The following is a 142582-nucleotide window of genomic DNA, read 5'->3' as shown; positions in this document are numbered from 1 at the left end:
TTTGCTCTTCTCGATTCTTTAGATCTCGCTCTTGCCGCTTCAAATCTTACCCCTCCGGTCGTCAAAGCTCACATCTCCAGTCGTTTGTCGAAGCTCACCTCTCCGATCAGTCACCGAAGCTCACCTATTTGGTCGCCGAAGCTTCAGTGGATACTATCCGCCTAGGCCCTCGTTCATCGCCATTGCGTTGCTTGCCATCGCTCAGGCCTAGTCCCACGACTTGACTCCCGCACCCGCTAGCGACGGTGAGCGCCCTCTCTCTCTCTCTCTCTCTCTCTCTCTCTCTCTCTCTCTCTCTCTCTTTGTGTCTCTCGCATTTGGTTTTCATTGTAAATGGCTTATCTGCTAGCAAATGGGCAAATTCGGAACGTGGGTGCTAGAATCGAGAGATTTTGAACTCAATAGAAGTGCGATTCGATCATTGTGACATTGACATTACACGAATTTATGCAAATTACCTGAACTTTGAATGCCCATGGACGAACAACAAATAATCTTGAAGGACGTCAGTGCATTGAGGCCTGCGTTATGATGGGCGGTGGCGAGTTCCACCACACAATTGCTATCTGCTTGCTCTGTTTTGGGGATTCTCTAGAAGCGAATCAACACATATAGATGGGATGACTAAAATTTAAGCAGCCTTGGTTTTTGGTGGATTAGAATCAAGCAACTCTAATTGCAAAGAGTTATTGTTAATTTTTATTTTGACGATTTAGATGCAGATTGAACAAAATTTGACCTGATTTGAGTGCTTAACTAAACTACCTTTTATTTGGGGAAATGGGTGACCACTGTCATGTATGAGATCAGGCATGAAGGAGATGGCTATATTTCAAAAACGAATTTTTATGTACGCAAGCATTAGATATTCTTTTAGAGAAGATGTGATTTGATTTGGGGTGTGTTTGTTGCATTTGAAAGTATTTTTTTTAGAACTGTTTTCATTGATTTTTGGTGTCAATGAAACCTTAGTAGCATGAAAGACAGAAAATGAAGCTCCCTGCTAGAAAAGAGGAAAGTGTTTTCCAAGTAAAATGAGCTAAGTTTGGTGTTAATATGGCAAGGCTAAGGACTAGTGCACCTCTTCCTCCCTCTCTCCTCCTTTACATTCTAATGCATACATAAGAATCTGTGATTATGGTCTTGATGCCAATGAACATAATAGTAGTTGGTATGACACTAGGTAATCATCAGTTGTGGGCTGGTTTGTCGTGCAACTTGCAAATAATAGATTGATTGGACTTTCCATTAGGGTGATGAGCAGGAAATGATAAGTTCTTGTCCAATGTGCTAGGTTGTGCTCTTATCTTGTCATCGTTTTTTTTCCCTTACCTAATTTTTTTCTATTGGTGCCTTTAATGGAGAATTTTGGGGAATGTTTGCTAGTCACCACGTCAAATTTGCTAATTGAGTTTTTTAAGATGGACTTTTTATCTTGACCATCCAGCATGTTGTCTTGATCTTTTTGACCTTGTCTTTGTAGGTTGTTGGGAATCTAGTATCGGTAGCTCTTTTGAGCAAGGAAACGGTATGTTGCATCATCCCCTTACTCATTTTTTTTCTTTTTTCTATCCTTCTGTTAAGTTTCTAATGTCTCTGGCTGTTTTAGAGAGGAATCTTGTATGGAGCATCCCCTTACTCATTCCTTTATTTTTCAATTCTTTTGCTTGCTAATTAGCATACATAATCACACCACCTGAATTTTCTTATTTTATCCGTTTATAAAAGGCAAGCAGTACTGCCTTTTGGTGAGATCCTTTTTTACACATGGAAAGATGATTATAACAAGTGTTTCTGCATTTGTTCTTATCTTCCCTTGATGCTTATCCTTCATTGTGGATATTGTTTCCCTTAAATGTTTTGGTAAGTTAAGAAGTGTCAGATTTGTGTTTGTTCCCCCAAATGCCAAACATAGCAAATAAACTTGAGGGCTTTATCCTATTTGACCTGGTCATTGATTAACAATGCCATGAAGCTAAGATTTGGAAAAGTCAGCAATGGATTGTTGCCTTGTTTCAAGTTGATTCACAAAGTTCAGAAGTCAATGTTAAAATGACAATGTTTCTGACCTTTTTTTTTTAGGTCTAGTACCTATTTCAGCTTTTTAAAATTCAGGTTAGTATGTCGAATTTTGTAACTTGTTAATATTCTTTCTTCTTCACTTCTCTTTGGCTTAGAATCAGGTGCACAACTCTCTCTTCGCTCACAATCGAAGTGCTCGCCTCTCTCCGCTCAAAAGGTGTAGATTGTCCCACCTCAAACTAAGGTTCTTTCACTTCTATTTTTTATGTTTCTGTTCTTTTTCCCCACTTACATATCCAACTTGGTGTGCTTTTTCACGTGGGTTCATATGAATTGCATTTTAATTTATTTATAGTGTCTCTTGCTTGCTGTTCATAGTTAACATTATCTCTTTTCATTTTTCAAATATGTTTGTATTCATTTTATTGAAAGATGGCAAGTTCATCAAAGGAAAAGGCATATTGGAGTTCTGAACATGTAGAATTTTTTTGTAGATTATGCATTGAACAAATTGAAAAAGGCAATCGTCCCGCGAGCAACAAAAGGGATGGATGGACGGATATAATTAACAAGTTTGAGGAATTGAGGGGAAAAAATATGATAAAAATCAAATGAAGAGTAAGTGGGATAATTTAAAGGAAGAATGGAAAAAATGGAAGCAATTGATTTAAAAGGAAACGAGACTAGGATGGGATCCAAGGAAGAAAACCATTAACGCGAGTGACGAATGGTGGGAGAGCAAATTCAGGTGTTTATCTAATCTTTTGTTACTTTTTTATTTTACTTGTAAGTTCATTTTTTATGATATAACTCCTAAAATATTTTATTATAACAGGTCAATCCTAAACTTAGAGTCTTTCGAATGAAAGGCATACATCCGGATTTGGAAGTTTTGTTGGATCAAATGTTCCAGTACAGTTGCTACTTGAAGTGTTACTTGAAATCCTGCACAAGACTTATGTAATAATGAGAATGTTGAGACCACACAAGCTGATGTTGGTGATTATGCAGGATCTACTGATGATACTTTAGAGCATGATGTAGGTGAAACAAATGCCCAACCAAGTCAAAGTAAGAGCTATAAAAGAATGGTAGAAAGTTCAACGTAGCAAGCTCAAGGAAAGAAAGGAAAAAAATTGAGCCGACCTGATAAATTAGCATCACAAATCGACAGACTTTGTTCAGCTGTTGAAAGTAGGAGCAATGCAACATCGGTTGCAAGGGAGTTTGATCCTTATAAAGAAATTGTGCAAACATTGAAAGCCATACCTGAGATTAAGCAAGACAGAAAGTTGTTCTTCTTTGCATTCTCTCATTTTGCTGAGAAAAAAGACAACAGGCAGATTTTTATGAATTTGGATGAAGATGAAGAAAAAGTTGAGTGGCTGAAGTATAAGTTGGAAGAGCATAATAGTCGCCACTAGGATGCTAGTTACTTCTTTGAACTCTTTCATATTAATCTATGTTGTAATGTGAGACTTATTTTTGGTTGCTAATTTGCGCTACTTGTGAACTCTTCTTATGATTATGTTTTGATGTGAGACATGTGTGTTCAGTTTGTGTTATTTCGATTTGGTGGAATTTACATATATATTGTGGATGATAATTGTTCCATTGATGGATGATTATTCATCACTTTTCTTACTGTTTTGTTACTTTAAACAGATATGGACGATTCTCCTGAAAGAGAAATCGATGAAAAAGAGGATGAGGAATTCAATCAACTTATGGAAATTACTCAAGCCACAATCGCTTATCAAGCAATATACAGTCACAAAAAACCTTGTAGGACATCATCATATACAGGATATGCATGGTTAGAAGAGTTGATGGGCGAAGATGTTAATCCGATAAGGTGTTATCAAATGTTTAGAATGGATAAGATTGCATTTAATAATTTAATGCATGATTTGGTAACACACTATGGTCTTGAAGGAACTAGGAATATTAATGTTAAAGAAATGCTTGGAATATTTCTTCATATTTTAGGACATGGTATTAGTAACGAGGTTAACACAAGAGCCCTTTCAACGCTCTGGGGAAACTATAAGCAGGTACTTTAGCTTAGTATTAGACAAAGTATGTGAAATGGGAAAAGATTTGATCCAACCAGCTGATTGGCAATTTAGGGATGTTCCGGAGAAGATAAAAAATAATCGAAGATTTTATCCATATTTTAAGGTATGTTTTGATTATTCAATAGAAAGAAAGAACTAAATGCAAATTTTGATTATATAATAATATTTGCGTTTTTGTTTTAGGATTGTATTGGAGTTATTGATGGCACTCATATCCCAGCGGTGATACCTGTAAAAGATCATATTCGTTTTATTGGTCGAAAAGGTACACCGACTCAAAATGTCTTAGCGGTGTGTAATTTTAACATGAAATTCATTTATGTTTGGGATGGTTGGGAGGGACAAGCCCATGATACTCGTATTTTCTATGAAGCTTTAGGAAGACATGATGTGCAATTTCCTCATCCTCCTCCGGGTTTGTTAATTAATGGTTTTTGTACATTAATATGTATAAATATGATATATGTTGATCAAATTTATATTATATTTATGCAGGTAAATATTATTTAGTAGATGCTGGATATCCAAATCCAACGGGTTATTTGGGACCATACAAAAAAGTTAGATATCATTTGCCAGAATTTCAACAAGGTCCTGCCCCTATAGGTTATTGAGAAGTATTCAATCGTGCTCATTCCTCGCCGCGATCGGAAATTGAGCGAGCTTTTGGTGTGTTGAAGAAGAAGTGAAAGATTCTAAAGCATATGCCAAGTTTTCCATTTGAAAAACAAGTAAAAATTGTTATAGCAGCGATGACCTTGCATAATTATATACGACGGAACGCCGCCAATGATAAACATTTTACAAGAGCAGATTTGGATCCCAATTATGGATATTCAGTTGATCTTGATAATACAAATGAGGGGGCCGGTACTTCAAATGACAATATATTTTCTGACATGGCGTGTTTACGTGATTAAATAGCAATGAGTTTAGTAAATACTTAAGGATGTTTGTAATTTTCAATGAAAACCTATTTCCTTTTTCAATGCATATGTAATCATGTTTATTATAATGAAATTACTCTTTCTTTTTGTTAATATATCTCTTTTATATATACATCTCGGTGCAAAAATATATATAAAAAAAATGTCATTGAATTTGTTAATATATCTCTTTCATATATACATCTTAGTGCACAAATATAATAAAAAAAGTCATTGAATTTGTTAATATATCTCTTTTATATATACATCTCAATGCAAAAATATAAAAAAAAAATCATTATTTTGTTTTCAATTTTAAAAAAATAAAAATTAAAAACTTAAATTGGTCGCTCTAAAGGACTTCTCAAATATATGTTTACTAAACAGCATTTCCCCAAAGTTGCTTCTCAAGGCTCTTTTCAATTATAGTTTACCAAACAGTTTTTGCATTTCACCAAAACCCTTTAGCTCAAAGGCCTTTGCATTTTCTTAAAGGCTTTTCCCAAAAGCTTTCCCAAACGCACCCTCAAAACTAATTTGTGCAACCATCACAAACCCTAAACTGGTATATTTGTGACAAATACATAAAAACCCAAAAAAATAATACAACTCGTAACAAAAATATAGTAAAATCCGGCAAAAGAATGCTTCAAGTGCCAAAAGTTGGCACAAATGAACACTTAAGTACCAAAACTTACGAAAGTGATACTTAAGTGCCACTTTTATAAATAAATAAAAAAAAGGATTATTTGAGTGCCACATTCGGCAAATCTTGCCGGAAATCCTACGTGACATTTTTTTATCATTAATTTTCTCGCTTACATGGCTTGCGGCAAGCTGGCTCAACAAAACACACACAAAAACGATGTCGTTTTGGTATAATTTGAATTTCAATATAATAATTAATTAAATTAAATTTTTTAAAAAATAAATATTTATTTATTTTTTAAAATGACTTCCCGAGGGGGGGGGAGGAGGAGGAGGAGGAGGGAGGCAGCTGGCAATTGAGGGCTTAGCCCTCGCCGCCGCCGCCCTCCATCGGCCGGAAAGGTGGGGAGTGTTGGCCGAGGCATCGAGCCTTGGCCGGGCCGATGTGCCCTCGCCCACATCCGGGGCGAGGGTCGCGACCCTCCCCGGATCTCGGCAAGGGTCGCCGACCGAGAATGAATTGTAGAGGCGGTAGCTAGAGTTTCAAGAGGTGGGTGACCTCGGCGGTAGAGATGACGGCGGATGATGGCGAGTGTGATGCAAACGAGCAACAACATCAACTCGGCATCTTGTGACTACTTGGCATGGCAGCAATGGAGTTATTGAAGGCCAGATCTGGGTACCGGAGGGTTGGATCTGTGGAAGGAAGGTGAGATTTGGGCTAATTGTGAGAAAAATCCACACCTATGCCAGACCTCCGCTGTGTCACTACCGCCCGACGCCGTCCTTGAGCCGATCACTATCCTGCGTCGATGCCGCTGCCACTGTTTCCATCACCGAGTCTCGTGCCATTGAACGTCATTGTCCCTCGCCGTTGCTAGCCTCCATTGTTGTTGTGCTAGGCAGTCACAAGATGTCGAAGTTGATGTTGCTGCCCGTCCACGTCAAGCTCGCCATCGTCTACCGTTGTCTCTACTTGCCGGCGTCACCCACCTCCCGAAACCTTAGTTGCCGCCTCGCAATTCATTCCCAACCGGTGACCCTCGCCGAATTTGGGGGAGGGTTGCAACCCTCGCCCTAGATCTGGGCGAGGACATGGAGGCCCTCACCGCTAGTCGGTTGAGGTCGCCGACTGATGGCCAGGGCTCTTCGGCCCCGGCCGACACTCCCCCACCTTTTTGGCGACAGAGAGGAGGTGGTGGTGGTGAGGCTTGAGCCCTCGGCCGCTGGTTGCCTACCTCCTCCTCCTCCCCTCCCTTTTTTATTTATTTAAATAATTAGTTAATTATTTATTCATTTAAAATTTAATTTAATTAATTATTATATTAAATTCAAATTATATCAAAACAACGTCGTTTTTGACACTATTTAGTTACATCAACATGCAAAATAACGTTGTTTTGCGTGCAGCTAGCTGGAAAATTGCCACGTCGCGTTTTGGCTGGATTTTCTTGTCGGTGGCACTTAAGTAATCCATTTTGCTCCGATTTTGATACTTAAGTGTCTTTTTGTGCCAATTTTTGGCACTCTAGGGGTCCAGGTGTTATAAAATCTCAAACTAATACAATAGTCTACTATTACATGTCATCCAACTCAGTAATTTTACATTAAAATTTAATGAAAAACTAACAAAGGGTAAATTTGTTACAAGTATATCAATTTGGGATAAATTTATCAAAGATGTACTAGTTTGGAGTTTTTGGTAGTAAAAAAATTAGTTTTTGGTAAATTTGAATTTTTTCAAGGCATTAACCTAATTTATAATATGAGGTATGTACCAACACTTTATCTGATAAATTTATTAATTAATTTTAGATCATCATATTCCGATTCGAGTTGTTTGCCAATGTCATCTTAGAGATATCAATTTTTTTTTTAAAATTTAAGTAAAACTTTTAAGTACGTATCTTATGGGCGTTTATCTTTGCATTCTAAAAACCTCAAGGCCTACTAATCACGGCTGCCAACCCCTCCCTGCCAAGTCGAAGATGTACCCTGTTTAGGTCGGCATTTGGAATGGGCTTTGGGGCTCTAGAGGGGTTTGGCCAAATGTAAGTGGTGTTTGGCTCAAGTTTTTGAAGACTTTGGGAAGATGCAATTGCGTCTTGAAAGGGCTTCAAATGCCTTTAGGGGAATGGAGGGGTAGAGGTCCATTGGCAACATGCATTTTCGGAATGCAAGTTCATCATTATTCATCTTCTTCGGTGGAGAAGTCGATGACCGCCAGCCAAGGGTCATGCACGCCAACGACGCGTTAGCGACCACCGCCCGAGGGTCGCCCGACCCCAGCAACCGTCGTCAGACCTTAGGCGACGCTTGGGTCGCGCGACCCAGGCGGTCACTTGAGGTCACGCGATCTTAGGCAATGGTCGCCGGGGTCGGCCGACAGCTGCTTGGGGCTCGTGACCCAGGCGATGGCCACATGGGGTCACTCGACCTCAAGCGGCCATCGCATGGGGTTGCCCGACCTCGGCGACCGTCTGGGGGCCAGATCCAGCCATCCGGTTGCTAGATTCGGCGGTCCGATGGTCGCGCAACCCAAGTGACTAGTGGCTTGAATTGTGCAACCTAGGCGGTCGCCTGAGGTCGTGAGACCTGAGGCAACGGCTGCTTGGGGTTGCGCGATTTAGGCAATGGTCGCCGGGGTCGAGTGATGGCTGCTTGGGGTTGCGCGACCCCGCGACCGTTTATGGGCTAGATCCAGCCATCCGACCTCCCGGATTCGGCGTCGGTGGCCGGACTTTAAAAAAATAGATTTTTTTTTTTAAAATTTAATAAAAGCCTTTTACAAATACAAATTTTACTAAATGATATTTACATTTCAGAAAATTCCCTTCACCCAAAGGTATTTGCATTTTTGCAATTGCATTCCCTAAAAGCCGAACTAAACGGGCCGTAAATGATAATCGCAGCTATCTTACATCTCTATTGTGTGAGCACGCACATGGCCTCATCTCAAATAGGAGATCGGAGAGTACCCACTTAGCAACACGTAGATAACATTGTACGAGCGTTTTTATTGTCCAACTTGGCACTTCGCCATTGCAACCCCGTTGCATTGGACCTTTTAAGATAGGGATAATGACACCGTAAATATTTGAGCCTTTGCCCAGCATCACATTTAAATATCGAAGCTCTTTTTCTGTGAACCAAGTACCTCAAAATTGAAGATGTTAGTCACTATAAGGCATCATATGTCAATGCGAAAAATAACACCATTAAATAGAGGGGTGATTGATTTTATAATGGATCGGTTTCCATTTTGTAGAAGTGAGAACTAGCTTACTTGGTCCCGATAGTAATATCTTTCTTTCTTTTCTTTTTTTTCATTTTCTATTCCCTATAAGACTGTAAGTGTTGTTGCATAATCTAAAGTCTCATTCTTTAGTGTTTTGGATCTTTGATTAATGAAAATCTCGATGGAAAGATGCCAAAAGTGTGATAAAATATGATCAAGTATCATTACCTTGCTAATAAAAAATGTATCGATTCAGTCCGGTGATTTAGTCCACACTTGGAACTAAGAACATAACTGATAATCATTGATTTCAAATTTTAAGAATTGGGAATGAAGCTAGTTCTATTTAATCAACGAATCGCCCAGATCCATTCGGTTTGGTATGATTCTTGATTCAAATATTCACTTTTAATCGACAATCCACCTCCTCATCCAATGTTGGTCTCTAGGCACGATGCCACCTTAAAGGAGATATATTAAATAGTTAAAATCATTTAATTCACATTATTTTCCTCTCCTACATCATCAATTACCTAAATGGAGATGTCGTGACTTTTACTAGGTAACCGAACCGCATAATCAGTCATGTTTAACTTCTGTAGAGCGCAAGTCAGTAATACCATACAACTACATGACATGACGGTATTAATTAAAGGAATCCTCATATGGAGTCAAATTTGGAAATTTGAGGTACTCGATTGAAAATCTCCTTTGATTATAAAGCGGGAGAAAATTTATGACGCTTGCGATATCCTTATTTTTCAGAACATGCCTTGATCATTTTGAAAAAGGAAAAAGAGAAAAAGAAAAATTGGTGGATCATTTTGAATATAAGATATTCATTCACCCATCCTTTAATCCAGCTGACCGACACCTTGCTCTTTAACTTGGAGGTCTCCATTGTTCCTCCTCGGCTCGGCGTGGGAGCTCCATTTGCTCCGAGAGGGTCGTGGTTTTCGCTTTGGGCGAAGAAGCCTCATCAAAGATCCCCACACCAAAGCCCCTAACAGTTCCATCCCTTCGATCCCCACGCCCATAATCGAAGGACCCCACAACCCCAATCCCCTCCCAAGAACCTCTCGCTTCCCCCTCCCCCTGTGCAAATTCCTCTTTCCCCAATTCCAGCTGAGCAGCACCCGTTTCTGGGTTCCCTCAAGAACGCCGCGTCTCGTCGCGGGAATCGGTGGTTCGAGGTGAATCCGGGAGGGGGATGATGTTGCCCCAGTTGGGTCGAGGTTGAATTGCGCTGAGAGGTGGTGTCCGTGGTGCGGTCTGTGGTGGTGTCTGTGGGGGATGATGATGGAAGGGAGGAGGATATTGGCGAACCCTAGGCCGTGCTCCGGCCGGAGGGTCGTCGCGAAGAAGAGGCCGCGCGGGGAGGGGTTCGTGAACAGCGTGAAGAAGCTGCAGAGGCGGGAGATTCGGTCCAAGAGGGATCGCGCGTTCAGCATGAGCAATGCCCAGGAGAGGTTTCGCAACATGCGATTGACGGTCAGTGTAAATTCCTATTTGGGTTCGCTTCGAAGGCTTTGGGTTCCATCCTTCGATTTTGGATCGTGTGTCGTTAGGAACCATGTAGGCTTGTGTACGCTTTGTTGTCATTCGTGATGCACTCGGGATGGATTTATCAAGGAAAGATGTGAGACTTGGGATGTTTAATTCGCTCGTGCAAACGTTCTAATTCTAGGGTTGCGGGTACTTTATAGCTGTTAGAGCTTGATTGAGGTTGATAAAATGCCTGTGGACAGATTTGGAGTAAGAAAGAAGGATAGTGAATATGTCGTGATAGTTCTTGAATTGAAGTGCGCAATTGAGAAGTAGCTTCTTTTTAAGCGAGCTGAGTGGATGCATATACTCTACCCTTCCTGGGTCTGCTCAATTTACGCTGTCTAGGTTTGAGTTACCATGTTAAAGGAAGGTATTTTTGTTTGAGTGGGTTTTAGCCACTTTGTTCGAGCCATACAGTTGTGAGAGTCCAATTAGATCATATAGGAGAATGAGGTTATACTTAGTTTTGACAAGTTCATAGCTAGTAAACCATGTCTCTGCACCCGTTGAATGCAGATCTTGGAATTAGACATAGGATGTATATTTGTCTGCATCTGGTGCTTTTAGGAGTATTCATGGTGGATCTTCTGCTGGGACAAAATCGTGTTCAGCATCTTCAGAATGGTATTTGTCTTTGGTTCAGACTGATGTTATGGGTTGGGAAGCAGGATTTACACTGCCAGTTCTTATCCCAATGGCTGTCCCACTAGATGGTGACAAATGATCTCTTCTAATCAATTTTTTTCATCATGAAAAGTGAAATCAGAGTACAATCTGTTCAAAATGATGTGAATATAATATATCTTGCATCATAGTTTCTGAAACTTGGTCACTTTTGCCTTTCTAGTCAGTGCGATTATCATCATGACCAGTATGTATATTTAGCTTACCCAAATTTGCACTATTATTAACCAATGGGCAATGCATTATTTTTCAGGAGGAATACGATACCCATGACCCCAGTGGACATTGTTCACCTGTATTGCCTTTCCTGATGAACAGGACAAAGGTTATTGAGATAGTGGCTGCACATGACATCGTCTTTGCCCTTAACCATTCGGGTGTTTGTGCAGCTTTCAGCAGAGGTGCCCACTTGATTCATTTGTCCATATTGGACTGAAAATTTTCACTCAAGTATCTAGTGAGCTAATCCAATGCCTACACACTCTGTAAGAGAATCTGTGTGTAACAGTTTATGTTTGGCTTTTCGTGCAGAATCAAACGAAAGGATATGTTTCTTGAATGTTACACCTGATGAAGTCATTCGGAGTTTGTTTTACAACAAGAACAATGATTCACTTATTACAGTTTCAGTATATGCATCTGACAACTTCAGCTCCTTGAAATGCAGATCTACAAGGATTGAGTGTGTACAGTTTACCTTTTGTTTGTTGTTCTTTCAACTTCAGGAAGCAGATTTAGTACATGACATGATGTATTCTGTTTTCTGATAGATACATAAGGAGGGGCCAACCGGATGCTGGATTTGCTCTTTTTGAGTCAGAATCCTTGAAGTGGCCTGGCTTTGTGGAGTTCGATGATGTAAATGGGAAGGTTCTTACTTACTCAGCGCAAGATAGGTACACTTCTTTGTTATGCTTCTTTGCTAAAATTGTAGATTGTTACCATAGACTCACTCCTTGATTGATGCTCCTCTTTCTCCCTGCTTTTTTTTTTTTTTGCCCAGTATATACAAGGTCTTTGACTTGAAAAACTATACAATGTTGTATTCCATCTCAGACAAGCATGTGCAAGAAATAAAAATCAGGTAATCTCTCTCTCTCTCTCTCTCTCTCTCTCTCTCTGTGACACATTGCTTGTGTGTGCCTGCAAATTTGAACAATGATAAGCTCAATTTCCAGTGTGACTTTTGGTATGAATCATGTGAAGTGAAGAACAAGTAGGGCCTTTGTTAATTGATGCATTTTGTTGTGATACTAGTTCACTTGTCACGGTCCCCTTCTATAAACTACTAAGGGCCTGTTTGTTAATAGGCTAAATAATAACTGATTCTATTTTTTGGTTCTTGATAGTAGATTTGGAACAAAAATCTGTTTGGTAAATATTTTGTTCCTGGAGCAAAAATCCATTTTTTGGTTCTTGGGATCAAAAATCCATTTTTTGTTCCCTGGAATAAATTCTAAACAAAATCAAGAAGTAGAAAAAAGTTGCGTTTTTGTTCTCGGGAACAAATTCAGAATCAAGCTTAATTTTTCTTCATTTCTCCTCTTTTCTTCTCTTTCCTTTCCTTTCCTTTCCTTTTCTTCTTCTTCCTCCTTTTGGGCGGTTGCCGGATTCGGCCATGGCCAGCGAGCGGCCAAGAAGGAGAAGATGAAAAGGGAAAAAGAATAGAAAAAAAGGAAAAGGAGAATTTTAATAAAATTATTAAATAATTAAAAGAAAATGGTTCGGACTAGCAATTTTAAGGTTTTTACCAAATGTATTTCTATTCTGGAAATAGAAATTTTGGATAGTTACCAAGCACTTCCGAATGGTCAAAAATTGTTCTCTGGAGCTGAATAAAAAAGAATAATTTCTGAGCGGAAATTGTTCCTAGGGTTAGAATGATTACTAAAGGCACCCTAATAAGGCTTCTTAAGATAAGTTTAATTGCTGAATTTGTGCAATCGGCTATGTAACTTAGGTGATGGTACATGTACTTTCCATGTGTCTTTTTGTTTCAACTACCTTTTAGCTAGATGCTTAGCCCCCTTTGACCTACTCGTAAGGCAGGTGAAAAAAAAAATACTACTCATAAGGCTTCTTAAGAGAGTTTAATTGCCGACTTTGTGCCATCAGCTATGTAACCTAGGTGATAGTATATGTACTTTCCACATTAGCTAGATGCTTCAGTTATAGATATATTAATGCATGTGCAGTTGTTAACTATACAACCATACTTTGCATTATCCTCTTTAAGAAGAACTGTGCTGTTGTAAGTGCCTGTCACTACAGTAGCCAGTAAACATAAACTCAGTCTCTATATCTACAGTTCTTGCGAGCATGCTATCTTCTGTCTATCACAAATTGAATATAGAAATCATGAGATGGATTTCCAGATAATACGTACATATTATGACATGTCACTGCTTCATTGTGTAATACATATGTATCTTACACTGCTAATGCCTCTCTTTTTCCATTTTTTCTGGTTACAGTCCAGGTATCATGCTACTGATTTTTAATAGATCTACTAGCCACGTTCCCCTTAAGATACTGTCAATAGAGGATGGGACAGTCCTCAAGGCCTTCAACCATCTACTTCATCGTAATAAGAAGGTGGACTTCATAGAACAGTTCAATGAGAAGCTGCTGGTCAAGCAAGAAAATGAGAATCTCCAAATACTTGATGTACAAAATATTTCTCTCTGGATATCTCTTTTATGTCTTTTCCATCTACATCCTGGTAACTGTTGGTTTTTCTTCCTTGAAGGTTCGGAATGCTGAAGTGATGGAAGTTAGCCGGACGGAATTTATGACTCCATCAGCATTCATCTTTCTTTATGAGAATCAGCTGTTCTTGACATTTAGAAACAGAACTGTCTCGGTATGGAACTTCCGTGGCGAGCTCGTGACTTCATTTGAGGATCACCTTCTGTGGCATCCGGATTGCAACACTAATAACATCTACATAACAAGCGATCAGGATCTCATAATTTCTTACTGCAAGGCTGATTCTGACGATCACTGGGCAGAAGGGAATGGTAAACATTCTTCTTCGCAAAATTGACTTCGAGCAAGGACCTTGCATGATTCCGTTGTTGCTGTATTTGCAATATTGACTTTGCTACTCTCAATTGGATACACCTCTCTAAAATTTACCCTTCTATTCCGACATACATTGATTCTTCCTTTTTCACCCAAGTTACATATAGCCTGGGATGACTGTTACTGTGGCTTCACATTTTTAGATGCTTGTGTATGGGATTCATTTGAAAGTCTCTTTTGGTACAGCTGGGTCAATCAATATCAGCAATATCTTGACTGGGAAATGCCTGGCAAAGATAAATGCGACTAATGGCAGTCCAAAGGTCGACGAGTGTAGCAGTGATGGCGGGAACACGAAGAAGATGAAGTTGCTTGGCGGGAAGTTGAAGAAGCAAAAGCTGCTGAGCCACTCTCAGAGGATGAGAAGCACGGTCTCAGAGGCCCTGGAGGACATAACTGCACTTTTCTACGACGAAGAACGGAATGAGATATACACTGGCAACCGTCGTGGCTTAGTGCATGTATGGTCTAATTGAAGAACTTGTCAATTCAGTTGGAAGTGTGGAGAGCCTGCGAAAAAGGGCGTTGCCTGTAGAAAAGCTGTGATGCTCCCCGAGCGCCCTTTGATGGGCGATGGCTGCAAAGCACGTAGGAGTATATTCAAAGTGCAGTCCGTGTTGTAACATTAATAGTTCTCTTAGATTTGTTTGATGATAGCCTATTGAAGATCTGTTGTATTTCAGGGTAGAATGCTAATATCAAATGCAGATATCAAGACATGTATGTTTCAGAAACTCCTGCAAGATTCTTCGATCTGTGTCATCGGTTCGATATTTGCCCTGTTACTAATACTGTTGGCTTGCCATTTATTATCCACCTTGGTCAGATTGGATGCTTCTGCAATTTCTTTTTTAATTGCGAGAACCCTAACTTTTGCTTTAAAATCAAGCACTCTTTTGGCTACTCGCCACCAATAAGCTCGGCAATTCCCGAACTTGGCAGCCACAACTACTGGAACCTCCTACAACTCAACGGAAACCACTGATTGATTTGAAACCACCACCGAGGTCGCCTCCACTGCGTGAGTGGCAAACATTAATCAGTTTGTATGCTCTCCTCTTTTGTCCTCTATCAATTTCTACACTAAGAAAGAAGAAAAACTTTAATATAGTAGATGACAACTACTAATAACAGCAGAGCCAAGCTGCATTCCAGAGTTGGATGTTGGAACGCCTTTGATGAGTCGGCAGTTGCCAAGGAAGCTGCTGCTTAGCCTGCTGTAGCTGCTGCTGCAGAAGCTGTTGTTTGAGTTGCTGATGCATTTGACGTTGCTGATATTGTTGCTTAAGCTGCTGTGTCTGTAGCATCTGTTGTTCCTGTTGCTGCATGGTGCTCATGTTCACCTGTTGTGGAGCAACAGGATTCTGCTGCATAGATCCCATACCAACCACCTGCATTGTACTCAAGGCATTACCTGTTCTAGAGTCCATATTGGAATTCGGCTGTAGGGAATCAATCATAGAATAATGATTCAAATTTCCCATATTGTTCTGCTGCATTGATTCTACAGAACCTTGTAAATTCATTGATTCTAATTGAGGGTTCATTTGATTTTCATGTGACTGCACTTGAGTAGTTTGAGGTTGCAATTGCCGCTGCTGCTGCGGCAGCATTGAGTGCATATGAGGAGGGGGAAGTTGCCCTTGCTGCATAGCTACTTTCCTAGGCCTACTTGTGTTGATAAAGTTTATAATCTGTGTCTCATAATGAACCACCTCCTCCTTGAAAGAAGGCACTATATCAGCTTTGTTAACTTGCAAAATAGCAATTACGCCCTCCAACATCAATTTAAAATTTTTCAATTTGTCAAGCTGATCTGACTTTGGCTGTAGCGGAAGAGACTCATGCTGCAATGTATAAGAATAACATATGATAAGAAAGAGATAAAAAAGGATGATAGACCATTTAAAGATTTAAAAATCAATTATTAGTCTGCTTTTCTTAAGAAATGTTCACTCCATGTAACATATTAGGAAAGAATCAAAATTAAGCAATAACTTTCTTGGAATGTTCCCAATAGCAGACTTTATTCACATACCTGCTGTAACTTCATAGAGATTTTCTGTACATCTCATTTAATTCAGGTAAATATGCTTCCCTCATGGATTTCATCTGAAACAAAAATAAGTAGTGTATTGATCAATCCAAACTCCTCCCGGGTCGTTTTCTTCTACCAATCAAATAACATATATCTTCCAATACTTTATTGAGAAAAATAACTGCAGATACTCACATTAACAGCAGGCAACTTACAGTAAGTTCCGCTGATAGTATTTCTCCAAGGCTAATTATCGTATGATCTATACATTTTTAGCTACAATCATCTCCCAAGAGCAAAGAAACAGGAAATAAGTGAATGAAAGAGAGGACAAAATGACTTAGCATTTTCGAATTACTGGAAACAGATAATCACATGTTAGTACTCACAATAAATATCTAAATAAAGCTCAACTCTTATATCAGACTTAGCCTATTGAAGATCTGTTGTATTTCGGGTTAGAATGCTAATATCAAATGCAGATATCAAGACATGTATGTTTCAGAAACTCCTGCAAGATTCTTCGATCTGTGTCATCGATTCGATATTTGCCCTGTTACTAATACTGTTGGCTTGCCATTTATTATCCACGTTGGTCAGATTGGATGCTTCTGCAATTTCTTTTTTAATTGCGAGAACCCTAGCATTTGCTTAAAAATGATTAACTCTTTTAGGGCCTATTTGGTAATTATCCCAATAGTGCCAGATTCAATTTTTTTTTTTTTTTTTTGTTATCGGGAGTAGTTTTGGAATAGAATCGTATTTGGTAAAATTTTTGTTTTCGAGAATGAATTTCTATTTTTTTTGTTTCCAGAAATAGATTTGAAACAGAATCAAGAATAAAAAAAAAGTGAATTATTGTTCTCGGGAACATTTATAGAATCAAGCACATATTTTCTTTATTTTTTCCTTTTTCTTCTTTTTTATCCAGTTGCCGCTACCGCCGATCGCCGGCAATCGGTCCAAATGAGCTCGCCGGAGGCTCGCCAGCCAAGGCAAGGTTCGGCGAGCTTGCCGAAGGCAAGCCCCCACCGGCGAGGCTCGACGGGTCTCGCCCGGCCTCGGTGAGGCCTACCTCGCCGAGGGCCAACAATGCTCGGTGAGGTTGCTGCCCTGAGCTGGCCCTCGGACCGAACTGGCCACTTGAAGAAGAAGAATATGAGAGAGAAAGGAAAAAAAAAAAGAAAATTAGAAAAAAAAAAAAAAAAAGGAAAAAAGTAATAAAATTATTTAAAAATTAAAAGAAAATGATTTGGAGTATAAAGTTTGAATACGATACTAAACGCAATTCTATTCCAAAATCAGAAATTTTGGACAGTTACTAAACGGCTTAACATGCTTAGAAATTATTTCCTGAACAGGAATAAGAAAGAATCAATTCTTATCAGAAATTGTTCTTGGGAATAGAATCATTACCAAACGTGCATTTAGCTGCTCCCCACCAATAAACTTGGCAATTCCCGAACTCGGCAGCCACCACTACTAGAACCTCCTGTAACTCAACGGACACCACTGGTCGATTTGCAACCATCACCGAGGTCGCCTCCACTGCCACTGGCCTGGCACCACCAGCGCCGTCACCATCTACACGCGCACGAACTAATTGCTGCCAGTCCACCACCACCAAGCTCAGCCATAGATCAACCAACCAACTTCCTTTCCAATGAACCCTAGTCAACAATGGATCAGGCAGCTAGTCTGATCGTTTCGTCTGGACAATCCTGCGTTTTTTCTCTCAAATGTCCGTCCCATTGATCCCCACATGGGATTTTTGGTTGTGGGGAATAGCCATTTCACGCGGGATGACTCAATATTACAGTATTGAATGCGACTCGTTTGTTTATTAACTAGGGAGTTAATTGAAGAATGAACTACGGCATCACGATTTCATGTTTTGTATTTAATAATGTTCAGGTGGCAGCATCAAGGACCGACCCAAATTGAGAAAAGGCGGGAAGTTTTTTTTTTTTTTTTTTGGGACAAAATATCCAACCACATGCTAGCTCTCGTTCAGGCCAATTTGCTGAAACTTGGATTTTCCATAACCATGAGATCAAATTACTGCCGGGTGAACTTCCATAATATTTTTTATGTGTCAAACATAAGTGAAAAGCCTCATTAAATTAGATTTTTCACATGCATTATGCTAACAATGTATTTAGTACTTCATTAAATTTAAGGAAAAAAAAAGGTACAGGAGTGTTTCCACATATCCTAGCAATGTAAGCATACTTGAGCAACGAAGAGCACTGTCTAAGAGCAAGTGTCTAAGCTGGCTGCCGACTTTATAAACTAGCTTTCGATAGAAGAATTTATAGGCAAAGCACTCATTGTTTACGCAACTTGACTCTAATCAAGAAGAGAAGGAGATGAATAGGTTTTTTTTTTTTAATCATAATTTCTATTTCACATTATTTCACCTTATGAATTGATTAAAACACTCACCTTTATATAAGCTTGCCATGTGACTTTTACTCTGAAATAACTCATAAATGTGTCTAACACTTCAAGAAAATATATTTTTTGAATCGAAAAACATTAAACTAGACATAGAAACATGAACAATCACGATGCATGAATGTAGGACATTCATGAATTTGGTTTAATTACTAACATTTCCCCTTAAATCAAGTTCTCTTCCACCAATCAATCCAAGCAGACTCTAAAACTTCCATTTCCACACACACTTTTCTCTTTCTTTTTCTTTTCCCTCTTCTTAAGGAAATGATCAATCTAATTGTTTCTATATAGATGACACAGGCAAAAACTTCATCTAGTCAATCCACCCTTTTGATTGTACCCCTTCATGACTAATCTAGCCTTATACCTTGTCACTTCCCTTTTCTCCTTCATTTTGGCCTTGTACACCCTTCAGCACCAACTGCTTTCTTGTCCTTTAGAAGTTCAGCAAGCTCCCATGATTGATTCCTCTCGATAGCTTCAATTTCTTCATTCATGGCTTTCCTCCATTTTTCTTCTTTGATAGCATTATCATAGGCAAGTAGCTCACAATTTGCAAGAAGGCATACAAGGCAAGGCTCATCGATGGCTTCATAAAGCTCAGACTATGTCCTTGGTCTTGGTATTAACAATTCATCAGCTCCACTAGAAGGTAATGAACTTGAAGAAGATATTGGAGAAGAAGGTGATGAGTGATCCTTCAACTCCATTTGGCCGGAATCACCATGAACATTCGCTTCAACTTTTGGATTGTCTTCCCACATGCCTTCTTCATCAAATTTGACATCTCCACTTATGTACACTTTCAAAGTGTTAGGATGGAATAATTTATAGGATTTTAATGAAGTCATACCTAATAAAAATGAGCTTTTTGCTATTGTCTTCCAACTTCAATCTTTTCTGGCTTGGGACTAAGCACAAGCAACGCTTCCAAAAATTCTCCAATGCAAAACATCAAGTGTTATCTTGCTCCATGCTTCTCCTGGAGCTATGTCTTCAAATCTATATGTGGGACATCTATTTTATAGATAGACTAACATATGATGACTTCACCCTAAAGCTCCTTATGCAGATTTTTGCTTTTTAACATGCTTCGAATAATGTCAAGAATGATTATGTTTTTTTCATTCAGTCATTCCATTTTGTTGAGAAGAATATGGAGTCGTATGAAAACACCGAATACCTTGATCTCACTGAATTTGTTTAATGTGGTTGAAGTGAATTCTCATTCACAATCAATGCTCATAGCTTTGATGAAAGGGTTATTACCCTGAAAACCCTCAAATTGATACACCTGTGACAAATTTATCCTAAACTATTTTTTTGACCATCAAAAACCCAAAACTGATATACCTTTGATAAATTTACCCTAAATTGGTACACTAGTGACAAATTTACAATATGTTAGTTTTCGTTAAATCTTACTGTTAAGTTATTAAGTTAAATGACACATAACAGTTGATTGATATACCAATTTGGGATTTTACACTCTGTTTGTCACAGTTTACAATTTTTGTGATTTTTTTTGTGGTATTAATCCAATTTAGCGGATGGTATATTTGTCACAAATTTACCAGTTTTGAGTTTTTTGCGGTCGAATAAATTAGTTTGGGGTAAATTTGTTATAAATGTACCAGTTTAAGTTTTTTTATAGTTACTCGGGATAAATTTGTTACATGTGTACTAGTTTGGGGTTTTTTAGGGTATTAACCCTTGATGAAATATCCACTCTCCTTTTCAATTAACTTTCGGAATTGTTTGAAAGTACATAACACTTTTACTTTTCTTTCAAAAAATACACCCAAGTTTTTCAAGTAAAATCATCAATAGAAGTAACAAAATATCGATGATTACCACAAATGATTGATGATTGAATGGGCTACACTCATTAGAATAAATCAACTCAATTTTCTTTGCTAGATAAGTTGCTTCGTTTGGGAAGGTAGTTTTGGATTGTGCAAACGACGCGCTAAGGACACACCCTTCACATTGATATGGATGATTGGTGTGTGGTAAGCCATAAACCATCTTCCTACGGGAAAGCAAATTGAGTCCACCAACATTTAAGATGCCCAAACCTCAAATGCCATAACCATGAAGGATCATTTTCTCCATTTTCATCTTCTTTGAATGCAAAAAAAAAAAAAAAGAAAAAAGAACCTACTCTTCATTGTTCTCAAAATTTGCATTTTCATATGCTCTACTACTTGCTAAATTCAGACGCCGAAGACGGTGCCCAAGCACCATGGCTACTTTTATTTTGGAAAATTCTTTTTGATTTTTAAAAGAGTAAAATATTTATCCGATATTACTATCATTATTATACATTGGATTATTTGTGGTATTATTTTACTGTCCTTATTAATTTCAGGTTGGTTATTTGTCAAAACTGAATCTACTAGACTTCTAAAAACAAAAGAAAAACACTAGATCAAAAGTTTTGGAAATGTCTTCAATATTATGAGAAATGGTAATTTTCACATCTCATCCTACAATCGTAGAGTCACATGAGAAACCCGCAGCAATTGGGCGTTATTGAGTATTTAATTCTTTGCGAAGCTTATGCAAGTAGCGCAATCAATAGATGTAATCGCTGAACTGTAAATAACATGGCCATAAGCGAGTGCTTTAGAGTCAGGAGAATAGGTGTAGTAAGGGAAGTACGACCTAAATGTCGTCATATCCTCGAGAACATACCATACACTATTCGTGTATTAATCACCGCTTTCAAAAACATCGCTGTTGCAAGTTGTTGACACCTATTTTTTTCTTTCAAATAGTATAAAAAAATCATCAAAATCAAATAAAAAATAAAAAGAAATCAAAATCAATTTTTTTTTAACTATTGATTTCCTTTTAAAAAAAAAAAGAGTTGGAAGTCCGGGTCGGGCCGGATCCGGCCTTGGCCCGACCCGGCCCCTTTTTTCTTTTATTTTCTCCCCGCATGGGCTCCGGCCCCAACCCTCCCCTTTACTTTTTTTTTTTTTCTTTCTCTTCCCTTTGCGCAGCCCACCCTCCTCTTGCCTCCGGCCCGGCCCACCTCGTTGTCTTCTCCCTCCGCCGCTCTCTGCACGGGGAACCAGCGAAGCAGAAAGCAGCCGTCCGCTTGGGGAAATGGCGAAGCCGAAAGCGGGGCAGCGAGGATAGAGGAGACAAGCATCATCTCGCTGGTGTGTCGGCGGGTTGGGGGAAGCCGAGGGGCATGCGCACGCGGAGCCGAACGAAGGAAAGCGGGAGAGATCTCGGCGGGGAAAAGAAGAAAGAAAACGGACGGAGGGGGGGGAAGAAAAGGGGGAAAAGAGATCGAAAAAAAAAAAAGGAAAGGAAGAGAGGAGGAAGGAAAACGAGAGGGAGAGAGAGAGAAAACAGGGTGAGGGCGAGAGAAACAGGGAGAGGAAGGAGGGGCAATTCGCCGAGGCCACCGCCGTCAACATGTCTCCCAACCGCCGCAACCGCCGCCGACGCATCTCCGGCCGCCATCGCCGCCGCCACCGCCGCCGCCGCGACGCGTCTTCCAAGCTGCCATTCCCGTCAAACTCGGGTAGGCCTTTCATCGAAATTTCTAGTGTGCGTTTTTGAAATGAGTCGGTCGGAGCTCATCCCGATTAGTTCGGGCGAGCTCCGCCGCCTTCTGTCCTTGTTACCCCGCTTGCTATTCTGCAATGTCGCCTTCGAAGTCTGGATAGGTGCTCGGGCTGTGACCGAGACAAAGTCTGTTTGTTTTGTTAGTGTATACAACTCTTTTTGTGGAATTGTCCGAGCGAACTCCGCCCCGATTGCTCCACGTAGGGCCCCCTAGACTGCTGGTGGCCGGAGGGACGCCGTCGCGACCGGAGAGCTCGAGCTGTGTCCCCGTCTGCCCGAGACGTCGCCGCCGCAGGCGTTGCCGTTCCGGCATCCTTGGTCGCGATCCGAGCGTCGCGACCGGGATGCAGGTCGAGTTGGGCCAGATCTGTGGTTTGGCCCACTCGGCCTTTGTCCCTGACTTGGGCCCGATCAAAGGCGATTAGGCCTAGCCTAGCCGGACCCGAACCCGGGTCGGGCCCCATCGAACCCAACCCGGCCCGACCCCAAATTTTATTTTAGTTTACTTTATTATTTAGTTTTTTTAAATATAAAAAAGCAATTTCGAAAAATCCAAAAAATTTAAATATAAAAAAATTAAAAATTAAAAAGATTAAAATATATATTTAAAAAAATTAAAAAAATCCAAAAAAATATCGAAAAAATTAAAAATTAATTTTAAAAAAAATATTAAAAAATATTAAAAAATTAATTAAAAAATTTCGAAAATTAAAAAATGATGGGGTTTGGTTAGGAATTGCTATGCTTTGCATTTTTAGTATGATTAAGCCTTTTAGTTGCTTGTGTTTTGATTATATGTTGTTTGTTTAATTTGCATATCTAATTATGTTTAATTGCACGTATTTAATTTTACTTTTGCAATTAGGATCTTGATAGCTATGATTGTTATTTCAATGTTTGTGTACCTGCATGATCACTTCATATGTTAGTGGATAGATATAAAATCAATCCAAACTGCTTGCCAAAAATTCATTTTGTTAAAATGAACAAGATTAGGTACCGAAAAGGCATTAATTGATCAATTAATGTAATCAAGTCCCCGACCCTAGATTCTCTGGTTGCGTAAGAAGTGGGGTACACTCTCATACCTCACTTGGTTTCTAGCCGACCCCAATAGGCTAGTGGCGACTCCTTTTATGCAAAAATTCATGAAAAATATCCCAACGTCACGCGGGGTATGGGCTTGGGAGAGCCCGCGCCTGATCATGGGCCTTAGGCCCGTCCTTTAGGCAATACCCCTAAACCTGTTCCCTCCCCCTGAGGGTAGGTCGCGACAGCTTGGCGACTCCGCTGGGGACTTGGTTTTAAACCTTAGAGGACTTAGGCCAATATTAATCTTGTTCATAAATATTTTTGTTTGGCAGCAAGGGTTTCAGGTACGTCCCTAACATTAAAGGTGTTAAATGTTTTTGTAGAATGGGAGGCATAAGGGGAAGTGTTTGCTCACCTTTGTCTTGTAGGGAGGTGAAGGAATGTATGGTTTATTATTCATGTATGAAGTGTTGATTGCTTATAAATTGTCATGCCTGCATCCCCTGCATTGCACTACACCATAGCACACACAACCTGCCGCCAGACCTGGGCCACATATGATCACTTAGGATAGTGTTGAGGTGGATACCACTCCGACTACAACCGTGTAGTACGAGTCGCCCACCTTAACCCCGAAATTTCTTTCTTCATGTCGAAGGTGCCCACCCCGGTCTGCAACTGCGCGACATGGGTCGGTTCTTTGACAAAGCCGGAGTCATGGGTAACCCAACCTAGCCGCGACCTTGCTGGTTCAGTCCGATGATCCCATGGCTTCATTTTGAGCCGTCTAGAGTAGAAATCGAACCACCACCCATGTGCATGTTTATGGCATTGCTACTCAATGAATAGGGTAAGGTTTTCAAAATTCTTTTCTGCGCAATTTATTTATCCGTTTTCTTTTTGGTCGATCCATGACAAAATAGGTTTGTCATAACTTTGGTTGTCATACGATGGGGGTACCCGAGCTTCACATCTTTTCCGCCCCGAGGGCCGAGCTCCGCATGTGGTGGGATGGACTGGATCTGACTGGCCGTGATTGGGTGCGATCTTATGTCGGACGATTACTCCCCTTATTAGAGATAGAGACTCATTATGGTGTCGTGCGAGCGTTAGCGCATTTTTGGTGCCCCGCAACTTGCACGTTCATATTCGGTGATCACGAGCTTACTCCAACCTTTGAGGAATATAGTATTGCCATTGGAAAACCCTTAGCGTCGGAGTTGGTTAGCCCACCTATAGGAGCTGAGTATGCATCGACCTTATCTGAATTCCTTAGAGTTAAGGAAGATGATGTGAGAAAAGTTTTGAAAATCAATCGCAAAACCTGCCCATTTTCGTTTCTAAATGAGCTTTTCAAAATGCCCCATCTTTCCAAAAGAATAAGATATTTCCTGCTAGCTTTCTTCGGGTTTGTGATATTCCCACATTGTAGAAACGCTATTAATCCTTCCGTAGCGTGGGTAGTTCGTGAAATATGTATGGGAAAAAGTTTTGTTAATGTTATATTGACTGAAACTTTTCTTTCCCTTACTCGTTTTAAAGAAAATAAAGACAAAGTTTTCCATGCTCCTCCCGCACTCTTGCAAATTTGGTTTTTCTCTCACATTAAGGGGTTCGGTAGCTTGATGACTGTGAGCGACATTTCTGACTCTAGCCACCCCATCCTAAAGTTTAGAGATAGGAAAAATTTTGCCCCTGATTATCATTATTCTGAGTGGCTAGTTTTCATGACCAATCCTGGACCTGAGGATTTCCAATGGCATGCCAAATGGCTTCGAGTTCAAGAAGCGCGGTTCGTGTGTGGGCTTACTAGACCTATTCCTTTGTTGGGAATCACCGGAGTCATCAAATATTACCCGACGCGAGTCACCCGACAGTTTCAAGAGGTTCAACAGTTTCCACCGTCAATTCAGGAAGACCCGCTCAGGATAGACTTCCCTGACGGATGTCAAGATCATGAGGACTCCGTCGCGTTGGTCAAGTCGATGTGGGATATGTGCCACCCTCGGAAGTTGATATGGCCTGAAGAAGAGTTGGAGGGGCAAGAGAAGACCTATTATGCCTCGAAGGAGTACATCCTTAAGCACAAGATTCCGGAGAGCCTCCGCCCAAAGATTCCTGAAGTGCCATGAAAGATCACCCATCGAGCCGAGATCAAGCGCCTCAAAAGGGAGCTCGAGGAGGCCGAAGAGCGTGCTTTGAAGTTAACCCGAGTTAGTGGAGTTGCCACGAGTGGAAGCCATCCTCATTAGTTAGATTGAGTCAAGTGCGATTTGTAATGGGACCATACTCACATGCGTTACAATGTTAAAGAATTTGTCTCGAGTCTCAATGTTGGGAGTTAAAAGAATGTCTTTCCATTTTAGAAGTAGCTTTGTTTGTAGGGTTTTCTATCATGTTTTTCTTGTATTATGTGGCAACCTAGCTTTCAATGAAACGAGCAAATTGGGGCAATTAGATCTTTGTCGTGAGCCGACCGCCTAATTATTACTTGTACTTATATATGCTTATCTACCTTTGCTTCAGGTACTAACTGATCGATTGTCTTCTACTGATTGTCAACACGGCCAAGCGGAGATCCCCAATTCACACGCGCGCAAAAGTCAGAATGGAGAACGATGACACCAACGTGCGCATGGCAAAGATGGAGGACCAGTTGGCCCAACTCACCGCAATGATGCTTGAAATAAGCCAGAAGCTTAAGGAACCCCCCGCCGTAGCTGTCACTGGAACATCCACTCCTGCATTATCAGGACATGCTTCCCCGTCGACGGGAGGCACGCACGTTGCTGATCTCCTCGGGAAAGAAATTGCCGGAGAAGCTCCTTCTGCCGCACTAATCATCGTCAATTTGGATCCTCCTCCGAAGGAAAACCCAACACCTCGCCTAAGTGATGAGAGTGAAAAACGTTTGGCAAAGATGGAAGAGCGACTATGTGTCTTGCAAGGTTACGAGTTGAAAGGAGCTGATAGGTTATCTCCATACACCAAGACGAGCTTTCCCGAGAATTTCCAGAGCCTGAGTTCACAAGAAAGTATGACGGAACGGGATGCCTAAAGACCCACCTTAGGTATTACATGAGAAAATGGCTCGCTATGCGACAACGTGCCATTCCTCATACACACATTCCAAGATAGTTTGGAAGGCATTGCCCTGCCGTGGTTCATTGCGCTGGACATTGAAGAATTCACTAGTTGGGACGACTTAACCAATGAGTTCTTACAGCAATACCGGTTTAACACCGAGCTTGCCCCCACGAGGGAAGAGTTGACTCGCGTTGAGAAGAAGATGAATGAGTCATTCAAAGCCTTCGCGCAAAGGTGGAGGACCATGGCCTCACAAGTGAAGCCAGTCTTGAATGAGAGGGAGATGAAGCAGCTGTTCCTCAAGACATTGCCCTCTGAGTACTTCCAAGGGTTAGTATTCTCAGGTTGCCAAACATTTTCACAACTAGTTGAAGTAGGTGAAGGAGTTGAATGGGCAATGGTTGAGGGAAAGATTTCAACCGAAGGCACGAAGAAATTCCCAGCAAGAAAAGATAAGGAGGCCGCAATTGAAGTAGCGCTTGTGCAAGAGCACCATTTCCCTCGGCCAACCGCAGCACCTGCGCACAAGCCTACGATGGTTCCAGGTAGTTCATCACAAGCATACGATAATGGCAAGAGGCCGTTTCGAAAGGGGTTTTCTCCACTACCACACCCGCTGTCAAAGTTATTGCCCATGCTTCTTGAAAAGAGGATGGTCGCAAAGGAGGTGCCTAGAGATAACCCCCCGAGGTTCGCCGGGTTCGATATAACCAAGACCTGAGAATACCACATGGGAGAAATGGGGCATGATGTAGATAATTGTCACATGCTAAGATACAAAGTTCAACAGCTTCTAGACAAGAACATTTTGACTTTCGGGAGCTCAGCCCAACGTGCAACGTGCAACCCTCTACCAAATCATGTAGGGGAGTGAACTCAATTTCCGAGGACACATGGGCAAGTCAGCAAACTCTAGTATTGGATGCTTCCGAGTTGTATGAATCCCTAGTGCTAGCGGGATACTATGAAGGCCAGGAGGATGTGACCCTAGAAGAGAAATTGAGCCGCGTCCGTAGAATGATAACCATGGGAGTAATCAAACGCGGAGAAGAGGAAGAGAAGGTCGTATCCGTGACAATGCCATCATCATTCCGCTCATCTTTCTGCAACTTTGATGGTATGTCTCGAGCGAGGAAGGTTATGCATGGAATTTCGAAGACCCCAGCTTTATACGAGGAAGGGGTGATAGCTATGATTACCCCGATGGTGATTGAACTGTCCGATGAGGAGCTCGCAGGCGATATCGAGCTGGAAATTGCTGAACCCACAGTGATCGACCTTATGGTTGAAGAGATGTCGACAATCGAAGTCACGGGAGGAAGCACAATGCCGGTCACGATTGAATTGCCTCCCCAGGAGGAAGACGGAATGGTAATGCTGGAGTATCCTCCCAAATTCGATTCCAAAGCTGTACCTTGGGGTTACGGAAGAAATGAGGTAGATGCTGTCACGCGATCAGGCCGCTGTTACGCACCTGATAAGGGAATAGAAAAGAAGGCCGTGATTGAGGAGGAGTCAAAGCAATTTTTGGCTGTAGTAAAGTCTAGTGAGTTCAACGTGGTGGATCAATTGCGGAAGTTGCCGGCTCAAATCTCCCTCCTGGAATTATTCAAATCTTCCGAGAAGCATAGGGACATCTTGCTAAAAGTCCTTAATGAGGTGCATGTGCCAGAGTCAATTGATGAAGTCCAATTGGAGGAGTTCGTTGGGGTTGTTCTATTAAAAGACCAAATTTCCTTTACTAATGAAGATCTCCCCCCCGATGGTCCTAATCATACCAAAGCGCTACATATCTCGGTGAAACATGAAAGCACTCTTTTTTGCAGAGTATTGATTGATAACGGTTCAGCACTCAATATATGCCCGTTGGTTACTCTCCACCGTCTTGGCATTGATCTTGGGAGAATCCGTACTGGCAAGTCGACTGTGCAAGCTTTTGATGGGATGAAGAAGGATGTGATAGGGGAAATTGAGCTTGAGCTGCTGATTGGCACTGTACTTTTCCAAGCCGTGTTCCAGGTTTTAGATATACCAAGTGCTTTTAATTTTTTGCTAGAGAGGCTGTGGATCCACACAGTAGGTGCTGTTGCCTCCAGCCTCCATAAGAAGGTACAATTTGTGGTGGACAACAGGCTTATCACGGTCCATGGAGAATTCGACTTCAAGATCTATCACGAGACAGCCATCCCCCATGTGGAGCCAGAGTGTACTGAGGAATCCAGCTTTCAAACCCTCGAGCTGGTATCCATGGTCCATGTGCCTGTAGGGTCCTTCACAAAGGCTCCTAATTTGTCTAAGCCGGCCATAGCTGTGGGAAAGATTATGTTGGCAAGTGGGTATAATCCTGGATAGGGCCTTGGATCACACGGTTAGGGTGTGCGAAAGCCCATTGAAGCTCATAAAAACTCGAAGAGGAGAGGCTTAGGATATGTTGAGGGGCGAGAAGGTCGTAGCGAGCAAGGTGGTCGTGGCAACCGAGGGGGGCCGTGGAAGGCAGAGAGGCCGGAATGCCCGAGGAGGCCGAGGTGGGTATAGAGATTGGAGTGAACGTATTGCCCAAACCGAAGAGGGTGAGGGCGATCAAGGCCCGTTTCACCCGTTGTTGGAAGAAACGTTTCCAGGACCTCCAAGGATGTTATTCGAGGAAGAGGGGGACATCTATGGTGTGACTGAGCTATTCGAGGAAGATGTCATATGTGCCATCCTGGCATGCGAGGAGGCTGAGTCCTCTGAAGTCATGGTTGTCCCTTCAAAGTAGGGCGGTTCTTGTCTAGCCTAGTCTTTTGTTTTATGTCTTCTCCCTTGCGTGGGATCTCGTAGTTTTTCTTTCTTTATTTCCCGTTTATGTCATTTGTAATGTGAACTATGGTCAACCCCGATCTTGAGCCGTTGGTCGTGGGTGGTGTGTGTTAAAATACGGCCTTATATTTCCTCATTCAATAAAATAGACACATGTTTTATTAAGGACATGTGGAGGCACATCAAACTAGTCCTATGATGGTCACTGAGGTCTAGGTCTCCACATGCTCCCTTATTTGACTACCTTGCAAGGACGAGGAAATCCGAGGATATGAGGATGAGTTCTTGAAACTTTTACAAAAAATACTTCAAAAATTCTTCGAAAAACGACATGCATCATTTTTATTGTCGACATTGCTCTAACTCATTTTATCGCATCTCAGGCATTACATTATGCATAATCATAATAAGGACGCATATGACTCGGACGTGCATGAAGAAAGTCTCTCGAGTTCCGATGACACCGACGATGACGATCAGAAGGGGATTGAACGCGAATGGAATCGATATGAAGGATCGAAGCCGTTGACCAAAGAGCGAACAATCACCATAAATTTAGGTGATGCAGAGAATGTCAGGGAAGTAAGGATCGGGGCATGTCTCTCAGAGTCAGAGGCGGAAAAGACGACTAATCTTTTGAAAGAATATCAAGATGTGTTCGCCTGTACATATGCCGACATGCCGGGATTGGACCCCGAAATTGTGGAACATGCTCTACCAACAGATCTTGATATGCCACTCAAGAAGCAAAGACTCAGGAGAACTAAACCAGAATTGTCCAAGAAGATCGAAGAAGAAGTAATGAAGCTGCTGAAAGTAGATTTTATCGAAGTGACACGTTATCCTGATTGGGTAGCAAATATCGTGCCAGTAATGAAGAAAGATGGACGAATCAGGGTATGTGTTGACTATCGTGACCTAAATCAAGCAAGCCCCAAAGATGATTTTCCACTCCCGCATATCGATGTCTTGGTTGACAGCATGGCGGGATTTGAGTTATTCTCCTTCATGGACGGTTTTTCTTGATATAATCAAATCCGTATGAAGAAGGAGGATAGGAGCAAAACATCATTTATAACTCCTTGGGGAACTTTCTGCTACAAAGTGATGCCTTTTGGTCTAAAGAATCTTTGGGGCAACGTATCAAAGGGCCATGGTCACGTTGTTTCATGACATGATGCACAAGGAGATCGAGGTATACGTGGATGATATGATTACAAAGTCAAGACGGGGTGAGGACCATGTTGGAGTCTTGCAAAAGCTGTTCAAACGTCTTCGGAAATTCAAGCTGCGCCTTAATCCCAAAAAATGCGTTTTTGGGACGAGATCGGGGAAGCTGTTAGGGTTCATGGTTAGTAACAAGGGCATAGAGATTGATCCGTCAAAGGTTAAGGCTATTTGTGATTTACGAGCCCCGACCACCACCAAGGAGGTCTGCAGCTTGATGGGGCAACTCAATTATGTGGCAAGGTTCATCTATCAGTTGTCTAAAACAACGAGGCCATTCTTCAAGCTCTTGAAAAAGAACGCAAATATTGAGTGGGATATCGAGTGCCAAGGTGCCTTCGAGAAGATAAAACACTATCTCACTCACGCACCAGTCTTAGTACCCCCTCTCCTTAAAATTCCCTTAATTTTGTACTTGACCATACATGATGAATCGTTAGGAGCCATGTTAGCACGAAAAGACCAAATGACGGAAGAGAATGCGCGATATACTACTTGAGCAAGAAGTTTACTATTTCCGAGATGAACTACACAGAAATTGAGAGAACTTGTGTGGCCTTGATTTGGGTCTTGCACAGGTTGCGACAATACACGCTCCATCACCGAATCCTGTTGGTGACCGAAAATGATCCCATCAGATACCTCCTGGAGAAGCCGGCACTGGTTGGCAAGTTGGTCAAGTGGCAAATCTTAATTTCAGAGTTTGACATTCAGAGCCTGGGGCAGAAGTTCGTTAAAGGTCGCGCCATAGCAGACATGTTAGCAGAAAGTCCCGAGAGGTCCAGGACATCTGATGAGGATAGTGATGCAGGGGAACAAATTTTACTTGTATCAAGTGACAAATGGACAATGTACTTCGATGGTGCAGTTAATTTAGCTGGGTCGGGTACCGGGGAAATTCTTATCTCCCCAGACGGTCAGCACTACCTTATTGCCACTAAATTGACGTTCCCTTGCACGAATAATATTGTCGAATATGAAGCGTGCATTCTCGGCCTCCAAGTTGCTATTGACATGAAGATCCGAAAGATGCAAGTTTATGGTGATTCAACCCTTATCATCTTACAGACTAAAGGCGAATGGCGAACACATGATTCTAAATTGATTCCGTATCATGAGTTCCTGGGGAAGTTGACGGAAGAATTCCAAGAAATAGAATTTGAATACTTGCTAAGGTCTCAAAATCAGTTTGCTGATGCCCTAGCTACCTTGTCTTCAATGTTACAAGTAGCTGGAGGCTTGGACATTGAACCATTAAGAATTGAAATCTTTAGGCGCCCGCCTATTGCATGACGATTGAAGAAGAACCGACGGACAGCCTTGGTATCATGACATCTTGAAGTATCTGCAGAATGGTGAATTTCCCGAAGGAAGTGAAGCAGCGAGATAGAAAGCATTTAATAAAGTTAGCATCGAAATTCTTTGTCAGTGGAGATGTCATCTACAAAAGGTCATTCGACTCGACATTGCTAAGGTGTGTCGACGCTAAAGAAGCCGACCGTTTGATGAAGGAGATACATGAAGGGGAGTGTGGCCCCCCATATGAATGGACGCTTCTTGGTGAGAAAGATCATGCGACTCAGTTATTATTGGCTGACCATGGAGTCTGACTTCATTCGGCACGTACGACGGTGACACCGTGCCATTTATGGAGATAGGATAAATGCCCCTCCAAATGAACTTCACCAAATGTCTCAACCCTGGCCCTTTTTAATGTGTGGAATTGACGTGATTGGGCCCATTAACCCCAAAGCTTCAAATGGGCATCGATTCATCCTGGTGGCGATAGACTATTTTACCAAGTGGATCGAGGCCAATTCATATGTTAATGTTACTGCCAAAAATGTGGCGAAGTTCATTCGTCGCGACATTGTCGCTCGCTACGGGGTGCCGGAGGCGATCATTACCGACAATGGCACTAATTTGAACAACAAAGTCGTAGATGGATTGTTTAGTGAGTTTCGAATTAAGCATTTGAACTCGTCACCGTATCGTCCTCAAATGAATGGAGCAGTGGAGGCGGCGAACAAGAACATAAAGAAAATCCTATCGAAGACCGCCGAAAATTATCGTGATTGGCACAATAGACTCCCTTACGCGTTAATGGCGTATCGAACTTCTATCCGCACCTCCACAGGGGCAACTCCTTTTTCACTCGTGTATGGGATGGAGGCAGTCTTGCTTGTTGAAGTTGAGGTCCCTTCTCTAAGGGTCCTTTCCCAATCTATGCTCGATGAGACTGAGTGGATGCAACAGAGGCATGAGCAGTTAAACTTGATTGATGAGAAGAGGTTGCAAGCTGTGTGTCATGGCCAATGCTATCAAAGACGAGTTACAAAAGCCTTCAATCGAAGGGTGCGTCCTAGATACTTTGAAGTCAATGACCTGGTGCTGAGGAAAGTGCTTCCGATTATACCGACCTCGTGGAAAATTCACCCCGAACTATGAAGGGCCGTATGTCATTAAAAAGATTCTGCCTGGTGGTGCTATGATTTTAGTTTAAATGGATGGCGGTGAATTGCCTAGACCTGTAAACTCGTATGCAGTCAAGAAATACTTTCCATGATTGAAATCAAGGTCGAAGAACCACTTCATGCGCAATCTGAGTCACATGGCATCATGCATAGCATCATAGATATCATACATATATCACATACACGCATATCTATTTGTGCTTCAGGCACTTTACCGTTCGATGAGGAAAATGGCGGAGGGAAAAGTCGATTCAAAAGACCCATCAAGTCTCCACACAAATGGTTGAATATCTCTTTTTCTTAAATGAGAGGTAAAAAAAAAAAAAAACCGGGGGCATAGCTTCATTCCTACCACCTATTTTTCTGGTGCCATTATACGTGCTTCATGTCGGTAATTCTCGAAGAGGGGAGCTCGTAAGAATGATTTTATTCGGATAAAAAGTTGAAACATTAATCATGCCAAACAAGGAGTGCTTAGGATGAAGAAAGGTAAGTCATTTCCAAACACATCCTTCGAACACTTTCAAGAGTTGAGTGAAAAACAACCTTCTCTTAGGACGGAGGATCCATTCGCATTAAGCGTGAAGATCGAAATGATAAAGGCATTTCCTTCATCAATCCCAAATGCCAAGCTGATATATTGCTAGCCCTTCGAGCCAAATAGAGATGATCCTCCAAAATACCCCTGTCGAGGACGACCCGACATTGGGGCAGCATAGGAGATTGCAGTCGTATTGTAAAGCGAATGATTGGGAAAGATCCTATTACTTTCACTTGCATCAATCTTCTGGTGATAGCTTCAAAGGAATTCTCATTAGATCTTGACTCATCCCAATGTGAAGAAGAGCATTTCATTCTCCACCCAAACACTGATACCAATTGCTTTAACCAATTTGGGCCTGATTATTCATTTCTAAACCCCGAGCAGTGATCATCTCCCTTCACTAGGGCAAAGCATAAGAATTGATAAAAAAAAAATTGACAATTATGAGAACAATGTGAAAAGTATCTCGAAAGTCATAAGAGCTCCAGAAGTTCAAAAAGCGAAAAGTTCAACAAACTAGGGGGCATGAAAAAGCAGTGTGCCTAGTAACAAGGCCAATGCCCAAAAAAAAAAAAATTTATTATCAAGGTCCAAGTGCCTATGTAAAAAAAAAAAAAAATCATCGTGATTGAAAGGAAATTAGAGAAAGAAGCAAAGCTCCCATGCAGATATGCTTAATCAAGGGACTTTCGAGATGCGTTATATTTCAAAAGCCAAATGATTTGGAAAGATCAAGTGACCTGGTCATGATGCCATGATGATCACCGACTCTTAAAGACCCTATTGAAAGTTTTAAGCCTTTCGAGCCTTTCCCGAGCCAACATTATAACCATTTTCCGAAGCCTCTTCTAATTGGGATAATTTGAGTGAAAATGAGAATACCACAAAGAAGCTACTGCTTGAAGGAGTGGAAGTAATTCTATCTTGTCTTATCTTCTAAGCTCTCGACTTGTAAACCTAATGAAGATAATGACAAATGTTCATTTATTGGTCTCAAAGCAACAATTCATTTGTGTGAGCCCTAACCGAGCCTGTATTGCGGTCCTTTCAAAAGTCATTTTTGATCGATCAGATTGTGCTCATTGCGAATGTTTCCGGAAGCTTTCGACGTAGGTTATGTGAGATACCTTCAGTAACCAATTATCTCCCACACGAATGGATGGGATCAAGTAGTCATTTTATTGAGAGTGCGTGAGAAACCCTTTCTGACTAAGAAGCTCTAGTTTGGCATGCTTAATGAACCTTTTTCCCGAGTCGTAGCCGTTCTGATGAGAACTTGCCTCCTAGAAAATTTGATGATTAATGATATATCCACGAGCAAGATGACAGTTTTGTGCCACATGATGCTGATGGACATCGAATGTTTTTCTAAAGCAATCAGACTTAGCTTGATTATTTTGTTCAATTAATGTTATAATGTTGCCAATACGTCTCTTGATGACGTCTCTAATGACATTTGCTCAAGTTGAGTTTGACAGGATTCATCAGTGAAGCCATGCAGTTTTCTAAGGGGTTAATGGGTGCTTCTCTAAAAAACCAAAGGTTCATGGTCAGCCTTAAACCATGTCATCTCCAAAGGTTTATGGTTAACCTTAAACCATGTCATTTCCAAGATTGGTGGGTTCATCCGTAAATCACGCTTGTCCACCTCCCAGTTGAAACCCGTTCGTACACAGTGAGACTATCATACTCGGTCAAAACTCGTTTTTACACGATGAGACTTTAGTCATTTCCCTTCTCATGACCCGGAGAGCATTGTATCCTAGAGTTTTCCTCACTTCTTATGACCCGGAGAGCTTTGTATCCTGGAGTCTTCCACCCTTCTTATGACCCGGAGAGCTTTATATCCTGGAGTCTTCCTCACTTCTTATGACCCGGAGAGCCTTGTATCCGGAGTCTTCCACCCTTCTCATGACCCGGAGAGCCTTGTATCCTGGAGTCTTCCACCCTTCTCATGACCCGGAGAGCCCTGTATCTCAGAGTTTTCCTCACTTCTTATGACCCGGAGAGCTTTGTATCCTGGAGTCTTCCACCCTTCTTATGACCCGGAGAGCTTTGTATCCTCGAGTCTTCCTCACTTCTTATGACCGGGAGAGCCTTGTATCCTGGAGTCTTCCACCCTTCTCATGACCCGGAGAGCCTTGTATCCCGGAGTCTTCCTCACTTCTTATGACCCGAAGAGCTTTGTATCCTGGAGTCTTCCACCCTTCTTATGACCCGGAGAGCTTTGTATCCTGGAGTCTTCCTCACTTCTCATGACCCGGAGAGCCTTGTATCCTGGAGTCTTCCACCCTTCTTATGACCCGGAGAGCCTTGTATCCTGGAGTCTTCCTCACTTCTTATGACCCGGAGAGCTTTGTATCCTGGAGTCTTCCTCACTTCTCATGACCCGGAGAGCCTTGTATCCTGGAGTCTTCCACCCTTCTCATGACCCGGAGAGCTTTGTATCCCGAAGTCTTCCTCACTTCTCATGACCCGGAGAGCCTTGTATCCCGGAGTCTTCCACCCTTCTCATGACCCGGAGAGCCCTGTATCTCGGAGTTTTCCTCACTTCTTATGACCCGGAGAGCTTTGTATCCTGGAGTCTTCCACCCTTCTTATGACCCGGAGAGCTTTGTATCCTAGAGTCTTTCTCACTTCTTATGACCAGGAGAGCCTTGTATCCTAGAGTCTTCCACCCTTCTCATGACCCGGAGAGCCTTGTATCCTGGAGTCTTCCTCACTTCTTATGACTCGGAGAGCCTTGTATCCTGGAGTCTTCCACCCTTCTTATGACCCGGAGAGCCTTGTATCCTGGAGTCTTCCTCACTTTTTATGACTCGGTGGACTTCTGCAGCCCGAAGTCTTTCTTCACCTTATTGACAAGACGCATTTCCATAGTTATGAGTTCTTTTCGTCGACCTAATACATGCATATGCACCTAGGGTCTTTCTATCGCCAAAATAATTTAGGTGTCATCTGTCTTGATTGTAACCTCTTCGAGGCTACATTCAAAGAGGGGCAAATTTGTTGACACCTATTTTTTATCTTTCAAATAGTATAAAAAAATCATCAAAATCAAAATCAAATTTTTTTTTAACTATTGATTTCCTTTAAAAAAAAAAGTTGGAAGTTCGGGTCGGGCCGGATCCGGCCTTGGCCCGACTCCCCCTTTTTTCTTTTATTTTCTCCCTGCATGGGCCTGGGCCCAACCCTCCCCTTTACTTTTTTATTTTTTTTCTTTCTCTTCCCCTTTGCGCAGCCCAGCCCTCCTCTTGCCTCCGGCCTGGCCCACCCCGTTGTCTTCTCCCTCAGCCGCTCTTTGCACGGGGAACCAGCGAAGCAGAAAGCAGCCGTCCGCTTGAGGAAATGGCGAAGCCGAAAGGGGCAGCGAGGGACGAGGGAGACAACATCATCTCGCTAGCAGGTCGGCGGGTTGGGGGAAGCCGAGGGCACGTGCACGTGGAGCCGAACGAAGGAAAGCAGGGAGAGATCTCGGCAGGGAAAAGAAGAAAGAAAACAGACGGAGGGGGAGGGAAGAAAAGGGGGAAGAGATCGAAAAAACGAAGAGGAGGAAGGAAAAGACGGAGGGAGAGAGAGAGAGAACAAGGTGAGGGCGAGAGAAACAGGAGAGGAAGGAGGGGGAAACAGAGAGCAAAAGGGGGAAACTCACCGAGGCCACCGCCATCAACGCGTCTCCCAACCGCCGCAACCGCCGCCGACGCATCTCCGGCCACCATCGCCGCCGCCGCCGCACGCGTCTTCCAAGCTGCCATTCCCGTCTCGAAACCGGGTAGAACTTTCATCGAAATTTCTGGTGTGCATTTTTGGAAATGAGTCGGCCGGAGCTCATCCCGATTAGTTCGGGCAAGCTCCGGCTGCCTTCCTATCCTTGTTACCCCGCTTTGCCGTTCGCCATGTCGCCTTCGAAGTCCGGATAGGTGCTTGGGCCGCGACCGAGACAAAGTCTCGTTAGTTTTGTTAGTGTATACAACCTGTTTGTGGAATTGTCCGAGCGAACTCCGCCCCCCGATTGCTCCACGTAGGGCCCCCTAGGACTGCTGGTGGCCGGAGGGACACCGCCGCGACTGGAGAGCTCGAGCTGTGTCCCCCGTCCGCCCGAGACGTCGTCGCCGCAGCGTTCGCCGTTCCAACATCCTTGGTCGTGATTGAGCGCCGCGACTGGGGATTGCAGTCGAGTTGGGCCAGATCCGTGGTCCGGCCCACTCGGCCTTGTCCCCGACTTGGGCCCGTCATTTGGGCCCAAGTTAGGCCGAGCGAAGGCCCGATCAAAGGCGATCGGCCTAGCTCAAAGACAACCCGGTCCGGTCTCCGACTGCACCCGACTTTCGCAAACCGGGCGAACCGGTCCGGTCTGACCGACCCGATCCGGTCTAGCCCCGAATTTTATTTTAGTTTACTTTATTATTTAGTTTTTTTTAAATATAAAAAAGCAATTTCGAAAAATCCAAAAAATTTAAATATAAAAAATTAAAAAAATTAAAAGATTAAAATATATATTTAAAAAAAAATCCAAAAAAATATCGAAATAAAAATTTAAAAATTAATTTTTTAAAAAATATTAAAAATATTAAAAATTAATTAAAAATTTCGAAAATTAAAAAATGATGGGGTTTGGTTAGGAATTGCTATGCTTTGCATTTTTAGTATGATTAAGCCTTTTTAGTTGCTTGTGTTTTGATTATATGTTGTGTGTTTAATTTGCATATCTAATTATGTTTAATTGCACGTATTTAATTTTACCGCAATTAGGATCTTGATAGTTATGATTGTTATTTCAATGTTTGTGTACATGCATGATCACTTCATATGTTAGTGGATAGATATAAAATCAATCCAAACTGCTTGCCAAAAATTCATTTTGTTAAAATGAACAAGATTAGGTACCGAAAGGGCATTAATTGATTAATTAATGTAATCAAGTCCCCGACTCTAAATTCTCTGTTACGTAAGAAGTGAGGTACACTCTCATACCTCACTTGGTTTCTAGCCGACCCCAATAGGCTAGTGGTAACTCCTTTTGTGCAAAAATTCATGAAAAATATCCCAACGTCACGTGGGGTATGGGCTTGGGAGAGCCCGCGCCTGATCATGGGCCTTAGGCCCATCCTTTAGGCAATACCCCTAAACCTATTCCCTCCCCCCGAGGGTAGGTCGCGACACAAGTTATGATTCCTAATGCCTTGTCCGGATCGCCCTGGACAAAATTAAACCCAAAAAGGAGACCAAGGAGAGAGTGCATATCATTGAAAAAACTCCCACTAGATTTTGAAGTTGACAAAACTTTCTTATTTTTTTTTCTTATTTTGAAGAATAGTAGGCTTCTAAAGTTATATCGAAGACACTTGTCAAAGTCTATCCATTCCAGAAGTCTTTCCCACTCTAACACAATCCAGACTGAAACCAAGTTTAGAACGAAGATATAATCAAACTCAAATTTATTGATCTTACTACAAGGATTCAATATGAACATTATAGGGTTTTCTTCCTTAATATCTAGCTCTCTAGCAAAGAATCTCACTTACCTTTTATAAATACATTGATGTAATCAATCACAAATTGATTGTATCAATCTTGAAGACAAGTTCCTTTTTAGAAAGCATCTATTTATGGAAACCTAGATTCTAATTGTATGGGTGACCAGAATCAACGGATTTTCATCTCAATCTTCAAATGGCTACAAGATTTCCTTAATCGATTATGTCCAACGGATTGATTGGAAGAAATTCCTTTGGAAAATGCCAACAACTAGTGAGGTATGGAAGAGTATTTAAGAAGGTCATTCAATCTATTTGAGATAGTGCATGATAATTGAAACTCCAAAGCCTTGAAGTCTTTCCAACCACTTGTTCTTTAATGACAATTCTTACAAATTGTATTCAAGAGAGAAAATTACGAGAAGAGTGACTTAGTGAGGGAAAAATAATCTTCCACTGAGTGTTTGCACTCGAAATATTGTACTTCTCTATTGATACTATAGTAAATTTCAACTAGAAGGCTGCCAATGTGAGAGAGTGGACATATGCTTAATCTAAGCCGAACCATTATAAATCTTGTGTGCAATTTTCTCCTCCTTTAACTCTTCTTATTTAAGTCTGTTGCATACTTACAGGTTATTTCAGAAGTCTGTTCCATCGCATAATAGATTCTGAACATCTACCAAAAGTCTGGTGGCTTGCTTATCAGACTTTGATCTTTATTCAGACTTTGCTTGCAACTTATTTTATTTTGCATTTATTTGTCAAGTTTCTTTTGAACACTTATTCACCCCCCCCTCTAGGTGTTTGTACTAGCATCATCAATTGGTATCAAAGCCTTGTGCTCTTCTGTTGAAGTGTTTATACTTCTGAGCTAAAGATCTTCTATGGCTAGTAGTTTAACACCAAGACTCGTGGAGGAGCAAAGCAATACTAGGCCACCTTATTTTGATGAAAAAGAATACAGTGTGTGAACGAATAAAATGAAGGCATTCCTGAGATCTAGAGATCCTCTAAAATGGGATGTTATAGAAAGAGTAATCAACTCAAGGAAACTTCAACATCTAACAAGGGAAAATAAGTCTTAGATAAGGATGCTGAAGAATCCAACCAAGCAGAAATTACCAAGAAACATGCTCTTTATGTAAAAGCCATCTATTCTTTATAGTGTGCATTGTCTCCTAGTGAACATAACAAAATTTCTTCATGTGAAACATCTAAAGAAGTTTGGGATAGACTTCATGTTACCTTTGAAGGAACATATCGTGTAAAGGAGACAAAAAAAAAAAAAAAAAAAAAAAAAAATCTTACTTGGCCAATTATGAATCCTTCAGAATGAAGGCTAGAGAATCTATTAGAGATATGTTCAATCGATTTACAAAATTGTAAATGGGTTGGCATATCAAGGTCAACCAATTTCTGCTCCAATGAAGGTTAACAAGCTTCTACGAGGACTTTCAAAGGACTAAAACCATATGAAAACATCAATCTGAAGACACAAAGAATCATGCATCTTTCTGTTGATGAGTTGATAGACACTTTTTAATCGTATGAAGTGGAATAGATCAATGACGAAGAGGATCCAAAAGGTAAGAAGTCAATTGCGCTTAAAACTAATATTGATTTTGATGATACAGATATAGACGATGATATGGACGACGAGAAGTTGGCTCTCATGATAAAGAAATTCAAGAAACTGAATAGGAAATGAAGAAGATTGAACTGGAAAAGGCAAAGCAAGCAAAATTTTCAAAAAAAAATCAATGGAAGATGTTGAATCTAGCAAGGATGTAATATGCTTTGAGTGCAAAAAGAATGGACACATCAAGCCTAACTATCATTTGCTAAAAAAGAAGAAATGAAAGTATGAAAAATACAAGAAAGTACTAAAAGCAGAAACCTTGAGTGACACAGAATGTGAGGAAAGTGAAGATGAGTTTGCAAATATCTATATGATGACTCACTCAGAATCAGAGTCGGACTTAAACACGTACTCGAGTCTAACAAGGAATTTAAGGTAAGTCATTCAAAAATTCCTATTAAAGTTTCTAAGTATATAGATGAACTTTGCTTGAACCTCAAATATTTCCTTAAAAGGATCTCCGAATTAAAAAAAAAAAAAAAAAGGAAGATTCAAAACTCAGGCAATATGATAATTCTTGGAGAGAAAATTTTGAAAATTTGAAAAATAATTTTAATGATTTGAAAGAAAATACTGATTTTCTTTCAAAAGAAAATGAATGTTTGAAAAAGGAGATTTCAGATATTTCTATAAAGTTCTCCAAAGGATCACAAACTTTAGAGAAAATTCTTTTAGCTCAAATACCCAATTATAACAAATCTGGTTTGAGTCTGAGTAAAGAAAGTACCATTTTGATCGACTTTCCTAAAGTCAACGAGAAACTTAGACAAAGACCTCCAAAATTTGTTTACAAAAATCATTTTCAATTTTTTTTTTGTAAAACCCGTTGGTTGAAATGCTCTTAAATGTTCTAAGTGTGATAACTCACAATATTTTGAGAATGAATGTCCTAAAGTTTGGAGACCCGTTAAGAAAGATTGGGCAAATACTATTTTTAAAACTAACCCGTAAGGACCCTAGAAAATTTGGGTACTGAAGAAAGTTTGAGATTATTTTTTTTTACTGTAGGTTATTGTTAAGAAGAAAAGTAAATGGTATTTGGATAGTTGCTGTTGTAAACATATGACTGGAAATTCAAGCAGTTTCATAAAGCTAGAAAAACAAAGAGGAGGAAATGTTACATATGGTGGAAACAACAAATGAAAAATTATTGGACATGGAATAGTGAGGATTGGAAGTTTGATCATCAATAATGTTTTCCTGGTGAAAAGTTTGAACTATAACCTTCTGAGCATAAGCTAGTTATGTGATATAGGATTCAAAATCAATTTCCAAGAAGATGTTTGTTCTGGAGTTAGTCAAGACTTCTCTCAAACCTTCACTGGACAAAGACATGGTAATATTTATCTTCTGGACGTAAGTCTAAAGAGCTCTCAATGTCTTATATCAATTCAAGATGAAGCAAATCTTTGGCACCGTAAACTTGGACATGTTAATATGAAACAAATTGCTAAACTATCGTCTAAAAAGCTGGTCCATGATCTTCCTAGAATGATGTACCAGAAGTCTGAGTTGTGTACTCCATGTATCTTGGGAAAACAGGTCAGAAGCTCATTCAAGCCTATAAATCAAGTCTCAACTAATCGCGTCATGCAACTTCTTCACATGGATCTTTTTGGATCAACTAGAATTCAAAGTATCAGTGGCAAGAAGTATTGTTTAATAGTTATGGATATTTATTCAAGATTTACATGGGTTTTCTTCTTGGAAAATAAAACATAAACTTTCTCATATTTTTTAAAGTTTGCTAAGAAGATTCAGAATAAGAAAGGTTATGCCATTTAAAGTATTAAGATTGATCATAATGGATAATTTGAAAATCAAGACTTTGTAAATTTTTGTGATAAGAATGTTCTACAACATGTTTTCTCCTCTCCTTATACTCTAGAACAAAATGAAGTTGTAGAAAGGAAAAATAGGTCTTTATTGGAGATGGCCAAAACTCTACTAATTGAAAGTTTCCACCATTTGTTATATAATTAATAGAGTATTTCTAAGACTCATCCTAAAGAGAACTTCCTATAAAGTTTACAAAGGGAAAATGTCAAATATTTCTTATTTTCATGTGTTTAGTTGCAAGTGCTTTATCTTGAAGAATGTAAATGATCGGCCTGAGAAATTTGAAAAAAGATCAAATGAAGGAATATTTCTTGGCTATTCTACTTCAAGCAAAGCTTACAGGGTCTTCAACAAGAATACACAGACTGTTGAAGAATAAATGAATGTTAGATTTCAAGAAAATGTCCATAACCAACAAGACAAGACTCAACTTGAAGAGTTTGAGCTAGTCTCAGACTTAACAAAGTTTGATCCCCTCAAGGAACCTCAGTCTTCTAGTGATCAAAGTTAGGCAGAAGAAAAGATAGAAGAATCAAAGAAAATAGATGTTCAACAAATCCTTGTAGACAATGACAAATTCAACAATAACTGGAAGCACAAATCAAGCCATCCTAAAAATCTTATTATTGGCAACATAGAAGAAATGATTCGTACCACATCCAAAGTAAAAGGAGACTTAAGTGCTCTAACTCTTATTTCTGAGATAGAACCAAAAGGAGTAGAAGAAACCTTATCTAATGAAAGCTAGATAGAGAAACAAAAATATGGATTTTTGTTCCCAAAAACAAAAAAATTACCAAATGAATTTCTTTTTTTCCCTATTTCGGAGAATAAAAATAAAATAAAATTATACATTGTTTGGAGCGTTACTAAACAAGGCCAAATTGACTCTAGAACACTTTTTTTTTTTTTTCTCACTTACGGTAGGCGAATATGCCTGGACAGTCTGCCTCTCGTTACGACCTCAACTCTTTGTTTGCTTACACAATCATAATAGCATGCAAGCGTTTTAGAGACAGGTTTTTAAGCTAAGCCCTCTTGTGGGTACCTAAACAACATCTTGTTTTATGTGGTCTTGTGAATTGGTGGTAATTTGCACCTCAGTGGCCGATACCACGTTTCTAGCTCTTATGACAGATATTTAGAAAGAAATATGACTTGAGAATGTTAGTTAGGCCTTTCCTCTTCGTTGTTCATATAAATGATTGGAAGTGCATCATGGAATCTGCAATCCCTTGCGCATGTGCTAGAGAATGTGGAACTAGCCTCTAATGTCCTAATTATGCCATGATCCTATTATGGGACGTTGCGTTGTAGGAAATCCATCGAGTGGTCCTATGTTCCCTTCTTTAGTGTTGTATCTTGCTAATGGAAACAGCTCACAAGTACCATCGCTACTAATCACCGTTGTGGTACCTTTTGCTCTATGCAATAGTGTTTTCAAATTTGGGCCTATTGGATATTAGGTCAAGTCTACCCAAAATGGATGGACTCAATAAACCCGACCCATGTTCTTTAAAGTTCTTTCTAAGAGAATATGTCGTGTGTATAAGTAGGGGTGAGCATAGCTCCAAGGTAGATACTGGAACCAAATAATCAGATCAGTAAGAACTTGTCTAGTTCTAAGTTTTAAGGTATATATGATAGGTTTCAAGTTTCAAAAATTAAGGAATTTATTTCGATGGTAGGTTCTAGTTTCTAGGTAGGTGGAAGCTAGAACAATTTTTTGTATTTTTGTTTGTTAATGTCTTCGCATGATTCTACAATATTCCATAGTGTTTATTGAACCACTAGTCTGAGTTTTCATTTTATGACTGAGATTCTTTTACTTTGTTAATATTTTATATTATTTATGTATCTAAATATAAGTTGTAATCAGATTATAACAATAAGTCATTAAAAATGATGATTCATTGTAATCATTCAATTAATAATATGAGTGGAACTTGGGTAGAACTTGGAACCGAACTTGGAACATATTACAAGGTAGATTCTAGGTTTTAAGGTATGCGGGATAGGTTTTAGCTTCCAAAAAATAATTAACCTATTTTAGCAAATAGGTTATATGTTTTAGGTGGAACTTGTAAATAATCTGGAATTGCTCACCCCTATGTATAAGCACCACTCTCCTCAAAACAAGCTATCATGGCTTCAAAAAAGGAAATTGGTTGGATAAAAGATAATTATCTTGTATGTGCATACGAAATGTTATTATTCAACTTGGGAAAATAGCAAGAGAGGAAGAAGACCATTTTTTTTTTTTCCTTTTCAAAGAACAATATGCCGCATCTATATTAAAGCATTGATTTTTTTCTATTCATTGTATTTGATAATTTGGGCAGCATAGTATCTTTTAGTGAAATATCAAGAGACCTAATGAGTGTAGATATGTTGCCTTCCTAATGTGATCTTCTTTTTCATTCAATTTTCGTATCAATTTTAGCCAATATGCTGTTCAATAAATCGAAAAAGTTTGGTTGATTTTGGGTGCACTGTGTGTGGAACAAAATTTATACCATCAGAAATTATTCGAAACAAGCTTTTAAATGATACATTACCGGGATTTGGGGGGCTTATTTTGTGCAATTTATGGGACTTCACGTGAGTAATTTTGAGGGAAATGGAAGTTTTGGGACGAATTGAACCCTAACCGATGGTGGAGATGGCCATGTGACCGTCGCGTGCTCGTTGAACGGCTATTTTAGCATCGGTGATGAGCATAGGGTATAGCTCACTTCCTAGAGAATTTGAGAAAAGCCCATTCTAAGGGTCGTATAAGAAAAAGCGTCTAACAAGATATTTTGGCTTTTTTATTTATTTTTATTTTGGTTAATACAACTAAAAATCTCAAATTAGTAAACACATGACACATTTATAGCAAATTAATTTCATCTCACAAACTTTAAAAAAAAAACCAAATTGGTATTCCAAACCAAAATCTACTTTAATGCATACTTATCAACACAAATGGCGGATGACTATAAGACGAATGAGAGGTGAAAAATGATTGATATGTGGAAAATTCATGTATGTTGATGTGTATGCATTTAACTGAGCATATATTTGGGTGAGGGCTATCAATTTGGGATGTTTAGTGAGGTGAAATTAGTTATGATAAATATATCATGAGGTATTAATTTGGGATATTTTTTCAAAAGACTAAAGCTTTGAGATAAATGTTTAAGGCACTACCAATTAGAGTTTCTTAATGAAAGTGAACTCATTTTGTTTTTCATTTTGGGTAAGCTCATTGCCCTCGATTCACTCACGTTTGATACCTCTCTCGCCCTCTAATTCTTGTTTGCCTCTCTCGCCAATCGCAGCCACCAATGACTAGCCCAACCATTGCCGTCCACCACTGGAGTTTTTGTTGCCGTCCACCACTGCTTCTCTCCTGCTCTTTGCCCCACTCAAATCCATCCCTATTTTTTGCCGGTTTTGCCTCTCCAACAACAATCTCCGTGATATACTACATATTGGGACGTGATTCATAATCTCAATTCGGGAGTTTTTATGGTTTGAGCTTGTATTTTATTAATAATAAGGGTTCAAGCCTATGAATAGCTATTGGGTATATATAGGTCTCCTTTGGTTCAGTTTTGAGAAAATGTTCTTGGGAAAATGTAAACACTTTTGGGTCAAAGGGGTTTTCCAAAATGTAAATAGTGTTTGGTGAATTATAATTTTAAAATGCATTGAAAAACAACTTTGGTTTAAATGTTGTTCGATAAAAATTACATTTATAAAGGACTTTTAATAAATTTTTGTTAGAAAAAAGTTTTTCCATTTTTTTTTAAAGTTTAGCCATCGGCGGCCTGCAATCTGATCTGGCTGCTGAATGGCTTCGCCTGAGTCATGTGACCTCAAGTGACCCCCAAGTAACAGTTGCCGGCGCGCACGACCCCTTGACCGGCGATTAAGATAAATCTTGTGTTTCAATTTTTTTTTTTCGCTTTTGTTCTTCTTCTTCTTCTTCTTCTTTTGTAATTGTGCGTCAAATCCTTACACCATAACTCGTTACTACTCATGTTCTTTCTCTCTATTTAGCTCGTGAAAATGGTCATTTGTATCATTTATAAAAAAAAAAAAATTGATAAAAAAATATTTGTATTGTCGGTAAATGATGATATAAGATAAATCCACAATTGCTTCTCTCCCGCTTTGTGCCCCACTCAAATCCATCCCTATTTTTTGCCACTTTTGCTTCTCTAACCACAATTTCCATACTATATGATATATTGGGGATGTGATTCATACTCCTAATTAACGGGAAGGCATAGAGGAGTTTGGAGGTTACTATAATTTGAGCCCATGAAAAGTTACTAGACATATATAATTTCTTTCTCTTGTAATTGAAAGTTGTAACATAGAGATGCAATGTGCTAATTATAGTAGAGTTATTTGTTGAATGTACACCTAGTTTAAGAGTGATCTAAGATAAATTTTGTGTTTCAATTTCTCTTTCTTGCTTTTAATTTATTTTCTTGTGATTGTGTGGTGCCATAGCTCGTCACTGCTCTCTCTCTCTCTCTCTCTCTAGCTCATAAATCGTCTTCGACATTATTGTTTAGGTCCTTGGACAATTATATTTCTAAGAAGGATTGCGCAAAATCCTCAAGGCCTTGTAGTGGAATTAGGAATGATTGAGTTAGAAATATTTGTCAAATCGAACTTCAATTATTGGATTGGGACATGGAATGAGTTAAATTCCATGTTACATACTATAATTTATTCATCCATACAAACATATGCAATCGTAGATACAAGTTAAGCTGATTGAAATATATTATTAGATGCTCATCATCAAGTTATCATTCGGTAAATCTCGACTACTTGCAAGGGAAGTAAAGCTGTGCGCATGAGCCACTACTAATGAAAAATGAAAATCTCATTTTGTGGTGAAAATGATTAATTGTATCACTTTTTAAAAAAAAATCAATAAAAGAAATATTTGTATTGTCAGTAAATGATAATGCGAAATCATTTGAAATCATGTTCGATATTACAACCAAGAAACGGCAGAGCCAAGCCTGAGTATAAAAGCTGGAAAGAGAGAGACGGGAGAGAGAGAGAGAGAGAGAGAGTGCCGCAAGCTGAAGCTTTTCAGTTTTCAGATTCATCATCAACCGATGATGCCAACGAATATCTGCCATGCTTCTTCCATCTTCCTCCTTCTTCGTGCTCCAGCTGCCATCTTCAGCGAGTCGTCATCCCATTCCATCCTCCATCTCCCTTATCCTTCTCATCTCCCTTTCTCGTCTCCCCGTCGTCGGAGGTTTTCCTCGACCCCTAACCCTAATTTAGACGAGCCCAACCATGTCTTGAGTTACGTGAGGACAAATCGCAGAGCTGATGGTGGTGGTGGTGTGTTTACGAGTGTCGGTGATGCCCTGTGTTGCTTCGGTAAATTGATAAAGGCGAGCCCCTTGCCTTCCTCCAGGGGTTTCAATCTACTGTTGGGTGCTATAGTGAGGATGAAGCACTACTCGACTGCCATCCGCTTGATTGAGCGGCTGCCTTCTTTGGGGCTCGAGGATGATGTTGTGTTGCTCACTATTTGGATGAATTGCTTCTGCCGGTTAAGGCGGGTTGATTTGGGTTTGTCTATTCTGGGCAGAATCTTCAAGCTTGGGTTTCCCATCACTGTGGTGACGTCGAGCACCCTGATTGATGGTCTCTTTATTCAGGGCAAAACTGATCAAGCCTTGAGGTTCCTCGATGATATGGGACGAAATGGCCCCGAACCTGATGAGACCACGTATGCGATAATTGCCAAGGGGTTATGCAGGGCAGGTAACACCGGATTGGCGATTGAATTGCTGAGGGACTGGGAAGAGAGAAGCTGCAGGATCAATTCCTTCACGTACAACATAGTAATTGATAGTCTTTGCAAGGAGGGATTGATCACAGAGGCCTTGAGACTCCATGAAAGCATGAGTAACAAAGGTATCAAACCAAATGTTGTTACTTATAACTCCTTGATCCACAGTCTGTGCAATGTAGGCCAGATGGAAGATGCTCTCATATTGTTGAAAGAGATGACAAGCGGAGGCATCCAACCCGACATATTCACTTATAGCGCCTTGGTTCATTACTTGTGCAAGCTAGGCCAATGGAAAGATGCTACGGTCTTGATGGAGAAGATGATGGAGGCAGGAATTGAACCGGATGTCGTTACTTATACCTCTGTCATTCAAGGAGTGTGCAATTCCGGCCAATTGAAAGAGGCCCAAAGACTGCTGAGTCATATGGTGCAAAGCAGAGTCATGCCGAATGTTCAGACCTTCAATATTCTGTTGGATGCACATTGTAAAGAGGGAATGCTTGTAGAGGCAGAGGCCATAATCAACCGGATGATTCAATTAGGTAAAATGCCTAATAGTGTCACTTATAATACATTGATGAATGGTTATTGTTTGCAAAATAGGATGGATGATGCTCTGGCAGTTCTTAATTTGATGGTTGAAAGAGGCTGCTCACCTAATGTTGTTTGTTATAACACGTTGATTAATGGGTACTGCAAAGCGAAAAGAGTTGACAAATCAAAGATGCTTTTCCAAGAAATGCTTGAAAGGGGCCTGAATCCTGACGTCACCACGTACAGCACTCTCGTAAACGGATTTTGCCAGGTTGGGAACCTTGAAGCCGCGGCGCAGCTAATTAACGAGATGCAGTCTCGCGATCTCTCTCCAAATCATTATACCTGAATGCCTTCCTCGATGGCTTATGCAAAATGCAGCAGATTGACAAGGCCTTGATATTGCTTCGAAAGATGGAAGAATCCAAATTTGTCCCAAACATCGTGACTTACAGTATCCTAATAAATGGCATGTGTAATGTTGGAAAGCTCAACAATGCTAAGGGGCTGTTTGATTGTTTGCATGATTGAGGCTTGCGACCTAACATGTGGACATATAACATTCTCATGCATGGGTTGTGCAAAGGTGGATGTACAGAGGAAGCATATCAGCTCCTAAAGGAGATGGAAGGAAATGGATGCTTTCCAAATGGGGTCAATTATAACACAATAATCCAAGGACTACTAAGAAATAACAAAAATACTAGAGCCGCACAACTTGTCGGTGAAATGGTTGAAAGGGGTTTTTCTGCAAATGTAGTGATGATGGAGTTGTGGGTCAAATATCTCGTGACAGATGGAACTTCTTCCTTTTCTAGTAGAACTCTCCATTGTCTCTGAGATCTGTCCACTTTTTCATCTGAAATGTGATGCAGAGTAAATCAGATTACTGCCAAGTTTTCTTCCAAGCATCATCTCACTGAGTCTCATGTCCCATTAATGAAGTTGTTTTTAATCTGGGAGACAGTTCAATATATCGAACCTGCCAAGACAGCAAATGTTTGGAGGGGTGGAAGGTGGATTTTGATCCTCTTATATCTAGGTTCGGTACGAAGTCTGTGTATTTAACTGGTATGTATACTCATCTGTTAGTGCTTCTGGTGCCTAATGTTTTTCAAACAGGTTAAAGTCATACAAATGATCAAGCAGTCTGAGGATGATATTGTATCTAAAAGATGTTAATAGCGATAACTTTGCTATGTCATAAAGTATATTATGTCATAAATCCCGATTAGCCTATTGTGTATGTGCTTTGAGACAGAGAGAGATCCTAGTTTTCTGATCCTTTCAATGTCCTATTTACCATAGATACTTCGGAGAAGATGCATACCTTGAAGTGGATGGTATTTGAATTGGTAGTGGAGAATGTTTGGGTCGAGCGTTGTTCTCAGATTATCACTACAGGTCGATTACATATTTGGTTTATATGCTCTGCTTCTTACATGCAAATAACAGTGAAGTTTGAGGGACAGCTTGCTGACTAAGGAACATGGCTGCAAGCATATGAAAGCTGCTTGAAGTATCTTCTCCTTTGCACTGCGAGGGATTTTCTGAAAAGCTTCTGATGATGGGTGAACATGAGCACCATTGACAAACATTCCCAATGCTAGACGTCTTGAGAACAACAATCAGCTTCATCGCAGTCAGGCCCAGATGATGTAAATTCCATTGTGTTTTCCACTGCAGCAATTGAATTACTTTGCCGATCAATAGGGTTGGCTCTCAATGGACGTACATTCCTTGGCATTTTTATCTGTTCTAATTACTCACTCAGGAACACATTTTTCCGTTTGTTTTTTAAGTTTCTCACTTACAACAGGGGGACTTGCCTGGACCATCTGCCTCTCGTCATGCCCTCTACTCTTTGTTTCCTGACCCAATCATAGTATCGCGCAAGCATTTTGGAGACCAGTCTTTGGGCTAAGTTCACGATTGTATACCGTGGGAGACATGATCAATCGAAGTCAGAAAAAATAATTTGAAGTCGTGCGTATATCGCAAGAGGATCAACTCCTTGGCTGTCTCTTTTGTCCATTTCCTGATTTAAAAAAGCAGGCTCATGGGCTTAGCAACTGAAGCAAGGCCACTTTTATGATGACTCATAAAATCTTCAAAGAAAGTTGGTTTCTTAAGTATCTCCTACTGCGTTTGTAGATGCTGGTTTGCTTCAATCTTATGCGGATAAGTCCATTTTGTGTTTCATGCATTAGCTCATCCTCTGTACTTATTTTGGTTTATATTGAATACACTTACATCGTATGATCAGTAACTGATTTAACATAGTTTCTACTTGGCTGATTTGGCTTCCTTGAGATATTTTCTTGGCATTGAAATGACTGAATCCTCGCGTGGCGTCTATCTTGTATGCTGTAAATGTGTTCTCGACCTCCTTAATTATTTCGGGTAGTGATCCTTATGCAAAAATTGGGGGCAAAGTCATGGTTGTTTCTTTCTGAATTTCATCAAGGAGTTGTGCCTAGAGTTCAACATATATGGTTAATTCACAAGCGGTTTTAGCAAGGTCTTGGCCATTTCTTTTAACCATTAGGTAGCGTTTCCTTCTATTGATTTAGGCTTCTGGTTTTGCACTGTCTTGCACGTCCTCTTATTTGCGTGTCTCCAACTGCCGTCTTTTGACGACTCTCTCTTAAGTATCATAGGAACAAGCCCAATGATGTGGGTGTAGCTTAGATGCACAATGCAAATTTGATTTTTCATAATAGTCGTTAGCTTTTAGCTACTTGCTTAGGTCTTTTCATCATATAATAAAAAAAAAACAATATGAAAACTTTAAAATAACAAAGAAAGTATAAGAAACACAGGATATCATTTCCCACAATAAACATAACAACATGTATGGTAGAAACAACCACGCACAATAGAAATCAAGGTACGTGACTAAAGAACTTATTCTTCAACAAACTTAAGCAACACATGTCCCGGGGTTTTTACCATTAGAACTAGGTTCTCTATGTTCGGCGCCAAACTACTAAACCGTTGAATGAGTAGTTTTCATACCTAATTCTACAATGTTCAAGCTTCGCTTGAAGGCCAAGACTGTTCGGACATATCGCCAGTATTTGGGATTTAATGGAGCCCATGCATATGCCACAATCGCTATAAGAAACTGCTTGGCTACAAGTTGCATGACCATAGGCGGCTGCCGCAGTATAAGGAGATGTGGTAGAGTAGTCGTAGTCCGCGTCACTAGGTGTCACAGTCACCATGTCCTTGAGAATGTAAGCCATGCTGTTTGCATAAGGATCGTCGCTCGAATAGGAGCCGATGTTGCAAGCCCAATTAACTATACCAGTGCGCGGGGCACCTTTGACAACATTAGCATAATTGCAACTCTTGAAGGAGTATCCATAACGTGATACACCTTAATTTTTTTCTCAACCCTACATTGTACTTTGAGGCCCTAGTCCTAATTATTTATAGCAGTTGTGCTTAATAGGTTTTCTCCGACAATTAGCATATCAACCTTTCTTCCATGGTACCAATGCATAAACAATCTTAAAAGCTTCTAGCTGTTTGTATACAGAATGAAAACAAGGCAAATGCAATTTGACCTGTTTAAGTAATTCAAAATATTTCTTTAGTTTGCAATTTGTCCTTTTCCTTTGGCTAACGTGTTGTTTCTACTACTTGGACAACAGTTGCACACAATTGTACAATTTGAACACACACAAATTTGTCTCTCTTTCACGAATCATCGGTTATCTTGATTTTTTTCATCTTTCGGAATTTATGAGGGTTTTATCACGTTTCAATTGTCTCTCAATGTTCATTTGTATGTCATTTATGTTGCTCGTCCTTTTTCATCTTGTACTCTCATTTATGTCTCATCTCTTTCTCTGGAGTTATCTTTCGTTGACTCCAATAACTCTAGACAACTTAATCAAAGGAGATTCTTGATTCCTTTGCTTATTCGTTGAATCCTTGTTTCTGTTTTTTTTTTTTCTTTATATCCTGTCTTGCATAACATTTGAACTATTCAATTTTGAGCTTGACTTGTACTCCCAAATTTACGTAAACTGTTGCATTCACATGCATTACATGAGATCACTCGTTGCTTTGTTGATATTATTACCTATTTTCTACCGAGCTATTATAGTGTTACTCTGATTTGGTCATATAGAAATGAGGTTCAAGAGTACTGGCCTATGCGCTAGGAGGTCTCAACTGCATACTTTCCACTTGACATGTCACGCCCCAATCTTCCAAGCGCGTGCCCATCCCTCATTGGTCGATTAAATAGCGACGCCCCAGGACGCATCGCCGACCCATTCATTTTAATGCACATATGAAAACGAATAATTGATCCCCGGACAACAACAAGATGGGATAGAAAAGTAGGGCCACAAATTTTTCTTTTTGAAAACCACACCACTTATATATACATATTGACTATGTCATATACAATACTAGCCGATCTATTTACAATGTCTACAAAACAGAGGGGTTTTGTGCTACAGCTTCTCAGGCAGTCGAGTCCTCCTCAGAATACAACAAAGACTCTAGATCTGACAGGTTCGGGTCCACCACAGAACCACCTAGCAGATCTGTCGTACCCTTTACAAAAGCAATCTCTAGCACATAAAAATGAAACTCGGACTCTAGTATGGGCCCCTCTCTATGTCCATTCCGCTCCTGGCGATACCATGATCTGTATCAAGAAGGCACATTTTTGGGTAGACCCACATCGACCCAGACCTCGGATTTCACCAACTCATATACCCATCCCCTTAGGTCTCCATGAAGTGGGATGAAACACTTCTGCTCTGTAACCTTCTTTGGCGGTCCAAAATGCTTGAGGGGAGCTGCCATCTAGGGACCTTAAATTGTTATCCCACTAAGACTCAACTAGGAAGAAAATACGCCCCAAGGGTCGCCTAAGCACAAACATGAGTCAGAGGACTTACCTTTGCCTCCATTCCTTCCTGCAAGTCGGTATAATTTATAAATTCAACGAATCATTTCAACACCTCAAAGCACCAAATCAAATCAAATCATCGATCAATCAACTTAGTCGATTCCATGTCATCAAGACCATCTCTTGGTCAACCATTTCAATACTATCTATCCAGTTCAATCATATCAAGAACTGCTCACCCAAAACTAATAACAGAGTATACTGCTCAGCCTAAGCTGATATATCAAGGCCCATAGGCTAATATAGTATACTCAAAATGCTCACAAAAATCTACTAAGGTATACTGCTCACCAAAGCTAATATATCAAAGCTCGGAGGTTGATATAGTATACCGATTTATTGCTCACCTTAAGCTGACATATCAAAGCCCACATGCTGATATAATATATCATCCTAATCATCTAACCATTTCACAATTTTTATCATACTCGATAAAAATAATTGTGTGTAGGTACACGATCGGCTTTAGCCAAAATACAATTTTCTCCCACTTGAAAATCTCACTATTTATTATTGTGCCTAAAAACATTTTTGGCGTTAAAAACCGACGCCCCGATATTTTCTAACTAAATATCGAAATTATTAAATTTTGGGATAAATACCCAAAATTACAAATCATACTAAATTTGCACAATTCAACACTCAATTAAATAAACAGATCACACCACTGTAATCAGCATAAAATTCCGGTCACCGGCTATTCCAGTCTAATTTCTGGAAAATAATAATTAATTAAATAATTTCGAAAATTAATTATTAAATACCAATAAATAGCAAAAATGCACACTTAGGCCCAAAAAGTCTAATTAAATACCAAAATGGAATCGGAAAAATTCCGAACTTGTTTAAATAAATACTACAGCTTATCTACTCGCTAATTGCACTATTCTAACTACCTAACATGCAAAATCAAACGATTAAATTACTAATCCATTCTAACTAACCACCTAAACCATACTTAATCTAAACTAATCAACATTTAAGCATAATTAACTTCCTAAGCATGGATTAGTGAGTAAACTCACTTGATTAACGATCCAACGGGCTCACTTCGACGGGGATGTGGAGACGGGCCATAAACTCTGAAGCGAGGCTGCTCTACAAGGTCCGGAAGGGCACCAAAACGGGCCAAATAGAGCCCAGTAAACCCAGAAATTTCAGTTCTGGTCTTGGGCCGAACAAGGCTGCTCAATTGTCTTAAAGCGACTAGGATGGACAACGGGGACTACAGCAGCTTGGACAGGCGTGCAGGCGGGTAGACGGCAGCTCCGGCGACCATGGCGGTGACGTACGGCGGCAACGTACGGCGGCCTGGTGACTCCGGACAGCTGCGAGCAGGAGTGGAACGAGCGGCTGGAGACGCGAAATCGGCAAGACGACGCGTGGGGAATGCACGGCTCGCGGGCAGGGCTCGCAGTGGCATTGGATGGCAACAACGACTCGGACGGGCAAGGGGCTTGGTTGGACGGTTGATGGCTGCTCTCCTTTGCAATTTTTGAAGTCTTCCAACTTTGAAAGGAGGAGGGGTTGACGGTGAGGAAGAAGGAGAAGGAGGGGGAACTGGCTGGTTTGGAGGGGGCCACCTTGGTCTCCTCTCTATCTCTTTGTCCCCCTTGGCTTGGTCCCACTTGCTAGCTGGCTTCCTCAGCTATTTTTCCAGTCACAAGACTTCCTTAGGAAGCTATTGAGATGGTCCAAATGTGTGAGGCATGGGTGGCTACGAATTTTGAAGGTTTTCCCCTTAAATTGGATTAAATTCTCACTTGAATTCACTCAATTCGGCTTCTAAAAATTCAACCGTCGAGTTCTTGATCAAATTAGTATTTTTCCTTACCATTAGAACCAACTTGTATCCCAATTTCGCGATAAAAATGGTCCTTTGAGTTTTCCGGTCGAAAACAACCATATATCGACTTTTTTCACCAAAACCTCGATTTGCAGAAAAATATTTGGAGGATGATTCAACGTTCCTAAAATGACTTGTGGCATGACAAAACTTTAAATTTCTGAAATCGGATTCAAATTCGCGGTTAATTTCAATATGGCGCGATTTTAGCGTGACCTACGTTACCGGGTAACTTTCAGAAATTTTTAGTGCAAATGACCCATGGTCGATTTTCTTCAAGCCACAATAAACCTCCTCGACATATTGGCGACTCTCGGTTGTCGTGAAAATCTCAAGGCTTCAAACACGGGGTACCAAAACAACAGAAAAATTATTCTAGTGCCGATCGACGAGAATTTTAAATTTGGTGGATTCACCCATGTTTAACCACACATCTCAGTCAAACCAACCTATCTCTGATTTCTAATCAATCTTTATTGTGATGTAATGATCTCTGCAGATGAGTACGATCGAGTAGTTGATTCATGGTTGAATTCTCAAGTCTCATGCGTTAAAATTTTTTAATGACTTCCCCAGATAGTCTAGTTATCTCAGGAGTGATCATCTCAAAGAATAGCATTATAGACGCGTCAATGAAAAGCCCAATTTATTAAATTAAAAACAGAAATGAAAATTTCAGGATGTCAAATGACACCTACCATAATGATAAACAGGACGGGAACCTTCTCTTGATTTTTCAAAACTTTCGCTGCTCGCGGGGCAGAGATGTACGAGGGAAGAAAAGTTTATAGTGTTGCAATTGTCAATATGATGTACATGGAACAATTATCAACGGAGAACAAAATAGATGATGATGTACTTCATTTAGTTGAACAGAGCCAGGTACAAGAGCCATCACACGCCCTTTCGATACTTGAACCACGCAAAACAAATGTCATATGCTTTTTATTTAGAAACAAGCATTCACTCTCTCCAAGTATGAGATAGTCGTTGCTCTTTTTTATGTTAAAAAAGGAGAAAACAAGAACAGGTAAAGGGAAATACTAGACGGAAGTATGCGAGACCTCTTCTTTAATCTGAAAACTGGTAATTTTCATATCTCATCCTACAGTCTTCAAGCTGCATCTGAACCCCAATGCTCATAGGGCATTCGTTGAGTATGCATTTCTTCGCAAATCTCAAGCAAGTAGTGCAATCGGTAGATGAAAGCGCTCTATTGCAATCAGCATGGCCATAAGCTGTTGCTTGACCATAAGGAGAATTGGTTTAGTAATCATAGCCGGGCTGGTTTGGCCATCTCAGTCGTCATATCCTCGAGGACATAAGTTACGCTGTTTGCGTATGGATCACTACTTCCATAAACATTGCCGTTGCAAGTCTTGTATATTATGTTCACGTCTGGATCGCCTCGGACAAAAGTGAACACGAAAAGGAGAGCGAGGATAGGGAGTGCAAAACGAGGAGCAAAAGCCATAGCAACGTTTATTCTTTTCCTTTCTTACCAACTCTCACTCTTTCTTTTCTCTGCATCTGATTTGAGTTTAAGACCTATATATAAAGCAGCACTTGTCTTTGTTTCCTCCGATAGTTTGCATGGTAGACTGTAATATCCCTTCATATGTTTTTCGATCTTGGATGTCTCTTTCTAAAGCGCTTTCTTCAATCCGTTTTTCCATGTCGTTAAAGTATTATCTGCATTGATGAAAATAATGCAGTCTATTAGATACTTCGTGAGTAAATCTTTTACCCCACATACGATTGAAGAGATATGGCTCAGTTTCAATTGGCTGAAAAATTTGTTGATGGATTACTCGCGATGCCGCCTCCTTGTCCGTCATATCATTGGCAGAGTGACTTGACCCATATGAGTTAAAAGGCAAGGTATTAGCATCAGCGACTCCATAAACGGTTCACCTCTCATCTATGAAGAGAGGCCTTGGTAAGTAATAGAGATACAAAGGCCGCGTTTGTTTTTATTCATTTTTTCTGTTTCTAAACACTTTTTTTTTTTTTTGTTCCTGGGAACAAAAAAGGAACAAAAACGCGTTTAGGTGCGTTTTTGTTCCTTTTTTGTTTTTTTGTTCCCAGAAACAAATGTGGAAAAGAAATAAGAAACAAAAAAATTATGTTTCTTATTCTGAAAAACATTTGAAGAACAAAAAAGGAACAAAAACATCTCCTCTCGTGTTTCTTTTCTATTTCTTGCTCAGCCTTTCGAACATCGCCTCTCCTCCTGCATCTTCTCAACAGTCATCTTCTCCGGCGCCTCCCACTCTCCGGCGCCAACAGCCGCCTCTGTCTCGAGACCATCCGGCTTCTCCACCGTCGTCCTCTCCGGCGTCGACAGCCACTGCTCCCTCACCAGGTGAACATGCTCACTGCTCCTCCTTCACCGATTGACAAGGCCCTCGCAAATCTGGGCAATGGCTGCTCGGAGCTCGAGCATGAGGGCTCGCTCAAGCCAGCGCTTGCCCAGATCTGCGAGATGCTTGCTCGAGCGAGTCTCGTAGATCTGGGCGAGCGTTGCTCGCCCAGATCTAGGGCACTGTTGCTCGCCAGATTTGCGGCAACGGCTCGCCTGCTCGCTCGAGATCTGGATGAGAACTTATCCGATCGCAAGACCTTGATGTCGGTCCGCGAGTTGGCGAAGGGAATCATTTACACCGAGCCGCTACTGACTGGGTGGAAGTCGCCATTGCCGATTAGAAGGATGTCGGGGAAGTAGTGCGATATGATTTGGAAGCAGTGGCATATTATTGTTGATGGAGAGGATATCTTGCCGCCAATAAAGAATTGTAAGGATATGAGGTTCCCATACCCTATTTTGAAGAAGTTGAAAGCGAAGGGGATTGTGCAGCCGACGCCGATTCAGGTGCAGGGTCTTCCGGTGGTCTTGGTGGGTAGATATATGTAGGGATTGCATTCACGGGGTCGGGGAAGACTTTGGTTTTCGTGTTGCCGATGATCATGATTGCTCTTCAGGAGGAGATGATGATTTCCATTGCTCACGGTGAAGGACCGTTCGGATTGGTTGTCTACCCTTCAAGAGAGCTCGCGAGATAGACATATGAAGTTGTGGAGCAGTTTTTGGTTCCGTTGAGAGAGGCCGGATATCCAGAGTTGAGGGCTTTGCTATGTATTGGCGGAGTGGATATGCGGTCGCAGGTGGAGGTTGTGAGGAAGGGAGTGCACATTGTTGTTGCTACTCCTGGTAGATTGAAGGATATGCTGGCAAAGAAAAAGATGAACCTTGATAATTGCAAGTAAAATCCTTTAATTCATCCTTTTATACCTTTTGAACTTGTACACTGCTTTCCACAACATCTGGCTGTCTTTGAATAATTCCATCTGTAACTGTTGGCATATGATCATGCATTGGCAAGTTGATTGGTTTGCTATTGATAGGAAGTTATTAGTGGACAGCAGACGTGAAACTGCCAAATACTAAATGTTATACCTACTCTGAAGCAATTACATCGAATCTTCAATAAATCTGCATTGAAAAAACTCAATAGTGCTTAAGTCGAGCATATTTGCGTTCTCAGTGCTCTATGTTTTTGCTTGAGTTTTATGTGCACCATTTGGATTCCAATGGTCAATGCTAGCTCAATGGTTAAATAGCGTGGCATGGGACATTGATTGAGATTGCTTTTTGAGTTATTATCTTTGCCTCTTTGTCCTGAGGATATGGGATTTCACTTAACCAAGATTCTTCATCTTGCACTCTTTCCTAAATTAGCCTCAATCTTGATTTTCTGTTAATGCACTGCTGTCTTAAATATTCGGACTTGTTATTTGTGGGGACAATTATACTGATCTGTTGCTTTTTGCAGGTACCTTACTTTAGATGAGGCTGATAGATTGGTGGACTTGGGATTTGAAGATGATATAAGGGAGGTGTTCGACCACTTCAAAGCTCAACGTCAAACGCTCCTCTTTTCTGCCACTATGCCTACTAAAATTCAGAATTTTGCAAGAAGTGCTCTGGTGAAGCCTGTCACGGTCAATGTGGGAAGAGCAGGTGCTGCAAATCTTGATGTCATTCAGGAGGTCGAGTATGTCAAATAGGAGGCAAAAATTGTTTACCTTCTTGAGTGCCTTTAGAAAACTCCACCCCATGTCCTTATATTATGTGAGAACAAGGCCAAAATGGATGACATTCATGAGTATCTACTTTTGAAAGGAGTTGAAGCATTGGCTATTCATGGTGGCAAAGACCAAGAAGAGAGAGAATATGCTATTTCATCGTTTAAGGCAGGCATGAAAGATGTCTTGGTGGCCACAGATGTTCCTTCAAAGTGATCAACTATGACATTGGAAATTGAGAACTTTTTGACATTCAACATGTGATGCACCTAGAATAAACATGCTTAGGACAAGGATTGCAAATAAAATGGTGAGGGATCATAATATGCCTGAGATTTCATGACTTTGTGTTTCTGACTTTTGTAATTTTGTTTTTAAGTACTCACTTATCAAATTCAATGTGATGAAGTTGAACAATGAACTATATTACTTCATTATTGTGATGTTATGTATGAAAGGGTCTATGTAGAGATCTATAAGATATTCTTCTTTTAGCTAGCTCTTATTGTACAAATTTTACTTACGAAACTTTGTTCCAAGTATGCACATGACCATGTTCAGAATGTTTGTCTTCACCCAGCATTTCATTAGAGTGATAATGCAATACCAAGTTTACACTTTATTGAAAAAAAGGCACGTGAGAAAAATTTGGTACAAAGTTTATTTATAAAATTTTCTTCAAAGTATGCACTTATAACCATGTTTAGAATTTTTGTTTTTACTTACTATGAATAAAATTAAATTGATGAGCATTTCATGAGAATGATAATTCAATACCAAGTTTACACTTTATTAAAAAAAAAAAGAACACTTGAAAAAAAATTGGAACATAAATTTTGTGCAGTTACCAAACGCGTTTCTGTTCTTTTTTTATTCCAGAATAAATTTTGTACAGCAATTACTAAACATGTTTATGTTCTTTTTCTATTCCAAAACATAAATTTTATACAGTTACCAAACTCGTTTTTTTGTTAAAAAATTATTCCCTAGAACATAAACACTTTTTTCTATTTCTGTTTCCTGGAACAATTTTTTAAACAGAAAAGTTACCAAACGCACCCAAAATCACTGATGTTTAAGACTTTTAAGCAATTTTCTCGCTAAACTTATCAATGCCCAAATCAATCACATGATAATTGCATGACAATATTTCCAATGATCTTTGTTGATCTCAATATTCAATTTAGATTCATCAAATCCTCTGTCATTTCCAATTGTGTCTGACTTGTTCCTTGTCAGGCTTATTTTTTTTTATTTTCTTTACAACTTCCATAAGATTTTCATTTTTTTGTAGTCTTGAGCTATGACATTTCCAGAGCTCCACTTAAATGACTTGTTCCTTGTCATGATAACGTACGTGCTACTTCGAAATTAGTGAGATCAAATATATTGTGTCATATCTATTATTTTTTTTTTTGGGTCGAAACTACCGATTAATATTATATTAAAAGAGAATTATAGCCTACTAGAACAGCGTCGCTTAGTACAATATCATGGAAAAGAGGAGGAGGGAAAACAAGCCAGTGTCTGACTGGGCCGTGAAACCTGTGGGCTTTGGCGGCCCAATCAGCGGCGAGATTGGCTTCTCGACGGACATGCTGGAGAGAGACATTAGGGCAACGCGAAAGGAGATCTTGAAGAACTGCAAAGAGGTGCCGCTCCTTCCATGGCTGCGGTTGTTGCTGCCGAAGAACTTCCACTAATAATAAACAGTCCGATTCAACCAAGACGCGATGGAGATGAAGCCCCTGCTTAATCGGATGTTGGAGTGCCAGAATAAGAGCATAGATTTCAGCTTGAAACGCCGATTGAGCTGGGACGCTGCTCGTGAACATATCGGTGAGTACTCCTTTAAAGTTTCTGTAAATACAAGCCACTGCACCTTGTTGATTTCCTGGTAAGAAAGTCCCATCAATATTGCATTTTATAGTGCCCTTTTCGGGTGGTTTCCATTGGCGATCAGGACTGACGCTTGATTTTTGAAACTGAGGTTGAGAGGGTTGAAGAATCTGGAATATGCGGCACTGGGCTAGGGCATTCTCCACCACTCGGATGGGATCCGAGGATTGCTGTATGAAGATTGTGTTGTTACGCTGACGCCATATCTCCCACAGCAGATAGGCAAGCACTTCAAAACTTGGGGGTGTTCAAGACTGAGTGGCTCTAGTGGCAACCCACTCATCCAGGCGACGTACAGAGGTAAGTGAGATTGGGATCCTGATCTTGGCATGATTCCATATATCACGGGTCCAATTGCAAAAGAAAAACAGATGTTCAATGGTCTCTGGAATATTTTGATTACATAGGGTGCAGTATGGGTTGGGGGAAATGTATCTGTGGTATAGGTTTGCTTTAGTTGCAAGGGCGTTTTTACAGGCTAACCACAGGAAAACCCGAATCTTAGGAGCTGTATCCATATGCCATATCTTTTTCCACAATTGAACAGGATTTTGGTATGAGGAGGAAGCAATAGTGGAAGGGTTTTGTTGGACCGAAGACAAATAATGGTAACAGCTTTTAACTGAGAAAACACCTGATGAAGTAGCAATCCAGACTAATTGATCAGTACAAAGAGAAGGGTTTATAGGGGTACTTAGGATCGCTTCACTTACCTGTGCACTAAAAAGGTTTGAAATAAGTTCCTTCTTCCAAGTAGCAGTAGATGAGTTTAATATATCAGCCACTATAATGGGTTCCCCCTCCGCTGCTTGACCTCCTATTTTACCAATTGTAAGCCAAGTGTCTTCTCTAATGTTAATCTTGGATCCATTCCCCACTAGCCATCGAAGTTTAGGGAGAATTGCATCTCGACCCTTTAATTTACTCTGCCACCCCCATGAGGGTCTATAGCCTGAGGTTGCATTTTGAAAAGAAGACTGTCTAAAGTATAGGCCCCTGAAAAGCTGACTCCATATAGCATTAGGTTGCTGGAAAAGACGCCAAACTTGCTTCCCAAGCATCGCTAGATTGAAATTTATGAGATCTCGGAAACCCATACCCCCCGTTGTTTTGGAGTTCTTTAATTCTGACCATGCTGTCCAATGAATACCTGATTCACTATTATTCTTACTCCACCAGAAAGCTGATATCTTCTTTTCTATTAATCTGCAGAGCGACAGGGGAAGCTTGAAGATGGACATAGCATACTGAGGTAATGCCTGAATTACTGCTTTCAATAAAATCTCCTTACCCCTTTTGATAAGAAGTTTTCCTTCCAACTAGCTAATTTTGCGTTAATTTTGGCCAGGATCCAGGAGAGCTTCTCACGTTTTGAACGTCCCCAGTCCGAAGGGATGCCCAGATACTTGCCATATCTGCTTACCACAAGTATTCGTAGTTCTCTTGCTAAAGTATTCTGTAGGGTCATAGGATAGTTCTTGCTGAAAAAAAAAACCCCAGATTTGTTCCTATTGATAAGCTGTCCTGTTGCTTGGCAATACTGGTTGAGTATATTAGCAAGATTTTGGCATTCAGAAACTGTGGCTTTGAGGAAAAATACTGAGTCATCAGCAAACAGTAAATGAGATAGCTTAGGACATGCTTGATTAAATTGGATTCCCTACAAGTGACCCATACTCACTGCTTGCTTTATAACTGTAGACAAAGCATTAGCAAGCAAAATGAAAATGTAAAGGGATAGGGGGTCACCTTGCCGAATTCCTCTAGTAGGTTTAAAATATGGGAGCTATTCTCCATTGAATCGAATACTAAAAGAGGCCGTAGTGATACAAGCCATGACCATAGTTACCCATTTATTTGTAAAGCCCAACTGCTGTAAATAAGCTGCTAGAAAGTCCCATTCAACCCTATCATAGGCCTTTTGCATGTTAGTTTTCAAAATAAGATTGAATCTGTTTGTTCTTGATCTAACCTTAAACTGGTGGAGTACTTCCTGAACAACCATGATATTATCTTGAATCTGTCTGCCACTTACAAATGCTGCCTGTTTTGGAGTGATCAATCTAGGTAAGCAAGACTTAAGTCTGTTAGCCATAACTTTAGAGATAATCTTGTATGCAAAGTTGTAGAGACTAATGGGACGATACTGGTTTATGCTTTCTAGGTGATTTACTTTAGGAACCAGGGTTAGAATCGTTTTGTTTAAGTTAGGATGCATGAAACCCATTGAAAGAAATCTTGCACTGCTTTGACAATGGTCGTTTTGATGATATTCCAGTGATGCCTATAGAAAAGACCGTTGAGGCCATCTGGTCCAGGAGCCTTGGAAGCACCCAACTGAAAGGTAGCTTGGTATACCTCCTCTTCTGTTACCATACTTAGTAAGTGATCATTCATTTGCGGTGTAACTATAGCTGGACATTGCACTAGAAATGGGTTAAAGTCTCGGTTTCCCACTTATTGATATAGTTGAGAAAAGAAGCCCATAGTCATGTCTTTGAGTTGTTCTGGTTCCCGTATCCAGTTAAGTCTTCATCTTTAAGCATACAAATTCTATTTCTTTGTCTTCTAACTATACAAGCATGGAAAAATTTTGAGTTTTTGTCACCCCATGTTAACCAGTTAAGACGGGAACGCAACACCCAGAACTGCTCCTCTTGATTCCACGACTGTTGAATTTCAAATCTAATTGAAATGGCTAACTCTTTATCTCCCACCTGATAATATTTTCTATTAGTGATGGTCTGTAGATGTTGCTGTAATTGAAGAATGCGTTGCTTGGCATTACTAAACCGAGACCTACTCCAACTATCTAGTTTAAGGGAGACTGCCGGCAATTTTGAAGTTAAAGAGGTAGGACTACTCTCCCATGCTGATTGAATTACCTCTTTACATTCATAATGTTGGCTCTAGAAAGCTTCGTAGTGGAAGGTCTTTTGTGGCTTGACAGATTGATAATGAGTGTGCAGCATAAGTGGGCAGTGATCCGAGCCAATCGAAGGAAGAGCAAACACTTATGCAGAAGGATATAATAAACTCCAATCCAAGGAGCAAAAGACATGATCTAACTTCTCCTTCACCAAATCATCCCCCTCTCTATGGTTAGACCAAGTAAATTCACACCATTTACTGTTCAATTCAATTAAAGCGCAGTCATTAATTAGATGCCGAAAAGATGTCATTCTGGAATAAATTGCTGGTCTTCTTCCTACTTTCTCCCAGGGGGATAGGAAATCATTAAAGTCCCCAATACACATCCAAGGTAAGTAATTAGCTGCATGGATAGTCCTGATTATATCCCAAAAATCCTGCCGAGCTTGGTATGTTGTAGGGGCATATAGGCAAGTAACATGCATCGAAGCAGCTGTCGGAGGGTCTAGAACTATAAGATCTACAAAATGCAGCCCCGAGTTTATAACAGTAACATCAAAAAGCTCCGTCCAAAACACTGCCAGACCTCCAGACAAACCGGCTGGATCTCTCAAAAAGGAGTGAGAGAAGTGAAAACGACATTGTAAGTTCTTCAAAACTGTTCCTACGTTCTTAGTTTCCATTAAAAAAACTAAATCGGGCTTTTCGGAGGCTAACACTTGAATTGTCATTTTTTGGGAACGTGGTGGCTGTTGAGGGCCAGCCACCAAAGCCCATGGAGAGTGATCATCATTTTCATTTATAATTTGATGGAAGCTCATAAGGGGAGTATCGCTTAGTTTTCTTGCTAGTTCCCACTACTATCTGTGTGCTAGGGTTCTTTTGTTTCTTATGTTGAGGAATGGCGATGGAAGGACTTTGAATACCCTTTAACTTGGCATTTGCAAGGACCAAGTAAGAATAGGATTTCTCTTCCATAGGTTCTATTTTTCCTCATAAGGGTAATCTTTACACAATGTTGCATAATGCCCAAGTTTCCCAGGGCTTTTCCTGCAATGCTAATGAGCTTACCTGTCTTTAAGGGTGTTTGCAGGTCAATTTCAATGCGCACTCTCCCAGAGGTATCGGGTTTCACCTCCAGCACTCTTCCCATCTGTTGTACCGCTCGACTTAGAAGTTTAGGAGTATTCCATTCCAAGGGTAAGCCAATTACATGAACCCAGAATGCACACTTGGAGAAATCATAACAGTGTAAGGGAGTTTTGGGTTGCCATGGGCGTAAATTGACTAGATGACCAGAGAATAACCAAGGGCTTCCATCTAATATACGTCATTTGATGATGTAGATGCCACCATCGCTAGAAGAGATTTCCACATGATCTACACGCCATGCTTTCTTCATCGCAATTTGAAAAGCAGGTAAATTGCTCCAAATATTACCCACAAGGATAAGTCTTCATGATAACGTTTGCATGCACATCTTCCCGTGCTTGTTCCGAACACGTACGTCCTGTGACATAGTGAAGCGATTCGCGATGAATTATCTTCCTCATCTGTAGCCATAATGAAAGATATTACGATATAATTAATTGACGTCATATCTTTATTATTCAAGGATCGACCACATGCAACCAATAAACTTCGGAAGAAAGCAAGGTACGCGGCCAGATGTACAAGGAAACAGGGTAGAAACCCGTCTTTGGAGAAGGAAGGTATATCTTTACAAAAGGTGTAAAGGTCATGGAGGGGTTAGTCAACTTAAGAGAAGACATGGAGGAAGGCTTGTCGCTCTAATCTTGAGAGGGATTTGGATTATGTCAATTGATATCTTTATTTGACTAATAAAATTCTTATAATCTTTACAAATGGTCACCGCCCTTAAGTGAATTTTGCAATCTTGATATGGAATTTTGATTTAAGTCGCCCATTGTATTAAACTTTTGATCTTTTATGATTAATGCACTTTGATCGGAAGAGATAATTGTCCAAAAATCCTGAACTTTTCAATTATCTCAATTTAATTTAAATCTTTTAACAATTTGTCAATTTAACCATTCCAATCAATTTTAATCGGAAATTGTTGATGTAGACACTAGTTGACCGTGGCATTAAAGGTGCATCATGATTTTTGGAATTTATAAAATTTCCTCTCTATTTTTTCATTCTTTATGGAAAAAAACAGGAAAAAAAAAGAGAGAAAATATTTTTAAAAATTAAAAGATTTCCAAAAATCATTTACGTCAATACTAAACTTGCCACCTAAGTTGTATGGCATCAATGTCAACGATTTATAATCAAAATGGATCAAAAGGATTAAATTGATAAATTGTCAAAAGGTTTATAACTAAATTAGCACAATTAAAAAGTTTATTTTTTCCAAAGTCCAAACATGGTAGACACATGGCAATGATAGGTTAGATAGAAAGTTAGGGCCTATTTATTTTTCCTCCAAATAGTATCGATTATGTTCTTTTGTTCCACGAGAACAAAAAAAGAACATAAATCTGTTTGGTAAAAATTTTGTTCCCAGGAATAGATTTGGAACAGAATCAAGAAGTAGAAAAAAAGTAGCTTCTTATTCCAGGGAACAATTTCTAAAATCAATTCCTATTTTTTTCTTTTCTTCTATTTTTTTTTTCTATTCTTCTCTTCCTCTTTCTTCTTCTTCCCTTTGGTCGGTCACTAGCCTCAACTATGGCCGACAACCAGCCGACGAGGGCCGGTGACCTCACCAAAGCGTCGCCAGCCCCCAGCGATGCTGAGCCACGACGAGGCTCATCGGCTCGAGCCTCACCAATGGCTAGGCTAGGCAAGGTCGAGCTTGCCCAGATCCGACAGGCGGAGCTCGCCCAAATCCAACGAGGCCGAGCTCACCCAGCCACCGGCGAGGCTTAGCCTCAACGGGCCACCTCTAGCGACGCCAACCTAGAGGTGGCCCGGTGAGGCCGAGCCTCGCCAGTGGCTGGGCGAGCTTGGCCTTGTTGGATCTAGGTGAGGTCGACCTTGTCCAGCCCACCAAGGTGAGGTCGAGCCTCACACAACCACGGCGAGGCTTGGCCTTGCCTAAAAATCTAGCGAGGCCGAGACAAGCCTTGGCCGAGCAAGCTTGTCGAACTTGCCTAGCAAGTCACCAACCATGGTGGTTGCCAACAACCGGCTATAAAGAAGGAGGAAGAAGAGAAAAAAATAATAATAATAAAAGTATTTAAAAATTAAAAGAAACAAAAAATTTAAGAATTTTACCAAACGCATTTCTATCCCGGGAATAGAAATTTTAGACAGTTACCAAGCACGTTTTTTTGCTCAGAAATTGTTCCCAAAAGCAAAATCAGAAAAAAAAAATCATCTCTCATCAAAAATTGTTTTTCAGAGCATAATGATTACCAAATGCACCATTAGCTGATAGCAAAGTACGAAGTGAACCAATCCTGGATGAAATTTGATGCACAAGCAGCATAACCTGAGTGAAAGACTCTACCATTCGAACTCGAAATCCTTTACATCCAAACCAGCCGCTTGATCAATCAATTCATCTTTTGAAGTCAATTGCTAGTCTAATGTTTCCATCCATTGCCGGAGTATCATTGAAACGCTGAAGTAACATGCTAGATAGGCATTACACAATCAAACCATTGTCTACCCAGTTTCACTTTCAATTCTTCTGGATGTACATGAAGTGGCATAAGGCATAAGGCATAAGGCATAAGGCATAAGGCATAACTCACACCACCTTGCGAGTTTCAACTCCAAATTGACATCCTTAAGCACTTAAATCACCCACTAAATATCTCTATCAACAAAAACCTGAAACGAGCTTGAGCTCAACCTTTTTCTGAAAGACGTAGGTATCATGGATCAAAGGATTTCTCCTCTGTACATTTATTCCTATTAGAAAATGACAGGAAGCATGGGAATCACTACTCATTCCATGAATTGCAGATGTGCTCTGCTTAGTTGTCCCTCTCCTCAACCCCATGGCTTGACAATCTGAAATGCACATAGCAACCTCGCGTCCAAATTCATTATGGCACTGGCATTGTCATATTCTTAGCAGTAATTAAGAGTGGAAAATATGGAAACCAGCTGTCGATCCACGAAGAATTCGTAATTATTTTCGACCATCTTCAAAAAAACCTTTCAGCCAAACTGTCAGCGACAGCATCTCCATAGAGCAAAAGATTCATTCAATATTCTTTTTTTCAGGGACCATTAACAGATATTGCCACTGCATTCCCTTGTTTAGATCGAATTCGACAAGAGACAACCGTTTGTTTGCTCAAAAAAATTAAAACTCTCTTGTACAGTAGACTATTCCCTGGAATTTGTCTCACTAATCTCTTGCGTTTCCAGTACTTGATCATAGGGTACCGGAACAGGATGAGTTTCAATGAACATGACAAGCTCTTGCAAGACAGAATCTGTAATTTGGAACAAACACAGATAGACTGAAAAAGAAAATACTTTTCATGTGTACAGAAAGAGTCCTCGATGCATAGGAAAACTGAAAACGACCTGGTGAGCGCGGCCTATCGACACCAAGATCATGTTTCTATTGCAATTTGTTTCAATAAAAAAGAATATGTGCATAGGTAAATTTGAATCAAAACAATTCACAGTGGAAGTAAAAATGCCCATACACATATTTCCAAAGGATTGTTTGTGCATTTTAATAAAAGCACATAGAAGTGATAAAGATACAAATCACATTACCCTTGTACCATACTCCAAAATTCGGTTATGACATTCTTCAGATTTTGATCACGAATGTCCGATGTCCTTGCAGTGTTGGTTTTGACATTTTTTAGATTATGTTCATTGTATATCCTAATAACATTGATTCTAACGTTCTTGGAATTCTAACTTCAAACATCCGATGTCTTTTGGTAATAATGGTTCTAACGCTCTTTAGATCTAGACCACGAATGTCTGATCTCCTTGTAACACAGGTTTTGACATATTACCAATCTCACGTCGAATAGTAAAGAGAAATTGAGAGATCTCATCACTATAATTGTGCTAGCAATTGCTCTCGTATGTGAATGACTTGGTTGATCACTATCAACATTCTTAATTATTGATTGTCGATCATCCTATGATTTGCTCTCTCAATCACCTTTTTATAACTAGTCCCATATCACATTTAAACTGGCTCATTAACTTTAAAACCATTTGAGAAAATTAATTTGGCCGTAGTGTCTAAGGGACATAAATCTTGATTCTATTTCAAACACTAATAAGGGCATTAATTCTATAACCATTACAAAGCATTACTTCAAGCATTAATTTGTAACCGTTACAAGTCTTTATTCTAGACATTAACTTTGTAACCGTTACATTTAAAATTGTTTTGGAACATTAATCGGTATTTTGAATATGAAATCATTTCAGGTGATTAAACTACCCATTGGTTTTGAAATCGCTATTAATCATGAATGTGACTGTTAAATTTGAAACCGTTTCAGATCAAGAATGTAATCTTAAATCTAAAACCGTTTTAGAACATTAATGTGACCGTTAAATTTGAAATCGTTTCAGATCTTTAATTTAGCTATTAAGTTTGAAACCTTTTCAGATCATTAATTTGGCTATTGATTCTAAACTCACTTTAGATCATTAGTAATGCCATTGATTCTGAACTTATATCTAATCATTAGTGTGACTATTAATTATGAACTCACTTGAGATTATTAATTCGATGATTGAATCTGAACCCGCTTCAAATCTTTGATTCGGCTGTAAAATCTGAAACCCACTTCAGATCTTTGTAAAGTCTGAAGCCCCTTTCAAATCTTTTATTTTTAACCCGATTCAATATGGTTGGCTCAATTGCAAACACATTTGCAATATTATCTCTCTCATTGAAACGTCATTCTAATTAGTTATGGTGTGTGACATCCCTAAGTTCATTACTACGTTGACAGTAGAACTTATACTAATAGATTAGCACACCAATAAAACTAATTTTCCTAGTCAATATCTAGTACCTACAAATCATGAATGACATCTAGCAATATGTCATGCTTACCCAAACAATGTGAATGTTTTAAGAACATAATGAGCATGTTAGCTTTAGTGACAGTATAATTTGATCATTCTGTCTCACCATGTCCCAATCAAACAAAGGCCATGGAATTATTTGCCAAGCCACCAATTCGATGATATGCCAAAATCTAATTGATATGTTTTCTACAAGACATTAACCATTTATCCAGTACAGTAATTCAATACAATGTTACGATTAGATCACTTAAAGCATCAATCTTGTATATTGTGACATTCAGATTTTTTGTTTGACGTATCGTGTGTCCTAAACGCTTATTGATCCACGCCACGCCGTTGAACTCGTCATTGGACCATACCAATTGTATCTTAGTGAGGACTTGCAACCCCCTTCATCCTCATGATTATCAGGTTGTCTAAGTCTTAATGACAATGCCCTCAGTTCACAGCAATGCCAACTCAACACCACGTCGCCATCGGACTACCACTGCGACAACCACCACTACCTCAACCCCATTAGTCAATAGCTCATCAATCCTTTCTCGCGATACAACAGCCAGAAGCAAGAGGAACAAAAGACCAGCATCTCCCTCATTCCCCCTTTGAATGCACAACACCTCGACGCATCGCCATTGAGGGCAACAGTGAGGACTGGTCAAGCGGCAAATATCCTCACCTACAAGTGCCGTAGCAACACAAGGAAAGGAAAAAAAAAAGTTTCCCACGGCACTATTGCAATCTCCCATCTCTACATCTCATTGGTGTGCTCTCCCAAGCATAACACTCAACAGCATTGAAGACTTGCAGGTTGAGTGAGCCAGGGAAATTTAAACGATATTTTCCATCCATCCTCGCTACACTAGCCAAGCTTCACCAATGTCCCTCACTTTCCCTCAATAGCCGCTGCCACAAAAATAGAAAGCCAAGAACAACGGTCATTCTTCTCTTTAACCTTCAATTGTAGAAGATAGAAGAGATTTCAATCGTCCAAGTTGGCCGTCAAGCACACCTTGGCTAAACCGTCACTGCCGTTAGCCTCGCCTTTGTTCCACCGAGTCGCAACTACCGTCTACTAGGACCAAAAGCAAGTGTATATCCTTTGTTCTATCTATCGCGACCTCTTTTTTGGTGCCCTATTGTCACGATCTACCCTCGAGGAAAGGAATAGGTTTAAGGGTATTGCCTAAAAGATGGACTTAATGCCCATGATTAGGCACGGGCTCTCCCAAGCCTATACCTCACGCAACATTGGGATGTTCTTAAGAATTTCGCAATAAGAAGTCGCCACTAGCCTATCGGGGTTGGCTAGAAATCTAGGGTCAGGGACTTGATTACACTAATTAATCAATTAGTGCCCTTTCAATACATAATCTTGTTCATTTTAAAAATAAAGATTTTTGTCAAGCAATTTGAATTGATTTCATACCTATCCACTAACATATGAGGTGATCATACGGCTATGCAATCATTAAAGTGACAATTAGCAACCAAGCTCCTAATTGCAGTAAAATTAGCACATGCAACTAAACAATCACAAACGTAATTAAATATGTAAATTAAACCTACGACATAAAATGTGTGAGCAAATAAATGCCTAATTACACTAAGAATGCAAGATATGACAATTCTCAACCAAACCCTACATTTTTCCAATTTTTGAAATTTTTAATTGTTTTTTTGGGCGAACCGGGTCAGGTCCGATTTGACCGGACTCAAGTCCGACCCGGTTAGGGCGGGTCGGACCAAACCCGTCAAGGTCTTACCCGCTTGGAGCGGGCTAACTAGGGCCAAGCCTAACCATGGCTAGTTGGGCCTTTACTCAGTTACGGGTTGGGCCCAACTCCCTTTTGCAAAATGGCCCTCCGCATGCCCAAGCAAAAGGGGCCGAGTGGGTTGGCCCGTCACCTTATTTCGTGACTATTCAATCACGACATAGGATGGCGATGGTGTGCAACACATGCGGCCTCTCCGGCTAGGGCTGCGATAGTGCCGCCTCGACTAGGTGAGTGAGGGCAACCCTCGACCTTTGAGGTCAAGGGTTCTGGTGATGGCGGCAAGAACCGCCTCAGGGTGAGCTCCGACGACGATGTGTACGAGGACTCACGACCCCATTCTACCTCGGCTCCGGTGACGCAGCTCCGAGGAGCTCGACCTAATCGACGTCTAGAAGAGAGAGAGAGAGAGAGAGAGAGAGAGAGAGAGAGAGGTGGTAGAGGCTCTAAAAAACGAATCCAAGGGCGGGCTTCAGTCAAGCATTTCATCAAACAGACAATGTGCACTAATGGAGCTAGGGATTTTTGGCTCGGCCAAGGCCCGAGCACAAACCCAAAAAGTTAACAAAGCAAGCCGGAACACCAAGGAATGCAATGGAGGACAGGCGATGGCCGGAGCTTGCCCGAACTGGTCGGGATGAGCTCCGGCCAACTCGATTCCAGGAGTGCACACCAAGTATTCGACTAATGCCTACCTAAGTTCCAAAGGAGATGGCAGCAGTCGGCGTCAATCGGTGGCTCACTGGCGACGATAGGGCGTCCCTGAGTCTCCTTTTTCTTGGCTTACCCCTCGGCGTCCCTGGGAGTCTCCTTTTTCTCAACCCGACCTCTCCCGCATGTTTTTTTTAAAACAATTTTTTGAATTTTTTTCTTTTCTTTTCTCTCTTTTTTTTCTTTCCTTTTTTTGAGACTTTCATTAATATATGTTTGATAAAAAAACTAGGTGTTGACACCTATTGTGTGGGCACCTACGAAGGCTAATGGCTCGCTAAGTCTATTAGGATTAACCCAGGCTCTCCCAAGCCCACCAATTCACAACTTATGGTCCAAGTTTTTAACCTGTAAGTTAATTTTAAATAGGAGTCACCACTAATCAATTTGGGGTGCGTTGATTAGAAATCCAAGTGAAATATAGGGAGAAATATTTCACTCCTACGTAACTAGAGAAACTAGAATCGAGAACTTGATTGCACTAGTTAATCACTAATATCATTTTCGATACCTAATCTTGTTTAAACCCTAAGAATTTTTTTATTTTCAAGGATTTTACCATATATTTGTGGAGAAAAACATATTTTTTGGTATTTTCTATTTTATTTATCATAAAAAGCATTTTTCGGATTTTTTTTTATCTTTTTTGAAAGTATAAATTATTTTATGACTTTTTCTGACTTTTTGGGAAAACATAGAGTATTTTTGGATTTTTTTAAATTATTTTTTTATTTTTTATTTTTATTTAAATATAATAAATTATTATTATTATTATTATTATTATTATTATTATTATTATTATTATTATTATTATTATTATTATTATTGTTATTATTATTATTATTATTATTATTATTATTGAGTAAATTATTTGAAAAAGTGAAAAATAAATCAAATAGGAAAATAAAGCTTAATGGATGCAAAAAATAGAAATTAAAGCCTAATTGATGCAAAAATCATTTTTTTAGGGTCGAATTGGTCCCTAATTTTCTTATGCAATTAATCCTAAATATTTAGTCAAAATTTAGGTGTCAACAGTTGTCCATCTTTAAAGGTGAGCTTGTAGAGATTGCATTTAAAGACGAACTAATACCTAAATTTTGTCCATGCACATGCAATAGATTATATCTTATTTGGGACTAGGTGTCCTATGCAGCAAAAAAAAAAGAAAAAGGATAGCAGTATAACATTATACATACTAAGACATATAAGAAGATACATGTAGTTACTTACCGGGAATGAATGAGATGAGGCGCAAACCCCGAGTTTGGCTAGTATCAGGGTATCATCTTACCTGATGAAGTAAGGAAGCTGCTCTTTCAACACCCGAACCTTTTTTCCGGTCGTCTTGATGGGAAATTACTTTTCCAGGACCCGAACCATTCTTTGGTCGCATGTTAGAGCAATAGGTTGCTTGTCTAAGAATCGAACCTTTCTTCGGTCGCCTTGATGGGAAATTGTTCTTTAGGACCCGAACCATTCTTCAATCGCATGTTAGAGCAATAGGTTGCTTGTCTAAGAATCGAACCTTTCTTCGGTCACTTTGACGGGAAATTGTTTCTCCAAGTCCCGAACCATTCTTCGGTCGCCTGTTAGAGCAATAAGTTGTTTACTTGACTTTTCTCGGGGATGTGCTGACATTTCTCGAAACATCTGTTTGTTGGGTTCCTGACCTTTCTCAAGGACACCGGTTTGTTAATTACCCGACCTTTCCCGGGGATGTGCTGACTTTTCTTGGGACATCTGTCTGTTGGGTGCCTGATCTTTGTCGAGGACACCGGTTGATTACCCGACCTTTCTCGGAATGCGCCGACCTCTCTCGGGACATCTGTTTGTTGGGTGCCTGATCTTTGTCGAGAACACCGGTTGATTACCCGACCTTTCTCGGGGATGCGTTGACCTCTCTTGGGACATCTGTTTGTTGGGTGCTTGATCTTTGTCACTGACACCAGCTGATTACTCGACCTTTCTTGGGAATGCATCGACCTCTATCGGGACATCTGTTTTTTGGGTGCCTAACCTTTCTCAAGGACACTAATTTGTTGATTACCCGACCTTTCTTGAGGCATCTGTTTGTTGGGCACCTGACCTTTCTTAGGGCATACATCTAGATATTCACCGGCATTGAACGAGTCCTTGGAAGATACTTGGACGAGTGTCGAAAGAGTACCATCAGAAATTATTCAAACAAGCTTTTAAATGATACATTACCGAGATTTGGGAGTCTTATTTTGTGCAATTTATGAGACTTCACGTGAGTAATTTTGAGGGAAATGGAAGTTTTGGGACTAATTGAACCCTAACCAACGGTGGAGATGGCCATGTGACCGTCGCATGCTCGTTGGACAGCTATTTTAGCATCGGTGATGAGGATAGGGTATAGCTCACTTCCTGGAGAATTTGAGAAAAGCCCATTCTAAGGGTCATTTAAGAAAAAGCCTCTAACAAGATATTTTGGCCTTTTTTTTTTTTGGTTAATACAACTAAAAAATCTCAAATTAGTAAACACATGACACATTTATAGCAAATTAATTTCATCCCACCAAAAAAAAAAAAAAAAAACCCAAATTGGTATTCCAAACCAAAATCTACTTCTAATGCATACTCATCAACACAAATGGCAGATGACTAAAAGACGAATGAGAGGTGAAGAATGATTGATCCAATGTGGAAAATTCATGTATGTTGACATGTATGCATTTAACTAAGCATGTATTTGGGTGAGGGCTATTAATTTGGGATGTTATGTGAGATGATATTAGTTTGGATAAATATATCTATTAATTTGGGATATTTTTCAAAAGACTAAAGCTTTGGGATAAATGTTTAAGGCACTACCAATTAGAGTTTCTTAATGAAAGTAAATTCATTTTTTTTTTCATTTTGGGTAAGCTCATTGCCCTTGATTCACTCACGTTTGATGCCTCTTTCACCCTCTAATTCTCGTTTGCCTCTCTCACCAATCACAGCCACCAATGACTAGCCCGAGCATCGCCATCCACCACTGAGTATTCGTTGCCGTCCACCACTGCTACTCCCCTACTCTATGCCCCCACTCAAATCTATCCCTATTTTTTGCTAGTTTTGCCTCTCCAACAACAATCTCCGTGATATATTATATATTGGGATGTGAGTCATAATCTCAATTTGGGAGCTTTTATAGTTTGAGCTTGTATTTTATTAATAATATGGGTTTAAGCCCATGAATAGCTATTGGGTATATATAGGTCCCATTTGGTTCGGTTTTGAGAAAATGTTCTTGGAAAAATGCAAACATCTTTGGGTAAAAGGGGTTTTCCAAAATGTAAATAGTGTTTGGTGAATTGTAATTTTAAAGTGCATTGAAAAACAACTTTGGTTTAAATGTTGTTCGATAAAAATTACATTTATAAAGGACTTTTAATAAATTTTTTGTTAAAAAAGAGTTTTTACATTTTTTTTTTTTAAAGTTTAGCCATCGACGGCCTGCGATCGAATCTGGCTGCTGAATGGCCTCACCTGAGTCGTGTGACCTCAAGCAACCCCTAAGCAACAATTGTCGGCACGCGTGACCCCTTGACCGGCAATATAAGATAAATCTTGTGTTTCGATTTCTTTTCCTCACTTTTATTCTTTTCTTCTTTTTTTGTAATTGTGCGTCCAATCCTTACACCATAGCTCATTACTGCTCATGTTCTTTCTCCTTGTTTAGCTCGTGAAAATGGTCATTTGTATCATTTATAAATAAAAAAAAAATGATGAAAAATATTTGTATTATCAATAAATGATGATATAAGATAAATCCAAAGTAGCTTCTCTCCCACTCTGTGCCCCCACTCAAATCCATCCCTATTTTTTTTTTTTTTTTTTTTTTTTTTTTTTTTTTTGCCACTTTTTCCTCTCTAATAACAATTTCCATACTATATGATATATTGGGGATGTGATTGATACTCCCAATTAACAAGAAGGCATAGAGGAGTTTGGGGGCTTTTATAATTTGAGCTCACATTTTATTAGTAATTTAGGCTTAAGCCCATGAATAGTTAGTGGGCATATATAATTTCTTTCTCTTGTTATTGAAAGTTGTAACATAGAGATGCAATGTGCTAATTATAATAGAGATATTTGTTGAACATTCTCCTAGTTTAGGAGCGATCTAGGATAAATTTTGTATTTCAATTTCTCTTTCTCGCTTTTAATTTATTTTCTTGTGATTGTGCTTCAAATTTCAACGCGATAGCCCATCACTACTCATGCTCTCTCTCTCTCTCTCTCTCTCTCTCTCCACAGCTCATAAATCGTCTCCGGCGTTATTGTTTAGGTCCTTGGAACAATTATATTCCTAATAAGGATTATTGTTTCCCTCTCTCTTTTTTTAGCTTGTGAATCCTCTATGGTGTTATCGTTTAGGTCATTGGACAATTATATTTCTAAGAAGGATTGCAGTTTATGAAGCAAAATGCTCAAGGCCTTGTAGTAAAATTAAGAATGATTGAGTTAGAAATATTTGTCAAATCAAATTTCAATTATTGAATCAGGACATAAAATGAGTTAATTTCCGTGTTACATGCTATAATCTATTCATTTGTACAAACATACGCAATCGTAGATACAAGTTAAGCGGATTGAAATATATTGTTAGATGCTCATCATCAAGTTATCACACTATTTATCAGCCCGTCCAATGATCCAACAAATCTCCACTACTTGCAAGAGAAGTAAAACTGTGCGCATGAGCCACTACTAGGGGTGAGCATGGTCCGAGTTGGGTCGGTCCACCCCCTAACCCTAAGACTAACTCGTATAGTGCGATCCTTAATTTTTGGGACTGAGGACCGACCTTATTGAGCTTTGAACCAAGAACCAAATCGACTCAATGGGTTCAGTCCGGTTTCAGGATTAACTCGGAACCAATCGATAATTTTTTTCATACTCCTTAAACAAGCGATTGAGGACTAGACTGATCTAATGGGTTCGGTCCGATTTCAAGGTCAACCTAGGATCAACCAATAATTTTTTATTTCATTTTTTGTACTACTTAAAATGGTAACCGAGGACCGGACCGACCTGATGGTTCGATGACTAGCGAGATTAGCTAAGAAAGGCAAGTAGTGAGGGTCGAGTGGGATAAGCGTTGAACAGAGTAAGTATCAAGTGTCGAGTGGGGAGCAACAAGTCAAGCGAGTATCGAGCGGCGAGTGACACGAGTGACCCAATGCAAGCGAGGCGAGTGTCAAGTGGCGAGTGGAGAAGTTATTTCTTTCAATTTTGGCAAATAAAAGACTAAGAGAACAAATAAGATATAAAAGAACAAGTACTAAGGAAGATACCGTAAGAAACTATTTATGCCATTTTGGATGTCATGAGGACTCCTCATAAAAACATTTTTCACCTTCGTAAATTATGATTATTGACGCCGTAAAAGATATTAAAAATCTAAGTTATTAAAGAACAATGTAAAATTACTTGAACTTATACTAAAAAATTGTTTAATATTGTAAATGCCGTTTATTTTAAGGTTTTCTCTATATAAAAAAATTATAAATAACATTTAAATATAATATATATAGTCGAGTTGGTTCGGGTTGAACCGACTCTGAACTCCTAAGATCGAAAACCAACCCGCACAATACTGGTCTAGGAATTATAGAAGGACCGACCTAATTTCTTTGAGAACCAGATTATGACCGGCAGGGTTGGGCCAGTCCAGGATCCCAATGTTCATCCCAAGTCGCTACTAATGAAAAAATAAAATTTGATTTTGTTGTGAAAATGATTAATTATATCACTTATTAAAAAATGGATAAAATAAATATATGTATTGTCAGTAAATTATGATGCGAAATCATTTGAAATCATGTCCTATCCAGGTCTCCATCTGTCTGTTCGATATCATAACCAAGAAAGAGCCAAGCCTGAGCATAAAAGCTTGACAGAGAGACGGAGAGAGGGAGAGAGAGAAGGAGAGAGAGCCATAAGCTGAAGGTTTTCAGTTTTCAGATTCATCATCAACCGATGAAGCCAACGAATTTCTGCCCTGCTTCTTCCATCTTCCTCCTTCTTCCCGCTCCAGCTGCGTTCTCCAGCGTGTCGTCATCCCATTCCATCCTCCATCTCCCTTTCTCGTCTCCCCGTCGTCGGAGGTTTTCCTCGACCCCTAACCCTAATTTACACGACCCCAACCATGTCTTGAGTTACGTGAGGAGAAATTGCAGAGCTGGTGGTGGTGGGTTTACGAGTGTCGGTGATGCCCTGTGTTGCTTCGGTAAATTGATAAAGGCGAGCCCTTTGCCTTCCCCCTGGGATTTCAGTCTACTGTTGGGCGCTATAGTGAGGATGAAGCACTACTCGACTGCCATCCGATTGATTGAGCAGCTGCCTTCTTTGGGGATCGAGGATCATGCTGCCTTGCTGACCATTTGGATGAATTGCTTCTGCCGGTTAAAGCGGGTCGATATGGGCTTCTCTATTCTGGGCAGAATCTTCAAGCTTGGGTTTCGCATTGATGTGGTGACGTGGAACACCCTGATTGATGGTCTCTTTATTCAGGGCAAAACTGATCAAGCCTTGAGGTTCCTCGATGATATGGGACGAAAAGGCCCCGAACCTAGTGAGACCACGTATGCGATAATTGCCAAGGGGTTATGCAGGGCAGGTAACACCAGATTGGCGATGGAATTGCTGAGGGACTGGGAAGAGAGAAGCTGCAGCATCAATTCCTTCGCATACAGCATAGTGATGGATGGTCTTTGCAAGGAGGGATTGATCACAGAGGCACTGAGACTCCACGAAAGCATGAGTAAGAAAGGTATCAAACCAAATGTTGTTACTTATACCTCCTTCATCCACGGTCTGTGCAACCTAGGCCAATGGAAAGATGCTACGGTCTTGTTGGAGAAGATGATGGAGGCAGGAATTGAACCGAACGTTGTTACTTATACCTCTGTCATTCAAGGAGTGTGCAATTCCGGCCGATTGAAAGAGGCCCAAAGATTGCTGAGTCATATGGTGCAAAGCAGAGTCATGCCGAATGTTCAAACCTTCACTATTCTGGTGGATGCACATTGTAAAGAGGGAATGCTTGTAGAAGCAGAGGCCATAATCAACCAGATGATTCAATTAGGTAAAATGCCTAATACTGTCACTTATACTGCATTGTTGAATGGTTATTGTTTGCAAAATAGGATGGATGATGCTATGGCAGTTCTTCATTTGATGGTTGAAAGAGGCTGCTCACCTAATGTTGTTTGTTATAACACGTTGATTAATGGATACTGCAAAGGGAAAAGAGTTGACAAATCAAAAATACTGTTCCAAGAAATGCTTGAAAGGGGCTTGAATCCTGATGTCATCACGTACAACACTCTCATAAATGGATATTGCCAGGTTGGGAACCTTAAAGCCGCTGGGAGCTAATTAGCGAGATGCGATCTCGCGATCTGTATCTAGATCATTATACCTTGAATTCTTTCCTGGATGGCCTGTGTAAAACGCAACAGATTGACAAAGCCATGATATTGTTTCGAAAGATGGAAGGTTCCAAATTTGTCCCAAACATTGTGACTTACAATATTATAATGAATGGCATGTGTAATGCCAGAAAGCTCGACGATGCTAAGGGGCTGTTTGATTGTTTGCATGCTCAAGGCTTGCAACCTGACGTGTGGGCATGTAACATTCTCATGCATGGGTTGTGCAAAGGAGGACGTACAAAGGAAGCATATCAACTCCTAAAGGAGATGGAAGGAAATGGATGCTTCCCAGATGGGGTCACTTATAACACAATAATCCAAGGACTACTAAGAAATAACAAAAGTACTAGAGCCGCGCAACTTGTCAGTGAAATGGTTGAAAGGGGTTTTTCTGCAGATGTAGCAACAATGGAGTTGTGGGTCAAATATCTCGTGACAGATGGAACTTCCTTTTCAAGTAGAACTCTCCATTGTCTCTGAGATCTGTCCACTTTTTCATCTGAAATGTGATGCAGAGTAATCAGATTACCGCCAAGTTTTCTTCCAGTTGTCATCTCACTGAGTCTCATGTCCCATTAATGAAGTTGTTTAAATCTGGAAGACAGTTCACTATATCGAACCCGCCAAGATGGCAAATGTTTGGACGGGTGGAAGGTGGATTTTGATCCTCTTATATCTAGGTTCGGTACAAAGTCTGTGTATTTAACTGGTATGTATACTCGTCTGTTAGTGCTTCTGGTGCCTAATGTTTTTCAAACAGGTTAAATTTTTACAAATGATCAAGCAGTCTGAGGATGATATTGTATTAAAAAGATGTTAATAGCATTAACTTTACTATGTCATAAAGTATATTATGTCATAAATCCTGATTGCCTATTGTGCATGTGCTTTGAGAGAGAGAGAGAGAGAGAGAGAGAGAGAGAGATTCTAGTTTTCTGATCCTTTCAATGTCCTATTTACCATAGATACTTCGAAGAAGACGCATACCTTGAAGTGGATGGTATTTGAATCGGTAGTGGAGAATGTTTGGGTCAAGCTTTGTTCTCAGATTATCACCACAGAACAATTACATAGTTGGTTTATATGCTCTGCTTCTTACATGCAAATAACAACGAAGTTTGAGGGATGGCTTGCTGACTAAGGAACATGGCTGCAAGTGTATGAAAGCTGCTTGAAGTATCTTCTTCTTTGCACTGCGAGGGATTTTCTGAAAAGCTTCTGATGATGGGTGAACATGAATGCCATTGACAAACATTCCCAATGCTAGACGTCTTGAGAACAACAATCAACTTCATCGCAGTCAGGCCCAGATGATGTAAATTCCATTGTCTTTTCCACTGCAGCAATTGAATTACTTTGCCGATCAATAGGGTTGGCCCTCAATGGAGGTACATTCCTTGGCATTTTTATCTGTTTTGATTACTCACTCGGGAACACATTTTTCTGTTTGCTTTTTAAGTTTCTCACTTACAATGGGGGGACTTGCCTGGACCATCTGCCTCTCGTCATGCCCTCTGCTCTTTGTTTGCTGACCCAATCGTAGTATCGTGCGAGCATTTTGGAGACCAGTCATTGAATTTACCATATATGTTGAACTTGCCCCCAGTTTTTGCATAAGGATCGCTACCCAAAATCATTAAGGAGGTTGAGAACATACTTACAGTCCATTTTGAGAACATACTTACAGCTCATCCTCGTGCGGCGTCTATCTTGTATGCTGTAATTATGTTCTCAACCTCCTTAATGATTTTGGGTAGTGATCCTTATGCAAAAACTGGGGGCAAGTTCAACATATATGGTAAATTCACAAGCGGTTTTAGCAAGGCCGTGGCCATTTCTGTTAGCCATTAGGTAGCGTTTCCTTCTATTCATTTAGGCTTCTGGTTTTGCACTATCTTGCACTATCTTGCACGTCCTCTTACTTGCGTGTCTCCAACTGCCGTCTCTAGAATACTCTCTGTCAAGTATCATGGAACAAACCCAATGATGTGGGTGTAGCTTAAATGCACAATGGAAAGTTTGATTTTTCATAATAGTCGTTAGCTTTTAGCTACTTGCTTAGGTATTCTCGTCATTTAAAATAATAAAAAACAATTTGAAAACTTTAAAATAACAAAGAAAGTATAGGAAACACATATGATATCATTTCCCACAATAAACGTGACAACATGTATAGTAGAAACAACCACGCACAACAGTAATCAGGATACGTGACTAAAGAATTTACTCTTCAACAAACTTAAGCAATGCATGTCCCGGGTTTTTACCATTCGAACAAGGTTCTCTGTGTTTGGCACCAAACTATGTAACCGTTGAATGAGTAGTTTTCATACCTCGTCCTACAATGTTCAAGCTTCACTTGAGTGCCAAGACTATTCGAACATATCACCAGTATTTGGGATTTAACGGAGCCCATGCATATGCCACAATCGCTATAAGAAAGTGCTTGGCTACAAGTTGCGTGACCATAGGCGGCTGCTGCAGCATAAGGAGATGTGGTGGAGTAGTCATGGTCCGCGTCACTAGGTGTCATGGTCACCATGTCCTTGAGAATGTAAGCCATGCCGTTTGCATAAGGATTGTCACTTGAAGTAGGACCCGGTATTGCAAGCCCAATTAACTATACCGGTGCGTGGGGCACCTTTGACAGCATTGTGGGGCACCTTTGACAGCATTGAACATCAAGAGGGACAACATTAGCATAATTGCAACTCTTGATGGAGTATCCATAATGTGATAGACTTTAATTTTTTTTTTCAACCCTGCTTTGTACTTTGAGAGGCCCTAGTCCTAACTATATATAGCACAACGCAATTTGATATTTTGCTGTTCTTCCATGGTACCAATACATAAAAAATCTTAAAAGCGTCTAGCTGTTTGTTATTAGAATGAAAACAAGGCAAATGCAATTTGACCTGTTTAAGTAATTCAAAATATTTCTTTAGTTTGCAATTTGTCCTTTTTCTTTGGCTAACGTCTTGTTTCTACTACTTGGACAACAGTTGCGCACAATTGTACAATTTGAACACACAAATTTGTCTCCCTTTCACGAATCATCGGTAATCCTAATTTTTCATTTTTTGGAATTAATGAGGGTTTTATCACGCTTCACTTGTCTCTCAATGTTCATTTGTATGTCGTTTATGTTGCTTGTCCTTTTTCATCTTGTGCTCTCATTTATGTCTCGTCTATTTCTCCGGAGTCATCTTTCGTTTACTTCAATAACTCTAGACAACTTAATCAAAGGAGATTCTTGATTCCTTTGCTCATTTGTTGAATCCCTGTTTCTGTTTTTTTTTTTTTTTTACATCCTATGTTGCATAACATTTGGACTATTCAATTTTTAGCTTGACTACTACTCCCAAATTTACGTAAATAGTTGCATTCACTTGCATCATATGAGATCAATCATCGGTGCTCACGAAATACATGAGATATCTAAAGAAATAGCCAAAAGATTTATTTGAAGGATCATGTTATCGATTATCTCAATGAATACTTGGCAAACATGCTCGCCAGAAATTTTCTTATCTTCAATGCATCAATAGGTATTCCTCGGAAATTGGCAAACATGCTCTGTTCCAATTCTGGAAGCTAGAAAGCTCAGATTTTTCCTTGAAGCCTTTCTGCCTGTGTCGCTTTCTTTCGTGGATAATTATTGAAGTTTGCTTCCTTAATTAATAAAAAATCGTAGCTTCATATCAATTTGTGATCAAGTAATTTCATCGCTCCTTTTTCTTTCCTTTGTTTTAGTGATTCACAAAATTGAGATGTATCCATGTTTTTCGAACGTAAATCACTAAGAATTTGAATTATCAGAGTCTTCTTTTAATGATTTGTGATGGCATCGCTGTTGTTGTAATACTAATTTTACAGGAGAAAACATTTCAATGCGCGCGCAAGTTGCTTGTTGAAATGCCCCCGTGAAGTCGCAAGATGTATTCGAGAAGGAGGTTGACTATATCTCCTGACTCAAAGGTTCATCATGTGCTCAAATCACAATAAGAATTTTATATTTATTTATAGAGTCATTGTTTCTCGAAACTTGAACATTAAATCAAGAATAACGTCGCTTTTGTTTTGTTTTGTCTGCTTTGTGCATTGTAACTGCTGATGGTGGCTGACGTAAATTGCTGGAGAAATGATTGGGAGTTGATGGCCTAAGCGTTGATCTCCAGAAGCACTCATATCGACTCTTTTTTTCCCTATCCACGCTCTAAATTTCTGCAACACTTTGATTGTGAATGATATGTTGTTGGTGGTTGATTGTGAATGATATGTTGTTGGTGGCCAGCAATAGGGGCTGGCAGTGGTGGTCCGGCGACAAATGGAGGTGGTAGCCGGTGAAGACTGCCGGTGGAGCAGCAAAAATTTAGTTAATCTCCAGTGAAGACCTTCAATCATCTGGAACTTCTGTATTTGGTTATGTAATCTTGGTTTGCAGTCGGAAGGAGAAACTAAGAGCGTATAGGGGGAAAAAAGCAGAAATAATGCATAAAGAAATGAAGGAAAAAATAATGGACCGAACCCCTTTTGTGTTTACGGCCTAGATTGGCAAGGCCACATATGGCCCTATGTCCGGATTGAGCAGCTTGGGGCGTGAATGATGATCATTTTGGCCAGAAATTATTTTTGGAATAGAAATAGAAATTCTTGGATAAGTTTTTGAGCAAAAATATTTGTTTAATAACAATTCAAAATTTTTGTTCCCGAAATAAAAATTCGTTTAATAATAATACAAAATTTCTCTCTTGGGTGATAGCAGACCGTAGCGATGAGCGACGAGCAACGATAGTGGGGGCTAGCATGGGGGCGATGGCGGCAATGGCAGATCAATAACTATGACCGATGTGCCCACGGCTAGCCGCGAGGATGAGCAATGATAAAGTTTTTATTTCTTATTTTTTTCCTAGAAATAAAATAGAGAAATGTAAAATTTTATTTATCATTTCTATTCCAAATCTATTTCTAGAGAAAATGTATTCTAGAAATAAAAAAATAAAATTGTGTTATTAGATGGATTTTTATTATAAACTTATTTCTAACAGAAAAATAATTCTAGCTAGAAATAGATAGGTTATTATGCGCCCTCGGTGCCCCTTGTTATTAGAAATAATAATAATTTTATACAAAATAAAAATAATAACAGAAAAAAGTAGTTTAGAAACATCATTATAAAAAATAAAAAATCATAGTAAATAGTTTGGTTGAATTTACAAGGCCATGTTATATTGTATGCTCGATTTGTATTGGGTTTTACTTAACTGCACCTTACATTTTGGCTGCTCTTTCACTACTTTCTTAGATCAATTGATTGCGTTCCTTCTATTTTGCTTTGTCTAAGTCTTGATTTGCTTGTGTTTAGTTGGATGTTTAGGTTACACTTTGGGATCATAATAAACACAAACACATCGCATGGACACTTAATGATTAAGAACCTCAGGATTCATAATTTGGTAAAAGGCTGCGTTAAGTCATTTGAATAGATCCCTATATCCATCGCATAATAAATATGCTTTGTTGATCCGGGACAGCAATATCAAAGATACTTTGTTTGATCCGTCTCTTCATGTAGTTTTTTTCTTTCTGTATAGATGAAAAGAATGCCCTTTATTAACCCAACCACGGGCAGCGTGAGTTCTCTCCCTTATGATAGAGGTCGATGGTTTGAACCATTTCGTTGCTAAAGTGTCTGAAGTAGAGGATCCTGGTGTTGGGGTCTTAGGCTAGCCTTCTCCGAGATTTACGTCAAAATAGCGGCTTGCGGCGAGGCCCGATGGTGCCACCGGGCATTGAAAGGTCGTGTGATCCCAAAAGGTGATCTCCAGCGGTTCCTTAGTCAAAAAAGAAAAAGAATGCCCTCTATTAGATGCTCGGAGAGTTGGAGAGATATGGCTTAGTTAAATTGGCTCAAAAATTCTGTTGACGTTGTCAAAAATGCAGGTCCATCAATCCCCCAACCTGAGATGGATTACACAGGCCGCAGCCAAGGCCACGCCACGCGATGCCACCCCCTCATACCCGGCGGTGCCCAAGCATTTAACAGTGCCCGCCGAGGTCAAAACATTGGCAAATTGACTTGACCGTACGAGTTCAAAGGTTTATGTCTCAATTCGAAGTTTTTTCCTAAAATTTCAACCTCGTTGACTATGACAACAGTTGCGACTATGAACAAACAGACTCGCAGCTATTGCAAAGCAGTACGCTTTGCTCTCGCGTGGAAAAGGCTGAAGGCACCTACTGAAGATTCACAAGGTGAGCACTGAAATGAGAAGGGCTTGTAGACTGGTGAGGTCGAAAGGGTTCAGATCTTGTTATGTTTAGATCTCATGCCCCAGGCCCTGGCAACCCCCTGACTGGAAATCCAATTAAATAAATAAAAAGAAATAAAATTAAACGAAAAAAATAAAATTTAAGAAATTACAAAATTACAAAATTATTTACGTCCACACCAATTGTGCTATGTAGGATGTCCAATGCTAACTAAACCGCAACATTAGTGATTTCTAGATAAAATTGATCGGATGGACTATATTAGGAAAACGCCAAATAATTTAAGACTAAATTAACAAAATTAAAAAGTTTATGATCGAATTGACTACCGTATTATATTTTTGAGACTTGTTGGACAATTATCCCCTAGAATTTCTAATTTAAACTAAAGAAATAAATGCATAAATAGTATTGAATATTTTGATCGTTGGTGACTTGACCAGTCAAGTTTTTTGTTTTTGCCAATGGAGAACGTAAAATTGAAAACCCAAATCAAGACTCGAGTTTGCTATGGGCCGAATTCAGGTGTAAAGAAATCCAACATGGCTCCCACATTGAATACGTGGTCATTTGCCACGTGTCATTTTCAACACTTAATGTCCACGAGGAATATACGAGCTTCACGATTTTATCTTTTTATATACTAGTGAGCAATAAAATCTAGTTTACCCGTTGACTAATTCCGAATACTCGAAAAATAGAGCTGGCAAAATAGGTCATAAACCCATATTATGACCCATTTTTAGTTAAATGGGTCACATATGGGTCAAGTGAAAGTTAAATATAGGTCAGAAATAGGTCAAGTGAAAGTTAAATATGGGTTAGAAATTGATTAAGTGAAAATTAAATATGGATTAAAAATGGGCCTAGAAAGTAAAGCACAAAAAAAGGGTCTGAATGGATTATTAGGAAACCCACTTTGAACCCATGGCATTCACTCTTTAACTTTATAAAAATGTTTTTTTTTTATAAAAAATCGAAATTATAATTATTTTTCATATTTCAATTTTCTTTTATTTTCTTTTTTCTTTCTTTTTCTTCCTTCTTTAGCCGGCGGGCGACAAGGCGACACCCCGGCGCCGGCGATGACAAGCCAAGCGAGGCTCGAGCTCGCGGGCACGCAAGCTCAAGGTCACCGACGACCGGCGAGACTCAAGCTCGCGGCGTCGGCGAGGCCTCAACCTCACTGATCGGCAAGATCAAGCCTCGCCCAACGTCGACGAGCTCAAGTCTCGCCCGATCCGACGAGGCTCGAGCTCGCAGTGCCGCAAGGCCTCGCCTCGCCAAACCAATGAGATTGAGCCTCAACCTCACCGAATCCGGCAAGACTCGAGCTCGCCAAAGGTGTCGGGCGGATCGCCAATGTCGGGCAAAGCCTTGGCCTTGCCCGATCGGCGAGATTGAGCCTCACCCGATGCTAGCAAAGCCTCAACCTTGCCAAATCGGGTAAGGCTCGAGCCTCGCAAACAATTGGCGAGACTTGATCTCCCTCATGGCCGGTCGCCGATCGTGGCCGGTGGCTGGCCGAAAAGAAGAAAAAGAAAAATTAAAAATAATTATTAAAAATTAAAATTTATATTTAAAAATATTAAAATTTCGCTTTTTTAAAAGATATTTTAAAAGAATTATAAAAATTTTCCATTAAATTTTTATTGCATAAAAATTGTTAAAAATTTTGTATTGCATAAAAATGTTTTAACAATACTTTTTTTTAATAAAAAAATCATAAGAATGAGCTTTTTTAGGTTTAGTTAAAAAAATTTCATGTTACAGTTTTAGTTACTCAATAGTATGTTCACTTCAAATAAGAGAAGTATGTGCATGGTCTAATTCTTTATAAATATTTCAATTTATAGGTTTTTTATAACTTTTTTTTTATTTTATTTACTATTTTAATTTAATTTGAAGTTTTAATCCAATTAGCATATAGTAGAGATGAGTTTTTCTAGAATATTAATAAGTTTTAACAGTACGGGTTGGGTTGGGTATGGGTTGGGTATGAGTTGGGTTGAGTATGAGTCACTTGATTTACATTATATGAGTATGGGTCAAATATGGATCGACCCATTTTTGACCCAATCCATATCCGATCCGACCCACGCATTTAACGGGTCTATCGAAAAACGACATTGCACAACGTTGACATTCTCTCAAGTTGAAACTTCAGTGAATTCCATTTGTCAGTATTGTCTACAAAATTTAACTCCCCCTTTAACTGCATCAGAATCTATGTAGTTCGACCAGTCGGGAAGCATAGGAGAAGTGGTTTTACTAAAATTAATTCTAATGCCCTATGCTGGGTTGTTTATAGTATTACTTTACCCTCCCCTATTCATGGCGAGTTGGTTATTCGTTCCCACGAAATCTTCCTGATTTAAATTTGCACATTTATGACAAGTTGCACAAAAACTACTTTTTTATTTCTACCACCTACTTCTTCTTCAATTCGGTTCATTTAATATTATCGAAATTATCTGGTCATATAGGAATGAAGTTCCAATTTACCGGTCTGTCAGCTAGGAGATCTCAACTGCATACATCACTTCATAGCGATAAACGGCAACATGAACTTCTCTTTGATTTTATGAAACTTCTCCTTTCCCACAGAAGCAGAGATGTTTAGGGTTCGCAATTGTCAATATGGTGTACATGAAACAATTATCAACGGAAAACAAAATAGATGATGTTGTACTTCATTTAGTTGAACAGAACCAGGTACAAGAACCATCAGATATCCTAACAATTTGCGGTACTTAAAGCAAAACAAATGTCTAAGCTTTTTATTCAGAAACAAGCTTTCACTCTCTCCATAACTGAGATAGTCATTGCTCTTTCTAATAATTGAAAAGGAAAAAAAGTCGGAAGGAAAACACTGAACCGAAAGTATTCAAGATCTCCTCTTTATTCCGAGAACGGATAATTTTCATATCTCATCCTACAGTCTTGAAGCTGCATCTGAACCCCCAAGCTCTTGCCACATTCGTTGAGTATGTTACTCTTCGCAAAGCTCACGCAAGTAGCGCAATCAGTATATGAAAGCACTGTACTGCAAACAGCATGGCCATAAGCTGTTGCTTCAGGATAAGGAGAAGGGGTGTAGTAATCATAGCCAGGGTGGTTTGCTGTCATGGTTGCCATATCCTCCAGGACATATCATACGCTGTTTGCATACGGATCGCCGCTTCCATAAACATTGCCGTTGCAAATCTTGTTTACTGTCGTCACGTCCGGATCTCCTCGGACAAAAGTGACACGAAAAAGAGACCGAGGAGCGTGAGCAAATTGATGAAGAAAAGCCATAGCCATGTTTATTCTTTTCCTTTCTGACCAACTCTCACTCTTCCTTTTCTCTGCATCTGAATTAAGTCGAATGTAAGACTATATATAAAGCAGCACTCGTCTTTGTTTCCTCCGCTAGTTTGAATAATAGATTGTAATATCCATTAAAATGTTTTGTCGATCCTGGATGTCTGTTTCTAAAATGCTTTCTTCGATCCGTTTTTCCATGTAGTTAAGTTTTATCTGTATTGATGAAAAGAATGCCGTCTATTAGATACCTCGTGAGTAAATCTATTTCCCTACATATGACTGGAGAGATATGGCTCAGTTTCAATTGGCTGAAAAATCTGTTGACGGAGTACTCGCGATGCCACCACCTCGTACCTGGTCCGTCGTATCATTGGCAAATTGACTTGAACCAGATTATTTAAAAGGCTGGGTTTTAGCATGAGCGACTCCATAAACCGATTCTCTTCCTAGGCATGAATAGAGGCCCTGAAAATTCATAGGGACACGGGGTCACTTGAACTCACATTCAAGTTCTCTCTTCTTCTCCTCTACAGTGACTTGGGCATTCAGAGTGGTTATTCTGAAGCTCTTCCCAGATGCCTCCTCACTCAAGTACAATAAGTTTAGGACTGAATTGATATAAATATAATAAGTTCAGGAATTTTTTGGTAATTTTCTCAATAAACTTGCTAGCGCCAAAATCAAAATGGCATGACAATAAAATCGATAATTGTGTGACCGTCCATCATTATTTGACATTCATGTTTACAATGATCTTTGTTGATCTCAATATTCAATTATCGGATCTTGTGTCATTTTCATTTGTCTCTGGCAATTCTTGTTCCTTGTCAGGGTGTTCTTTCATTTTCTTCTCAACTTCGATAAGGTTTTCATTTTTTTGTAGTCTTGAACTATGATATTTCCAGAGCTCCACTTCACGGTATGTCGTCTTTTTTAATTAATCATGATAACAGACTTGCTGCTTTGAAATCAATGACATGAGATATATTATGTCATAGTTATTATTTGACCAATAAACTTGATTTCAGCATTTACAGTCACTTTTTCATTAATCGTGATAAATATTTTGACATTATCAAAAATAACAACCCGACAATACTTTTTTGTAATCCAATGGCACCGATAGGAAGAGCTAACTATCTAGAGACTTATGAAACATCTTGCAAGCCCATGGATCCTTTATGTCCAAATTTGTGGCCCGTGTAGGTAACCCTCACTAAGAGAATTTTGCATGTGAAGTGTAAAATTCGAACGGATAATTACTAGTTCTTGAGCTGAAAATACTCCATCATTCCGACTAACTGCACCAACCTCGAGGGTTGCAAACTAGATTCTTTGCCATTGCCATCTATTGACCGACAATCTGTATTTTGTGGCTTCTTCATCGGCCATAGGAGAGACCGGCCTTCATCAGCCTTTGTCAAGGGCCAGCAAGGGTTGGCGGGCACTAGGAAGCCCTCTGATGAGGGCCAACCTCACTTGGACGAGGCCACCCCTTGCCAAATTTGGCGACAAGACACTGCGGCAAGGGCCAAGCAAGGCTGGTGAGGGTGTCCTCACACTCGCTAACCCTCGTCAACCTTTGGTGAGGTTCCCCTCGCTGGATCTAGCAAAAGGCAGCCTTGCCCAGCCCTCATTAGTCCTCGCCCCAACCCACAACCTTAGCAGGAAGAAAGGAAAAACAAAAGGAAGGAAAGGAAAAAGAAAAGGAGAGGAGAGGAAAACAAAGATAAAGGAAAAGAGGAAAATTCAAAAAAATTCAAAAAAATATTAAATAAAAATATGTAGTCAACGTTAATCGTGCCACGTAAGATGATTAGTGTCCATGTTAGCACTTTATGGCGTAAATTGGCTTGAACGAGTCAATTGGTACGAATATAAAATGTTTTAGGATTAAATAAGTCTAATTGAAAGGTTTAGAACTAAATTGAATTAATGTAATAGATTTATGACTTTTTTAGTACTTTTCCCGCTAGTGATGTGTTCCCCAAAAAATTGGTTGATAACGAAATCTCAAATTGAACTACTGAGAATGAAATTGATGCACAAGAGGCCTTTTTTTTTTTTTTTTTTTTTTTTTTTTTTTTGGGTCAAGTGCATAGACAAGGGGCCCAATTTGAGGGGAAGACTCCATCGTTCAAACACGAAATCTATCGTATCCGAATCAAGTGCCTGATCATCCAGTGAATCCTTTGGAGTCAATTGCTAGTCTATTATTTCCATTCATTATCGGAGGATCACAGAAACACTGAAGTAACATTTCTAGATAGTCATTAAACGATCAAGCCACTGCCTGCCTAGTTTCACTTTCGTTTCTTTTGGATGTACATGAAGTTGCATAAGGCATTATTCACACCACCTCGCAAGTTTCGACTCCACATTTACATCGTGAACCGACAGCTACATTTAGCTACTAATGAAATGAAAGGGAAACTAGGTAGCGGTCTCTTCATATAGGAACGAGGATCGAGTGAACCAGTCCGGTAGCTAGGAGGTCTCGATTGCATATGTTGCCACATTTCCACTTGACACGATCATAATGGCAAATGGCGCCGAGGCCTTCTCTTGACTTTTCAAAACTATCCAGTGCTCCATTGCCGCAGGGGCGGAGATGTTTAAGGGGAAAAAAGCTTACGGTTTTGCACTAGTCAATACGGTGAGCACGAAGTAATTATTAAAGGAAAGAAAAATAGATGGTGCGGTGCTTCATTTGGTTGAACAGAACCAAGTACAAGAGTCATCATATATCCTAAAAACTTGCTTTACTTGAAATAAAACAAATGTCCAAGCTTTTTATTCTGAAACAAGCTTTCCTATCTCGACAACGGAGATATACATTGCTCATTTTGATAATTGAAAAAGGAAAAAGTTAAAAGGAAAGTGCTGGATCAAAAGCATTCGAGACCTCTTCGTTACTCTGAGAATGGGTAATTTTCATATCTCATCCTACAGTCCTGAAGCTGAATTTGAACCCCGATGCTATTTGGGCAGTTACTGAGTATCTGACTCTTCGCAGAGCTTACGCAAGTACCACAATCAGTAAATGAGAGCGATGCACTGCAAACAGCATGGCCATAAGCTGTTGCTTCAACATAAGGAGACTGGGTGTAGTAATCGTAGCCAGGGTGGTTCGCTGTCACGGTTGCTAGATCCTCAAGGACATACGATACGCTGTTAGCATAGGGATCACTGCTTCCATAAACGTTGCCGTTGCAAATCTTGTTAACCATGGTCGTGTCCAGCCCGCCCTGGACAAACTTGAACACTAGAAGGAGACCAAGGAGAGTGAGTGCAAATCGACGAGCAAAAGCCATAGCCATGTTCCTTTTTTTCTTTTGTTACCAACTCTTTCCCTCTTTACTTTTCTTGTTTCGCAGATAATTTGAGCTGAGTGTAAGACTATGTATAGAGAAGCACTCATCTTTGTTTCCTCCGACAATTTGAATAATAGGTTATTATATACATTTATATGCTTTGTCGATGGTGGATGTCCAATTCTGAGATGCCTTCTTCAATCCGTTTCGCCATGGACTCTAAGACTGGACAGATATGGCTTGGTCTGAATTGGCTAAAAGATCTGTTGATAACAAAATCGAAAATCTTTGGACGTCCATCATCATTTGCCGCTCGTGTATACAATGATCTCTGTTGATCTCAATATTCAATTTGGATTCATCCGATTTGCCTCGTTTTCTTTTGTCTCTGACAATACATGTTCCTTGCTAAGCGTTTCCTTTTTATTTCCTTTGCCAATGCGATGAGATTTTCATTTTTCTTTCCCTTCTTGAACTGTGATATTACCACACCTCCACTTCAAGGTATATTATCTTTGTTAATTTAAACAGGGATAATTTTAAGAAAAAAATCTTAAACCTATTATACAAATGTCAATTCAATTTTAAACTTTTCAATTTTGTCAATTTAATCCCTAACCTTTTATCAATTTGCAAATATAGCATTTTTCGCTAATTTTTTCTTAAAATCATTGACGTGAACGTTAGGCATCTCATGTGGAATGGTCCACACTAATAGGATAATCTTTTTTAATTTTTTAAAATTTGTCTACTTTTTAATAATTTATTGTATTTCTTTTTCTTTTTCTTTTCTTTTCTTTTTTTCTTTTTTATTCATATGTAGCTAGGCTGCGAAGCCCTCATCAGTCAAGGTAGGCCAACAAAGGGCCGCGGCCCTCACCCACAACTAGCAAGAGTCACTGGCCCACATTTAAGAAAAAGGAAAAGAAAAATATTATATAAAATTATAAAAAAAAAAATCTGCATAAGAAAATTTCAACATCTATTGACCATACCACATAGGAATGCCAACATCCACATCACCGATTGCCAGCAAAAATTGATCGGAAGTACTACATTGGCAAATCGCAAAAAGGTTTTTTAAGAATAAATTGTTTAAATTAAAAAGTTTAGGACTAGATTCATACAATAGGTTTATAACTATTTTGGTAATTTTCTATTTAATCATGATAAATGTATTTGCTTCTTTGAAATCAATGACATTAGATATATTGTGTCATAGGTATTATTTGATCGATAAACTCTTTTTGGGTACCTTTGATGGATGTGGATTTTGTAATCAAATCATTGACCTTTGATTTGGATCATCCGTTAAGATAAACTTTCGATCATTTACAATTGATGCACTTTGGCCAAAGTCTAGCCCCTCTTTCAACAAATTGCAAACATGGCTGGCACGCTGTAGTGACAAGTTCCCCAGAAATTTGGCTAATAACGAAGTCTAGATTGAACCATGATCGGGAATGAAATTGACGCACAAGCGGCCTAATTTGAGTGGAAGACTGTTGTTCAAATAAGAAATTTGTCGTATTTAAACCAAGCGCTTAATCATCTAGTGAATCCTTTTGGAATCAACTACCAGTTTAATGTTTCCTTTCATCATCGGAAGTGTTGGATGGTCTTGGGTATCTCTCACCCCGAAAGCTAGTTCGAAAGGGCCTTACATTTATAAAGTAACCACTAACCCTTTCCACTATGAGACAACCTCAATCTCCTTCTTAGACATTGGGTTTGGGTCGAAGCCACAATAACTCATAACTCTCCCGTATGACTATTGAATCCAAACTTACTAACAATCTAGGCTCTAATACCAGTATTGCGTGGTCTTGAAAGATAGTTTGAAGGATTGAAATTTTTCCTCACACTTAAAACTGACCCCAGCTCTTTCCACAATTGATGTAGAATAATCTCAACAAGAAGATCACAAAAACACCGAAGTAACATTGCTAGATAGGCATTACACAATCAAGCCATTGTCTACCAAGTTTCACTTTCATTTCTTTTGGATGTTCATGTTTCAAACCACCTCACAAGTTTCAACTCCACATTTACGTCGTGAATCGACGGCTACATTTGGCTACCAACGAAACGAAAGTGAAACTAGGAACCGGTCTACTCATGTAGGAACTAGGATCTAGTGTACCAGTCTGGTAGCTAGGAGGTCTCGATTGCATACGTTGCTACATTTTCACTTGACACCGATCATATTGGTAAATGGCGCCGAGACCTTCTCTTGACTTTTCAAAACTGTCCAAGGATGCATTCCTGCAGGGGCGGAAACATTTAAGGGGAGAAAAGCTTATGGTCTTGCGATAGTCAATACGGTGAACACGAAGTAATTATTAAATGGGAAAAAATGGATGGTGTGGTACTTCATTTAGTTGAACAGAACCAAGTACAAGAGTCATCGGATATCCTAAAAATTTGCCCCTACTTGAAACAAAGCAAATGTCTAAGCTTTTTATTAAGAAACACGCTTTCCCCATCTCTATAACAGAGATAGTCATTGCTCATTTTTATTTTTTTTGTAATCGAGAACTCGACCATGGACCCCCCATGCCTGAATGGCTTCTGAGGGTCGGGCCCCTATATCTCAGAGGAGATTAGGCCACCAATCCACCGCCAGGGCCCCTACTTAAATCGCTAGCAACTACAGGTTTTGAAGTCTCGACTTCTGCAATGAGAGAGACTTTCAATCAACGCAGCTACCCACGGATGGATAGTCATTGCTCATTTTGATAATTGAAAAAGAAAAAAGTTTGAGGAAGATGCTGGATCAAAAGTATTCAAGAGCTCTTCTTTACTCTGAGAATGGGTAATTTTCATATCTCATCCTACGGTCCTGAAGCTGCATCTGAACCGTGATGCTATTCGGGCGGTTGCTGAGTATCTGACTCTTCGCAAAGCTTACGCAAGTACCACAATCAGTAAATGAAAGCAATGTACTGCAAACAGCATGGCCATAAGCCGTTGCTTCAACATAAGGAGACCGGGTGTAGTAATCGTAGCAGGGTGGTTCGCCATCACGGTCACTAGATCCTCAAGGACATATGGTACGCCATTCGCATAGGGATCGCTGCTTCCATAAACGTTCCCATTGCAAATCTTGTTTACCAGGGTCTTGTCCAGAGCGCCCTGGACAAAGTCGAACACCAGAAGGAAACCCAGGAGAGTGAGTGCAAATCGACGAACAAAAGCCATAGCCGTGTTCGTTTTTTTCTTTTCTTACCGACTCTTTCTCTCTTTTCTTTTCTTTTTTCGCAGATAATTTGAGTTAAGTGTAAGACTATACGTAGAGAAGCACTCATCTTTGTTTCCTCCGATAATTTGAATAATAGGTTATTATATACATTCGTATGCTTTGTCGATGGTGGATGTCCAATTTTAAGATGCTTTCTTCGATCCGTTTCGCCATGGATTGTAAAACTGGACAGATATAGTCTGAATTGGCTAAAAGATCTGTTCGTAACAAAATCGAAAATCTTTGGACGTCCATCATCATTTGCCGCTCGTGTTTACAATGATCTTTGGTGAACAGAATATTCAATTCTGTTTCATCCGATTTGCCCCGTTTTCTTATATCTCTGACAATGCGATGAGATTTTCATATTATTTTTTTTTCTGTCTTGAACTGTTGATAAACTTGATATCACGACACCTCGACTTCAAGATATGCTATCTTTGTTAATTTAATCAGGGATAATTACCAAAAAGAGTTCTGAATCTACTGCACAAACGTTAATTTAATCCTAAACTTTTTAATTTGACCAATTTAGTGCTAAATTTTTTATCAATTTGCCAATGTAATACTTTTGTCCAATTTTGGCCAGAACTCTTGATGTGAACATTGGTCATCTTATGCGAAACGGCCAACACTAATGTGGGCAATTTTTTGAATTTTTTTAAAAATTATTTTTTTTATAATTTATTATATTTCTTTTCTTCCTTTCCTACTTCGTATTCATTTGTAGCAAGGACCACGACAAACAAGGGTCACCAGCCCATAGTGAAGAAAACAAGACGAAAGGAAAGAAAAAAATAAAATAAAATAAAATAACCTATAAAAAATTCTGAATAAAAAAATTTCAACAATAGTATCGACCATGCCACATAGAATGGTCAACGTTCACGTCAATAATTGCCAACGAAAACCGCCAAAATGTTTAAGACTAAATAAGCCACATTGAAAAGTTTGGTATTGAATCCGTATAATAAGTTGAATGATTTTGTGGGTAATTTTTCATTTAATCAAGATAAATGTATTTGCTTCTTCGAAATCTGAGTAACTTTTGTGGATTTGGATTTTGTAATCAAATTATTGAATTTTGATTTCATTCACCCCTCACATAAACTTTCGATCTTTTACGATTGATGCACTTTGACCGAAGTCCAGCCACTCTTTCAACAAATTGCAAACAGGTCAGGCACGCGGTAGTGACATGGTCCCCAGAACTTTGGCCAATAACGAAGTCTGGATTGAACCATGATCGATAATGAAATTGGCGCACAAGCGGCCTAATTTGAGCGGAAGATTATCATTCAAATATAAAATTTGTTGTATCCAAACCAAGCACTTAATCATCTAGTGAATCCTTCCATTCATTGTTGGAGGTGTCGGATGATTTTGGGTAATCTCTCACCCCAAGCGAATCCTTCCATTCATTGTTGGAGGTGTCAAATGATTTTGGGTATCTCTCATCCCAAGCTAAACAATCTCCTCCTAACACATCAATGCAAGTGTCTAAGACGCAACAACCTGTAACTATCGGGCTTGTTGGCAAGTGGGCTTTGATGCTAGTATTGGATGATTTCAGGCCTTTCTCACCCAAAAGTTAGCTCAAAGTATAAAGTTTTTCCTTATATTAATAAACTGACCACCAGCTCCTTCCATAATCGATGCGAGATAACCTCAACAGGAGAATCACAAAAGCACTGAAGTATCATTGCTATGCATTCACAATCATGCCATCGACAACCTAGTTTCACTTTCATTTTTTCGAAGTTCCATAAGGCACTATCCACACCACTTTACTAGTTTTGACTCCTCATTTACATCATGAATCGACCGCTATATTTAGCTACCAATGAAATGAAAGTGAAACTAGGTGCCGGTCTGTTCATACAGGAACGAAGATCAAATGTACCAGTCTGGTAGCTGGGACCTTCTCTTGATTTTTCAAAACTACCCACTGCTCCGTTCCCGCAGGAGCGGAGATGTTTAAGAGAAGAAAAGCTTGCGGTTTTGCAATAGTCAATACGGCGTACACGAAGTAATTATTTAAGTCAAAAAAAGATAGAGGGCGTGGTACTTCATTTAGCTGAACAGAAACAGTTACAAGAGTCATCACATATCCTGAAAATTTACTGTACTTGAAACAAAACAAATGTCCAAGCATTTTATTCATAAACAAGCTTTCACTATCTCCGCAACATAGATAGTCATTGCTCTTTTTGATAATTGAAAAGAAAGAAGTTGAAGGAAAACGCCGGACACGAAAGTATTTGAGTCCTCTTCTTTATTCCGAGAACGGGTAATTTTCATATCTCATCCTACAGTCCTGAAGCTGCATCTGAACCCCGATGCTATTCGGACAGTTGTAGAGTATCTGACTCTTCGCAGAGCTTATGCAAGTACCGCAATCAGTGAACGAAAGCACTGCATTGCAAACAGCATGGCCATAGGCTGTTGCTTCAGCGTAAGGAGAGTTGGTGTAGTAATCGTAACCAGGGTGGTTTGCCGTAACAGTTGCCATATCTTCAAGGACATACGATACGCTACTCGCGTAAGGATCACCACTTCCATAAACGTTGCCATTGCAAATCTTGTTTATCAGGGTCGTATCTGGATCACCCGGACAAAGTTGAATACGAGAAGGAGACCAAGTAGCACAAGCGCAAATCGATGAAGGAAAGCCATAGCCATGTTCGTTCTTTTCTTTTCTTGCCAGCTCTTTCTCTCTTTTCTTTTCTTCTGTTGCAGATAATTTGAGTGAAGTGTAAGACTTTATATAGAGAAGAACTCCTCTTCGTTTCCTCCGATAATTAGAATAAAATGCTTTGATATGCTTTATAATGTCCATTTATATGCTTTGTCGATTCTCGATGTCTATTTCTAAGACGCTTTCTTCGATCCGTTTCTCCCTGTTGTTAATGTTTATCTGTATTCATGAAAACAATGCATTCTACTGGACACCTTGTGAGTAGATTCTTTTCCCTATTTTTGTACCAGAAGTCCTAAATCTTGTATATGTAATGCAGCCGAATCCTAAACTTTTCAATTAATTTGATTTATTCGTTCTTTTCAAAAAGTGGAAATCAAGTCCTTTCAATAATCGTATGACGTCCATCATTATTTGCCGCTCGTGTTTACAATGATCTTTGTTGATCTCAATATTCAATTCAGATTTATCAGATCTTGTGTCATTTTCATTTGTCTCTGACGATACTTGTTCTATGTTGGGCTTTATTTTTATGTTCTTTTCAACTTCGCTAAGGTTCTCATTTCTGTCTGCCTTAAACTGTGATCTTACCAGAGCTCTACTTGAAGGTATATGATCTTTGTTAATTTAATCATGATGAACACGTTGGCTTTTTCAAAATCAATGACATGAGATGTATTGTGTCATACCTATTATTCGACCGACAAACTCTTTCTGGGTACCCTTTACGAGAGGTTAGAGTGGATTTTGAAATCAAGTTACAAAACTTTGATCTCAATTAACCGTTGTGTTTAACTTTTGACTATTCGCAATCGATGAGTTCGACCAGAGTCAAGGCGTTTATTCAACAAAGTGCAAACATGGCAGACACTGTACTTGGCCGATGAGAAAGTCCAGATCGAACAGACCAGGAAAGAAATTGATGCACAGACGGTGTAGTATGAGAGGAAGATTCTGTCGTTCAAACATGAAATCCGGCACATCCAAACCAAAACGCATTATCACTCAGTGAATCCTATGGAGTCGATCGCATGTCTATTATTTCCACCTTGCCAGAGGATCGCAGAAACACCGAAGAACACTGCTAGATAGGCATTTACACAATCAAACCATTGTCTACCTGGCCTCATTGTCATTTCTTATGGATGTACATGAAGTTGCAGAAGACATCACTCACACCACCTTGCAAGATTCAACTCTAGATTTACACCATTAGTATTTGAATGATCTGCTAAATTCCGCTATAAACACAAACCTGAAATGAGCTTAAGCTCAACCTTCTTTAAAGCCATCAGTGTCACTAGTCACAAATTTTTGCCCCCTGTGCATTCATTCCTATTTGGAAATGACAGGAAGCTTAGGAATAATTAATCAGTCCATGAGTTTTGAATGTCCTCTGCTCGTTAGTTGTCACTCCTCCTCAACCCCATGGCCTGACAATCTGAAACGAGCATAGCAAACTCGGATCCACGTTCATTAGTGCCCCAGCATTGTCGAATTCCCCACAGTAATTAGGAGCTGAAAATATGGTAACCAGCTGTCGGTCTGCAAAGAATTCGTAACCATCTTCAACCACCTGCAAAAAATATTTCAGCCAAAATGTTAGTAACATCATCTCCTTAGAGCAAACGATTCATTGACAACTGACGGGTATTACCAATGCATTCCCTTGTTTTGATCGAATTTGACAGAGATAACTGTTTGTTTGCTCAAAAAATCTCATGTACAATAGTACTCTCCCATGGAATGTGCTGTTCTCACGTATTTCTTTTGTTTTTGGTACTACGGCATACCAAAACCGGAATGAGTTTTATGTATATGACAAGCTCTTACAAGACAGAATCTGCAACACACTCAGATATACTGAAATTGAGAAAAGAAAAAAAAAAAAAACACTTTCATGTGAACACAAGTTGATTGAACAGAAAGAATTTCAATGCATAGGAAAACAGAAAATGACCTGGTGAGCACGACATATTAGATCGAGGTCGTGTTTCCTTAGGAACTCTGCCACTTTGTCAGCACCGAAAGTGTAGGAAACGCCCCTGTCATTCTCGCCCCACCCTTTGATCTCTCTGTCAGGATCCGCCCAAAGTAGGTCACACAATAGCCCCTGGTCCGGCACATCCATGGGCCTCTCCAGAACCCTGATCTGATCTAAGTTCACAAGCTCCGGCGAGAGTCCACCGTGCATGCAAATGATCTTGTCATCAATCACTGCTGCCACTGGCAAGCAATTGAAGCAATCCGTGAAGATCTTCCACAGACGGACGCTGAAGCGACGCTTGCACTCGTCATAGAAGCCATAGATCCGGTTAATGGAGGCACACTCATGGTTCCCTCGGAGGAGAAAGAAGTTCTCCGGGAACTTTATTTTGTAGGCAAGGAGGAGGCAGATGGTCTCTATGCTTTGCTTCCCTCTGTCGACGTAGTCTCCGAGGAACAAGTAGTTTGAATCTGGTGGGAAACCACCGCTTTCGAATATTCTCAGTAGGTCTGGGTATTGTCCATGTATGTCACCTGGAAATTTAAGAGAACAAAATCATTTATGAAGTCATTTTATAAACTAAAGCCAAGAAATCGATGCAAGATGATTCGAGCTATCAGACAGTCCATACTATGTGAGCCGTCATAAGAGGATCGACACCAGAAAGAAGCAGAACCGAAGCCCTTGCCCTCAAGGGTTCGCTTGGTTGTATGCATATTTCCATGTTCATTGTACTGACCGGCATGAACATCAGCAGAACTAGCTTCCGTTCAAACAATCTAGTATCCCCCGACACCACTCTAGTACTTACGTTCTTGTCATTCTGGCAAACAAGTACTTGTAAAATTTCTTCAACACATCTAGCATACCTTGTTAGGAGGTACCTTATATGTATATTTAGGCCATATCCTCTTACTTTTTAAGTTTTTGGGAAAAACGTGTTTTCTGATAGATACAATAACGATGCTCTGAACTGCATCCAGAAATGTTATCTTGTTTCCCAAGATTGAGGTTCATAAAGTCAGAGAAATGGCTAAGATACTGCAGAAAATTTTGCTGTTCCGCAGCTTTTTCTGCAACACGAGGCTCGAATGAAACAATGTCACTTATTAGGGTTTTCGAAACGAAATGCATTATTTCAAAGGATAAAACTTGGAAAATTTATAAGCACCGAGGTTTGATAGGGCCAATCCAACCAAATGGGGTTCATTTATTCTTCTACTCGAGATCCTTCCACTCTTGCTTCTTCTTTTTGTCGACTCAAAACTTATTAGCCATTTTCTGATTAAGATGTCTCTGAACATGGCACAACCCAACTTTACCAAAAAAAAAAAAACATGGCACAACCCAACATGATCTTTCATCCGATTCAGTCTCAATGACTCGTATCTGGTGAGCGAAAACGCGTGATCACAAACAAAGAAAAGCCCATAATCCCCATGATCATTTATTCGACCTTAACACATTATGCATACCCTGGCTGCAATCAAACAAAAAGATTGGAAGGAAAGAACGTAGGATTACCACAGATGTTGATGGGGGCTTCTAATTCGAGGAGATTAGGCTGCGCAAGAAAGACTTGCTTGGCGACGATGCAAAGCCGACGAATTTCGGGCTCGACCAGCTGAATGTGTTTTCCTTTCTTGTTCCTTCGTTCCAACAATCTCTCTATCAAACCTCCAACTTCTGCCAGGACAGCATCCATGCTAATCTCCTTCGTTCCTCGGGAATTCATTTGTGATCGGATTCAGATGAATCAAGAATCATACAAGAAAAGACTTGGCCAGAGAGCAAGGATGGCGGGTTTAGAGAGAGAGAGAGAGAGAGAGAGAGAGAGAGAATATTGGATTGTTATTAATAGCGTGGAGCTGAATGGAGTCGATGTTTCAGATCTGGCACGTGAAGGGGAAGAAACATTCTCCTGTGTCCCCTGTTTGCCCAACTTGCACATGGCCGTGGCTTCACTTTGTCACGAGAGGCCACAATAATCTCTAGTGGAGATAAAGTGCATCCAACAAAATAGCCACAATCCTTATCACAATTGCTCGGGGAACCGAAAGAGTCCCTTTTCTTTTTCTTTTCTTTTTTTTTTTTGGGGACTATTTATAGCAATGAACATTCACCATTGACGCCTGATTAAACAATGGAGAACCATGCTGTGATATTAAAAACAAAGACGGAGACATTGAAATTCCTGGGGAACATAGCCATCGCTTTTGAAAGGACAAATAATAGATTCATTGATATTGGTTACATGATACTTCATCACCGAGATGATGACACTCGGCTGCGTCGAGCGCCTAGCAAACAGAAGCACCCTTTAAGCAGTGAAAGTAACTTTTAAGGTAAATACAAGGACCACATCAGAACATAAGAGGCCGTCCAGCGAACACTCAGCCATATATCCGAGGCATTATCAGAACTGAGACTTGTCGAGACTGTCAAAAAAGGGATGATCAAGTGCTGCTTTAGCCGAGATCCTTTCGGCAGGATCATATTTGAGCATTTTCTGCATCAGTCAACAATAACGATTGAGAGTTTACAGAATGTAGAAAACAACACGCCATGAGAGTAAGGCCATTATTTGCCAAAGAGCATCCAATGTTGGTTACTGACATGCATGATTGAGACTACGAAAAGCTCAGATACTCAAATCAGAAGTAATATCTTTCCACATACGTTATTTGTAACCATCAACACAACCTATAGTTCCAATCCTTAGCCCTCTTATTTGCCAGAAGCCGACTTCAGACTTTTTTTCTATACTTCATACTTCCTAGCAATTGGAATTTGAGGGCTTTCACTTCATTATAGAGAATCGATTCTCACATTAAGCCAAGAATCAAGACAAATTATGGCACAACTAAAATAATCCCTGGATCAACTAAGATCCCATACTTATTGCACAATTCCACCCCTGCATCATTTGTTTTGCTAGCCTCCAACTCTTATGATGAAACCTTATAACAATGACCATGGGTCAATGGACGAAAACAGTATTGGACAGAAAGGGTACAATTCAAGCCAAATCTTCTTCTCGCGTGTATATTTACCAGACATTCAAATGTCAACAAGGGTACAAATACTAACCGACAGAAGGTCCACCCCATCTGGTCCAAGGGATGGAACTGCTCTTGCCAAGTTTTGAGGTTCCCATTGTGGATAAACATGCCAATCCCTCAAAGTGGTAACTCCTGGCCATTGCTTCTCAGTTGGGGTTCCCAATAGCCTTCAGTCGCAAATATCCAAATAAATCTTAGCAGAATTACTAAAATTCATCAATGTAACTTTAGACACACGAGGTGCAACAACTTGGGATTGTCCCTTATCATTAGAGTGGAGAAAATGCACACCAAATAGAACAACTGAAAGTGAGATACTGTTGTAAATTACTATTCAATTCACATCGTAGCCTAGCAAATAGACTAGGGTGTGTTATTCTCAGCGAACCAAGGATTCATAAGTACTACTAAGGCCTTCAGATTTAATGAAACAAATCACCTGAATATGTGAAGCAGTTGCTGAAACTCAGAGTCCCCAGGAAATAAGGCTTGCCTTCTCACCATCTCAGCTGTGATGAATTCAGACATCTAGAGTTAGGACAAGCAAAAGACAAGAAACATACTTCCTACATGCTGAAGGAAATCAAAACGTAGATTAAAATTGACCAAAGCAAGGACATGTATCCAAAACTAATCACAGCATTAAACAGAAGGAACAGAGAAAGCCAGGACTTGTTGCTCACTGGAACAAGCATCTCTTGACTAAAAATGATTGAAAGCAAAGGAATGGAAGCACAGTCAATTGAAGCAGAGCATGTGAGGAAGCGTGTCGTGTCTCTAATTTCCATTCAGCGTGCAACTCTTTTTCGTCAACTATGCTAAAAATAAGATGATCTACCAATCAACACAGTCTCCAGCCTATCTTATGGACTCTACATTCTCATGACAAATCTGAAATCAAAGAACACGAAGAAGAACTCAATACCTACGGAAACCCAAGACCTACACCTCAACATCAACAACCTATAAATGCGGTCCTAAAAACGTTGTCTACAACATCCGAACGAACAATATTCGAATTCCACACTGGAGAAGAACGTGATTTCAGCAGAAGCAAGCCAGAGATCTAACATGGTCGATGCAAAAGGCTTTCAGAAAATGGAGCAAGAGAAGAACAAGAGACATCAACCACTTCCGGCAACAGATTCGATAGAGATAGTTACCAAAGATACACCCGACAGACCACATGTCCACGCCGATCGAATAGTGAGCGGATCCCAGCAACACCTCAGGCGCTCTGTACCAGAGAGTGACGACCTGCACCGGAGATACACAAAATCATGAGTCGAAATCAGCAGCACTCTCGCCCTCCGAACGCCATAAGAGGATCGCCAGAAAAGCAAAAGACCTCATGCGTGTAACTCTTGAGCGGGACGGTGAAGGCGCGGCCGAGCCCGAGGTCGGCGATCTTCAGGATCCCCTTCTCCTTGTCGACGAGCAGGTTCTGGGGCTTGAGATCGCGGTGGAGCACGCCGTGGCTGTGGCAGTGGGCGACGCCCTTGAGGAGCTGGTAGAGGAAGTTCTGCACGGTCGCCGCGGGGACGGGCCTAGGGTTTGGCCCCTTGCGGTGCGAGTCGATGAACTTCTTGAGATCGGTGTCCAGGTACTCGAACACCAGGTACAGCATCGGCTTCCCCCCGCCGACGGCACCGCCGTGGCCCTCGCCGGCGCCGGCGCCCTCCGCCGCCGCGGCCGCGGCCGCCTTGCGCTTGGAGCCGCCGTCGACGTGCTCGACGGAGAGGAGGCGGACGACGTAGAGGGACTGGGAGAGGAGCTGGAGGAGGGAGACCTCGCGGAGGGCGGTGGGGGGGACGCCCTCCTCGTCCATCTCGAGGCGCGTCTTCTTGAGGGCCACGAGCTGCCCCGTCGCCTTGTCCTTGGCCTTGTACACCTTGCCGTACGTCCCCTCCCCGACCTTCTCCAGCTTCTCGTACTTCTCCATCGCCGCCGCCGATCTCCGATCTCCGATCGCTCTCTCTCTCTCTCTCTCTCTCTTCTCTCTCTTGTTTCTCTCTCTAGAAATGGGCGGTTGGTGTTTTTGGAACGTTGAGCGGGAGAGAGAGAGAAAGTGGTGGTCGGCGTCGGCGAGGAATTTGAATTTTGTCGAGAGGAGGGAGATGAGTTGGCACGTGCTTTGCCTCCTCCTCTTCCTGCCCTGTCTGTCCGTTTGGGGGTTTTGAATTTTCGAACGGGTGGGTGCCACGTCATCGTTTTCGGCTTTTTTGACAACGATTGAATCGTTAATCATCGATCTAATTCAGGGTAGGTGTAATTTGTCCCATTGAATTTATAGGCGAAAGATTTATCATCTCTAATGAGATTAAATCTTGAATTATTGACAAATAAAATAGAATACGATGATGAGATTATGGAAGTGAATATTCTCACATTTATTGTGAATGCACTCTTTGTTGTGGTTATTTATCATGTCAAAAATGATTAGTAATGTAATAATTAGCGTAACATTAGTTGGGTATTATTGGGTATGATTTTTCTAGTGTTATTCATTTAATTATTTTTTAGCTACCATGATGTTAGTCATAAATAGTAGTTATGAGCGGTTCTTGAACTAGAAAATCATTAATAATGTAATAATTAGAGCAATAACTTTACAAGTTGATTGTTAAGCATGATATTAAGAAAATCAAGAGCTTAAAAATTAGTTAAGTAAAACTTTTACAATGAAAAACCTATGCTCGACCAAGCAAATCATTCATATGAGAATTACTTGTGACAGAAAGAACAATTAACTTAGATATCTTAAGAGAAGTATATTGAAAGGTTATTGAAAGATTCAATGTGAGTACATGTAAACCAGTATGTACTCCACTTGCAGATCATTTCAAGTTAAGTAGTAATTAGTGTCTTACAAGTGAGAAAGAGAGTGAAGAGATCTTGAAAATTCTTTATGCATCGAATGTAGGTAATCTAATGATGCGATAATTTGTATAAGATCTAATATTGCTCCTACAGTTAGTGTTGTGAGAAGATTTCTCTCAAATCCAGGTAAAGAGCATTAGACTACTATTAAATAGATTTTGAGATATCTTAGAAGCATTTCTAAATTATGCTTGTGTTATTAATTGCAAAGCTTGATGTTGATTCTCTAAAATTCACATCGGTTCACATTATGATCTTTATAGGTAGAGCTGTTTCATGACAATCAAGATTGCAAAAATATATTACTTTGTCTATGATTAATGTAAATATATCGTTATCACCAAAGGATGTAAAGAACTCCTGTGGATGCAAAAATTACTATAAGAGTTGGGCTTGAAATAAGAAAAGTATGTTATATATTGTGATAGATTTATCTTAACAAAATATGTTAATGAGAAGTATCATTGGATCTGAAAAAAAATTAAAAGAGAATCTCTTTCTACTTGAGAAAGTCCACACTAACAACAACAGATCTAACATGATGACCAAAGTCTTACTTACGGTGAAACTTAACTCTTGTAGAAGCAAAGCAAGTATGATAAATCTTCCCACACGAGGTAGAGGAGTAGATTTGTTAGTTGGGTCTGCTTCTTGTGAGGCCCAACTAACATTAAATAAAAGGAAAAAAATGAGCCAAAAAAGTCAAAAGGCAAAAAGAGGGAAAGGTGAGAGTGGCTTCGCGTGTGCCGCGTGCCCAAGCTCGAGAGCGAAAAGAGAGAGAAATAGAGGGAGAGAAAGTTACCCAAGAGTGCGCGTGAAGAAGAGAGGAAGAGGGTTGAGATTTTGTCAAGGCCAATATTAACGAAATTAGCTCAAATTTGAGTATATTCTTCATGAAATCGAGAGTTATGAGCTGATTGATTTCGTTCATGGAGAATCTTTTCGAATTCTCTAATTACAGTTAGGATGTTCTTGTTCTGTTTATATTAATCCACCTTCGTGGTGAGGAAATGTGATTGCAATGTTGATTTTAAACCTCTAATATGTGACTAAAAAAGAATACTTTATATATCTTACTATTCTTAGTGATCAATAGAAGGTTTCCACATTAAATTCCTGATATTATTGTTGATTTTGTTTTCTTATCATTTGGCATTATATATTGTTGATTACTATTGAGGTTAAGTCAATTTTGATTGATTTAGTTTTTGAGGAAAAATTGATTATGAACTGGATTTAATTATTGGTGCATTGTTGCCTCGCATAAGGGTACAGACTCTCAAATCTTTTCGAAAGTTGTCTAATTGAGATATTTTTTTCCATGCATTTTTCCCAAATAAATGAATGCATTCTCAACTATGAAATAAATGACATAATTTAGCACACGTCAAGATCTGTCACAAAGAGTGAAATACTTTCTTATTTCCCTTGAACAAAAAACACTCTCAAGTAGGAAACACTTCGACAACCTGCTTTATAGAGTATGAAGAACAGTAATCAGATATTCAGCAATATTCCAACAATTTGCCTGACTGCAAATTGCTGTTCAGTCTGTAACCAACAAAACTTGGCTGATCCCATAGCTCAATAAATCCAGGGAAGCAAGCTCAGATCGAGCTTATTTAAACAATTATATGGTCCAAAGCACGCTCATCGCCTGGCACTCAACGCCAAACCGTCAAGACTTTAATAGAGTTAGCCTAATTATCAATCGACCACTTCTATGAGGGTCGTCTCGTAATCGCTAGGAGCCTCAAACCCATGAAGATTCATCACAGTAGCAGCAACATTCGCGAGCCCTCCACTGGGTACGTCGCTGCGGAACCTAACTCCAGGTGCCAAGCCTGGGCCTCCGATGGCAACAGGCACCTACGAAACAAGTACAAAAGAAGATTTCAATAATGCTGCCAATAACCAGCACCGGCGGTGAATGAAATTCAACATTGGAGATTACTAATGCAATGGCCAGAGTTTGTAATATATGTCGTCGTGTTTTCCACAAAAAAGACGCGACAAAAAGAACAACAATGAACTTACTGGCTCAAGAGTGTGGGAAGTGAGTATCTGAATGTTTCCACTCTTGTCGAGTGCCGGCTCACCCTTCTTGTTTCTCTTAACCATATCTTCAGCATTTCCATGATCTGCAGTGACGACATATATTCCTCCCACTTGCTCTATCGCATCAAGGATCATCTGCAGTTACAGAAGGTACCCCCATTCAGTCTCTCTGTGATCGTATGTGCAAAAAGAGGCTCATTTACTTGTCCTAGAAACCACACTTCAACGAAGATCCTCTTCTCCAAACTTTGTGTGCTCAACACAAATATACTGTCTCAGACCTAAACAGGCTTTAGCCAATCTCTTCATGGCAAGACAAGCTTAAAAGAATGTCCCTGAATGAACACTAGAAACAAAACAGACACTTGGACTAAGAAGTAAGAAACTCTAGGACATCATACCTTCACTGCCTCATCAGCAGCTTTGCATGCCACAATTGTCGCCTCAATGTCTCCTGTATGCCCCACCATGTCACTATTGGGAAGATTAACTCGTACCTTCAGTTGCAAATGCAATTATAACAATCAAATCATAGGATAGGATCAAAAGTCAAAGCCTCACGTGTAAGGCTGTTTCTTCTTCTATTTTCACTATGATAAGTAATGGGAAGCTGTCATATACAACACAGTATCACCTGGTCAAATTTACCGCTAAGGATGGCATCCCTAGCTTTCTCAGCAATTTCGATTGCCTTCATTTTTGGTTGGACATTGAATGTAATTCCACTGTCACTAGGAATTTCCACATACTCTTCCATTTTAGGATTAAAATAGCCAGAGCGATTTCCATTCCAGAAAAATGTGACGTGACCAAATTTGACAGTCTCGCTATTCAGATGAAGAACAAAAGAATATCAGTATATAAACACACGAAAATGTTTAAACCAAAGCCAGGTTAAAGAAAATGCAGCATCTAAGAAAACCAGTAGACATGAGAAGCTGAAACGTGACTCAACTACTCTTAAAACATTTCAATGAGTTATGCAATACAAAATGCTCAACAAGTAAAAGAGCAATATAATAGACGTAAATTAATGAAGAGCACAACCAATTTAAAAAATTTACAACTTGTAAATGCACATTCAACACAGTTAAAGTGAAAAAAGGTAATGCGGCAGACTCACCTGCAGGCAAATGTCCGTACGCCATTATGCACAAGATATTCACCAGATGTTCTGTCTATCTCTGGAGGAGAGACAAGGTAATGGCTTGGAAGCTGCAATTCACCATCGTACTGAAGCATTCCAGCATAACGAATTTTAGGGACTCTAACACGATCAAATTTGTCAAAATCTTCATATTCGAGTGACTTTGCAATCATAACCATCCGGTCAGCTCGGAAATTAAATGTCACAACAGCGTCACCATCCACTATTGGGCCCACTGCTTTTCCATTGTCATCAACAATGACAAATGGAGGCAAATATTGGTCATTGGCCTTGGGTTCCTGCCTTAGCTTCTTCACAGCTTCAACAGCATTTGTAAACTTGTAAGGAGCTTCGCCAAGAACTTGTGCATCCCATCCTCTTTTTACAACTTCCCAATCGTTCTGCACAAGTTTCATAATAATTTATCATGTGGTCAATAATTCAACTGATGAAATGCAAATATAGAGAGAATTGCAAGAAGCTCCTAATATTGTGGTATGAAAACAATTCAACAGGAATATTCTTCAATGGCAGCTCGACGAGATGTAGTATCAAGGAGGGACTTCATATGGTATGCACCTGATAGGAATTTAATTACATTCTTTCTATTAATTTATCTAACAGATTAAGTAATCAACGTCACATAGGCAAAGAATAAATCAATAAAGAACAACAATCAACGAAATGGCTCCAGCAACTCGATCAAAGCTTTATTAAACTGAGCTTCATTTAAACTGAGGCTTAAAATCACAGACAATGCTGAGACTATTTGCATATTTTTATATGTTTTTATTAATCTATTAGCCTGCCAGTCACCAATCCATGGAAGATGCTCATAAGATATTAACCGTCCTAGGTACAGTTCACACATTCGAAGATAAGGACTGCAGTACATACAGAATACAAATCTGTCACTCTTAGCTAGTGAAGCACACACGTGAATTCAAACAGATTGATGGGCATGGCGTAAGATGTTATCATTTAAAGACAGGCTACCAAACAGGTCAAGAATCCGAAATCCATAAGGAAGCAGAAACATAACTCAAACAAATGATATTAACAGAAATTGGGATCTGACCAAGTTCCTACAACTTTCAGCATAACCAGCTAGATTTGGCCAGAGAAAGTCCTAACTAACCGGTTATTACAGCAATAATAGAAGAAAAATAACAATTAACAGATGCAAGGTTCCTCCAACCATCTTGTGTAAACGACCTCATACATGTATCGTATTTAACTGCTTCTTCGAAGAGTTGAATTTTTTTTCATCAACAACACCAGTAAAATGTGCTAATTGATACCCAATCAACAATCAGAAAAGCTCACAAACACTTAAAACCACAACCGACACTGGCATGATCACATACCTCATACCGGTCCATAGTGACATACATACGACCTCCACCAGATGCAATTTGTGCATCAACACCTTTAGCTCTTAATTCCGCAAGGTCATTTTCAAGAGTTTCTACAAAGCCCACGCTTGAACCATCCAAAACATCACGTCCATCTGTAAGAATATGGACACGGATTCTTTTGGCACCACGCTCAGCAGATCCTTTTACCAGCAACTGCACCACAGAGCAAAGGGCTAATCATTACAGCTGCAAAAATAAGCTAAACGCACAGAAGATCCAATAGACGGGTTTAGAGAGGAGACCTGCACTTGATCAAGCCTAGAATGGACTCCGCCGTCACTCAGGAGACCAATCAAATGTAAGGTACCAGTCTCAAAACTATCCTTAATGTAGGTGAAACCTTCTCCATCATAAATCTTTCCGGAAGCAAGAGCAAGGTCGACAAGCTTTGCACTACATTTGGAAAGAGAGATGTTACAATTTCTCACCTTCTAAGCACTTGGCGGCATCATATAGATAAGGATAAGGGCACAAGTGATTCCAATAATAAAAGAAGCATAAAGTATGCTGAAACCCAGCAGAAGAAGCTCACCCTTGAGCAAAGATGCGGCCAGCGCCAAGAGCATTGTGACCAACCTCACTGTTACCCATGTCATCCTCCGTTGGGAGACCCACTGCAGTTCCATGAGCCCTGACCAATCTCCATTTCTCAGGGGCACCCTTTAACATGAAAAATGTAACTTCTCATTCAGCATATGTTACCAAAGAAGATTGACAAGCAAGGGCTAATGGAGCATCCAAGCAATCTGATCTGGCGATAACTAAACAAACATCAGGAGCAATATTTTGCTTCCGTACGAGCCGGGTAAACCTTAAGGAGGCTATTGAGTTCTTCAAAGTTGTACCCGGCATATAAAGATAACGCTAGCAAGATCAAAAATTGTTCATTTGGCAATAAGGCGGGTCCAAAATAGGAAACAGACACGGACTCATCAGATCACCAAACAAAAGAAAAAGAGCCCAAATCAATAATTAACATCCCCATCAAGGGATTAGCATCGGCAACCAAGCCAAAGCCTTAATGATATCCAGATCAGTCTCCAACCCACTCAACAGTCCATCACCAGCAATCAAACAATCCCCACCGCTCGACTCCGATCAACCGGAAAACCCCAGAAAAACCCATCGAAACCAAACCAGCTAAAACCCCAGATCCGACATTGGCCGCCCATTCCCCCAAGCAATAAGGACACACGGAGAACCCAGCTCGCGGAAAACGCACCTCCTTGAGCGAGTCCATGGTGGGGGTCTCGGCGATGTGGATGCAGTTGTACTGGTCGGGCTTGGCCTCGCCCCACCCGTCCAGGACAACCATGGCGATGGTCTTCCCCTTGGGCAGCTTCGGGTGATCCGCCAGCTTCCATGAGCTACCCATTTTCCTCCCTTATCTCCTCTTACAAACGCAACAAAAAAGGTCCAACCTTTCCGCTCGGAAAATATCACCCGGGAGAAGCAGACGATCGGAGGAGTCTCTCTCGCGCGTCGACAGCAACAGCGGCGAAGCGTGATCTGCCCGAACACAAAAGGAGGGTCGGAAATCGAATATGCTTCGGCACCCCGGATGTCGACGAAAACGAGGAGTGCAGAGAGAAAAAAACGGTGGGAGGACAAGTGGAGGTGGGGCGACCGTTGATTTTGACCCACAGATTTGGCGAAAAGCGGCCGTCGGATTGGCGGGGAACATGGACCTGAGGCCGTTGATTGTAGGTTACGGTGTTGGAGTGGGGACTAAGGCAGGCTCCGTTTACGTGGCGGTTTTTACCATAACCAATCCACGAATCGGGAAAAAGGAGAGCCGTGTCTTTGATTGGTTGCGCTATAAATTCGGCTGTGCTTTTTCTTTTTTGTTTGCTTTCCTTTTCCATTCTTTTTTTTTTTTTTTTTTTGGTAATTTTGGCAATAATAAAATGTCATTTTCTCCTTATAAATCGAATTCGAATCCCTCTTGATAAATTTTCTCCTTATAAAGAGTCGTGCTCATTAAGATAAAAGCTTTCCCCTTTTTATTCTGATGGGACATGCGATTTTTATTTATCATAAAGACGGGTCTTAAAAAGATCTACCAAAAGTGATTTGTGGGTATCTTTGAAAATTAATGTCACTTCTCGATTTTTAAATTATCTCTAATTTTGATTTTGTGTTTATATAGTCGAGCGATTTTGTGATTCGATTTTTTCTTTTGTATAAGAATGATTTGAGATTTTATTATTCGTTTGTATTTTCAAAAATTGAGAAAATTGTCTAAATGAGCCTCTCTGCTTTAGTTGGGATGCTCATGAAGTGTCAAATAAAATATGATTTTAGTTTTTAATCCTAGTTTTTGAAATATTGTATCGTTGACGTGTCAACTGTCAAAAATAGTTTGCTGCTTTTGAGGGGTCGGGAGGGTAGGTGCAACCGAGAGTCTTCATTGCATTTGGAAAAGAAGTGTAAGTAGAGATGTACCTTTTCTTTCTTTTCGTTTCCCTCTTCTTTTCCAATATTTTTTAAACTAGGCATGACTTGCAATATAAAATGATTTAAGTGCGTAAAAATCCCAAAAAAAAAAAAAAAATTGTTAAAAGAGCACGTGAGAGGAGACAAGTTTGACATTTCTGTCGTTTTTTTTATTTAATTTTTACGGTAATAGAAGGTTTTTTTTTTTTTTTTTTTTTTTTGGGACGAAGTAATCAAAGGTTTGAAATGCTCATCTTAGTATTAACACTTTTGTTTTATTTATCAAAAGAAAATACAATCTCAAAACAAAAACTCGCCATTGGTAGCAACATTACGGCACTTTCTCTTTATTTAGTTAAAATAAATAAATAAAACAAAAAGATGTTTCGATCTTAAACTTTTTTAATTTGTAATACTTTCCGAACTTAATTTTAAGTCATTCTCATTTTGGTAAGTTAAATCTTTCGCATTTTGGAAAGAATTTTATATTCATCTCTCTAAATCTACCGAGAATTTAGAATCTTAAGCATATTAAATTTTTCTTGGCATAGGCACTTTGTTAGAGGCTTGATTTACTTTTGAGTAACCATTTTTATCCCCTTATATAATATTATGACATCGTAATATATAACATGGACTTGTCATGAATATTGAGAAAAAGTTTGAAATTGAAACGATCTTTTAAGTTTGTTTGAATATGTAGAGAGATGACTAAGAACGTAGATGTGTACATGTTTGTCGACTCTACAATGGCTCTAATCAAATAATAGATATCAACGCAAATAATGTATATATTATATAATCTTCTAGTAGTGATCGGGTATCGCGGTCGATTTGATATGCCACAATGAAATGCGACGAGAAGACATAATATGAAATGAACGAAATTGAAATTTATTTAGATAGAGTAAAAAGGAACAAAATGAAAATTTCGCTAAATTTAAGTTTAAGATACAATTTCACTTGCTTTTGTTCTATAATATAAACGATACGATAATAGAGATCTTAACATTTCTTCCTACTAGTAAAAAGAGCAAACCACCTTGAACCTTAGCCCTTGTAGAACATGATACCAGTGAAGAAAATCATTTATCTAAAAAAAAAAATCAGGAACTAGATTTAGATTTATATAATAATAATATCCTTATGAAAATCATCGAACTTAAAATAGTAGTAGTTCAACTTGATACAACTCTAAATGAGATTCTACTCTTACGTCATAACTACAGTATATTTAACTACATAATAAAAAAAAAAAGGATAGCATATTTTTGTGTTGATTTAGACAAATAGAATAAATGGAAAGATATTCTAAAATCTAGGAAATAGTGTAGTTATCACTCATAAAAATCACAAAAGACTGAATTAACTTTGACATGGAAAGTTGAGGGACTACAACATATAAATTGGAAGTTCATGAACCCGATTGCACATCTATTGATAGTTTAGGGATATGTGTCAACTTTCATCAAACAAAAAAAGACTATATTGAATGATTAGGAATGGTTCAAGAATCACATTTCATGAATTAAATATCAAAAGATAGCATTGCATAGTGAACCAAAGCTTATAATGTTTTCTTTCATTTTCAAATTAACTATGTATTGCCAACATACCTAGAGTCTCTTGGGTTATAATAGATTTTGTAGGGCTCTAGGTCCAAATTGCTAATGTGAACAATTTACGGCCACCAACATCAAAATCTGTGGTGTCAACTATCAACTAACTAATTTGAATTGAGTGTCGCATTCCCTCGATCCCAATAGCATCACTTGATTACAAAGTCATATAGTTAATACTTGTACGGGTGATCATGAGAAATCGATGATGATAGGATCGAACTTGAGATCTCTCACTTTTTGAGGAAGATGATTGGAATTCCAAATCACATCATCATTGTTATTCATCTTTGTCCTTCTCTAATGACAAAAATAATTATTTAAAAAGTTCTAAATCTATTATACGACAATCAATTGAGTCCTAAAGTTGTAATTTGACTAATTCAATCCAAAATTTTTGGACAATTTGTCAATATAATCATTTGAACTAATTTTGATCAAAAATCATTCTTTTTTCCCTTCCTACCTATCGTCAGAAAGAAAAGGAAATAAATTCATAAAATATATAGAAACTTATAAAAATAGTAACAATCATGTCATATAAGATAGTTAACGCTGATTAAGGTGCTACATCGGCAAGCTCTTGTCAAAATGACCATATTGTCAAATTGTCAAAAGGGTTAGAATTAAATTATATGATAAATTTAAGATTTTTTTTTTTTTACATTTCTCCTGTGAGCACGCATGCATCCTCCTGGAATCTTTAGATCCATCACGGGCGTCCTCTAGCGTCTCAGCAGACTAATTGATCGGCGGCAATAACTATCATGTTTTCCTAGAGCACGACTTTGCACCATCAAAGACAGCAATTGTGCAGCAATTATTGGGAATAATTTTGCCATTCTCTTCAAGAAATCATAACATATCTTCGCGTGGACGGAGACGTCACGCTTCGCAATCGCCCAAAAGTCATATGTAGTACTTAGAGTCAACGACTTCCCTGGCGTGCACCACGCATGCTTATCAGATCACTACGTAAGCTTTCTAATTATTAATTTTATCTTTTGTATTGGGCTGCAATATTTTCAAGCATGGTTATGCACCTATGCATTCCATTTTTAGACTTTGGAAATTGTTATTTTAGTCACATGATTTTGCCCTAGCGTCATCTTTGCTTATAAAAAAACTATTTTCAATTCATCAAGTGCACCTCACGAAGGGAATATCCAATGAAATGATGCCTCTTCCCCATCTCTGACCATATTTCCACTAATTAGGTGTTTTGAAAGCATCTAAACTTATTATGAAAATGCAATTTAGTCTCAAAATTTTAAAAATATGCAAGTAAGTCCAAAACTTCTCATGAAAATGCAACTAGGTTCTCAAACTTTAAAGAGTACAATCAAGTTCTAAATTTGTCAAATTGATCCAATCAAGTTCTTTAGTTGATTGCATTGTTTTTAGAAATTTTTAGGATTTGATTCAACTTTTGTCCTAAGTTTTAAGGCTTGATTCCACTTTTTGAAAATTTTATAACTAGATTGCATTTCTGTGATAAATTTGAGGTGAGGATTGTAATTTTTTAAAATCAAATTACTCAATCGTACTTTTGTGACGAATTATAGGACTTTTTAGTGTATTTATCCCTTATATTATTAATGAAGTCTTCTTTGGGCGCATCTTGATTTCTACGCAGGTATATGAAGAAAGATATATACAAGTACGGCTGGTTTTCAGAACAAAAAAAAAGGACAACTGATTTGCATAGGTGTGTACCTACATAGAATAATATTTGCACATGTTTTTTTTCTTTTTTTTGATGCCGAGGATCCGGCCTAGCTCACTGGCAAATATTTACACATGTTGCTATGCAAGATAACCAAGAAAAGTCAAATCGGCATTTTTTTGGTTACCAAAAGCCATGACTTTCACCACCGACCGAGGTGGCGTGAATGGTAGGGCCTTGGACCTCCCCGGTGGAGGCCTTGGTTCGAATCCCCGCGGCGGAGGCCGTCCTTAGCTACATGGTGACTTAAGCGTGACGCCGACGGCGTGGTTTTCCCGCTAGCCGCGGGGTTTACGGCGACCGTCTTCAAGCCTGCAGTTCCTGTCCCAAAAAAAAAAAAAAAAAAAAAAAAAAAAGCCATGACTTTCTGTTAGAAGAGAAAATGTGGTAAAGGTCGACTCCTTATCAACTTTGGTTATCACCTTAGTGGGTCGCAGTGAAGGCACGCTTCTTTGTAGTCATCCATTCCACTGAACAGCCAATGAGTTCGTATTATCTCCAGCACTCTTGAACTACTTCATATAGCTCTCCGTCTATAAGCTATTTCCAACACTGTGACTTTGTCCGACCTTCCTTGATGTCCCCCGCAAATTGAAAGAGTTCAAGATATAATAAAATTAATGAAAAATTCATTAAGTCAATGGAAAATTTAAAGCTACACAACTTCCCAAAAGCAATTATTTTGACAAAATGATACCAAAATTCTCATAAGTTTCACGCAACGCTTAAATACCAAAACTTTTTAAATAATCACTTGAGTGTCACTTTTATGAAAAACGATTACTTCAATACCATCATTAATTTGGGTTATTGCTAGAAAGTATGATGTAGTAAAAGTTTAATTTTTCCAGCTGACATGGCTCATCAGCAAAGTGAGTCAGCATGAATTGTTCTAAACCACACTGTCTATGTGAGTTATTTGCCCCAAATTTGCAAATTGGGACTAAATTCTTTTTCTTCTTCAAACCCTAATTTCGCTGTGTTCTTCAACCAAGAAATTGGGGCAAAATTAGGTATTGAAAGTTTGCAATGGAGATAGGAGCAGGACAAATATCCCTAAATTAATCACATTCCGGTAAAGAATCGAACGGACAAGAGTCACGGAAGAGAGGGAGCAACATATTACCGCCATGAATCAGTTGTTGCAACTGGGTTTCTTCGGACGAAAATGAAGAAACAAACGGAGGAGATGAAGGGGAAGAGAAGGTAAGTTGGCGAGTTCATTAGTTGTCTTCTTCAAAACCTAACCCAAACCATAACTGGGTCCTCTTTCTTTTCTGCGTTTGTCATAACCATCGAGGAACCATCGAGCGTTCCTTCTTCAAAACCTCTTTCTCTTTCTTCGTTTTGTCATTCGTCCCTCTTTCTCGTTTCTGCGTTTGTCCCTTTGTTCTCTCTTGCTCTGCTGAAGAATGGGACCAATCTGTGTAAGGAACCGTCACAAGAAATTTGATGCAAGTGATGGCCGCAAATGAATTGTTTTCCAATACAGGTCAAGATTATTCATCTATTTGGTTCTTGATATTTCAAACGCATTATGTGCTCTTGCCTTGTTCTTTACGAAGTAATTACAACATGTCCATACCCAATGCAATGGAAGCAGTAATGGTTTGTTGGGAGATTGAGCGGGACGGCAACATCTTCTCAGATGAAGTTGCGCAGTTTATGTCAAGCAGGGCCTGGTTATCCCATCAAGCACACTCAACCCAAGATGACTTGCTAGATGGGGTCTTCTTCATTAATAATATCAAGTTCTTGTTAGGGGATATCGCCAAACATTTCAGTAAACTAATCATGAAGACTGAAGTTTTATAGTTCGAAACTCAAGTAGTTATAGATGGATGTGCAAATAGAATTGAGATAGGATTGATTTGACAATAAAACATCAACCCAACACAAAGCAATAAGCATCATTCGTGCATAAGACACTTTTCTTTTGCAGCCATATATGCATGAGATGGTGTAAATAAACTTTAAGAAATAATCTTTACTAGATTTTAAACATTGCTTGGCCCGGTGGAGCTTACCCTTAAGGAGGCGCACGTCTTGGATAGGATGTTCATCGACGCTTGTAAGGTCAAGGTTGAAGGATCGAATTCTGCCGAGATTCCCAGTCCTTGCAAATTTCTTGGAGTTTTCCGGTCAATTCTACGCTTGTGTGCGTGCATGTGTCTATATATATATATATAAGATTGATTCTATATATATATATATATAGCAAGATCATATTCATTAGTGTTTTTATTGTGATGTGGCTGTGAAGATCCTTTTTAGCTATCTTGTGATTTGGAATATCTATATTGTGATTTTTCTACCTTAAAGAGTATTTGTTTGAAGACATTGAAATATTCTTTTCTATTCTGGACAGTAGCGTAAGCTACACTTGCAATGGACTTCTCCTGTAAACATAAATATATGCGCCCGACGAAAAATCCATCAAAAGTGATTCATGACTATATCCCTCAAAATCAGTGCCGCCCGAGACAACTGCGATTCAAATATATCTTGATTTTATATGTTTCTAATTTTCGTCTTGGGCTTGGATAGTTGAGTGATTTCAGGATTTAGATTTATTTACTTTTTTGTATAATAAGGACTTGAAGTTTTATCGTTTGGGTAAAAATTAATGGTGCTGTAACTTCGTCTTTTTCTTTTATTTTTAGCATTTGTGGATTTGGAACGTAAAATATAAGTCATGTTGCGCCGCTCGTGCACCTCTCGGAAAATCCTCTCCTTATACGAATCGCGGTCACGCGATCCCGTTATTGAGACCTGAATTTTAGTCAATAATTCAAAGGCTCTTTTTTTCTTTTTTTTCTTTTTTCTGGTAAATAATGAAAAGAAAAGAGAAACGCAATTCAGTTTTAAGTCTGTCCCAATCCAACGTCGGCAGCCCAAGGTTCAAGCTTCAAACCCGTTCCTGATAGACAATAATCAATCGACCACTTCTATGAGGGTCGGCTCGTAATCACCAGGAGCCTCGAACCCATGAAGATTCATCACAGTAGCAGCAACATTTGCAAGCCCTCCATGGAGTACGTCGCCGCCGAATCTAACTCCAGGTGCCAACCCTGGGCCTCCAATGGCAATGGGCACCTACGAAACAGGCACGAAAGAGATTTTAACAACACTACCAACAATCAGCACCAGAAGCGGACAAATTCGACACTAGACATTACTAATGCGATGGATAGAAGTATGTAATATATGTTGTCATGTTTTCCACAAAAAGACGTGTGTAAAAAAGAGTGCAAAATGAACTTACCGGTTGACGAGTGTGGGAAGTGAGCATCTGAAAGCGTCCTCTCTCGTCATGTAGAGGCTCCCCCAACTTGTCTGTCTGCACCATAACTTCGGCATTTCCATGATCTGCGGTGATGACATATATTCCTCCCGCCTGCTCCACAGCATCAATGATCATCTGCATTCACAGAAGGTACCCCATTCAGTGACCCCATTGGAAACAAAAACCAACATTTGGACTAAAACGTAGAAACTTCAGGACATCACACCCCAACGGCAAGATCAGCAGCTTCGCATGCCAAAGTTGTTGCCATGATGTCTCCTGTATGCCCCACCATGTCACCATTGGGAAGATTAACTCGTACCTTCAGTTGCAAATGCAAATATAACAATCAAATCATAGGATAGGATCAAAAGTCAAAGCCTCACGTGTCAGGCTGTTTCTTCTTCTATTTTCACTATGACAAGTAATGGGAAGCTGTCATATACAGCACAGAATTACCTGGTCAAATTTACCGCTAAGGATGGCATCCCTAGCTTTCTCAGCAATGTCGCCTGCCTTCATTTTTGGTTGGACATTGAATGTAATTCCACTGTCCCTAGGAATTTCCACGTACTCTTCCATTTCAGGATTAAAATAGCCAGAGCGATTTCCATTCCAGAAAAATGTGACGTGACCAATTTTGACAGTCTCGCTATTCAGATGAAGAACAAAAGAATATCAGTATATAAACACACGAAAACGTTCAAACCAAAGCCAGGTCAAAGAAATTGCAGCATCTAAGAAAATTAGACATGAGAACCTGAAAAGTCACTCCACTACTCTTAAACATTTCAGTGAGTTATGCAATAACAAGATAACAGACGTAAATTAATGAGGAAGAGCACAACCAATTTTAAAAATGTAGGACTTGTAAGTGCACATTCAGCACAGTAAAAAGAGAAAAAAAGGCAATGTGGTAGACTCACTTGCAGGCGAATATATCCGTATGCGGTTACGCACAAGATATTCGCCAGATGTTCTCTCTATCTCTGGAGGACAGACAAGGTAATGATTTGGAAGCTTCGATTCGCCATCATACTGAAGCATTCCGGCATAACGAACTTCAGGGACTCTAACACGATCAAATTTGTCAAAACCTTCATATTCAAGTGACTTTGCAATCATAACCATCCGGTCAGCTCGGAAATTAAACGTAACAACAGCGTCACCATCCACTATTGGGCCCACTGGCTCTCCATTGTCATCGACAATGACAAATGGAGGCAAATATTGGTCATTGGCCATGAATTCCTGCCTCAGCCTCCTCATAGCTTCAACAACATTTGTAAAGTTGTGAGGGGCTTCACCGAGAACTTGTGCATTCCATCCACGTTTTACAATATCCCAATCGTTCTGCATGAGTTTCATAATAATTTGCTTATCATGTGGTCGGCAATTCAATTGATGAAATGCAAATATACAGAGATCGCAAGAAGCTCCTAATAAGGTGGTGTGAAAACAGTTCAACAGGAATATTCTTCCATGGCAGCTCAGCAAGATGTGGCATCAAGGAGGGACTTTCATATGGTACGCACCTGATAGCAATTTAATGGCATTCTTTCTATTGATTTATCTAACAGATTAAGCAATCAATGTCATACAGGCAAAGAATAAACCGATAAAGAACAACGATCAACGAAATGGCTCCAGTGACTTGATCTAAGCTTCATTAAACTGAGGCTCAAAATCATTAATAATGCCCAGACTCTTCGCACATTTTATACGGTTTTACTAAACTATTAGCCTGCCAGTCACCAATCCATGGAAGATGCGCATAAGATATTAACCGTCCTAGTTACAGCTCACACATTCGAAGATAATGACTGCAGTACATACAGAATACAAATCTGTCACTCTTAACCCAAAGCCAGGGAAGCACACGCATGAACTACTCAAACGGATGATGGGAATAGCATCGGATGTTATCATTTACAAGACAGGCTACCAAACAAATCAAGAATCCGAAATCCATAGGGAGGTGGAAACGCAACTCAAACAGATGACATCGACAGGATCTGACCATGTTCCCACAACTTTCGGCATAACCAGCTAGGTTTGACCGGACAAAGTGCTATCTCACCGGTCATGACAGCGAGAATAAAAGAGAAATAGCTATAACAGATGCAAGGTTCTTCCAACTATCTTATGCAAAAGACCTCATGATTGTACCGTATCTACCTGGTTCTTTGAAGAGGCAAATTTACTTTCACTGACAACACCAGCGAAATGTGCTAATCGAGACCCAATCAACAACCAGAAAAGCTCACAAACACTTGAAACCACACCTGACACCGGCATGCTCACATACCTCCCACCGGCCCATAGTGACAGACATTTGACCTCCACCAGATGCAATTCGTGCATCAATACCTTTCGCTCTTAATTCTGCCAGGTCGTTTTCGAGAGTTTCTACAAAACCCACGCTGGAGCCATCCAAAACATCACGTCCATCTGTAAGAATATGGACACGGATTCTTTTAGCACCACGCTCAGCAGATCCTTTCAGCAGCAACTGCACCACGGAGCAAAGGGTTAATCATTACAGCTGCAAAAATAAGCTAAATGTGCAGAAGATGTAAAAGACAGGATTAGAGGGGAGACCTGCAATTGATCAAGCCTTGCATGGACTCCGCCATCACTCAGGAGCCCAATCAAATGTAAGGTACCAGTCTCAAAACTTTCCTTAATGTAGTTGAAACCTTCTCAATCGTAAATCTTTCCAGAAGCAAGAGCAAGGTCGACCAGCTTGGGCACTACATAGGGAAAGAGGGATTTTACAATTTCTCGGCTTAGTAGACCCGTTAAATGGGTGGGTCGGGTCAGGTTTAGGTTGGGTCAAAAATGGGTTAACCCATATTTGATTCATTTAACTCATTTTGACCCATATTCATGTAATGTAAATCAAGTGATCCATACCTAACCCGACCCGTACTCGACTCATACCCGACCTGACCCGTATTACAAAAACCTATTAATATTATAAGAAAACCCACTTCTACTATATGCTAATTCGATTAAAACTTCAAATTAATTTAAAAATAGTAAATTAAAAAATTAAAAAAACATGTAAATTGAAATATTTATAAAAAAATTAGATTATGCACATGATTCTCTTATTTGAAGTGAACATATCATTGAATAACTAAAAACCGTAACATGAAATTTTTTAACTAAACCTAAAAAGCTCATTTTTATGATTTTTTTAATAAAAAAAAAGTATTGGTAAAACATTAAAAAAATTTTAACAATTTTTATGCAATACAAATTTAATGGAAAATTTTATAATTCTTTTCAAAATATTTTTAAAAATCGAATTTTTAATTTTTGAAATATAATTTTTAATTTTTTAAAATATAATTTTTATAATTTTTATTTTTTAAAATATATTTTTTAATTTTTAATAATTATTTTTTTATTTTTTCTTTTCTCTTTTCTTTTTCTTCTTCTTCGGCTGGCCGCTCGCCACGATGATGGCCGGTGACCGACCATAGGAGAGATCGAGCTCGCCCGGCGTCGGGCGAGCCTTGCCGAAGATTGGTGAGGCTCAAGCTCGTCGATGTCTCGCGCTTGCCGACGTCTTGCTAGATTTGACAAAGCTTGACCTCAAGATCATATGTCGGGTGCGAGGGCGGCTTTACGGCCATCCCTAAAACAACAAATAAGGCTCCCCGTCATCGTAGTTGCAGACATCCTCACAGTCCGTCGGCAAGAGATGACGAAGCAGCGAAGCCTATTAAACGAATGGTGACGGCATCACTTTTGGAGCGCGATCGCAGACGATGCGCATGAACAGAGAGAGAAAGAGAGAAGCGGAAAGATCAAACCTTGGAGCCAGAGCCGGAGCCGCGTAGGAGTGAAGCAAAATCGGGGAAGATGATAGCTAATCGAGGCCGAGGCCTCACTCGATGCCAGCGAGCTCGAGTCTCACTAGATCCGGCGAGGCTTCCTCGCCAGTTGTCGGCGACCTGCCGGCGAGCTCGAGCCTCGCCTGGCCTGTCGCTGGTCGGTGGCCGGCCGTTGCCTTGTTCGGAAGGAAGAAAAAGAAAGAAAAAAGAAAAGAAAAAAATTGAAATATGAAAAATAATTATAATTTCGATTTTTATGAATTTTTTTATAAAGTTAAAAAAGGCCATGGGTTTAAATTTTAAAGTGGGTTTCCTAATGAGTAATGACCCATTTAAACCCTTTTTTTTTTTTTAAGTGTTGCTCATGATGTTTGTTTAGTTATTGCCGATCAGTTGCTTGGATGCTCCATTAGCCCTTGCTTGTCAATCTTCTTTGGTAACATATGCTGAATGAGAAGTTACACTTTTCATGTTAAAGGAGGGTGCCCCTGAGAAATGGAGATTGATCAGAGCTCATGGAACTGCAGTGGGTTTCCCGAAGGAGGGTGACATAGGTAACTGTGAGGTTGGTCACAACACTCACACTCGTGTGCCAACACTTGTGTGCCAACACTCACACTCGTGTGAGTGTTGAGACTGTGAGTGTTGTGACCAACCTCACAGTTACCTATGTCACCCTCCTTCGGGAAACCCACTGCAGTTCCATGAGCTCTGATCAATCTCCATTTCTCAGGGGCACCCTCCTTTAACATGAAAAGTGTAACTTCTCATTCAGCATATGTTACCAAAGAAGATTGACAAGCAAGGGCTAATGGAGCATCCAAGCAATCTGATCTGGCGATAACTAAACAAACATCAGGAGCAATATTTTGCTTCCGTACGAACCGGGTAAACCTTAAGGAGGCTATTGAGTTCTTCAAAGTTGTACCCGGCATATAAAGATAACGCTAGCAAGATAAAAAATTGTTCATTTGGCAATAAGGCGGGTCCAAAATAGGAAACAGACACGGACTCCTCAGATCACCAAACAAAAGAAAAAGAGCCCAAATCAATAATTAACATCCCCATCAAGGGATTAGCATCGGCAACCAAGCCAAAGCTTTAATGATCTCCAGATCAGTCTCCAACCCACTCAACAGTCCATCACCAGCAATCAAACGATCCCCACCGCTCGACTCCGATCAACCGGAAAACCCCAGAAAAACCCATCGAAACCAAACCAAACGCACCTCCTTGAGCGAGTCCATGGTGGGGGTCTCGGCGATGCGGATGCAGTTGTACGGGTGCTTGGCCTCCCCCCACCCGTCCAGGACAACCATGGTGATGGTCTTCCCCTTGGGCAGCTTCGGGTGATCCGCCAGCTTCCATGAGAATCCGGAGCTCTCCATTTCCTTATCTCCTCGACACGGGTCTAACTCCAAGTTTATCGGTCGGAAAATATCGCAGGGGAGAAGAAGATCACAGGAGTCTTTCCGGTATGAGGCTAGTCGATGCGGTTGGAACTGCGCGGGGAGGGATGGGATTATATAGGGAGAGAGTGCGGGGGCCACGCGCCCTTATCTGCCCGAAGACAAAAGGTCGGTCCGAAATCGAATATACTTCGACGAAAACGAGGAGAGAGAGAGAAAAGGGATCGTGGGACAAGTGGAGGTCGTCGGCGACCGTTGATTTCGTTCCCACATATTTGGCGAAACGGCGGCCGTCGGATTGGCAGGGGAACAGGGATCTGGGGCCGTTGATTTCAGGTTATGGCGTTGGAGTGGGGACTAAGGCAGGCTCCGTTTTTTTTTTTTTTTTTTTGGTCGATAGGCAGGCTCCGTTAACGTGGTGGTTTTTACCATAACCAATCCACGAATCGGGAAAAACGAGAAAAAGGGTGTGGGGACAAGTCGAGGTGGGGCGACCGTTGATTTCGTACCAACAGATTTGGCGAAACGGTGGCCGTCGGATTGGTGGGGGAACCAGGGATCTGGGGCCGTTGATTTTAGGTTACGGCGTTGGAGTGGGGACTAAGGCAGGCTCCGTTAACGCGGCGGTTTTAACTTTTTACCATAACCAATCCACGAATCGGGAAAAACGAGAGTCTTGTCTTTGATTGGCAGCGCTATAACTTCGGCTGTGCTTTTTCTTTTTTGTTTGTTTTCCTTGTCCATCCTTTTTTTTTTGTAATTTTGACAATAATAAAATGTTACACTCTCCTTATAAAATGAATTGCGTCGTATCATGTCGAACTCAAATCCCTCTTGATAAATTTTCTCCATATAAAGAGCCGTGCTCGTGCGTGAGATAAGAGCTTTCCCTTTTTTTTCTCCTTGCGGAGGGTTATAAGAAAATACAAAAATTGAAAGAGTTCATTAATGAATTTATTGGCATGCAATTCTTATTTATCGCGAAGACGGGTCTAAAAAAAATCCGCCAAGTGACTTGTGAGTATCCTTGAAAGTCAATGTTACTTCTCGTTTTTAAATTTTGTCTAATTTTGATTTTGTGTTTATATAGTAGAGCGATTTTGTGATTCAATTTTTTCTTTTGTATGAGAATGACTTGAAATTTGATTACTAGTTTGTATTTTCAAAAATTGAGAAAATTGTCTAAATGAGCCTCTCTCCTTTAGTTGGGATGCTCATGAAGTGTCAAATAAAATATGATTTTAGTTTTTAATCCTAGTTTTTTGAAATATTGTGTCGTTGACGTGTCAACTGTCAAAAATAGTTTGCTGCTTTTGACGGGTCGGGAGGGTAGGTGCAACCGAGAGTCTTCATTGCATTTGGAAAAGAAGTGTAAGTAGAGATGTACCTTTTCTTTCTTTTCGTTTCCCTCTCTCTTTTCCAATATTTTTTTAAACTAGGCATGACTTGCAATATAAAATGATTTAAGTGCGTAAAAATCCAAAAAAAAAAAAAATGTTAAAAGAGCACGTAAGAGGAGACAAGTTTGACATTTCTGTCGTTTTTTATTATTTAATTTTTACGGTAATAGAAGGTTTTTTTTTGGGGGGACGAAGTAATAAAAGGTTTGAAATGCTCATCTTAGTATTAACACTTTTGTTTTATTTATCAAAAGAAAATGCAATCTCAAAACAAAAACTCGCCATTGGTAGCAACATTACGGCACTTTCTCTTTATTTAGTTAAAATAAATAAATAAAACAAAAAGATGTTTCGATCTTAAACTTTTTTCCAATTTATAATACTTTCCGAACTTAATTTTAAGTCATTCTCATTTTGGTAAGTTAAATCTTTCGCATTTTGGAAAGAATTTTATATTCATCTCACTAAATCTACCGAGAATTTAGAATCTTAAGCATATTAATTTTTTCTTGGCATAGGCACTTTTGTTAGAGGCTTGATTTACTTTTGAGTAACCATTTTTATCCCCTTATATAATATTATGACATCGTAATATATAACATGGACTTGTCATGAATTTATTGAGAAAAAGTTTGAGATTGAAACGATCTTTTAAGTTTGTTTGAATATGTAGAGAGATAACTAAGAATGTACATATGAACGTGTTTGTCGACTCTACAATAGCTCTAATCAAATAATAGATATCAACACAAATAATGTATATACTATATAATCTTCCAGTGATGATTGGGTATTGTAGTCGATTTGATATGCCACAATGAAATGTGACAAGAAAACATAATAAGAAATGAATGAAATCGAAATTTATTTAGATACAGTGAAAAGGAACAAAATGAAAAATTCGAAAAATTTAAGTTTAAGATACAATTTCACTTGCTTTTGTTCTATAATGTAAACGATACGATAGTAGAGATCTTAACATTTCTTCCTACTAGTAAAAAGAGCAAACCACCTTGAACCTTAGCCCTTGTAGAACATGATACCAGTGAAGAAAATCATTTATCTAAAAAAAGAAAAAATCAGGAACTAGATTTAGATTTATATAATAATGATATCCTTATGAAAATCATCGAACTTAAAATAGTAGTAGTTCAACTTGATACAACTCTAAATGAGATTCTACTCTTACGTCATAACTACGGTATATTCAAATGTAACTATCATAATACTTAAAATCCAAAAGGGTGGGTAATTAAAAAAGAAAAGAATAGCATATTTTCATGTTGATTTAGACAAATAGAATAAATGGAAAGATATTCTAAAATCTAGGAAGTAGTGTAGTCATCACTCATAAAAATCACAAAAGACTGAATTAACTTTGAAGTGGAAAGTTGAGTGGAAAGTTGAGGGACCGCAACATACAAATTGGAAGTTCATGAACCCGATTGCACATCTAGCGATAGTTTAGGGATTTGTGTCGACTTTTATCAAACAAAAAAAGACTATATTGAACGATTAGAAATAGTTCAAGAATCACATTCCATAAAGTAAATATCAAAAGATAGCATTGCACATAAAACCAAAGCTCATAGTGTCTTCTTTCATTTTCAAATCAACTATGTATTGCCAACATATCTAGAGTCTCTTGGGTTATAATAGATTTTGCAGGGATCTAGGTCCAAATTGCTAATGTGAACAATTTACGGCCACCAACATCAAAATCTATGGTGTCAACTACCAACTAACTAATTTGAATTGAGTGTCGCATTCCCTCGATCCCAACAGCATCGCTTGATTACAAAGTCATATAGTTAATACTTGTACGGGTGATCATGAGAAATCGATGATGATAGAATCGAACTTGAGATCTCTCACTTTTTGAGGAAGATGATTGGAATTCCAAACCACATCATCATTGTTATTCATCTTCGTCCTTCTCTAATGACAAAAATAATTATCTAAAAAGTTCTAAATCTATTGTACGACAATCAATTGAGTCATAAAGTTGTAATTTCACTAATTCAGTCCAAAATTTTTGGACAATTTGTCAATATAGTCATTTGAACTAATTTTGATAAAAAAAAATTGTTCTTTTTCCCCTTCTACCTATCATTAGAAAGAAAAGGAAATAAATTAATAAAATATATAGAAACTTACAAAAATCGTTAACATCAGTAACAATCATGTCATGTAGGATAGTTAATGTTGATCAAAGTGCTACATCGACAAGTTTTTGTCAAAATGACCTTATTGTCAAATTGTCAAAAGGGTTAGAATTAAATTATATGATAAATTTAAGATTTTTTTTTTTTTTTTTTTAACATTTCTCCTCTGAGCACGCATGCATCCTCCTGGAATCTTTAGATCCATCACGGGCGTCCTCTAGCGTCTCAGCAGACTAATTGATCGGCGGCAATAAATATCATGTTTTCCTAGAGCACGACTTTGCACCATCAAAGACAGCAATTGTGCAGCAATTATTGGGAATAATTTTGCCATTCTCTTCAAGAAATCATAACATATCTTCGCGTGAACAGAGACGTCACGCTTCGAAATCGCCCAAAAATCATATGTAGTACTTAGAGTCAACGACTTCCCTGGCGTGCACCACGCATGCGTGTCAGATCACTACGTAAGCTTTCTAATTATTAATTTTATCTTTTGTATTGGGCTGCAATATTTTCAAGCATGGTTATGCACTTATGCATTCCATTTTTAGACTTTGGAAATTGTTATTTTAATCACATGATTTTGCCCCAGCGTCATCTATGCTTATAAAAAACTATTTTCAATTCATCAAGTGCACCTCACGAAGGGAATATCCAATGAAACGATGCCTCTTCCCCATCTCTGACCATATTTACACTAATTAAGTATTTTGAAAGCATCTAAACTTGTCATGAAACTGTAATTTAGTCTCAAAATTTTTAAAATGTGCAAGTAAGTCATAAACTTCTCACGAAAATGCAACTAAGTTTTAAAATTTTCAAAAAGTACAATCAAGTTCTCAAATTGTCAAATTGATCCAATCAAGTTCTTTAGTTGATTGCATTGTTTTTTTTGAAATTTTTAGGATTCAATTGAACTTTTATACCAAGTTTTAAGGCTCGATTCCATTTTTTGAAAGTTTTATGATTTGATTGCACTTTTGTAATAAATTTTATGATTGCATTGCATTTTTTTAAAAATTTTAGAACTCAATCATATTTTTGTGACAAATTTTATGACTTTTAGTGCATTTATCCCTTATATTACTAATGAAGTCTTCTTTGGGCGCATCTTGATTTCTAAGTGGGTATATAAAGAAAGATATATACAAGTACGGCCAGTTTTGCACAGGTGTGTGCCTACATAGAATAATATTTGCACGTGTCTTTTTTTTTTTTTGGTAAGTAAATATTTGCACATGTTGCTATGTAAGATAACTAAGAAAAGCCAAATCGGCATTTTTTTCGTTACCGAAAGCCATGACTTTCTGTTAGAAGAGAAAATGTGGTGAAGATCGATTCCTTATCAACTTTGGTTATCACCTTAGTGCGTCGCAGTGAATATTACGTCTTCTTTGTAGCCATCCATTCCATTGAACAGCCAAAGAGTTCGTATTATCTCCAGCACTCTTGAACTACTTCATATAGCTCTCCGTCTATAAGCTATTTCCAACACTGTCCAGCCAAAGAGTCCGACCTTCCTTGATGTCCCCCGCAAATTGAAAGAGTTCAAGATATAAAAAAGAATGAAAAATTTATAGTCAATGAAAAAGTTAAAGCTACACAACTTCCCAAAAGCAATTATTTTTGACAAAATGATACCAAAAGTTTCATAAGTTTCACGCAACCCTTAAAAACCAAAACTTTTTAAATAATTACTTGAGTATCAGTTTTATGAAAATCGATTACTTTAGTACCATCGTCAATTTGGATTTTTGCTAGAAAGTCTGATGCGGTAAAAGTTTATTTTTTTTCAATTGACATGGCTCATCAGCAAAGTGAGTCAGCATGAATTGTTCTAAACCACACTATGTGTGTTATTTGCCCCAAATTTGCAAATTGGGACCGAATTCTTTTTCTTCTTCAAACCCTAATTTTGCTGTGTTCTTCAACCAAGAAATTGGGGCAAAATTAGGTATTGAAAGTTTGCAATGGAGACAAGAGCAGGACAAATATCCCTAAATTAATCACATTCCGGTAAAGAATCGGACGGACAAGAGTCACGGAAGAGAGGGAGCAACATATTACCGCCATGAATCAGTTGTTGCAACTGGGTTTCTTTGGACGAAAATGAAGAAACAAACGGAGGAGATGAAGGGGAAGAGAAGGTAAGTTGGCGAGTTCGTTAGTTGTCTTCTTCGAAACCTAACCCAACCACAACTGGGTCTCTTTCTTTGTTTTGTCATAACCATGGAGGGTCCTCTCTTTCTCGTTTCTGCGTTTGTCTTCGGACGAAAATGTTAGACGAAAACGCAGAAACAAACGGAGGAGATGAAGGGGAAGAGTAGGTAAGTTGGCGAGTTCATTAGTTGTCTTCTTCAAAACCTAACCCAACCATAACTGGGTCTCTTTCTTTGTTTTGTCATAACCATCGAGGGTCCTCTCTTTCTCGTTTCTGCGTTTTTCCCTTTGTTCTCTCTTGCTCTGCTGAAGAATGGGACCAATCTGTGTAAGGAACCGTCACAAGAAATTTGATGCAAGTGATGGCCACAAATGAATTGTTTTCCAATACAGGTCAAGATTATTCATCTATTTCGTTCTTGATATTTCAAACGCATTATGTGCTCTTGCCTTGTTCCTTATGAAGTAATTACAGCAACATGTCCATGCCCAATGCAATGGAAGCAGTAATGGCTTGTTGGGAGATTGAGCGGGACGGCAACATTTTCTCAGATGAAGTTGCGCCGTTTATGTCAAGCAGGGCCTGGTTATCCCATCAAGCACACTCAACCCAAGATGACTTGCTAGATGGGGTCTTCTTCATTAATAATATCAAGTTCTTGTTAGATGGGATATCGCCAAACATTTCAGTAAACTAATCATGAAGACTGAAGCTTCATAGTTCGAAACTCAAGTAGTTATAGATGGATGTGCAAATAGAATTGAGATAGGATTGATTTGACAATAAAACGTCAACCCAACACAAAGCAATAAGCATCATTCGTGCATAAGATACTTTTCTTTTGCCATATGCATGAGATGGTGTAAATAAACATTAAGAATAATCTTTACTAGATTTTATGAACGAAAATAAATCTATATATGCAGAGGGAAAAGGGTGAGAAAAAAGAAGAAAAAGAATATCTAGCCCAATATGAACAAATAGGCAAAAGGGTGAGGAAGGAGAAAACAAAAGAATAAGGATATTTAGCCCTTTATATGAACAAAAATTATTGAGCTCATGCAATCTTAACTTACATAATTTATGTTTTCCCTATAAATTTTAATTTTATGACAATTATCTTGTCTATATATATACGCTAAGTAAGCCTCGTTTGTAATTTTCTGGATGTATGAGGTGAGGCTCTTTTCTTTTGTTCTATGACTTTAGCAAACTCTAGACTAAGATTTTTTGGGAATTCAATCTTGCCTGAAATTAAGATAGGATATCACATGCCAACACTGTTACAGTGACGCAAATGCTATATACTGTAGCACAATAGGCATACGCTATTCACAATATATATATATATATATATATATATATATATATATATATAGAGAGAGAGAGAGAGAGAGAGAGAGAGAGAGAGAGAGAGAGAGGTAAGGGAACAACTTCAAGTCAAAGAAATTTGTAATCGAATATTATATATATATAAAATAAAAAGGTGAAGAGAGATCTCCTATACTTGCTTTGACGGAAGTCAGATATGCCCTTTCTGAGCGTCCTACTTATATTAACAACAATTTGGCTTTGCCTTGTATCATCCCAATGAAAAGGAAAGTTTCCTCTCTCTCCCTTTATTTATTTATTTATTTTTTTGTTTCCATTTCTTTGGCTATAGAATGAATTATGCAGACATATATGGCATCCAAGGTGGATGCTTGAATGAAATTCGCCTTCTTTATAAACAGAAAAGCATTATGCCAATTCTATCTGTTAACTTTTCTTTATTTAAATCAGATTGGTTTACTCCATTGACCACAAGGGCTTTCCTTTTGCAACTGCAACATGAATGCAACTAGTATTAGCAGAATTTTCCTTGCCATGATCCCTAAAAACAGACTCCATATAGGGATTCTTGCCTCGATCTAATGTGATCAGAGGCATTGGATTTGCGTTCGACCCGCATCATCAAAAGCGTCCCCTTGGGTCCAAACAAGAAATATTCCTCCGCGTGTGCATAATCTCCATTAGATTTTAGTGAACGATACTCCATTCAATCAACTTCAATGGTGAAAAAGACAGCCTAATAAGGGCATAATCTATCATGGCGTATTAATAATAGCCCATATTGATTAAGAACTCGACAGCAATTTAAATATAAATGAAGCAAAGATTATCACCATATTGATAAAATTTATCAAACTTTTGGATAGTTACTAAAGTTATTTTAACAGTATCTTCTAATTCATATGTGTGAAAACCAATGTGATATAAATATATATGGATCTTTCATGATCCCAAAGTCGTAATATAGATGTTGATAAACAATTTATCAATATAAAGCGAAATCGACGACTTATGGCCTTGGACAATATATACAATCGTGAAACTTATTGCCCCGATGTGAACTTATGAGCATGTCACCAAAAGGTGAACTATAACATACCTGTTCTAATTTCAACATTTATCATTTCAGTTTGAAAGGCGTGCATGTTTGTTTGAATCTAAATGAAAGAAAAAAGTGTGTTTTTTTTTTTAAAAAGTTTTCCAGCAAATTACAAAAATTACACAAATTTGAAATTAAAAAAAAAGAAGAAGATATGCGTGTATGTGTTAACATTGTGTTAAAAGTTTCGGGAGTTTTGGTCTTAAAAACGATTAAAAATATGTAAACTACAAAATTTAAATTGAGAAAAAAAATGTAAAATAAAATCTATCTTAGATATGCTAGTGACGCTAAAAAATTTATTGATTTTTATTAAAAACTTCTAATAAGTTATCCATAAAAATATACAAATCCAAAGTTAACCACCCAAAATACTTAGAACAACTAAGACCTCAACCACCTAAGCCCAAAGCAAGATGCTAAAATGAACTTAAAAGGAGTGGCAATTTGGTCTTTTCAATGTAAGGTTTTGCTCCAGGCATGTGCATGATTGTTGCATAAATAGTGGTTGTAATTAGGCTGCGCATGGTAAACTTCCCCGGCCCAAGAATTTCTATTCCTCTCTTCCCCGAACAAAAAAAAAAGAATAAAAACCTGTTTGATAAAGACAAGTTAGTTTTTTGTTCCCGGGAACAAAAAGTTAGCTCGGGAATGGTTTTGGAATATAAATGAGAAGTAAAAAAAAGTTGCTTCTTGTTCCCGGGAACAAGTTTAAGAAATAAGTGAAATTTTTATTTTCTTTTATTCTTCTCTTGTTGACCGCCATTAACCGCCCTTGACTGCTGCCGATGCCGCCGTTGGCCGACCGTCGCTGGTCGTCGGAGGTCGATCGGCCGTTACCGCCGCCGGTTGCCGCCGGTCGATCGATCGTCGCCGTCGCCGGTCGCCGCCGGCCGATCGTTGCCGCCGGAGGCCGACCGACCGTCGCCGCCCGATTGTTCCCGCCATTCTTTGGGACGGCGGCCGCCCGGTCGCCACCGGCCGACCGCCGCCGCCCGGCCGACCGTCGCCGCGCCGTCGGCCCGACCGCCGCCCGGTCGTCGCCGGTCGCCCGAACGCTGCCACCACCGCACTTCGCCGTCGGCCGACGACCGGGCGGTTGGCGGTCGGCGGCGGCCGATGGGCCGTGCGGCGGCGATCGGCGGCAGCGGTCAGCGGCGGCGGTCGGCCGGCGGTGAAGTGCGGCGGCGGCGCGTCCGGTGGTGGCGGCGGTCTACCGGAAAAAAAAAAAAAACAAATAAATATAAAAAAGAAACTATTTTTTACCAAACGCATTTCTATTCTTTTTCTATTTCTAGAGTAAAAATTTTGTGTAGTTACCAAACAGATTTTTTACATAGAAATTGTTCCCCAAAATAGAAATAGAAAAGAACTATTTCTGAAAAAAATTGTTCCCCGGCCATGTTGTCATGCACAGCCTTAGTAACTAGGTGAACATTAAGTTACGCTTTTTGGTGTTTTTCCCATAAGAAAAGGACCCTAAGATCAATATAAGCACCACTTTGCAAAAGTGAACAACAAATGATAAATTGATTTATAGAATAAATGATGCAATAAACTTTCATTAGCTACTTGAAAAGGTGAGTCATGTTTAAATATTAAATAAAGATATATCACATCATTTAAGACTTGGTTTCATTAATTAATTTTATATTAATAGCATAAATAAACAGAAGAGACAATACCAAAATTCAGTCTTGGAACTCTTAATTAATGTTCAATTTGGTCCATAAACTTTTCTTTTAGTCCAATTAATCCTTATGCTTTTCAAGTCGAGTCAACTTGATTTTTTTATATGGTTTTACAAACAAGTATTAATCTTGATCAATTTCAATCCATTCATAGGCAAATATATATGATTTCGTCAAATAATATGGATTTCCGTGTATTTGGCTCCATATTTGATTATGAATGCATGCAAACCACCCTATACATATGTACTAATTCTATAGCATTTTATAGGACTCCACTTTACAATGTCCTAACATTATTATTCTGAGTGGGAAACAGTGGGATCCAAATATGACTCTGTCATATGTTAACCAAACAAGTGCCTATTTGGCCAATTTGTTCTATATTACATGATTTTGTTAATTCTCAATTTGAATGTTTATATCATATTTGACAGAACAATTGAGTTCTTCGATTAAGTTGATCCATCTTAAATTGATGTAAAATAATTGCATATGTCAAAGAGAGTAACCTATCTATAATTACAAATTTGAACATCTCATGTGCCAAGTATTTAATACTTGAAGGTGTGAGGAGAGGCAACTAATGTGATTACCTCGTTTGAACGTAACCAATGCATAATTATAAATTTGGCCTGTTAGGTTCTCAATTTAAAGTTGGTTTAAGAGGATAATTTCCTAATATGGAGGAGATAAGCTACTTATCCTATGTAAGCACACTCAACCTAACATGACTTGCTAGATAGTGTCTTCTTCATCAATAATAGCAAATGTCTTGTTAGATGGGGTATCACCGAACATATCATTAAACTAATCATAGATAGTGGAGCTTCATAATTTGGAACCCGGGTAGTTATAGATGGATTTGCAAATAGAATTAAGATTGGATCGATTAGACTATAAATATCAATCCAACACAAAGTAGTAAGCATCATTCATGCATATGACATTTTTTTTTCTGCCATAAGGATGAGAACTGAAATAAATTGTAAGGAATAAATTTTACTGGATTTTTTGCATGGCAAATCTTCCATTATTATATAACAAATCTATACATAAAGAGGGAAGGACGCAAGAAAAAGGAAGAAAAGGATTATTTGCCCTAGATGGACAAAAGGCATAAAGAAAAGGAGAAAGAAAATATAGAGGATATTTTACCTTTTAACTGGACAAAATTTATTGATCTCATGCAATCTTAACTTACAAAAATTATGTTTTTTGATCTGTCGACAATTATCTTGTCTAGGTAAAAGGAAAAAAAGTAAGGGAACTATTTCGGGTCGAAGAAATCAATATTCTAGAAATAATATATAAGGAAAAGGTGAAGAGAGATTCCTTCACTTGCTTTGGCGGGAGAGAGACATGTCTTTTCGAAGTGTCCCACTTATCTTAACTTCAATTTGGCTTTGGCTTTGCCTTTGGCTTTGTGTCATCCCCATGAAAGGGAAACTTCCCCTTCTCCCTCTCTCATTCAAACTCTCTTGGTTCCAGGTCAAGCCAAAGGAAAATGACTGGATCCTCTCGTCGGCCACTTGCCGTTCACAGATAGCGTGAAAGGCACCCTTACCGTGTCTTTATTGCAATTTGTATTCTGGGTAAAAAGATCTTTCTTTGGGTTCAATTCCTTTTCCATTTTTCTTAGATCCGAGAAATTTCCCAAAAGCAAATGAAATGGGTGTCTACACTTTCCGGCATGTGATTCTTTCTATTAAAATATTTAAACAATAAATTACACTTTTATCTAATAATTTAATTTTTTTAAACAGTCGGTAATAATCCACAAAATTTCAAAAGGTCCTGGTCTCTTTTTGCCTGTATATTTTCACTCTTCGGGTTGAAGTCAAAGTCTCACAGTTTCTTTCGTCCCTGCTTTGTCTGTCTTTCTTTGACTTCTTGTCAACAAAACCAAAGATAGATAAAAGAAACAAAACCGAGGGAGAGCAGAGGATTCGGTGGATAAGAAAAGGATAAGGGGAGAGAACCAAAGGAGAGAAAACAGAGAGGACGGGGGAGAGAGAAAAGAGGAGAGCGTTAGGTGCGTGTGATGTCTAGAAGTAGGGCTCAAAAAAAAGGAAAAACAGGAAACAAAAGAACGGAGAGGGGGAGAGAGACGGCTGGAGTTTTCTTCTTCTCGGTCTATCCATGGTTCCGGGAGTCAGAGAGAAAACAGAGAGCAAAAACTAGAGGGTGGTAGAGAGAGGGTGTGCATGCAAACGTTTCTGTTTCTCTTGGTTTCTATTCTTTTGTTCTCCTAACAAAAAAACAGAAACCTTGTTCTTCGCCACATTGTTTTTTTGTTCCCGGGAATAAAAACTTAGCCCGGAATGGTTTAGGAACAGAAACAAGAAGCAAAAAAAGTTGCTTCTTGTTCTAACAATTGCTAGAAACAAGCTAATTTTCTTTTTTTTTTTCTTTTTTTTTCTTTTCGCGACCACCATGAACCGCACGGAGCCACCGGCCGCCGCCGGTCGCCGCCGCTGCGCCGGTCGCCGCCCCGGTCGCCGCCGGACGCCTCCGCCGCCGGACGCCTCCGCCGCGCCGCCGCCGCCGGTCGCCGCTGCCGGCCGGCGGCCGTCTCCGCCTCCGGTCGCCCGCTGCCCGGCCGGCAGCCGTCTCCGCCTCGGTCGCGCTGCCGCCCGCCGTCGCCGCCGCCTCCGTCCGCCCGTCGCCGTCGCCGGCCCGCCAGCCACCGCCGCCGCCGCCGACCGCCGCTGCCGCCGACCGTCACCGCCGGCGCCGCCGGAAGCCATCGGCCGCCGACGACCGGCGGCCGATGGGCTTCGGCGGCGCCCGGCGGTGACGGCCGGCGGCCGGCGGTCGTGCGCGGCGCGGTGGCTGGCGGGCCAGCGACGGCGACCGGCGGCGGGAGGCGGCGGCATTCCGTCGGCAAGATTAAAAAATGAATAAATACAAAAAGAAATTGTTGCGTTATCAAACGCATTTCTATTCTTTTTCTATTCCCAGTAGAAATTTTGTGTCGTTATCAAACGGGTTCTTTTACTCGAAATTGTTCCCCGGAGCGAGAAATAGAAAAGAACCATTTCTGAAAAAAAACTCTTCCCGGAACGAAACGTTTGCATGCGCTACCAGAGAGTAACCGGTGAGCTTTCCTTGCCGTGGGCGTCACTAGTCGGAGTTCTTCAAGTTGCTCCAAAAAGCCGGACCCTCTTTGATCAATTCATTTGCATGAGCCGTTTGTTGTGATTTGGTCCGAGAACTTATCCCAAAATGCATTTGCAGCCTAAATCGAGGACATGGAATGACTTGTTGCGTGACTTAATCCGAATTAGAATAGTCTGTGTTTAATTTCGATTCATCGTTTCTCATTAGTATGTTTTGGATGTCCTAATAACTTGTCCACGTTGAATGATATTGATTTGATTGCAACCCTTACCTGTCCGTAAACGATGGGAAACTTCAACAAGGACTTGGTGCAAGTCGCACCTCGTTTGCTGTGCTGTTTGTGCCACTGTCCAGACCGGTTCTCAACTTGGACGGTGGGCAAACAGCCTTCAGTTCACCGCAATCCGATTTGAGTCGATTGTCGAAAATTCCCTTATCCGTGTCTAATCAACTTTTTTGTTTGTAAAGGTCTATGCTAGTGTTATTAGAATTTGGGGAATGCGGGGTTTGGTGGAATAATTAGTTTATGGTCTTTATTAGTTAATAATTTATGATGGTTTGACCTATGCTTGCCTCTTTCTTGTTAGCTACGTCTACATTTGAGGGTGGTCCGGTTTGGTTCGGATTCACGATGAGGCCATCTGAAGGCTGTTAAGGCTCGGTCCGGGGGTGCTTCAAGGCCTGAAAGCGAGCTGAATACCTACTGATCAGACAGGTCTTCGGTCTGGAAAATGGGCCATTAGTCCGTCCTCATTTCACTTGGCCACTCCGAGCCGATCCTCGACTATTCCCTTTTGTGGTGTCATTTGGTTTATAGTTAAACAACGCTACGTTTCATCATTTCCTCATCATTCTTTGGGTCTTTAATCACGTTTATTTGTGTTTGCATTCGGCCTAACCTCTGTTTTGTAGGACATACAAAGAAATAACTTCGAATAAACTAATATGCTCCATGACACGGAGCTATCATTTTCCCTAAAGTTCACAGCCGTAAGCATTGTTTTGATGGTAAAGCAAACACATTATTGAAGTTCCCAGCACGTGAAAAGACTATCGAAACAGTAGGGTCTGGGCGCCAGACTCAATCTGCTTAAACCCTTTTTCTCGAGAAAATATTCAGTGGTATGTGCGGGTCACATCATTCGCCGACTTGGTGTGCACATACTACTCAAATAGTGACACGTGTCCTATGACCCCTGCTGGAAAATGAAAAGGCGGATGACGTGGCTGAATATTTTCTCCTTTCTTGCTGCCTTTCTTTTCTACTGATGCTCTAGACTTACTACAATTATGTATTTTTTTTTTGTTAATATGAAAAAAGGGTTGATTTGTTTTCGTTCTTGTGGCAAAAGCAGATTTACCGTCTCCCCCCCCTCCGATTTAATATTATACAGGATCAATTTAATATTCTCAACAATAGACACGATCAACAGGCGAGTAGCGAGCTACCTTCAACTTCACTATTCTTACCAGTAAACATGATCAATAGGCAGGCAGCTCGTGGGCCCCCTGAGGACAAACATCACAGGCTTTGCCCGGCCTGACCATATATTTATTGAAAGGAAATGTAATATGTCTTTTATTAATAATTTTGAGGGAAAAGCCGTAAAAAAATCTCAAATTTTATTGGTTGCGATACATTTATCATAAACTATTTTTTATAGAACAAAAAAATCTCAAACTTGTACTCATGTATTACATTTACCTCAAACTTTTTCTTATAATACCAAAAACCCTAAACTTATACATATATGACATATTTACTCTGAACTTTTTAATGATATTAAAAATCCCAAACTTATACCTATGACATCAAAACGGATGCAAGTTTTAAGTTCAAGGTAAATGTGTTACACAGTATGAGTTTGGGATAAATGTGTCACATAAGTACAAGTTTAGTAATTTTTAGTGTCACAAAAAAGTATGTGATAGACGTGTCACAATGGGTATAGTTTAGGGTTTTTTTGTGGCTATAATTTTCACTTGGATAGTTTATACTCATGAATACTAATAGGATCAAATAAGCCCAAAGTTATTGTACGGTAGAAAAAAGTAGTAAAAACTCATTGGTAAAGTGATGAAATTAAATAACACCAAAGCCTTAAAACTATTTTTCATTTTTTTTCCAATTTCTATTTTTATTTAACTGAAATTTTAAAAATAGAAATACGTAAGGTGGCCTGATGGGTGGCGCGGGCCTGGGCCGCCCATGTTTTCCCATTGGGCCGGCTTCGACATCGGCTCAAGCCCATAAGTTCGGGCTTGGGTGGGCTTGGGCAGGACCTCAGGGTTCAAGCCCAGGCAAGCCCAACTTGAGCCGAAATAACGTTGATTGTACTTTAATTTTGGTTTAGGTGTCCGGGTATTTCAACATGTAGACTAAACTAATTTTCTGAAAATCATTTCAATTTTAAATATATCTCATAATCAGATTGAAACATATAAATTTTCTTAATAAACGACATTGGTGAATTGCACATTGTTCTTTTCTTTATAACGATCTTCACAATATATATATTATCAAAAGAAGTTTCAAGTGAATTATATTTAAAATTGTGCATCACACGCGAAATCTGCCACTAAGCAAAATATAAAGGTGGGGATTTTGGACTAACTATTCTACTTTACTCCCAATAAAAGCTGATGTTGCCCTTTAGAACATAATGCTAGAATGTCTAACCCGAAAAATTAATATAATAGAAGAAGAGAGATCATGTATATATAAAAAGCGTATAAACTTTGTTAGATAAAATGTAAACCCTTTAACATTCTATAGCAGCTAGAGGCAACAGTAACAGCATGTGGAATTCGACGAACAAAAGATTACGTGCAAGAAATAAATTAGGGCAAAATCTAGCTCTGCTATCATAGTAAAATGTGTAATCTAATAACTTACATTAATATATGGAGGAAGATCACATGTACATAAAAAGTATAGAAATTTTCTACAAGAGTGATGTTTGATACTTTGAACATATATATTTCTTCAAAACGGACATCGCATGATTACCCTCTCAAACAAAGCCCAATATGGAAGAAACGATCAATTACGTTCATAATGGGCAAAATGCCATTCCTCTTTTCCTTTTCCGTACATACTACATTACAACAAGGTATAACCTCCCTTTTCCGAATGTAAATAATTATTACGGGCAAGTTGAAATTAAAAACAACAAAAAGAAAATCAATATTCCATTTATTTCGAGAAAGAATAATAACTTGTATCACTGTAAATAATTAATCAATAATTTTTTTATCAATAATAATTTATATTTAAACAATTTTGAAAACGATGAAATTTTTTTCATTTATTTTTGCAAGCGACATAAGCAATCATTATTATGAAAATATCCAAATTATTCATTTTTTGCGAAATAAAGCACTATGACCACTTTTCTAATGGGTCAAAATGGTCATAGTTAACAAAGAGAGCCCATTTTCTTTGATCTGCATCTCATTAACTCCCACAAAAAAATTGCGGCATTGCCAATTACGGTGGTGCCTTAGCAAATTGGACAATTTCCTCTCGCCCTCAATT

At 39.5% G+C, this 142582-nt stretch overlaps 11 protein-coding genes, 1 long non-coding RNA gene and 2 pseudogenes across 15 annotated transcripts; 6 read left to right on the top strand and 8 right to left on the bottom strand.

Annotated features, from left to right (window-relative positions):
* Positions 1-9781: 9781 nt before the first annotated feature.
* LOC104433358 lies at positions 9782-15013 on the top strand. Its single transcript, XM_010046071.3, has 8 exons — positions 9782-10403; positions 11398-11545; positions 11676-11826; positions 11915-12040; positions 12148-12228; positions 13619-13811; positions 13894-14164; positions 14415-15013. Exons 1-8 carry the CDS (start codon positions 10206-10208, stop codon positions 14702-14704), a joined length of 1458 nt encoding a protein of 485 aa, XP_010044373.1. The 5' UTR covers positions 9782-10205; the 3' UTR covers positions 14705-15013.
* A 173-nt stretch (positions 15014-15186) lies between these two features.
* LOC120293499 (serum response factor homolog A-like) lies at positions 15187-16327 on the bottom strand. Of its 2 annotated transcripts, none has more exons than XM_039312988.1 (2): positions 16267-16287; positions 15187-15619 (listed from the first exon to the last, which is right to left on the bottom strand). In XM_039312988.1, the coding sequence occupies exons 1-2, from the start codon at positions 16279-16281 to the stop codon at positions 15353-15355; spliced, it is 282 nt and encodes a 93-aa protein (XP_039168922.1). In that variant the 5' UTR covers positions 16282-16287; the 3' UTR covers positions 15187-15352. The 2 variants fall into 2 exon arrangements, 1 of the variants encoding a protein (XP_039168922.1); XR_005551375.1 differs by lacking the exon at positions 15187-15619 and adding an exon at positions 15953-16075 and having other exon boundaries at positions 16267-16327.
* Positions 16328-30382: 14055 nt separating this feature from the next.
* Positions 30383-31749, top strand: LOC120295480. The gene is made up of 2 exons (XM_039316667.1): positions 30383-30699; positions 31035-31749. The coding sequence occupies exons 1-2, from the start codon at positions 30383-30385 to the stop codon at positions 31747-31749; spliced, it is 1032 nt and encodes a 343-aa protein (XP_039172601.1).
* Positions 31750-47539: 15790 nt separating this feature from the next.
* Positions 47540-50773, top strand: LOC104454154 (putative pentatricopeptide repeat-containing protein At1g12700, mitochondrial). 2 transcript variants are annotated; one of them, XM_039299897.1, is made up of 2 exons: positions 47540-49861; positions 50246-50773. In XM_039299897.1, exon 1 carries the CDS (start codon positions 47562-47564, stop codon positions 49137-49139), a length of 1578 nt encoding a protein of 525 aa, XP_039155831.1. In that variant the 5' UTR covers positions 47540-47561; the 3' UTR covers positions 49140-49861; positions 50246-50773. The 2 variants fall into 2 exon arrangements, with proteins under 2 accessions (XP_039155831.1, XP_039155860.1); XM_039299926.1 differs by having other exon boundaries at positions 47540-50448; positions 50610-50773.
* A 7056-nt stretch (positions 50774-57829) lies between these two features.
* Positions 57830-59874, top strand: LOC104448192 (annotated as a pseudogene).
* Positions 59875-78905: 19031 nt separating this feature from the next.
* LOC120295475 (putative pentatricopeptide repeat-containing protein At1g12700, mitochondrial) lies at positions 78906-80842 on the top strand. Its single transcript, XM_039316660.1, has 2 exons — positions 78906-80276; positions 80390-80842. The coding sequence occupies exons 1-2, from the start codon at positions 78906-78908 to the stop codon at positions 80840-80842; spliced, it is 1824 nt and encodes a 607-aa protein (XP_039172594.1).
* A 44-nt stretch (positions 80843-80886) lies between these two features.
* LOC120295285 lies at positions 80887-85023 on the top strand. The gene is made up of 2 exons (XR_005552647.1): positions 80887-81750; positions 84239-85023. It is a non-coding gene; the product is annotated as an uncharacterized LOC120295285 (long non-coding RNA).
* A 7833-nt stretch (positions 85024-92856) lies between these two features.
* On the bottom strand, positions 92857-93264 carry LOC120295468 (antifungal protein ginkbilobin-like protein). The gene has a single exon (XM_039316657.1). It carries the CDS (start codon positions 93262-93264, stop codon positions 92857-92859), a length of 408 nt encoding a protein of 135 aa, XP_039172591.1.
* A 5510-nt stretch (positions 93265-98774) lies between these two features.
* On the bottom strand, positions 98775-100489 carry LOC104454240 (antifungal protein ginkbilobin-like protein). Its single transcript, XM_010069034.2, has 2 exons — positions 100453-100489; positions 98775-99100 (listed from the first exon to the last, which is right to left on the bottom strand). Exons 1-2 carry the CDS (start codon positions 100487-100489, stop codon positions 98775-98777), a joined length of 363 nt encoding a protein of 120 aa, XP_010067336.2.
* LOC104433366 (serine/threonine-protein phosphatase PP1) lies at positions 100211-103157 on the bottom strand. Of its 2 annotated transcripts, none has more exons than XM_010046083.3 (3): positions 102709-103148; positions 101158-101717; positions 100211-100773 (listed from the first exon to the last, which is right to left on the bottom strand). In XM_010046083.3, the coding sequence occupies exons 1-3, from the start codon at positions 102917-102919 to the stop codon at positions 100618-100620; spliced, it is 927 nt and encodes a 308-aa protein (XP_010044385.1). In that variant the 5' UTR covers positions 102920-103148; the 3' UTR covers positions 100211-100617. The 2 variants fall into 2 exon arrangements, with proteins under 2 accessions (XP_010044385.1, XP_039169075.1); XM_039313141.1 differs by lacking the exon at positions 100211-100773 and adding an exon at positions 100935-101040 and having other exon boundaries at positions 102709-103157.
* A 163-nt stretch (positions 103158-103320) lies between these two features.
* On the bottom strand, positions 103321-106377 carry LOC104433373 (cell division control protein 2 homolog C). Its single transcript, XM_010046093.3, has 5 exons — positions 105595-106377; positions 105410-105503; positions 104686-104755; positions 104275-104413; positions 103321-103693 (listed from the first exon to the last, which is right to left on the bottom strand). The coding sequence occupies exons 1-5, from the start codon at positions 106186-106188 to the stop codon at positions 103601-103603; spliced, it is 990 nt and encodes a 329-aa protein (XP_010044395.2). The 5' UTR covers positions 106189-106377; the 3' UTR covers positions 103321-103600.
* A 2146-nt stretch (positions 106378-108523) lies between these two features.
* Positions 108524-113324, bottom strand: LOC104433381 (2,3-bisphosphoglycerate-independent phosphoglycerate mutase). Its single transcript, XM_010046107.2, has 9 exons — positions 112972-113324; positions 112282-112409; positions 111992-112142; positions 111699-111902; positions 110308-110732; positions 109819-110011; positions 109586-109681; positions 109164-109319; positions 108524-108995 (listed from the first exon to the last, which is right to left on the bottom strand). The coding sequence occupies exons 1-9, from the start codon at positions 113122-113124 to the stop codon at positions 108834-108836; spliced, it is 1668 nt and encodes a 555-aa protein (XP_010044409.1). The 5' UTR covers positions 113125-113324; the 3' UTR covers positions 108524-108833.
* A 7054-nt stretch (positions 113325-120378) lies between these two features.
* Positions 120379-123645, bottom strand: LOC104454248 (annotated as a pseudogene).
* An 838-nt stretch (positions 123646-124483) lies between these two features.
* On the bottom strand, positions 124484-126162 carry LOC120286059 (2,3-bisphosphoglycerate-independent phosphoglycerate mutase-like). The gene is made up of 2 exons (XM_039307132.1): positions 125891-126162; positions 124484-124837 (listed from the first exon to the last, which is right to left on the bottom strand). The coding sequence occupies exons 1-2, from the start codon at positions 126047-126049 to the stop codon at positions 124715-124717; spliced, it is 282 nt and encodes a 93-aa protein (XP_039163066.1). The 5' UTR covers positions 126050-126162; the 3' UTR covers positions 124484-124714.
* Positions 126163-142582: the final 16420 nt, after the last annotated feature.

Source organism: Eucalyptus grandis, chromosome 1, assembly GCF_016545825.1.
Source record: "Eucalyptus grandis isolate ANBG69807.140 chromosome 1, ASM1654582v1, whole genome shotgun sequence".
NCBI classification, from domain to species: Eukaryota; Viridiplantae; Streptophyta; class Magnoliopsida; order Myrtales; family Myrtaceae; genus Eucalyptus; species Eucalyptus grandis.
Note: the sequence above shows the minus strand (reverse complement) of the source record. Positions and strands in the feature narration are given on the sequence as shown.

Bases quoted from the DNA above. Each gene is read 5' to 3' on its own strand.
- LOC104454154 (XM_039299897.1), top strand. From the start codon at position 47,562: ATGATGCCAACGAATATCTGCCATGCTTCTTCCATCTTCCTCCTTCTT.
- LOC120286059 (XM_039307132.1), bottom strand. From the start codon at position 126,049: ATGGAGAGCTCCGGATTCTCATGGAAGCTGGCGGATCACCCGAAGCTG. The intron at 124,838-125,890 runs GTGCGTTTGGTT...CTTCCGAACAAG, and splicing joins CCATGGACTCGCTCAAGGAG to GCAACGGCCGGCCACCGACC.
- LOC120295480 (XM_039316667.1), top strand. From the start codon at position 30,383: ATGGTCACGTTGTTTCATGACATGATGCACAAGGAGATCGAGGTATAC. The intron at 30,700-31,034 runs GTTCATCTATCA...GGTCTTGCACAG, and splicing joins CAACTCAATTATGTGGCAAG to GTTGCGACAATACACGCTCC.
- LOC120295468 (XM_039316657.1), bottom strand. From the start codon at position 93,264: ATGGCTATGGCTTTTGCTCGTCGATTTGCACTCACTCTCCTTGGTCTC.
- LOC104433381 (XM_010046107.2), bottom strand. From the start codon at position 113,124: ATGGGTAGCTCATGGAAGCTGGCGGATCACCCGAAGCTGCCCAAGGGG. The intron at 112,143-112,281 runs GTGAGCTTCTTC...TTCCAAATGTAG, and splicing joins GGCCGCATCTTTGCTCAAGG to TGCAAAGCTTGTCGACCTTG. The intron at 108,996-109,163 runs GTAAGTTCATTG...CTTGTTTCGTAG, and splicing joins CTTCCCACACTCTTGAGCCA to GTGCCTGTTGCCATCGGAGG.
- LOC104454240 (XM_010069034.2), bottom strand. From the start codon at position 100,489: ATGGCTTTAAAGAAGGTTGAGCTTAAGCTCATTTCAG. The intron at 99,101-100,452 runs GTTTGTGTTTAT...CGGGTGATCCAG, and splicing joins TGAGCTTAAGCTCATTTCAG to ATACGACCCTGATAAACAAG.
- LOC104433358 (XM_010046071.3), top strand. From the start codon at position 10,206: ATGATGATGGAAGGGAGGAGGATATTGGCGAACCCTAGGCCGTGCTCC. The intron at 11,546-11,675 runs GTGCCCACTTGA...CTTTTCGTGCAG, and splicing joins TTGTGCAGCTTTCAGCAGAG to AATCAAACGAAAGGATATGT. The intron at 12,229-13,618 runs GTAATCTCTCTC...TTCTGGTTACAG, and splicing joins GTGCAAGAAATAAAAATCAG to TCCAGGTATCATGCTACTGA.
- LOC120295475 (XM_039316660.1), top strand. From the start codon at position 78,906: ATGAAGCCAACGAATTTCTGCCCTGCTTCTTCCATCTTCCTCCTTCTT. The intron at 80,277-80,389 runs GTTGGGAACCTT...AAAACGCAACAG, and splicing joins TCATAAATGGATATTGCCAG to ATTGACAAAGCCATGATATT.
- LOC104433366 (XM_010046083.3), bottom strand. From the start codon at position 102,919: ATGAATTCCCGAGGAACGAAGGAGATTAGCATGGATGCTGTCCTGGCA. The intron at 101,718-102,708 runs GTAATCCTACGT...TTAAATTTCCAG, and splicing joins AGCCCCCATCAACATCTGTG to GTGACATACATGGACAATAC. The intron at 100,774-101,157 runs GTCATTTTCTGT...TATTTTTTGCAG, and splicing joins TAATATGTCGTGCTCACCAG to GTGGTTGAAGATGGTTACGA.
- LOC104433373 (XM_010046093.3), bottom strand. From the start codon at position 106,188: ATGGAGAAGTACGAGAAGCTGGAGAAGGTCGGGGAGGGGACGTACGGC. The intron at 104,756-105,409 runs GTAACTATCTCT...AATTCATCACAG, and splicing joins GTCTGTCGGGTGTATCTTTG to CTGAGATGGTGAGAAGGCAA. The intron at 104,414-104,685 runs GTGATTTGTTTC...TTGCGACTGAAG, and splicing joins CAACTGCTTCACATATTCAG to GCTATTGGGAACCCCAACTG.